Source organism: Rana temporaria, chromosome 6 (genome assembly GCF_905171775.1).
Source record: "Rana temporaria chromosome 6, aRanTem1.1, whole genome shotgun sequence".
NCBI classification, from domain to species: Eukaryota; Metazoa; Chordata; class Amphibia; order Anura; family Ranidae; genus Rana; species Rana temporaria.
Window position 1 is genome coordinate 26,557,422 of NC_053494.1, and position 132,110 is coordinate 26,689,531.

The window sequence follows — 132,110 nt, forward strand, 5'->3', positions numbered from 1 at the left end:
TCAGAGTCCCCAATAGGGTTCCCCTCAACATAGGTGGATCCACCCACATTTTGACTTGATATACAGGCGATCTCTTGATATACAAGTAGCGTCATGTCACAAATGAGTATAAAAGAGAAGAGAGGCGCCACTAAGTGTAGCAATATGGTTACATTTAATGAAGGTACAACATTTAGCAACACATTGCTACGCTTAGAGGCGCATTTCTTCTCTTTTAGGCCTCATTTCCACTGGCGTTTTTACAGCCACGTTTCTGAGCGTTTTTTACAGCTTAAAAACGCCTGTCCATGTTATTCTATGGCTTCATTCCCACATAGGCGTTTTTGAGCTGCAAGTGGCATAGACGTTTTTGAGCTGTAAAAAAAACGCGGGACCAGGGCGTTCTGAAGCTCCAGAGTAGAGCTGTAAAAACGCCAGACGTTAAAAAACGCTCAAAAACGCGCAAAAACGCGCAAAAACGCTCAAAAACGCGACCGCGGCATTTTTAAAGCTGCAGCTCACAAAAAAAAAAAAAATTTTTTTTTTTTTTTTTTTTTACAAAATAAACATGGACAGGCGTTTTTAAGCTGTAAAAAAGCCTAACAACAGTGGCTGTAAAAACGCCAGTGGAAATGAAGCCTTATACTCTGTAGCTCCTGCTGGATTTTGCTTCTAATCCCCTTGCGGAGGCTTCCATTTGTGGATGGAAATTTTCTGGTTACACAACCTGCTCACATTGCTATAATCTTTTTATATGGTTTATAAACTAAAGGACCTATGAATAAATGGTTGTGGAACGAATCATTTGAGTTTCCATTATTTCTTATGTGAAAATTTGCTTTGCTATACAAGTGTCTGGAATACAAGCATGTTTCTGGAACAAATTATGCTCGCAATCCAAGGTTTTACTGTATATGGCCTCCTCAGGAAGGGGTTATACCAGCATAATAGTTGTACTCTGTAAAATGTTGCACATATGTTGGCACCCTCTTAATTTTGGATATCAGTAAACAATGCACTAATCAATATTGGTTCAGGCACAAAATGGTCACCGTCAACACTTAGATACCTGTCCAGTTAGAAACACTGTCCACAGTGTTGAAATTGTGCAGCTTTGACTAAAGATGAATAAAGCTCTTGCTATAGATGTAGGCCATTTGCATACATCCTGAAGCCTGACTGGAATACTCCCAGGATGTTGTTAAGTGAGGCCTAGCATAACTGCTCACCTCCACCATCACCGGGAAGAGCCTTTTCTCTGATTCAAACCCTCTTACATGCTCTTTCTCTTCCCAGACACAGTAGCTCAGCATTTGAGAGCTCACTGATGGAGGAGGTGAACAGTAATACTAGGCCTCACTTAGTAACGTCCTAGCAACTTCCTGAGAGTATTCCAGTCATGCTTCAGGATTTGTGTACATGGCCTACACCTATTTATTGCAAGGGCATTATTCAACTTTAGTCAAAGCTGCACAGTTTGTTTTTATCTACAGACGTCCCTTACCTGCATAGATGAAATCACCCTTTAAAGTGAACGTCCCCATGGCTAAGTGTTTCCATATTCGGAGTGAATGGCGCTGTTTCTGAGCCATTCCGTCAGCTACGGGCTCATTCAAACAAGGCGTGCTGCTGACTGTACTCCACAAGTGTCAGAGATCAGGGGATCTAAATACTTTTATGTAAGAGGATAAGGTGCATTTATCTATCCTACTTAAATCTCTTTCACAGCCAGCTGTGCCCCACACGCAACATACGGCTGAGTGTAACTAAATATTTCTAATGGTAACCAGATAGGTGCTGCTGTACCTCGCCAGCGTAAAGGGGGAGCAGCCATCATCAAACTGGCTGAGGGAAGACCTGTTTGTGTTACCCATAGCAACCTGCTAAAAGCTTATACCATAAGGCTCAATTAACACCTGTGTGATGTGCGTTAGGGCAGCCAATTCAATTGAATGGGATACCTACCACAGTGCATGACTGCGTTTTTAAAATTGCACAACACCAAAATGTATGGTAATTTGTTACATTACATTTCTCACCCACTTTAGCAAGGTGTATTGGGGTGCCATTTACAATGAAAGACACACTTTGTTTGTGCAACGTGGAAATGCCTGTGACATTGAGTGCCTTCCTGCATCGCACAAGTGTAAATGGTGCCTAATTCACTATAACTCTCTAGGAATCTGACTGGAATTTAATCTGTTGCCACGGGCAACACTTAAGCCTGGTACACACGATAAACCCGCTTGGATCTGCCTGTCTGTTTTCCAGGCAGATCCGAGCGGGCCACAAATTGACTTATATGGGCAGGCGGATGTCAGCGGAGATGTGTCCGCTGACACCTGTCTGCCATCCGATCTGACAAGATCCACTGAAAATAGACAGATGGCGATACAATCCAACACTATCCATCCAGCAGATGGGATCGAATGAAAACGGACATGCGGGGCTCTTACAGGTCCGTCCAAGCACAGTGAGCGGAGACGGACCTGTCATCCGCCTTCTCAGCAAGGATCAACAAAGCTATCCCCCATTGAACTAGCGGAGTCCGTCCCGAGTGAAAGGGGCCTAGAAATTTGGGTTGCACGAAAGAAAACTGACATCTCCGATCGGAGTCGCTGTACTAACGATCTAACATTAGTAAAGCCATCTCCACACTGAGCTGTTGTGTTCTGACAAGGGGATGCTCACCCCCCAAGACACTCCGACCAGCGCTCTTTGCCATTGGCTGAGAGCGCTGATCGAGAGTCGGTCGGCTGCTGGTTCTCCAGCATGCACATCTGACAGAAGCCGGCCGAACAACATACACACTGGCCGACTGTCGGACAGTTGTTTTTTTTTTGAACTGGCAAATGCCACCCAACATTCAGGCCCTTGTTTACACAGCTTAACAGTGGGCATAAGTCTTCCACAGGCCTGAAGGAAAAACTCCAGTTGCTATAGAAACCAGTCAGGATTACTTAGCTGCCAAGAGCAACACAGTCTGTGTGGGCAACACATCAATAAACAAGGCCCATTTTTGACATCTCGCTCCCAATGGATTCTCCCACACTGCACTAGCCGAATGAAACCTGACTGGTTTCTATGGCAACTAAAGTCCTTTCTTCAGGCCCTTGGAAGACTCAAACCCAAAGTTAGCGTTGCCCGTGGCAACAGATGAAATTCCAGTCAGTTTCCTGCTGTAGGTTAGAAAAACAGCTCTACTCCTGCCAAGAGGGTATCAACACAGTTAAATTTAATTTACATAAACTAAAGTATATTACTCCACAAACGAACTTTCATTGTTTTCAGTCAGTTTTGTGATCAAGGCACTCCAAAAACTTTCCTTTGTACTTAGACCGTGTTTACACTTGCACATTTTACAAATTTTTACTCGCCCCCATATGCTCCCCCTTAAGGTTTAGTTCACCTTTACAAAAAAAATTACTATGCAGATAAGGGGCACCTGTAGATAAAAACAAGTTGTGCAGCTCAGACTAAAGTTGAACAATGCCTCTGCTAAAAGTGGGGGCCATTTACATATTTTACCTCCAAAAGCCCGATTGGAATACTCCCAGGACGTTGCTAGGGTATTGCCAAGACCCCTTTCACACTGGGTCCCTTTTCAGGCGCTATAACGCTAAAAATAGCGCCTGCAAAGCGACCTGAAACAGCCGCTGCTGTCTCCCCAGTGTGAAAGCCCCAAGGGCTTTGGAGCGTTAAAGGAGCGCTGTGTATACCGCTCCTCCACCGCTCCTGCCCATTGAAATCAATGGGGCACCGCGGTTATACCGCCGGCAAAGGTAATCTGCGGTGGTTTTAACCCTTTCTCGGCCGCTAGCGGGGAGGGGGTAAAAGCACCCCGCTAGCGGCCGAATAACGCCGCAAAATTTATGGTAAAGCGCATAGGCTGAGCGCAGAGCTACTGCATCAAGGAAGAGAAAGAGCACGTGAGGGGGTTTGAATCAGAGAAAGAGCTCATTCCTGTGATGGAGATGGTGAGCAGTAACGACTAGGCCTCATATAGCAATGTCCTGGGAGTATTCCAGTCAGGCTTTGAGAGGTATGCAAATGGCCTACATCTATAGCAAGAACATTACTCAAGAGCTGCACAGTTTGTTTTTATATACAGGTGCCCCTTCTCTGACATTTCATAAAACAAAACTGCTTAGCACGACTGCAAAATGACCATCTCCAGGCATGGAACCCCCCCCCCCTCCCCAGCACCAACTATTAACAGTAATAGGATGAATGTCTCCTCTACGCAACATGGAGCACACACGTCGTTAGCTCTACTGATGAATCAGCGGATTATAATCTCCTGGTGAAGTGTGCCAGTCCGCTGGATGCTGGAAATGTAGAGAGGATAAGAGATGTGGGAGCATTGTGTGGACAAAGTATGACCATCCCGTGTCTAATATTAGCCCACGCTAATCAAAGCAACCGTAAATCACTCTAAAAATAAGGCCCGGCTGTCATTTGCCATACACTCAACAATGACATGCTGGACTAGCCATGACTCGAATGCCAAAGAGATTTTTTCGGGCTGCTCAGGCTTGTATACGGTGAGTGGACTGACCCTGTAAAATAGATGTAAGCCCAAACTATGTGACGTTAGGTTTGCTAAAGCCCAGTTATGGTCAGAACTACAATCGTTTTCCTGCGAGTTTTGATTCAATTTTTGATGCGTTTTTATTTATTTTTAGGAAATACAGTTTTTACTTTTTTTTTTGCATCTCAGTGCTGCTGACCTCCTCCAGTCTCTTTGCAGGACCCATCCTCTGTATATACACTCGATGGGTGCATTGTTCGAGGCAGATTTCCTGATGGTGATAACAGTGAACCATGCCTGGACTGACAGAGCCTCTATTGGAGCTTCATATGACAAGGTGACAGTGATGAGACAAGGTCAACCAGTGCCCAGGGCGAAGGTACCAAACGACACCCTGCGGTGGGTGCTCCCGATCATCTTTTGCAGCTGGGATCTTTTCTACTAGCAGCTCTGTTCCGCTACTGCCTATCTGACAGTTGCACAGTGCAAAAAAAATAAAGTTGTGACCCCCCCCAGAGTGCCAACACCTGGTGTTGTCTGCACCCCACGCTCCCCTAAGGCCCTGTACACACGCTCGAACATGTCCGATGAAAACGGTCCGCAGACCGTTTTCATCGGACATGTCTGCTAGGAGATTTTGGTCTGATGGTTGTACACACCATCAAACCAAAATCCCCGCGGACAGACAGCGCGGTGACGTGGCGGTGACGTTGACGCCGCCACGTCCGCAAACCAGGAAGTAAAATGCTTCCACGCATGCGTCGAATCCATTCGGCGCATGCGGGAGATTTCGGTCCGCTGGTTAAGCGTACTAACCAGCGGACATGTCGGACGGGCGGGTTTCCAGCAGATAAGTTTTAAAGCATGCTTTAAAACTTTTGTCTGCTGGAAACCTGTCTGCTAGGCTGTACACACGGTCGGATCTGTCCGCTGAAACTGGTCTGCAGGCCAGTTTCAGCAGACATGTTCGATCGTGTGTACAGGGCCTAAGTATGCCACTGATGAAGAACCTCAGTACAGGAGGGCAGGCCAGTAAAGAAAAGAAGGGGTGAAGGTGGGCTCTATGGGCTGCTGCATTGCGGCGGATAGGGAGGGACCACCAGTCCTCCTGTAGTGGGCCCGAACAGCAGGGGGAAATGGTGCGGAGGGGCAATTACAGAAGGATGCCCTTTGCGGTTCTCTGCAGCAGCTAAAAGCCAGTTTCTCCCCCTCCTGCTGGCTTTCAGCTGCTATGGGTAGAGACACAGAAACAGGGCATGGTTCCTATAATTGATTCCTTGACAGAAATCCCCCTCCCTGTTTTGCCTGCTTCTGACCCCCCCCCCATGTGCCCCCTGTCACTGTGACCCCCCCCCCCCCCCCCCCATGTGCCCCCTGTCACTGTGACCCCCCCCCCCATCCACAGCTACAGGCTTCCCTGTCCTGTAAGAAAATAACAAATTATAAAAAAAATTATAATTAAATATTGTAATAAATAATTTTTAAAAATTATAAAATAAAATAATTGCAAAATACTCAACATTTAATTTTTTTTTTTTTTTTTATAAAATGTAAAAAACTATTGAAACATGGCTAATTCACAAAGGTTCCCTGTTATGTTTTGTGTCCACTAATAATAATTTTAGTGTCATTTTTGTGAAAATATTGTCTTGATATCGATCATCTTTGAATATTTACTACAATTTAAAACACAATGCAGATCAGCCGTATACAGTAATATCTTGGATGACTAGCATAATTCCCTCCACAAGAATGCTTGCAATCCAAAGCGCTCATATATCAAAGCGAGTTTCCCCATAGGAAATAATGGAAACTCAGATAATCCGTTCCACAGCCACTGCTTTTCTATGCAGTCCTGCATGTGGCCAGAGGTGTGGGGGCACAGGAAACCCTCGGAGACACTCGGGAACGGAGTGTTTCCGAGCTTCTCTGAGCCCCCCCCCCCCCGCACCTCTGGCCAAATGCAGTACTGCACACCCCAGCGGCTTGAATCTTGCGAAACAAAGCTTGCAAAGCGAGTCAGGATTTTATTTATTTTTTAAATAGCTTGTTTTGGGAAAATGCTCGTAAACTGCGTTACTCGCAATCCACAATTCCACCGTGTATTTAACCCTTCCAGCACTGACCACCAGGGGGCCCTACACAGAGCATCTGAAAGAAGGACTGTAGTACTGTACATAACCAATCAGATGATAAGATACAGTCAATCCAGTGCCAGTGTGCGCAGACTAGCGACCGCATTTACCGGGGATTGGCAATTCTAGCTCCCTCTTTCACAAAGTCTCCCTCCTCCTGCTGCAACATAATACTGTAACTGACGGTTATGGGTGGGTTGACTTTTTTTTTTTAATCTTCAATAATGAACTAAAAAAAAAAAAAAATTAAAAAGGAGAATCTGTTTCCTATAGGCATATTATAAACCATGAGATACCGAAAGAAATGTGTCGCCCATGGCTACTGCCAAGTTGCTTACAACAACATGGACCGCTCTTCTGCCAGAATATGATAAAGAAGATACCATAGGGTGCATTTAGAAAAACGAGAAATCATAGAACGCTGTAAACTGGGGAAAAATCAAAAGTCATTAAGTTATTTTGAGTGTTTTTTACTAAAAAAAATGTGGTTTGGGAAATTACAGCATTATGGCCACTAGGTGGGGCTGATGAACATAGGAAACACATATCTATTTCCTATAATCCTCAGCGCCATCTAGTGGCCATAACATGGAACTTTCCTGACTCACTCTCCTCTGTGTAAATACAGTAAATAACATTCGACCTGGAGAGAAAAATGATGTAATAATATTCTACTTTGCCCAGATACATACAGAAGAGACATAAATGCATGACTGCACAATCGCCAATAAAGTAGCACAGTGCTGAATAGCAAAAAATGCCCTGGTCATGAAGGGGGTAAAATTTTCCTGCGGTAGTTAAAGGGGTTGTAAAGGTACAATTTTTTTCCCCTAAATAGCTTCCTTTACCTTAGTGCAGTCCTCCTTCACTTACCTCATCCTTCCATTTTGCTTTTAAATGCCCTTATTTCTTCTGAGAAATCCTCACTTCCTGTTCTTCTGTCTGTAACTCCACACAGTAATGCAAGGCTTTCTCCCTGGTGTGGAGTGTTGTGCTTGCCCCCTCCTTTGGACTAGAGGAGAGTCAAAACACCCAAAAACACACAGGGCCGGATTCAGATACATTGGCGTATCTGTCTGGCCCGCGTAACGTATCTCTTGGGCGCAAGTTCATTATTCACAAAGAACTTGCGCCCTTAGTTAGAGCGGCGTAGCGTATGTGTTGCGGCGTAAGGCCGCGTAATTCAAATGGGGATGTAGGGGGCGTGTTTTCTTAAAATTTCCCTTGACCCTGCGTTTTTTACGTTTTACTTGAACGGCGCATGCGCCGTCCGTAAAATCTCCCAGTGTGCATTGCTCTAAATGACGTCGCAAGGACGTCATTGCTTTCTTCGTGAACGTAAATTACGTCCATCCGTATTCGCGAACGACTTACGCAAACGACGTAAAAATTTCAAAACTCGGCGCGGGAAGGACGGCCATACTTAACATTGGCTGCGCCTCACAGACCCAGGGGTAACTATACGCCGGAAAAAGCCGAACGCAAACGTCGTAAAAAAAAAAGCGCCGGGCGGTCGTTCGTTTCTGAATCGGCGTAACTCCTCATTTGCATATTCGTCGCGTAATAATACGGAAGCGCCACCTAGCGGCCGGCCTGGAATTGCAGCCTAAGATCCGACGGTGTAAGACACTGTAAGGATATCTATGCGTAACTGATTCTATGAATCAGGCTCATAGATACGACCGTCGGAACTCGGAGATACGACGGCGTATCAGGAGATACGCCGTCGTATCTCTTTCTGATTCCGGCCCACAGCCACTTTCTCTATCTGCAACGTAGAGAGCGTCCTGACTCTCCTGTAGTCCAAGGGAGGGGGCGAGCACGACACTCCACACCAGGGAGAAAGCCTCACATTACTGTGACGGAATCCATTGAAAATAATACCGCTTTTAGGTGCGCCAGACCTCACATTTCATTCAGCACAAACATTGCTTTCTTCTTCATAGCGGCACAGCGACACTAAGCCATAAATCACCGGCTTCCTCTACAGAAATAGCAATGCAGCCATCCTAATGACACTGCAATCAAGGTGGAGTTTAGCAGCAGGAAATACAAACACACGTGTCGGACATCTTTGCTCGGCCTGGTGAGATTTGGCTTAATACCCAAACAGAAAGACGTATGCGACTGCCGTTTAGCGGAAAAGCCTATGACAATGGCAGCGGCTGACCCAATAAACGTGTAAAGTTTGTGGCATATTAAGAGAAAACAGTAGCAGATCCCTGTCATCGCGGCACAGCTTCTGATGCTGATGGCATGCTTTGCTCAGTCTAGCGAGCAGCTCGCTCCTGGGAGGGGGGGGGGGGGGGGCTGGGATTGCTCACACAGCCAATAATTAAAGTGCCGGAGGAGGCTGAAATGACCCGTCACCAGAGCGCTACCCAGCTGGTCACCTCTGCTGTCATTTCTGTATGGATGGCGTGCAAGCTGCGTCGTGATACGGACGCAAAACCGCAGCAGGACAGGGCAAGGGCAGCAAACCCCAGGGCTCCGCCCCCATTTATACCTATAGCCAGGCCAATTAGAGGCCTTATTTTCAGTTTTTTTCATGCGTTTGCACATGCGACTTGTAATACAGGAGTTCACTTCCAAATCCCTAACTTAGGGCCAGGGGCCTTACCATGAAATCAGTGAGCCTGTGTGCAAGATCCAAAGTGGGCACCCCTATGTAGCGCGAAAGAAGAAGCTGCGGCGCACACATTGGGCGTGGTTTAAGTTGCAATAAATATTGGGCGTGGCTTAAAGGTGTGTGGGTAAATAGAGTCTGAGATGACTTACATAGTTCAGAATGTGGTAATCATAGGTGTGCACAGCCTATTGCATTAGGGTGTGCGCCCCAAAGCTCAAACACACACTACCGATCGCTCACTGTGTTCATTCAGAAAGGGAAGGGGTCAGTAAATTACATATTTACCGGCCCCTTCCCCTTGTTCATCCTAAAACATCCCTGCAGCATCAGCCGCCGGGAGAGGAGAGAAGGGAAGCTAGCTGCTGTATGGGGGGAAGGGGGGCTAGCGTAGTAGGGGGAATCTATGCTGCACAGGGTGATTAGGGTGTGCCTGGGAACACCCGGCACACCCTGTGCTCACGCCTATGGTGGTAATATTAAATAGGACGTACCGGGGTCCTGGCCCTGCAGAGTGACTCCAACCACCAGGTACTCACGAGTCTATGGCATAGTTCACACCAGTGCTTGCAGTTCCAGAAAAAAAAAAAGTAGAACATGCTGCATTTTTCCTGCACTGGAACTCTGTAAAAAGCATCAAAAAAACACTGGAACGCATAGGTTTGCCACCTTTTCTTCAAGCCAAACCCATACATTTTAGCGGTCTGGGGCACCTTTGGGTAACCCAAGGATAATAGTACTGCGATGTGCATAGCGTCTCGCAGTGAACAGTGGGTGTGGCCAAATTGCTCTCACTGACATCATCGCCCTGCCCCCCAGTGATGCCAAACCTGCCCCCAGACAGCCCCCCCACAGCTCCTGAGTGGCAACAGATTTGTGTGTGGCTATCTTGGTTACTTGGGAAGCCATGGTCCAGTCTGAATAATGTGTCCGGGTTTCAGTCCGCCTGAAACCCAGACACATGACTCAAACCCAGGACATTCCGGGTGAATCCTGGACAGGTGGCAACCTTAGGAACGCACCTAAACGCACAAAAAATGCACTGGAACACACATGTCCTTCCGGGGGGGGAATGCACTGGGCCTGCACCAAAAGCGCGCATGCAGAAAAGACTCGCATCCTGACTGCATTTCTATGGTGTGACCTAAGCCCAAGGGCAGATGATTCATGTAGCATTTACTTCCTGGAATCCATCTGTTCTTAGCTCAGGCATGCAGATAGAAGGCTGTGCTTAGCTGAGAAAACCCCTCCCCTCCTGAAGACTCCTGGGATGTATGACATTATTTGCCTAGGCCTAGAAACCAGGAAGTAAGTGAAAAATGGGTTTTAAAAAAGCCAAAATGATACATTTTCCTGTCTATTTACTAATGCTATCAACGTAAGGATTAAAAATAGTCAATGTTGATTGAGAGAGAGAAGTGAACCTCAGACATGAAATATGAACAAAGCACATCCCTCTATAGTGTGTACTGGTCTCAATTCAGAGCGCTAAGGCTGGGTTCACACTTGTGCAGATCACAGACTTTGCATGTGATTCGCATCGCATTGCTTAGCAGATCACATGCGATGTCTGTGCGGTGCAAACAAACGGTATGGCTGAAATCGCATTGGTGCAGACCCCTTTTTTTGGTCGGAACTGGAATCAGATCGCATTGGGTTTAAACCGATTCCTGCGCCATTTGACAGGTCACAGTGCGATCTGCGAACTGATCTGGGTGTGGCATTAACTTTACATTGACACCCCCAGCGGTACGCAGATGTCAGTGTGACCCAGTGTGCGATTCAGGTGCGATGCGGGAACCATAGGGTCTTCGCATTTTACCAATGTGAACCTGTACTAAGTGCCGGTTCACACCAGAGCGATGTGGGAACCAGTGCAAATCCAGTGCCGGGTCACACCAGCGCGATGCGGGAACCAGTGCAATTCCAGTACCGGGTCACACCCGTGCGATGCGGCAACCAGTGCAATTCCAGTGTCGGGTCACACCAGTGTGATGCGGGAACCAGCGCAATTCCAGTACCGGTCACACCAGTGCGATGCGGGAACCAGTGCAATTCCAGTGCTGGGTCACACCACTGCCATGCGGCAACCAGTGCAATTCCAGTGCTGGGTCACACCAGTGCGATGCGGCAACCAGTGCAATTCCAGCGCTGGGTCACACCAGTGCGATGCGGGAACCAGCGCAATTCCAGTACCGGGTCACACGAGTGCGATGCGGGAACCAGTGCAATTCCAGTGTTGGGTCACACCAGTGCGATGCGGGAACAAGTGCAATTTCAGTGCCGGGTCACACCAGTGCGATGCGGGAACAAGTGCAATTTCAGTACTGGGTCACACCAGCGCGGTGCCGGTGTATTGTCACAGTTTGCTGCCTATCCTAGAATGTTTCGGAAGTCACGTGGCGGCCAACTGCGCATGCGCGATGCGTTCCAAACGCAAATGCGATGCGTTCCAATGGATTCACGACAGTGCACACCAGTGAAACCTCGGCCGGCATCCAGGCTCTTTCCCTAACATCCCCGTGGATTGGAGGATGTTAAAAAAAGAGCCAGGAGGCCGAGCGAGCGTCGCCCTGAATGCCGGGTTCGCTGGTGTGTACTGTCGAAAATCCATTGGAACGCATCACCCTTGCGTTTGGAACGCATCGCGCATGCGCAGTTGGCCGCCACGTGACTTCCGCAGCATTCTACGATAGGCAGCAAACTGTGACACTACACCGGAACCAGTGCAATTCCAGTGCCGGGTCACGCCAGCGCGATGCAGGAACAAGTGCAATTCCAGTGCCGGGTCACACCAGCGCGATGCAGGAACCAGTGCAATTCCAGTGCCGGGTCACACCAGCGCGATGCAAGAACAAGTGCAATTCCAGTGCCGGGGTCATACCAGCGCGATGCAAGAACAAGTGCAATTCCAGTGCCGGGGTCATACCAGCGCGATGCAAGAACAAGTGCAATTCCAGTGCCGGGGTCATACCAGCGCGATGCGGGAACAAGTGCAATTCCAGTGAAAGTTCACACCAGCGTGTTGCAGGAACCAGCGCAATTGCAGCGTCGGCTCACACCAGCGCAATGCGGGAACCAGTGCAATTCCAGTGCCGGTTTCAGCATCGCATAGAACTAACAGACAGTTCACACTGCCCTATGGGACCGCTGCAGGTGTCAATAATAATAATAAATAGTGAGCCTATAGGGCGGATCGGCCCTGGTGACCACTATAAGGGCTCACTCATGCATGTGGTAGCCCTTGCCGCCCTGTGATAAGCGATTTGCAGTGGATTGCTTTTCAGAGGTGGCGTAGAGATGATGTCGCCTCCTCGCTACCAAATGTAACCAATGAAAACGGCAACCAACCACGAAGCTGCGGTGCACCTGTATTCACTTGAAAGAAAAATGCCGCTATATTTTTTGCTGTGGTTGCATGTACTCACTCATGGGGGGGAGGGGTTAAAGCTCAGCCATCTGATTTTGCTGCCCCCTGGCTGCCTGAGCCCTAAAGGAGACGGTACAATCTGATTGTATAGTGTAAGGTCACCTTACTGTACATTGAACAATCAGATTAGTGTATGGACATCATAATAGAGATTGGGCTAGATTCAGATAGCCCGCCGTAAGTTTGTGCGGGCGTAGCGTATCTCCTATAAGCTACGCCACCGTAACTTAGTGAGGCTGGGGCTGGATTCACAAAGAACCTGCGCCCTAAGTTACGGCGGCGTAACTTAGGGCGTAGTAGCGTACATCTGCCGGCGTAAGCGCGCCAAATTCAAATTCTAAAGAGGTGGGCGTGTTTTATGCAAATAAAACATGACCCCACGTAAATGACGTCTCTAACAAACGGCGCATGCGCCGTCCATGAACGTATCCCAGTGCGCATGCTCCTAATCACGTCGCAAATAGTCAATACTTTCGACGTGAACGTAATTTCCGCAAAAAGCCCTATTCGCGAACGACTTACGCAAACGACGCAAAAATCGACGCTGTCCCGACGTCCATACTTAACATTGGTTACTCCTCATATAGCAGGAGCAACCTTACGCCGGAAAAAGCCTTACGCAAACGACGTAAAAAAATCCGCCGGGCGCACGTACGTTTCTGAATCGGCGTATCCAGCTCATTTGCATATTCTACGCTGTAATCGACGGAAGCGCCACCTAGCGGCCAGTGTAAATATGCACCCTAAGATACGACGGCGTAGGAGACTTACGTCGGTCGTATCTTAGCCTAATTTAAGCGTATCTGGTTTCCAGAATACGCTTACATTTTACGACGGCGTAGATTCAGAGTTACGACGGCGTATCTACTGATACGCCGGCGTAACTTCTCTATGAATCTAGCCCATTGTATACAATGCAATCGGTATCACCTGAAGGAGATTGTATAGTGTAGGGACACCTTACTGTAGATTGCACAATCAGATCAGTGTATGGACATCATAAAGGAGATTGTACAGATTGCATTGTGTACAGTGATTTAAAGGAGATTGCATTCTGTACAATCACTTAAACGGGATTGCACAATCAGGTTGTATAGTGTATGGTAACCTTACAGTAGATTGTACAATCAGATTAGTGTATGGATATTATAAAGGAGATTGTATTGTGTACAGTGACTTAAAGGGGATTGTACAATCAGATTGTATTGCATGTGATGAGCCTCATGGGTCTGCTTCCCACATGACCAACTCTAGATACTTCAAGAGCCAGTCTGATCACAGAGAAGAGTACGAGAGACACGGATCCTGACCAGTCTTCTCTCTATTGGATAGGATGGAATATAAAATCAGATCTGGGATCTGGTAGATCCGGCTGGGTTTGTCAAGGATGCTCATAGAAGAGGAAGAGGCCGATCCAATGCACATCCAGGGGGGGAAGGGGGGTCCTGTGTTTCCGAAAGACCCCAATCTGTCTCCATCCCAGCTCTGTCCCCTCCCACTCTGCATCATGCAGCAATCACAGCCACCGTGGGACGCCCCTCACCCATCCATCTCTCTACCACTGATGCAGATTAGGGCTCTTGTTTTTACTCTCGCCCCTTTCCCAGCCAGGAGGGACCCCGCCGCCGAGCTCAGCTCTATTAACCCTGCGTGGCCTGCAACCGCTCTACTAGATCACCTACTGATCTGTGCAGAATTGCAATGGGGGGTAAAGTACGGTACATGTAAAGGGTGACAGGGCACCTTGTGATACAACACTGTCATCATATACACAGCTGGGACACCCACACTCCATGTACTGGGTGCACTGCACATGTGTGCCCCCACCCCAATATAGATCACCCCCCCACTCCAATATAGATCACCCCCCCATCCCAATATAGATCACCCCCCATTCCAATATAGAACACCCCCCATCCCAATATAGATCACCCCCCATCCCAATATAGATCACCCCCCATCCCAATATAGATCACCCCCCCCCATCCCAATATAGATCACCCCCCCACCCCAATATAGATCACCCCCCCATTCCAATATAGATCACCCCCCATCCCAATATAGATCACCCTCCATCCCAGTATAGATCACCCCCCATCCCAATATAGATCACCCCCCATCCCAATATAGAACACCCCCATCCCAATATAGATCACCCCCCATCCCAATATAGATTACCCCCCACCCCAATATAGATCACCCCCCATCCCAATATAGATCACCCCCCACCCCAATATAGATCACCCCCCCATCCCAATATAGATCACCCCCCACCCCAATATAGATCACCCCCCATCCCAATATAGATCACCCCCCACCCCAATATAGATCACCCCCCCATCCCAATATAGATTACCCCCATTCCAATATAGATCACCCCCCCATCCCAATATAGATCACCCCCCATTCCAATATAGATTACCCCCCATTCCAATATAGATCACCCCCCATCCCAATATAGATCACCCCCCCCATCCCAATATAGATCACCCCCCATCCCAATATAGATCACCCCCACCCCAATATAGATCACCCCCCCCATCCCAATATAGATCACCCCCCCATCCCAATATAGATTACCCCCCATTCCAATATAGATCACCCCCCCATCCCAATATAAATCACCCCCCATTCCAATATAGATCACCCCCCCCATTCCAATATAGATCACCCCCATCCCAATATAGATCACCCCCCATCCCAATGTAGATCACCCCCCCATCCCAATATAGATCACCCCCACCCCAATATAGATCACCCCCCCATCCCAATATAGATCACCCCCCCATCCCAATATAGATTACCCCCATTCCAATATAGATCACCCCCCCATCCCAATATAGATCACCCCCCATTCCAATATAGAACACCCCCCACCCCAATATAGATCACCCCCCACCCCAATATAGATCACCCCCCCATTCCAATATAGATCACCCCCCCCATCCCAATATAGATTACCCCCCATCCCAATATAGATCACCCCCCATCCCAATATAGATCACCCCCCCCATTCCAATATAGATCACCCCCACCCCAATATAGATCACCCCTCCACCCCAATATAGATCACCCCCCATCCCAATATAGATCACCCCCCCCATCCCAATATAGATCACCCCCCATCCCAATATAGATCACCCCTCCACCCCAATATAGATCACCCCCCCATCCCAATATAGATCACCCCCCACCCCAATATAGATCACCCCCTATCCCAATATAGATCACCCCCCACCCCAATATAGATCACCCCCCCATCCCAATATAGATCACCCCCCTCATCCCAATATAGATCACTCCCCCATCCCAATATAGATCACCCCCCATCCCAATATAGATCACCCCCCCATCCCAATATAGATCACCCCCCATCCCAATATAGATCACCCCCCATCCCAGAATAGATCACCCTCCATCCCAATATAGATCACCCTCCGTCCCATTATAGATCACCCTTCATCCCAGTATCGATCACCCCCCCATCCCAATATAGATCACCCCCCCCCCATCCCAGTATAGATCACCCTTCATCCCAGTATCGATCACCCCCCCACCCCAGTATAGATCACCATTCATCCCAGTATAGATCACCCTCCATCCCAGTATAGATCACCCTCCATCCCAGTATAGATCACCCTTCATCCCAGTATAGATCACCCTTCATCCCAGTATAGATCACCCTCCATCCCAGTATAGATCACCCTCCATCCCAGTATAGATCACCCTTCATCCCAGTATAGATCACCCTTCATCCCAGTATAGATCACCCTCTATCCCAATATAGATCACCCTCCATCCCATTATAGATAACCCTCCATCCCAGTATAGATCACCCCCATCCCAGTATAGATCACCTTCCATCACAGTATAGATCACCCCCAATGCACATGTGTGCCCACCTTACATGCTCCCATTGACAGCTACTGCATTGCTGCCCCCACCCCAAAATACATCAACCCCCCATCCAAATACAAATCACCTCACCACCCCAATATAGATCACCCTTTCCTGGATCCATTGCACATGTGCCCCCCCCCCCCCCATGCTGTCAATGACTGCTGCCTGCATTGCTGCCCCCATGCCAATAGATCCCCCTTCAAATATAAATCACCCCCACTCCAATGAAGATCACCCACCCCAATATGGGTCACCTTCACCCCAATATAACCCCCCAGTATGGATGCCAGCATTATGGATCACCCTATCATTCCAGTACAGAGCATCTCCCCAATCCCAGTATAGAACACCCCCACCCTGATATAAACAACAACCTCTGTCCCAGTATAGATCCCACCATTATAGATCCCCCAATCCCAGTATAGATCCCACCATTATAGATCCCCAATCCCAGTATAGATCCCACCATTTTAGATCACTCCCCCCCCCAATCTCAGTATAGATCCCCAATCCCAGTATAGATCCCACCATTTTAGATCACTCCCCCCCCAGTATAACCCCCCCTCCCCAATCCCAGTATAGATCCCACCATTACAGATCCCCCAATCCCAGTATAGATCCCACCATTATAGATCACTCCCCCCAGTATAACCCCCCTCCCCAATCTCAGTATAGATCCCACCATTATAGATCCCCCCAATCCCAGTACAGATCCCACCATTATAGATCCCCCAATCCCAGTATAGATCCCACCATTATAGATCACTCCCCAATCCCAGTATAGATCTCCCCAATCCCAGTATAGATCCCACCATAATAGATCACTCCCCCCAGTATAACCCCCTTCCCAATCCCAGTATAGATCCCCCCAATCCCAGTATTGATCCCACCATTATAGATCACCCCCCCCCCCCAATCCCAGTAAAGATTCCACCATTATAGATCCCAGTATAGATCCCACCATTATATATCCCCCCCAATCCCAGTATAGATCACACCATTATAGATCTCTTCCACTCCAATATAGATCTCATAGGACCCCCCATATAATCCCATTATCCAGGTACAGTAGTTCGGTAGGTATGTGTGTTGGTGTCGGGTAGGTAGGTAGGTAGTTGGGTGGGGGTAGGTAGGTAGTTGGGTGGGGGTAGGTAGGTAGTTGGGTGGGTACTCACTGGCTTTGCCCGCCTTGGGTCTCTGCAGCAGCTTCTGCACCATACTCAGGTCCTCAGCCTTGACAGCCTGGAGCAGCTCCTGGTCCTTCCCCATCCTCAGCGCTGTGCCCGGGGGGAGGACGAAGCTGGGTACCGGAGAGGAAGGGCAGATCCTGGCGGAGCACGATTGGTCCTCACAGCCCCAACATCCTTCCCTGGAGAGGAGGAGGAGGAGGACGGGGAGACGGATGGATGGATGGGGACACCGGGTCAGATGTTCTGCTGCTGGGGGGAGAGCACACCTCCAGCCGGGAGGAGCCAGGCACACCGGGGGGCGATCACCATCCTCATCCTCGGGAGCCGGGCCGGGGAACCGGGGGGCCACGGGGGGGGTAAGCCCGGGTGAGGAGCGCTGAGTGAGCGGAGTGAGATGACACTGAGCGGCCAGGAGGGGGAGGGAGAGAGAGCGGAGCAATCACCCCCACCGGTCTCCTGATCCCTCCTCCCCTCCCTGACACCTACCATTGGCTGCACTCATTCCGAGCTGCATCCAGGGGGCGGGGCCTCCGCACACTCTGCGACCACACCGATAAATACATCATGTCATATATACTGATCACGATATATATATTTATATACATATTGTCCTATACTGATCACGATATATATATTTATATACATATTGTCCTATACTGATCACTATATATATTTATATTGTCCTATACTGATCCCTATATATATTTATATATATTTACATAATGTCCTATACTGATCCCTATATATATATTTATATAATGTCCTATACTGATCACTATATATATATTTATATACATAATGTCCTATACTGATCCCTATATATATATTTATATATATATATTGTCCTATACTGATCCGTATATATATATATGTATATATATATTTATATAATGTCCTATACTGATCCCTATATATATTTATATAATGTCCTATACTGATCCCTATATATATTTATATATTGTCCTATACTGATCCCTATATATATATATTTATATATATATATAATGTCCTATACTGATCCCTATATATATATTTATATAATGTCCTATACTGATCCCTGTATATATTTATATAATGTCCTATACTGATCCCTGTATATATTTATATAATGTCCTATACTGATCCCTATATATATTTATATAATGTCCTATACTGATCACTATATATATTTATATAATGTCCTATACTGATCACTATATATATTTATTTACATAATGTCCTATACTGATCACTATATATATTTATTTACATAATGTCCTATACTGATACATTGTATACTACACTGATCCCTATATACATATCATATCATACACTGATACATTGCATATTACACTGGCCTCTCTCTCTTTCTCTCTCTCTCTCTCTCTCTCTTTCTCTCTGTAGATCTCTCTCTCTCTCTCTCTGATACATTGCATATTACACTGGCCTCTCTCTCTCTCTCTCTCTCTCTCTCTCTCGTCTGTCTGTCTCTCTCTCTCTCTTCTCTCTCTCTCTCTCTCTCTTTGTAGATCTCTCTCTCTCTCTCTCTCTCTCTTCTCTCTCTCTCTCTTCTGTCTCTCTTTCTCTCTGTAGATCTCTCTCTCTCTGATACATTGCATATTACACTGGCCTCTCTCTCTTTCTCTCTCTCTCTCTTTCTCTCTCTCTCTCTCTCTTTCTCTCTCTCTCTCTCTCTCTCTCTCTCTCTCTCTCTTTCTCTCTCTTTCTCTCTCTCTCTCTCTCTCTCTCTCTCTCTCTCTCTGTAGATCTCTCTCTTTCTCTCTCTCTTTCTCTCTCTCTCTCTCTCTCTCTCTCTCTCTCTCTTCTCTCTCTCTCTCTCTCTCTCTCTCTCTCTTTGTAGATCTCTCTTTCTCTGTTTCTCTCTCTTTCTCTCTCTGTTTCTCTCTCTCTCTCTCTCTCTCTCTGTAGATCTCTCTTTCTCTCTGTAGATCTCTCTCTTTCTCTCTCTCTCTTTCTCTCTCTCTCTCTCTCTCTTCTCTCTCTCTCTCTCTCTTTGTAGATCTCTCTTTCTCTGTTTCTCTCTCTTTCTCTCTCTCTCTCTATTTATCAAAGGCACAGTGGCTGCGTTTGATGACATGGCACAGTGGCTGTGTTTGGTGGCATGGCACAGTGGCTGCGTTTGATGGCATGGCACAGTGGTGACAATTGATGGCATGGCACAGTGGTGCGAATTGATGGCACAGTGGCTGCGTTTGATGGCATGGCACAGTGGTGCGAATTGATGGCACAGTGGCTGCGTTTGATGGCATGGCACAGTGGCTGCGTTTGATGGCATGGCACAGTGGCTGCGTTTGATGGCATGGCACAGTGGTGACAATTGATGGCACAGTGACTGTGTTTGATGGCATGGCGCAGTGGTGCGAATTGATGGCACAGTGGCTGTGTTTGATGGCATGGCACAGTGGCTGCGTTTGATGGCATGGCACAGTGGTGCGAATTGATGGCACAGTGGCTGCGTTTAATGGCATGGCACAGTGGCTGCGTTTGATGGCATGGCACAGTGGCTGCGTTTGATGGCATGGCACAGTGGTGCGAATTGATGGCACAGGAGCTGCGTTTGATGGCATGGCACAGTGGCTGCGTTTGATGGCATGGCACAGTGGTGACAATTGATGGCACAGTGTCTGCATTTGATGGGCACAGTGAGGCTGCAATTTATTTTCGTTTGCACCCCCCCCCCCCCCAAAAAAAATTTGAGCACCAGCCGCCACTGTATATAAATGATATAACGTCATACAATGATACATTGTATACTACACTGATCCCTATATACAGTGCCTTGAAAAAGTATTCATACCCCCTGAACATTTCCAATTTTTCTCATGTCACAACCAAAAAAATAAATGTATTTTATTGGGATTTTATGTGATAGACCGACACAAAGTGGCACATAATTGTGAAGTGGAAGGAAAATGATAAATGGTTTTAAATTTTTTTTTTTTACAAATAAATATGTAAAAAATGTGTGGGTGCATTTGTATTCAGCCCAATTTACTCTGATACCCCTAACTAAAACCTAGTGGAACTGATTGCCTTCAGAAGTCCCCTAATTCGTAAATAGAGTCCACCTGTGTGTCATTTAATCTCAATATAAATACAGCTGTTCCCGTGAAGCCCTCAGAGATTTGTTAGAGAACCTTAGTGAACAAACGGCATCATGGAGGCCAAGGAACACACCAGACAGGTCAGGGATAAAGTTGTGGAGAATTTTAAAGCATGGTTAGGTTACAAAAAAATATCCCAAGCTTTGGACATCTCAAGGATCACTGTTCAATCCATCATCTGAAAATGGAAAGAGTATGGCACAACTGCAAACCTACCTTGACATGGCCGTCCACCTAAACTGACAGGCCGGGCGAGGAGAGCATTCATCAGAGAAGCAGCCAAGAGACCCATGGTAACTCTGGAGAAGCTGCAGAGATCCACAGCTCAGGTGGGAGAATCTGTCCACAGGATAACTATCAGTCGTGCTCTCCACAAATCTGCCCTTTATAGAAGAGTGGCAAATTCGCTTAAATTTGGCCAAGATACGACCGACGTAAGTCTCCTACACCGTTGTATCCTATGTGCACATTTACGCTGGCCGCTAGGGGCGTGTACGTGGATTTTCGCGTCAAATATGTAAATGAGCAAGATATGCTGATTCACGAACGTACGTACGCCCATCGCAGTAAGATACGCCGTTTACGTAAGACATACGTCGGCGTAAAGATAAACCACCAAAAAGATGGCGTAGCCCATGCAAGGTATAGACGATGGAACAGCTGTCGTATTTTACGTCGTTTGCGTTAGCGTACGTGAATGGGGCTGGGCGTAGGTTACGTTCACGTCAAAAGCATTGAGTATTTGCGACGTGATTCTGAGCATGCGCGCAAATGCGCCGTACGAACGGCCTTCATTTACATGGGGTCACGGTTAATTTAAATGTAGCCCGCCCACTACATGCCTACTTTGAATTAGGCGGGGTTACGCCGGCCCATTTGCGCTACGCCGACGTAACTTACGGAGCAAGTGCTTTGTGAATGCTGTACTTGCCTCTCTATTTTACGTTGGCGTAGTGCAAATGAGCTGCGCTACGCCGGCTTAAAGATACGCCAAACTACGTGAATCTGGCTATAAGTGGTTAAACTTCCTGCATTTACACACAGAAGTTTGATCTAAGAAGGAAGTTAGTTACAATGTTTCATGTTGTTATAAACTTGGCAGGCTGCCCAGATTTGTATCGCTTTGATCTAAGAAGGAAGCATTAGTTACAATGTTTCCTGTTAAAGAATATTTTCAGATATTTTCTTTTGACAGCGAGTAGATACTGTAAGTCTCTCCACTTGTTTTATGAAAGATTTAACAAACTCTGCATTGGAGATCGTCAGGTGGGTTGAATCGAAATCACGTTTTTAACGATTAATTGTGCAGCTCTAATGCAATTCTGCGTATTTTGACGTGTCGTGTTTAGGGCAACCCATTATTATCAATAAACTGCCCAATTTGCGAGAAACCCACAAAAAGGTACCTGCCCATTTTCAATATAGCATGGCACCAAATCACACGGTACTGCCGTACAATGCTTTAATTGGCACTTGCGAACACACGCGTGTTTTAAAAGTGTATGGGGGTGTCAGTAAGAATTAATGGCCTCACCACGCATCTGCAAAGTGACAGCGCGTTTTTATGCATTGAGGGAAAGTGCGCAATTTTGCACACGTTCCCGCAAAACACTGGTATGAGCGAAGCATAAAGCTGTAAAGTCAGCAGGCTGGCCTCTGGTCCATGGCAGATGTCTTCATTCTCAAGAAGTAGGACAAGGTGGGTCTGCACATTGACCACAGGGGGTCGCTTGGCACCGCTGCCATTCACGGAAGACCTTGTAAATGTAGCGCACCCCGCAAGGAGCCACAAGTAGAATGGGATCCTCCACCCTGCACAGCCAGGCACACCAAATTTCCACAGGCACTCAGAGTCAGAGAACAGTCCATGAATTTTTTTTGTTTTTGTTTTATTGAGTGATATAAATTTGGATAGGGACTAGAGATTATGGGATGCCCACTTGACTTCAGAACAACTTCAGAGACAACTCTTCCTATATACAGTCTCTATACACACTCCACTTCTTCCTCCAGCACTCACTTGCTTGCAGAAACCCAGTTGGCACACAGTGATGGATTTGACTGGCACCGTTTAGGTTTAGCAATTGCCCTTTGCAGGCAGGAACCCGAGGCCCCTGGTTGTGTAGGAAAGTTCAGTATCCAGCTACATTCCTCCTGTGGCCACTGATCCCAGTAACCTCTTCAGGCACTGCCAACCTGCCTGGCTGCAGCTGCCCCTTTTACTAGCCCTCCAGGCTAACGTCTCTCCGTAGTTCACTAGACTGACACTCTCTCCACAGTACTCCAGACTGACTCTCACCAGCCCACCCGGCTGTGCTCACCTGCTCCTGCTGTCCTCTCACTTGCTCCCGTCCCTCCAGGAAGGGTTTTCTCCCTGTGTTGTAGGGGGAGTCTTCCAGCACCCCCAAGGGCCACCAACAGCCTCCTCAGCACTTTATCTCCATCTTCCACCTGACTGCCCCTGCTGGCATGACTCGTGTCTATTTATAAGGTGAATTGCCCCCTTCCAGACCCTTTTTGCTGGGGATTGTTTAAGAACCTCATAAATATGCCAAACAGCCCCTCCTTCTAATACCTTCTCCAAGGTTCCAAAAAGCAGGGGAGGACAGAAGAGCCTTCAGATGAGTCATCCATCTTCCCTGAGTCACTAAACCCTGACCCAGATTCAATCCAGACTTGGCTCTCAGCCATGCCAATTTGCCCACTCTAACCTTTTTACACTAGTACACTAGCTAGAGGGTGCTACATATTTTATTTTTTCAGTGAATACAAGGCCTTCTCTGATTGGATGTTGTGGAAATCGTGACATCACCTCCCCTCTTCCTAATCTTGTCCAATCACAGAACATCTTGTGTTCATTGACAAAATGACAAGGAGTTCTGTGAATGCCACTGGTTCTGAGTGACCCCTTGTGGTCACTATGCAGAAAGGCAGCAATCGGCACAGAACTCAGAAGACAGCAGTGATTACGGTAGTAGCACAGATTACTACAGTGATTTACAACTTCTAAGAGGATCCCAAGGTTATGAGATATAGATACTCACATTGGCCCGGATTCACAGACAGCGGCGCACATTTATGCCGCCGTAACATATCTCCTGTACGCTACGCCGACGCAGCGCAGAGAGGCAAGCACTGAATTCACGAAGCCAGTGCTCCCAAAACTGCGCTGGGTTTCCTAGGCGTAAGCCGGCGCAGGTGGAAGTGGGCGTGAGCCATGCAAATGAGGTGTGACCCCATGCAAATGATGGGCCGTGCGCCAGAAAGATACGTATAATGAACGGCGCATGCGCCGTCCCGTGGACGCATCCCAGTATGCATGTTCAGAATCACGTCGAAACTACTCCCTAAGATACGACGGATCACTGCCTACGGCGTGAATGTAACCTACGCTCAGCCATATTCACATCCTACGTAAAATATGTCGGCTTGAGTTCCCTGGTGCAGCCCTTTGCATGGATGCTAATGAGTTACACCTCCTTTATGGGGCATAACTTTACGACGTACGTATAACTTACGCGCACTTGCGTCGTGCGCACGTACGTTCGTGAATTGCCGTATCTCCCTCATTTGCATATTTGAATGGAAAATCAATGGGAGTGCCAAATGCCTCCAGCGTAAATATGCGCCCACTCTACGCCGGCATAGGCAAGTTACGTCGGTCGGATGTTTTTAGGCGTATCCTAGTATGTGGGTCCGACGCACAGATACGACGGCGCATATTTGCACTTACGCGGCGTATCTGGAGATACGTTGGCGCAAGTGCTTTGTGAATCCGGGCCATTGTGTCTGTACCAAACTGGACCAATGGAACTATGCAGTTAAGATCATACCTGGAGTCCAGCTTTAACCACTTAAGGACCGCCTAACGCCGATATACGTCGGCAGAATGGCACGGCTGGGCACAATCACGTACCTGTACATCCTCTTTAAGTGCCCAGCCGTGGGTCGCGCGTGCCCGCGACCTGGTCCGAAGCTCCGTGACCGCGGCCTGCGGGACCCGCGGACCCGATCGCCGCCGGAGTCCCGCGATTGGTCACAGGAGCTGAAGAACGGGGAGAGGTGTGTGTAAACACACCTTCCCCGTTCTTCACAGTGGCAGTGTCACTGATTGTCTGTTCCCTGATATAGGGAAAGACGATCAGTGACGTCACAAGTCTAGCCCCTCCCCCCTACAGTTAGAAACACACATGAGGTCACACTTAACCCCTACAGCGCCCCCTAGTGGTTAACTCCTAAACTGCAATTGTCATTTTCACAATAATCAATGCATTTTTATAGCACTTTTTGCTGTGAAAATGACAATGGTCCCAAAAATGTGTCAAAATTGTCCGAAGTGTCCGCCATAGTTTCGCAGTCACAAAAAAATTATTAATAAAAATGCCATAAAACTATCCGCTATTTTGTAAACGCTATAAATTTTGTGCAAACCAATCGTTAAGCACTTATTGCGATTTTACCAAAAATACCGGTAGGTAGAAGAATACGTATCGGCCTAAACTGAGGAAAAAAAAAAAAAATTTATATCTTTTTTGGGGATATTTATTATAGCAAAAAGTTAATTTTTCTAAAAATGTTGCTCTATTTTTGTTTATAGCGCAAAAAATAAAAACCGCAGAGGTGATCAAATACCACCAAAAGAAAGCTCTATTTGTGAGGAAAAAAAAGGACATCAATTTTATTTAGGGGGCCACGTCGCACGACCGCACAATTGTCAGTTAAAGTGACGCAGTTTCAAATCGCAAAAAGGGGCCTGGTCCTTTACCCGCATATTGGTCCGGGTCTTTAGTGGTTAAACATGCTTGGGACAAAAAAAGGTTAAAAAAATAAAAATGGAGCAGACGCGATGGGCCGCTTGGTCTTTTTCTGCCGTTACTCTCCTGTGTTTTATCTCACAGCGGATAATTTAGCAGTCTCTGCTGACGTTAGTGCATAGCGTAGACATAGGATTCTCAGGGGAGGAGGAGGCAGCGGTTTGCCTGGTGGAGGAGGCAAGACAGGTAATCATTACTCAGCATACTGAGAGGGACCTTCCCCAGCTCTCTTCTCTATGGTATTGATTCTTTCCAGCTGCAGGCACCTATACCACCCATAGGAAGAGGAGAAGGAAAATACACACTACTTATTACAGTTATTGTAGAGTAATGTTAGTGGGGGGGGGGGGGGGGGACTAGTGGGGGATGTGACTCGGCACTCCCACACAAATGCTTCATCTGTTAGAAAGCAATCTGGGGTTTTTAAAGGAATGCTGGTACTCCCCCAACTCTGTATACGTACATGCGGAGGATGGGCAATTCTACTATTTTTTTTTTTTTTTACCAAACTTCAGAATTATTTACGTTAGTATAAAGATCATATTTTCCGTGGAGATAGTAGAGTTTTGCAATTACTGGTATTAAATGCGCGATGAACTGAAAATTGTACTGATATTAAAAGTAAGCTAGTATCTGATACATTTTTTTGCATTATAAGTCAATGCATACAAATAGTTAGATTCAGGTAGAGTTAGGCCGGCTTATCAGTAGATAAGCCGACCTAACTCAGAATCTACACCGACCTATGTTTAAGCGTATGCTCAAACAGAGATACGCTTAAACATATCTAAGATACGACGGCTTGCCCCGTCCTATCTTAGATTGCAATATTTTGGATGGCCGCTAGGTGGCGCTTCCATTGCGGTCGGCGTAGAATATGTAAATGAGGGAATACGCCGATTCACGTACGCCCGGCCGCCGCAGTACATTTACGCCGTTTCCGTAAGGCATTAGCAGGCCTAAAGTGATTCCACCTATTAGGTGGAATAACAATGTTAAAGTATGGCCGCCGTTCCCGCCGCGAGATTTGAATTTTTTACGTCGTTTGCGCAAGTCGTCCGCAAATGAGGATTTATGTCGTTTATGTCCACGTCAAAATCAATAGGCCCGTGCGGCGTACGTAGCCGCAATGCACACTGGGAAATGTAGGCGCGCGGTGCATGCGCAGTTAAAAAAAAACATAAAAAACGTGAGGTCAAGCCTCATTACCATCAAACACGCCCCCCTCCAACACATTTGAATTAGGCGCCCTTACGCCCGCCGCATTTACGCTACGCCGCCCTAAGTAAGGAGGCAAGTACTTTGAGAATACAGTACTTGCCTCTCTTACTTAAGGCGGCGTAGTGTAAACACGCTAGGCTACGCCGCCTTAGATTTGCTCGCCCCTACCTGAATCTACCTACAAGTGCATAGCAATTCCCCCAGTAAAAGTGCATATGCAAATGGGAAAAAAAAGAAGAATAGACTTTTACCTGTGCTGGTTGAATGCCTTTCATCGATTTAAAACTGAAAACGCCACATTTTGGCCACCAGATAGTGCCAAGCACCATAGAGATTTCCTATTATACTTAGCGCCATCTTGTGGCCAAATGCTGTATTTTCCATTTTAAATCAATGAAGAACATTTGACCTCAGTTTTCTGTACTGCCCATCCCCTTAGGAGATAAAAGGATTTTTTTTTGTATTTTTTTTTTTCTTTTCAGCTCTGTTGGTGGGCTTTGGTGAGATTTGTTCTCTGGATATAGGGAGAAATCAAATGTTCTCCATCTACACTATATTACCAAAACTATTGGGGTTCAAAATTGAGTTGGTCCAAAAAAGAAAACTAACAGATTCCCTCCATCCAACCAAACAAGGTGGACGGAGGAATCGCCACACCAGGACATTGTATTTCTGACACTGGGACCCACCACTGTGTCACTTACCTGATACCGAAGCCTGCAATGTCACCGCTGTCCTCACTGGCTGTGAGCATCCATCTTCACCCAGGGCCGATCCTAGGCAGGGTGCACAGTGTGCATTGCACCCAGGCGCCTGCAGAGATGGGGGCGCCGAAGTGCCAGAGTTCTCCCCTCCCTCCTTTTCTCCTTGTTTGTGTCCGTCCAGAACTGATGTGTGAGCATAGGGCAGCCCGTCCAGCCTGGAAGTGCTCGGGGGAGGGGCCGCTCCTCTTCCTGACATGAGAGTTCTAGTTTTCAGTGGCTGCTGAGTGCTGATGTGCAGGAATTAATTCCTAACACTTGGAGTCTTGGATCCCGCACTGTCTCCACCAACTCCAGTTGGAATGCCTCCCCCTCCCATCTCTATCTCAGGCTGCACAGAGAGAGATCCAAGGTGAGTCACAGTGTTCAGTGTGCTGTGTGCTGAGGGATGGCATCCCCAGCGTCCCTTTACACATGCTCTGGGCTGCCCCTGCTCTAGATGTTTTATGGCATGATAGATTGCATAGGATACACAGCCCCTGCCCATTCCTGCGCCTAGTCCATCTACAGATGTGATGTATAATGAGATGTAAAGGGGAGGAGTTAGTAAAATGACAACGCCCATGTGGGGGCACCAGAAATATTTATGCACCGGGTGCCTATGACCCTAGGATCAGCCCTGTCTTCACCCCTCTTCTTTCTGGGGCCGCAAACTCCGGCTCTGTGACTGGCCGGAGTCGCATGCACGTGGGAGCCGCCAGTCTCGGCATGACCCCTTTGGGAACGGCATGATCTGCCCTTTCTAAAGTGTGCATGCACTGGACATCGGCACATGGCTTAATTGTAAATATCCCCTAAGCCGTGGAGGTTTAGGGGATATTTCCAGCATCTACAGGTAAGCCTTAATCTAGGCTTTCCTGTAGGTAAAAGTGGTTGTAGAGGTTGTACAACCACTTTAAGGAGTGCCTGCATCTCATTGGATGTCGGCGCTGTCCAGCTGAAAATGTTCTACCTGGTTCCTTCGAGTTTTGCTGAGCTGGGACAGACAGGACTAGCCATGGAACTAATCTGGGATGATTCAGGGGAAATCTGTTGAAAATTCAATTGTTGTATCGCCAGCTTTACGCTAGCCACATACTAGTAGATTTTCAAACACGCATTCGTACAATAATTCCTAGTATATTTAATGTAGTTCGAAAGTATATTTTGTACATCTGATTTTGGAATAAATTGACTTTCCCAAAGACCTCATTCTTTGAAGAAATACATTCATTTAAGGGTAGCACCCTCCTAGAAAATTTACTAGGCACATTTATTTTGGGCTCCTTCTGTAATCAAGGGAGCAGTAATTGTCTGTTCTGGAATGTTCAGTGTGTCACAGGCTGGGAGTTTGATTTCAATCCAGAGCTTACGGTGGGGGATTCAAATCGACCAGCCTAACTATTTATTTGGAACTGACCAATCCCTGGAGGGGAAGTGTCCAGAACGGGTTCCTTCTCTCCAGGAGGGTTCTAGAGGTGCAGGGGATGCTGCTGGCAGGCAGCCTATTGACTGAACATCTGCTCTAGGAGGCCTCAGAGATGCCAGAATCAAAAGCTAAAACTGACTTTGGTCCAAGCTGATCTGGTCCTGAGCGGTGTCATCTCACTCACTGGTCTGGGTCCGGAGGAAGCTTGGAGGACACAGTTGTTCTGGGGACATGTAAGTAGTGACCTTCAGTTAAGGTGACCAGATTTTTAAAATGATATCCGGGGACATATTTTATTTCTTACTAGTAATGGCGGCAATGAATGAATGAATGAATGAAAAACTTATATAGCGCGGCACATGCGAACTGAATCGCCTCTGGGCGCTTGTTGTTTGTGTCTCATGCCTTTCAGAAAAGCAGGGTTTTGATCTGCCTTCTGAAAGACAGGTGGTTTTGCTCCAACCGAATGCTGGTTGGTAAAGCATTCCAAAGCCTGGGGCCCTGGAAAGCAAACCTTCTTTCTCCTTTGGACTTGCATTTGGTTTTAGGAACCTTGACCAGATTTTGGTCGGTGGATCGCAGCATGCGATTGCAATTGTGCGGTTTGATCTTGTCGCATAAATATCTAGGAGCCTTCCCATGTATGCACTTATGTGTCAGGCAGAGTGCTTTGAATGCAATTCTGTCTTTCACTGGCAGCCAGTGAAGGGATCTCAGTGAAGGTGAGATTGATTCCCAAGATTTTTTCCCAGTCACCAGTCTAGCGGCCGTATTCTGTACGACTTGAAGACGAGCGATTTGGTACTTGGGTAGCCCGAGGTAAAGGGCATTTGCATAGTCCAGTCTGGAATTCACGATAGTTCCCACCACGACTGCTACGTCTTCTTTGGGGATAAATGGAATCAGTCTGCGTAGTAGGCGCATCAAATGGTGCGCCCCGCTGACTACTGACCCTATTTGTGCGTCCATTGTCATGAAGGTGTCAAACGTGACTCCCAGACTTTTGACTTTGGAGCTAGGGGCGATGATTTGTCCCAGGATGGGAGATGGTGTCCAGTGTGTTGTCGGTGGTTTCTTCCGGCTGGCATCAAAGATAAAGAGTTCTGTTTTAGCACTATTGAGTTTGAGATAACTCTTAGTCATCCAGTTTTCTATTGAAGAGAGACATTTCTCTAATCTGAGATGATGATCCTTTTTATGGCAGATGCGAAAATACAACTGCGTGTCGTCTGCATAAGAGTGATAAAGTAGTTCATGGCTACTGATAATATCAAAGAGAGGACGAAGATAGATATTAAACAGCACTGGTGATAGGGGGGATCCTTGGGGGACCCCACATGGCACCGTGCGTTTTTCTGACGTGAAGGATCCCAGTTTCACTGTTTGTGATCGGTTTCCAAGAAAAGAGGAGAACCATGGTAAGGCATCTTCTGAGACTCCGGCGACTTCTGTTAGTCGTCTCAGTAGCAATTTATGGTCTACTGTGTCAAAAGCTGCGCTTAGGTCCAGTAGAACCAGGAGACAGGGTTCTCCTTCGTCTGCGGCCTCGAGCGCATCGTCCCATATTTTCAGTAAGGCCGTTTCTGTCCCGTGTCCGGGACGGAACCCGGATTGAAATGGATCGAGTAGGTTGTGGGTGTCCAGATGCTGTTGCAGCTGATTTACCACCACTTTCTCCATTATCTTGGACAGAGCATTTAGACCTGTTATGGGACGGCGGTGAGTTGGGTCCATAGGATCCAAATTAGGTTTTTTCAAGATCGGCAGGATTGTGCCCTCTTTCAGCAGGGAAGGCACTATGCCTTCCTTAAATGACTGATTTATAAGCTGCGTGATCGGAGGCGCCAGGATGTCGGCACATTCCTTCAGTAGCTTAGTGGGAATGATGTCATTCGGTGCTGTGCTGTTGCGCAGCACACCAATGAATTTTTTTGTTGTATCGATGGAGATGGGTTCCAAAGTGAACTTAGTTGATTGTAGAGGCGTTCCGTCGTTGTTTTGATTGAAGACGGGGCTGAGTGGAGTATTGTTTTGCCGAATACTTACCCGAATTTTTTCAATTTTGTTGATGAAGAAATCCGATAGTTCATTGCAGAACTCTTGGGTGTCTGAAGTGGGGACTTCTAGACATCCCGGATTCATGGTCTGGGTGACCATCCTGAAGAGTTCGCGTGGGCGATTCATTGCGCTGTTAATCACCCTGGAGAAGTGAAGTTTTTTGGCTTTGAAAATTTCCTTGTGATAACGCGTTGTTACTGCTTTGTAGAAGTTGAGGTGGTCTTCTGACGGACTTCTTTTCCAGGCGGTTTCCGCCCTTCTGCGCTCTTGCTTCAATAGCGACAGCTGGTTATTGAACCAGCTGGACTTTTTTGCCCGGCTGCGGAGTTTGCGCTTTGGTGCTGCTAAGTCGGCTGACTGTAGCAGAGCTGCATTAATGGCATCCAAAGTATCTGAGGCTGCTAGCTGAGGAGGAATAGCCCCAATTCGGTTTCCCAGGGTAGATCTGAAGAGTTCCGAGTGGAGCTTCTTCTGAGATCTAGCCCAGTGTATTGTCACCGGCTTGGGTACTTTCATGACTAATGGAGTTCTGGGGATAATGAAGCTAATTGCATGGTGGTCTGTCCATGGCAAAGGTTCATTTCCCAAAATGTTTATTTTCAGATTTCGTCTGAAAATTAGGTCGAGTGTGTGACCTGAAGCATGCGTTGGTCCGCGTATAAGTTGTTGAAGTCCTAATCCTTCCAGGTGGTCGATGCAGGCATCCGCGATGGGATCCTGTGAGGAGTTAGCCCACAAATTGAAATCCCCGAGCAGCAAAAGATGATTGCTGCTAAGGGAGTAGGTGGAAATGAACTCCGTTAATGCTGAAATCAACTGCGATTTGGGCCCAGGGGGCCTATAGCAGAGGAGAATGTGAACGGTCTCCTGAGAATGAACTTGAAGTTGAAGCGTAAGGGTTTCCATAAAAGGTAGAGGATTTTGAAGGACCGGTTTAGTGATTGCAATATGCGACTTATGAATCACCGCCAGGCCTCCTCCCCTTTGCCCTATTCTATTTTCCGTTAAGATGCGATAGTTTGCTGGCACCAGTTCTCCGAGAATGGTGTTGCAATCGTCCGACAGCCAACTTTCCATAATAAAGAGGCAGTCTAGATCGTTTTGTAGTAAGAAATCATGGATTTCTGATCGGTGTTTAACTGCTGATCTAGTGTTAAGCAAAGCACATGATATGTGCTTGAGCTGTGTTGAATGATTGAAATTTTTGATGATCGATCGATGATCGAATCTCAAAAGTTGATCTAATTTTAAGGCTATTGTGGTGGCGGCAGGTAATGTAGTTGCGAATTGTCTCAGACCCCAAATGGTTTCTGCAGAGTATCGCAACTTAACCATTGTTGCCAGTCACCGAGGGGTGGAGTGCGGGCGTAGGGTGAGAGAGGATTCGAGAATCCTAGCTCAAGGGGAATTAGGTTTTTTTTTTTTTTTGGTCCAGAGGAAGGCAAAAAAACCCTGGGCAAGCTGGCCAATGTGCTGCGGCAGGGAAAAAAATTCCTTCCTGATCCCTGAAGGCGATCGGCTCAAAACCCTGGATCAAAAGACTGACGGCTATGGAGGGAAAAAAGGGGGGGGGGGATGCTGGGTGTCACTGCTGCTGGGGTGTACCAAAATAATGGCCGCCAGGCAAAGCACAGGACCCGGGCTGGGGGGGGGGCTGTCAGCTTGGTAAAAATAATATTTACCGATGAAGTTGCTGAACAGGGGGCCTCTGGGGGTGTGGGGGTGAAAAACCAGAGCAATCTGTGCTTAGGAAGTTAATGTAGGGAGAAATGAACGGCGCGCCGGTAGGCCGCGGCTGAAGCCGCGGACTTTCCTAAGGTGCGGCGGCCGCGAGAAGGAGCAGGCTGGCGCGGGGGTGAAAGAGCACCAAAAAACGCCGGAAATACACCCAGGGGGGGTGACTTGGGACCACCACAAACGCGGGTGGCCGTGCGGGCGATGATGCCGGCGAGAGATAGTATAGAGAGCCGCAGTGTGGGGTCTGTGTGACGGCTGCCCTGATAAGGACGGCCGTCAGTGGATCCCCAGGATGTCAGGCCCTGAGAGGCAGGGTCTTACCTGCGGAGGTAAAGAGGAGTCCTCGTGGAGAGCGAAGGTGCTGGTTCCTGGTTCCAGGGAGCTTGTTTCTTGGAGCGTCTTGGAGCGTCTAGCCTAGCAGCTGCCTAGCCTCTGACTGCCAGGTCTGGGTGGAAGCAGGCTCGTATGCGGAAGGTCCGAAGCGCCCTACTCCACCGCTGACACTGACTGACTGACTGACTGACTGACTGACGTCAGCGAATCTCTGCCCATCACTGCCACTGCCCACCTCACAGCCTGTCAAGTCTTACTTTCCAGGCCCCGGCTACTACTGGGTGGGGAGCGGAGGAAGATCACTCTGCCAGGGAAGGCAAGGAGATGGGCAGGTGGCTGGCCAGGATTTGAGCCAAAGCAGAATAAAATGCGAGCGAAGCTGAATGGGCATGCGCCCGAAACTGAAGAAATATTCCCTCCACTCCAACCAGAACATGATCATCAGAAAGGGGCACAGATAATGGAACAAAATACACCCCCCTAAGCTAGTAGGAGCGGAGAAGCAGGGGTGTGTAATTCTGAATTTATTTTTATTTTTATTCTGTACTGACTGTCTTTGAAATTGCCCCAGCACCTGTTCAAATCCAATCCGGGGACAAAACCGGTGACAGTGTCCTCAATCCGGGGACTGTCCCTGGAAACCGGGGATGTCTGGTCACCCTACCTTAAGTTGATCCCCGAGACTGTGCGCTGGACACTGCCCTGGTTACCGGTATTTGTGCACTGGCACAGGGTAACCAGATGCCCGAAAACTTGCCGCATGGTGGGGCCTTGGACTGTTTACTATTAGCCACTTATGCTTCTGCTAGAAAAATTGTCCTCGGTTCAATATCTGCCGCTGAGCAATCACTATGCGGTTCCAAGTTTTATCCTCAATAAATAAAAAAAAAGACAACCCCTAGACCAGGGCTTTTCAACCAGGGTGCTGTAAGGAGTCCTCAGGGGTACCATGAACACATCTGAATTACACAAGTTCTGTGGCTGATTATGGTGGTAATTAAACTCAATTAGTGCCCTATCTGCATTAAATTAGCCTCAGAAGTGTAATTTATATGTGTTCGGATTTAAAGTGGTTGTAAACCCTATGAAACAACTTTATGCTACAAGTTAGCCTATATTAACCACTTCCCATCCCGCCTATAGTAATATGATGGCTACAAGGTGGCTCTGCCTTCTTGGGTGGCCATCATATGACGTCCTCGGGCCTTCCGGACGCTAGGGGGCCGTGATGTCCGATGCAATCGGCACATGCGCACTGGAGCCGCGATACCCGGAAGCAAGCCCCGGCCAAATTGCCGGTGGCCGTAGGGGGAGATGAGGACCGCTGCGGGGACTTCCATCTGAGGTAAGTAATACATAATGAGTTAGTATGCTATGTATGGCAACCCTAATTGGTGTACGGATCAGTACACCCATGAAAATGAGGGCCAAACTCTCTGCCCTATGCTTTACAACCATAATGAATTGGCAGAGGTAGCAGGCAGCACAAGTTTAACCATTGTTCCTCCAGACCTGGTATAGTTTGCAGACCCTCCAATTAGGGATAAAATCAGAGGTACTCTCAGTGAACATTGTTTCCACATACATACTGTGGGCGGGATTCAGAAAAGAGATACGACGGCGTATCTCCTGATACGCCGTCGTATCTCCTGATACGCCGTTGTATCTCTGAGTGTGGTCGGTCGTATCTATGCGCCTGATTCAGAGAATCAGTTACGCATAGATATCCCTAAGATCCGACAGGTGTAAGTGTCTTACACCGTCGTATCTTAGGCTGCATAATCACGCTGGCAGCTAGGTGACGCTTCCGTATAGTTACGCGAGGAATATGCAAATGAGCTAGATATGCCAATTCAGAAACGTACGTCCCGTCGGCGCATTTTTTTACGTCGTTTACGTTAGGCTTCTTTCGGCGTATAGTTACCCCTGCTATATGAGGCGTAGCTAATGTTAAGTATGGCCGTCGTTCCCGCGCCGAGTTTTGAAATTTTTACGTCGTTTGCGTAAGTCGTTCGCAAATACAGCTGTACGTCATTTACGTTCACGTCGAATCCAATACGTCCTTGCGTGGTAATTTGGAGCAATGCACACTGGGATATTTTACGGACGGCGCATGCGCCGTTCAAAAAAAACTTCAAAAACTTGGGTTCAAGTAAAATTTGAATAAAACACGCCCCCAACATCCCCATTTGAATTAGGCGGGCTTACGCCGCCACACATACATACCTCCCAACTTTTTGAGATGGGAATGAGGGACACCTATCAGCAAAAGTATGCAGGCATAGGACACACCCCTTGCCACGCCCCCTTAAAGGAGAATTGTACAAAAAAATAAGATTGTTTGAACCCACAAGTGCTTTTTTTACCACTAATATTCTTTTATATTGGCTTTTGAATTTACAAATGCAGCAAAATAGAAATCAGATGAAAGTTTAGTGCTGGGAAACACTTTTTAATAGATAAAAAGTGCATTTTATATACAACTTTATAGATCAGACCAAAATGAGGGACAAATGAGGAGAATGAGGGACAGAGGGACATTGCTCCAAATCAGGGACAGTCCCTCGAAATCAGGGACAGTTGGGAGGTATGCACATACGTTATGCCGCCGTAACTAAGGGCGCAAGTTCTTTCTGAATACAGAACTTGCGCCCAAAGTTACAGCGGCGTAACGTATCGGAAGAAAGATGTGCTCATCTTTCTGAATCTGGCCCAGTATCTTCAGAACCCTGGCATGTGTTTGAATGGCATGTGTTTGAATGTGCTCACATATCCCGTCTCCAAGGACCTTGCAGGTTGATCCTATGTAGTCTACTTGGGATTTGGACACTACAGCTGTTTACAATAGAACTGTTTAAACTAAAGTGAGGTGTCACAATGTGTGAATATGACATGACACTGTGAAGCCAGTCAAACACGCCTAAGGCCGACATGTCTATATGCTGTAAAGTCAAATAAAAACTAACACTCAAGCGCTAAGTCAGGTTTGGAGGAACCGTCATCTCCCTAGCTGTGGTGGAAATCCCTGTTGTGTGAGGGAACTGAGGGAGATACGAGATACTCCACACGTGCCTGATTGCAGAGATGAGGATATGAAATAAAAGGGATGTCTGTTGAGACCAATTACAAAGTGATCTTATGCTGGTATCTGGTCCCATCAAGAATTGCTAAATACCTCTCGACCTACCCTCCCACATGTTTTCGAGGTTGCGGAAAATGGGGTACATATGTGCATATCTGGTGGACGTGTCCAATCGTGCAGCAATTTTGGGCCAAAATCTTTAAAATATTGTCCACTCTACTAAGGAGGCCCGCTACCCCCGACCCAGCTTTTGCCTTGCTGAATCGCTGTCCAACTGACCTTACAAAGGCCCAATCTAAACTAGCAATATACATCATCACAGCTTCTAAACAGACTATAGCGTAGGGTGACCAGACATCCCCAGTTTCAGGGGAAAGTCCCCTGATTGAGGACACTTTTCCCGGACCAAGTCTGTCCCTGGTTTTGCCCCCAGATTGGATTTAATAGGTGGCAGGGGCAATTTCAAAGACAATTAGTGCAGAATTAAAATTAAAAAAATAGTATTACACACCCCCGCTCCGCCGTGCCTACTAGCATAGGGGAGTTGTATTTTTCTCATTATCTGTGCCCCTTTCTGATGATCAAGTGCTGGTCGGAGCGGAGGGAATATTTCTTCAGTTTCGGGGGCATGGCCATTCAGCTTCTTCTGCCTTGGCTCAAGTCCTGGCCAGCCACCTGCCTGCTTATCTCCTTGCCTTAACTGGCGGAGGAAAATAATTTTTTTCCTCCGCTCCCCATCCAGTAGTAGCCGGGGCCCGGAGAGTAAGACTTGAGAGGCTGTGAGGCGGGCGGCGACGGGCAGAGAGTCGCTGATTGCAACAATTACTAGTAAAGAAAAAATATGTCCCCGGATTTCATTTTAAAAATCTGGTCACCTTACTATAGCGAGGTCCTGGAAATCCTCATCTCTCTGCTCGATAGAGACTAAAAATAGGGTCATGCAAGCTATGATCCATAGTAAGATTGAGGCGACCCACCTAGATAAGATCTCACGACACCTGAAAATATGGCAACCATGGGTGGATCACTTCCTCCCCCCACGATTCGATCCCAAGCTCCTGGAACCTCAAAGCGGAGGTTCACCCTTTAAAACATTTTTTTACATCACACAAAGTCGCGCCATCCTACCGACACAATGCCAGTGTTTTTTTTTTTTTTTGTCAGCACATACCTCTTAATCCCGATTTTCACCTCACGGCGATCCCGCGGGAGTGGGCGTTCCCAAGCACTGCCTGTGATTGACAGGCTTCCGAACGGCGCATACTGCGCGTCACAGGTTGCCGACAGAACCCGAACGTCGGTGCGCAGGCGCCATATAGAGCCGCACCGACGTTCGGGTTTTTCCGGCAACCTGTGAGCTTTTAATTATGGATTGAGACATTATAGCTGAAAAGGGGCTGGAGAAAAGTACACATTGGAATCAGAACAGTTTTGGTCTTTTATAAAGGTGGTGCCCCATGCTAGGTGCCTTTTCTACTCTGCTCAGAAGTCAGGATATAGCTACACATTCCTCGGGCTAATACAAACTGCATGCCGTTTCCTCTTAGCGTTGGCAGTGGCGGGTGTTTTCCTGACTTTTGTAGAGCTAAAACAAGTTCTTCTGGGTTTGGAAGTTCTCAGTAGCAGTCCTGTGTGACTTCGAACAGAAACTTGAGCTGGCTGTGCGGCTGGAAGGAATTCTCGTCATATACAGGATTCTGGGATGGCTTTCAGCATTTCATAGGAAAAAAGGCCATAGGGACAAAATCCACAGTGAACCAGAGCAGTGGACTTAGCAAACAACTCTTCACATGAGGCCTCGTACACACGACCGAACATGTCTGTTTCCGCGAACATGTCCGACCGTGTGTAGGGCCGACCGGACAGTTTTCCGGCCTAGCGGACAGGTTTCCAGCGGACAAAAGTTTCTTAGCATGCTAAGAAACTTGTCCGCTGGAAGCCTGTCCGTCGGACATGTCCGATGGTCAGTACGACTCATCGGACATGTCCGCTGGCCCGAAATCCCGCACATGCGTTGAATTGATTCGACGCATGCGTGGAAGCATTGACCTTCCGCGTCAGAGAACGTCGGTGTCGTCTACGTCACCGCGTTCTCTGTCCTCGGGGATTTCGGTTTGATGGTGTGTACAGCCATCAGACCAGAATCTCCCAGCGGACATGTCCAATGAAAACGGTCCGCGGACCGTTTTCATCGGACATGTCTGGTTGTGTGTATGAGGCCCTAAGAAACTTTTGTCCGCTGGAAACCTGTCCGGTAGGCCGGAAAACTGTCCGGTCGGCCCTACACATGGTCGGACATGTCCGCGGAAACTGGTCCGCGGACCAGTTTCAGCAGACATGTTCGGTCGTGTGTACGAGGCCTTAGGCCCCATACACACGATAGAATCCATCCGCTGAAAAATCCCAGCGAATGGGTTTCAGCGGATAGATCCTATGGTGTGTACACTCCAGCGGATCTGTTTCTGCGGATATTTATCCCCTGGGATGGATTTCCAGCAGATAAATATTTGATGACATGCTATCAAATCTATCCGCTGGAATCCATCCCAACGGATGGATCCGCTGGTCTGTATAGACTCACCGGATCCATCCGTCCCAAGGTATCCCCCGCATGCGTCGTAATGATTCGACGCATGCGTGGAATTCCTTATATGACAGCGGCGACGGCGCGACACGTCATCGCCAGAGGATTTCGCCGCGGATTTCAATGCGATGGTGAGTACACTCCATCGCATGGAAATCCGCACAAATCCTCAAGAGGATTTATCCGCGGAAACGGTCCACTGGACCGTATTCGCGGATAAATCCTCTCGTGTGTATGGGGCCTTAGAGTCATTGCCTAAAATCATAGTAATGCTGCTCCTCCATTGGATGGCTGACCCTAGAAAAAAATGGATGATGGACTGCCATATCCTTAGTCACCTCCCCTCCCCCATCATGCTAACTGGATAATAAAAGGAGAAAAATCACAAGAAAGAGGTCTTCCCTAAAGCCTGGTACATACTAATAGTCTTTTTGTTCAAGCCAGCGGGTTGAACGAAACAAACCTGACAACTCTGCTCAGAGCCACTGTACTAGAGATCCAATGTTAGTACAGCGATATCCCCTGCTGAGCTATTCTGTTCTGTCCCCCGCCATTGGTTGAATGCGCTGATCGGGAGACGGTCACCTGCTGGTTTTCCAGCATGCTTGTCCAACGGGAGCTGGCCAAATGGCTGGCTTCTTTTGGACCAGCTGCCAAACACACGGGCCGAATGTCGGCCGGATTTTATTGAACCGGCTGATGTCGCCCAAAATTCAGCCCATGTGTACTAGGCATTAGGCTGGTCACACAATTTTCTTGTACAAATTTTCTTTAGATTTACCAAAACCATATAATATATGGTCAAATCTAAACACTTCGGGCCAGATTCACAGAAGAAGTACTTTCAAATTTGCCGCGTCGTATCTTTAGTTTGAATCCTCAAACCAAGATACGACGGCTTTTGGCTTCGATCCGACAGGCGTACGCCTTCGGATCGTAGGTGTAATACTTTGGCGCCCGCGGGGTGGAGTTCGCGTCATTTTCCGCGTCGGGTATGCTAATTAGCTTTTTCCGGCGATTCACAAAGGTACGCTCGGCCGTCGCATTCTCTTACGTCGCCGCTAGTTGGCTTTTCCCGGCGTATAATTAAAGCTGCTATTTCGTGGCGTATAGATAGACCTGCCATGTTAAAGTATGGCCGTCGTTCCCGCGTCGAATTTTGAATTTTTTTTTTTTTTTGCGTAGGTCGTCCGTGAATAGGAAAGGACGTAACCCACGTCGACGTTCAAAAAATCACGTTGGTGCGACGTAATTTCGTGCAAAGCACGGCGGGAAATTTCAAAACAGAGCATGCGCAGTACGTTCGGCTCGGGAACGCGCCTAATTTAAATGATCCACGCCCCCTACCTGGATCATTTGAATTAGGCGGGCTTGCGCCGGAGGGATTTACGCTACGCCGCCGCAACTTTACAGGCAAGTGCTTTGTGAATCAAGCACTTGCCCGTAAAACTTGCGGCGGTGTAACGTAAATGCGATACATTACGCCGCCGCTTTTGTACCTGAATCTGGCCCTTCCAATCTGTATGCAATCAGGCAGGCCCTTGCACTAAATAGCTGAAGGTAAATCTAAAGAGAATTGAATATAAATATTGTATAATGTATGGCCATCTTAGGTTCTCTCCTCCTGTGTGTTGAGTGTTCTTGACAGTTATAGGCAATTACAACTGGCTGCTGATTGAAATACTCAATTGTACTGAAATGAATTTAGAAAACAGCTTTGTAGAACAATTTGGTGTATCAGGTTTACTAAACTCGGGTTTTCCATTAAGCCTCATAATGCTCAGCTTCAGACATGCAGCACACTCTGTTATAAATTACAACTATGCAATACTCGAGATGGGAAATAGGGAATTTGAAATGAGAAGGGTGGTCAAAAAGAATCAAGCAAAATAAAAAAAAATAATATTACAAGATAAAAATTGCTGTTACAGTGGAACCTCGTATAATCCGCTCTAGGAGAACGCTCGTAATCAAGTACTTGCATATCAAAGTGAGTTTCCCCATTGAATTCCATGGAAATAAAAATAATTTGTTCCTCATGGACTTCAATGGCATGCAATATCGCATGCGGCCAGAGATGGGGGGGGCGCTGAAGAGCGCCGGAGAGCCTCGGAAACGGCCGGAAAGGCCAGAGGACACCTCGGCGGACCTCAGCAAACTTCAGAAAGACTCGGGAATGGAGCATCCGAGCATTACCGATCGGCGCAGTTTGGCTCCGCTCTGCTCCAGCACCCCCCCACCTCAGGCCAAAAGCGGTACTGCACACCACTTTAGCCTGAATCCTGTTCGTTCTGCAAGACAACACTCGCAAACCGAGTTAGGATTTTTTTAAATACAGTGCTCGTATTGCGAAACGCTCGTTAACCGCGTTACTCGCAATCCGAGATTCCACTGTAATTTGAAATCTAAAGACAGGATTCCAGCTGACGGTGATCATTCCTTGCAATTTTTTCCATAAATCTACAGTAGCAGTAAAGGCCCATACACACGATAGAAAAATCAGATGGAAAAATTGTACGATGAGCCGATTTTGCCGATTTTCGAGGTGTTAGTACGGTGCTTTCGACAGCTGATTTTGCTTTTTCGTCAGACAAAAGCTGGATGTGCAGACTATAACATTTTTGTCGGATGTGAACTCAACGTCCAATTTAGTTTTGTGTACGAAAACAATCGTAAGATCCTAAGAAATGAAAGAATACATACGGAACTATTCAACACATTACGTCACTATTGACGTGGTATTCTGTCGTATGAATATTTTCGTATTGTGATTAACCTCTTCCTAGCATGCCACAAAAAATGGACGACCGGTCGTCCGAAAATCTGATCGTGTGTACGAGACTACAGACTAAAAAGAAATAAAAAGAAATCAATTTGATTTAGAAAAAATTGTGTTTATGCTATATTAATCACTGTAAATTGACACAAGTATAGGACTTCCCTTAAAGTCTAGAGATGGCAGACTATATTTTTATTGTAAATTTTCAGTCATCGATCATGTTTGCTCAGCAAGGACACAGCTGCGTGCCATTTCAGGGTTCTCCGGCAGCCTGGGCGTGCTGCAAATCAATAGAACTCAGACAGGCTGGTGTAGATACAACAGAGATAGACAGTGTTAACGATTGCTGGACAGATAGGGCACAGGGCGGACATTTAACTATGAGAATGGTGCCACTCATATTCTACGGTGCCACTTGTTGAATATAAACCAAGATTCTTTTTAGGCCTACATAGAGGGTAACAGAATTGCAATATCAGGCCCACCAGTCACGTGATGTTGGAGGTGTAGGGCCAGATCCACAAACAATTCTATTGATACGCCGCATAATTTAAAAGAAGCGCCATCGTACGTTTTTTCCGTATCCTCAAAGCCAGATACGCCTGAATGTTGGCTAGATCGGACCGACGGAAGTCTTAGTACGCCGTCGTATCTAGGCTGCATATTTACCGTGGCCGCTAGGGGCGCTTCCGTATATTTCCGCGTTAAATATGCAAATGAGCTAGATACGCCGATTCACGAACGTACTTGCGCCCGGTGTATCAATATACGCTGTTTACGTAAGGCGTACGACCGGTGTAACTTTACCCCTCATAAAGCAGGAGTAAGTCATGTTAACGTATGGACGTCGAAACAGCGTTGTTTGTTACGTCGTTTACGTAAGTCGTACGCGAATAGGGCTGTGCGTAAGTTACGTTCACGTTGTAGGCAGTGTTCGACGTATCTTAGGCATTCTATCCGACGCATGCGCACTAGGATACGTCCACGGACGACGCATGCGCCGTTCGTTCGGCCATGCATCTACATGGGGTCACGCTTAATTTAAATACAAGACGCCCCCTACCTGCCTACTTGGAATTACGCGCGCTTACGCCGGCCCATTTACGCTACGCCGCCGTAACTTAGGACGCAAGTGCTTTGAGAATACGGCACTTGCCTCTCTAAGTTGCGGCGGCATAGCGTAAAGAAGATACGCTACGCCCGCACAAATATACGCTCATGTCTGTGGATCTGGCCCGTAGTGTTTGGCCTGTATATACAACACAATAGAGCAGTTTTATAATCATATCCATATTTTAAATGTGTAGTGATCTATAGAGTGTCATATAATTGTATTATGATCTTGTCAAATGGTTGGTCATGTTGGAGGTGTAGTGTTCTATGTACAGAGTATAATAGGATTGCATTATGGCCATGGCCAGTGGTCAGTCATGTTGAAGGTGTAGTGTTCCATGTATAAGGTATAAAAACGATCGTATTATGACCCTGTCCAGTAGTTGGTCATGTTGGAGGTTTAGTTTTCTATGTACAGAGTATAGTAGGATCGTATTATGACCATGGCCAGTGATCGGTCATGTTGAAGGTGTAGTGTTCCATACATAGGTTATAATAGTATCGTATTATGACCATATCTAGTGATTGGTCATGTTGGATGTGTAGTTTTCTATGTACAGAGTATAATAAGATCATATTATGGCCATGGCCAGTGGTTAATCATGTTGGAGGTGTAGTGTTCTATGTACAGAGTATAATAGGATCGTATTATGACCATGGGCAGTAGTCGGTCACGTTGGAGGTGAAGTGTTCCATGTATAGGGTGATATATAGTTGTATTATGACCGTGTCCAGTGATCGGTCTTGTTGGAGGTGTAGTGTTTCTCTGTATAGAGCAGTGCCGATCCTGACCTCCCTGGGGCCCTAAGCAAAATGACATGGCACATTAAAAATGAGAAGCGGGGGGCGCTGACAACAGTGACGTGTCACCAGGGCTCAAGTCCTGCGGGAACGCGTGGGAACGGAGTTCCTGCACTTTTTTCACAGCAGGAACTCAGTTCCCTTTGCAGGACTAGAGCAGCCAAGCCGCCCGAGCCAATCCTTCGCTAAGCGGCGATGCCCAGCTCGAGTCACTGTCAGGGGCAGGCGAACCTTAGTAATCCTTTATGTTACTGACCGCTTCCTGTATATGGATTCATTGGGTAGTGTGCGGGTATTCCGTCACTTCCTCAATGCCGCAATGTCTCCTGGTAGCTTTTGTCATTGTTCCCAGGAGACATTGCGGAGGTCTGCCGCGAGTTATCACGGGAAGCAAGTTCTTTCTAAATCCCACGATAACTTGCGGCAGACCTCCGCAATGTCTCTTGGGGACAATGACAAAAGCTCCCAGGAGACATTGCGGCATCGAGGAAGTGATGGAATACCCGCACACTACCCGATGAATCCATATACAGGAAGCAGCCAGTAACATAAAGAAATACTAAGGTACAGTGGATCAGAAAAAAAAAAAACATGCGGTTTAGTTATTATGCATATGAGTGTATCATTTTATTTTTTGGTGGGGGAGTGGATCTTGGGTGGGAGTTCCCACACTTTTTTCCCCAGGACTTGACCCCTGCATGTCACATTAAAGAAAGTTGAGAAGCGGGGGAGGGGGTGTTCTTCTGTCGGAAATGACATCTTACATTAAATTGAGAAGCAGGGGGTGCTGACTTCTTACCTCTTCTCCCATGCAGCCAGCAAGTTGAGAAGCGGGGTGAGGGGGGCTAAAATGACTTCTCACCAGGCGGGGCATCTAGTAATTTGGGGGGCCCTTCGCAGCTTTGCGGGGCCCTAAGCGGCTTGCATAGTAAGCCTATAGGGTGGATCGGCCCTGGTATAGAGTATGATAGGATCGTATTATGATCACGTCCAGTGATTGGTCTTGTTGGAGGTGTAGTGTTCTATGTACAGAGTATAATAGGATCGGTCGTGTTGGAGGTGTAGTTTTCAATGTACAAAGTATAATAGGATCATATTATGGCCATCGCCAGGGGTTGGTCATGTCGTAGGTGTAGTTTTCAATGTACAGAGTATAATAGAAGCGTATTTTGGCCATGGCCTGTGGTCGGTCATGTTGAAGGTGAAGTGTTCCATGTACAGAGTATAATAGGATCGTATTATGATCATGTGCAGTGGTTGGTCATGTTGGAGGTGTGGTGTTCCATGTATAGAGTGATATATAATTGTATTATGACCGTGTCCAGTGGTTGGTCATGTTGAACGTGAAGTGTTTCTCTGTTTAGAGTATGATAGGATCGTATAATGATCGCGTCCAGTGACCGGTCTTGTTGGAGGTGTAGTGTCCCATGTATAGGGTAAAATAGGATGGTATTATGATCTTGTTGCTTGGTCTGGTCTTGTTGGAGATATCATTTTCTATGTTTTCATTGAGTACAGAATGTAGCACAATCCTTTTTGGCTCTGCAGGAAGCCTTTTTAGCAGCTGCTCCGGCATTGCTGCTACAGCCGAGAGTATAACATTAGGCAATACATATCAGGGGTTAAGAAAAAAGATTTCTTGGGAACTGGATTGTGTTCCTAATAATTATCATTAAGTCATTAAATTATAACACTTAGCACTGCAATGTAAAAGGCTGCCACAGGAGGGGATTGGCTGTCTATTGTAGTGAGGATGAGAGATGGTAGGTGTCTGTCTCATCACATACACAGGCTCCTCTCAGTTGGTGGTCTGGATATGTCTGTCTTGCTTTCTGCTTCAGTTACAATGATGGGCAGGAGTAAGGTATAGCAGTGCCACCCAGTGGTTTATCGTAATAATGCTGACAAAATATCTACATAGCTATTCAAATAACCTAAAGTCATTTAAAATTTACATTTAGAGCCATGCTTTGCTCTCCTGCAGTTTAATGACTAACCTCCACTGTGTATGTTACCTAATGGGGTGAAACAAAATATATGTTGGTAATTAAATGGGATTCTTCTCCATGCCACAGCATTGACACTGCACCTAGCTGTCTGCAAAAGAGTCCATAACGCAGCAAGGTACTAAAATTAAATTAACTGAATTATTGATTGTAGTATTTTAAGAGGTTGTATGCGAAGAAAGGCGTGGAGGGTCATAGAAGCCTCCTCCTGACAGCCACTCATGTTTTCTAAGTGTGGGTCTTAAAAAAGCGCAGGTGACCCAATGCTCAGGATGTACACTGTGTCAGAGAATGTAAAGAGTTGTCAAACAAACCGTACAGCCCCTTTCCCCCTTATAGGAACAGAGGCCCAGATTCAGGTACATTTGCGCAATATTTGCGGGGGAGCAGAGCAACGATTTTGCCCTGCGCCCCCGCAAATATTTTGCGCTGCCCTCGATTCACGGAGCAGTAGCTCCGTAAATTGCGAGGGCGCGCCGGCAAAATTGCCCGGTGTAAGCGCGCGCAATGTAAATGAACCCGCCGGGGGCGGGAATCATTTAAATTAGGCGCGCTCCCGCGCCGAGCGTACAGCGCATGCTCCGTCGGGAAACTTTCCCGACGTGCATTGCGGCAAATGACGTCCAGCGCCATTCACGAATCACTTACGCAAACGACGTGAAATTCAAATTTCACGTCGCGGGAGCGGCGGCTATACTTTAGCATTGGCTGCCCCTACTATTAGAAGGGGCAGCCTTGCGCTAAAGTTGCCGTACGGAAACTCCGTACCTGGCTTGCGCAGGGCCCGCGCAAGTTTGTGAATCAGTAGTAGTATGCAATTTGCATACTACACGCTGATCACAATGGGAGCGCCCCCTAGCGGCCCACGCAAGAATGAAGCCTAAAATCTGCGTGGCATAAGAGCCTTATGCCGCGCAGATTTTAGGCTGCAGTCGGTGTAACGAGGTTCCTGAATCAGGAGCACTCGTTACACCGGAGCAAGTAAGCAATTGCGCCGTGTAACCTATGGTTACACGGGCGCAATTGCTTCTTGAATCTGGGCCAGAGTTTTTCTCTCTTCTCTTCTTTTGAGCCAAATAACATTTTGCCTTGGCAGAGAAAGGAATAAAGTCAATGGCCCGGATTCACAGACACTGGCGCATATTTATGCCGCTGTAATGTATCTCCTTTACGCTACGCTGACGCAGTGCAGAGAGGCAAGCACTGAATTCACAAAGCACTTCCTCCCAAATCTGCGCTGGGTTTCTCAGGCACAAGTCGGCGTAAGTGGAAGTGGGCGTGAGCCATGCTAATGAGGCGTGACCCCATGCAAATGATGGGCCGAGCGCCAGACAGATACGTATCGCCAACTGCACATGCGCCGTCCCCTGGGCACATCTCAGTGCGCATGCTCACAATCACATCTGAACAACTGCCTAAGATACGTCGGATCACTGCCTATGGCGTGAACGTAACCTACGCCTAGTCATATTCACGTTCTACGTAAACTACGTAATATACGTCGGCTTGTGTTCCCTGGTGCAGCCGTTTGCATGGATGCTGCTGAGTTACACCTCCTTTATGGGGCATAACTTTACGCCGGACGTATGACTTTACGTGCACTGCATCAGACGGACGGACGTTCGTAAATCGGCGTATCTCCCTCATTTGCATATGTGAATAGAAAATCAATGGGAGCGCCAAATACGTCCAGCGTAAATATGCGCCCACTCTACGCCGGCGTAGGCAAGTTACGTCGGTCGGATGAAGCCTATTTTCAGGCGTATCTCAGTTTATGGGCACGGCGCATAGATACGATGGCGCATACTTGCACTTACGCGGCGTATCTGAAGATACGTCGGCGTAAGTGCTTTGGGAATCCGGGCCAATGCCTTTCAATTTAGGAAAGCTTTTTCCATTTGCAGATACAGGTCACATTAGAAAACACAATTTGGAATTGAGCGGGTTTTCAAAATCATTGATGTAACATCAAGTTGGATTTGTGCAGACAGCAGTTGGTGTAATGGTTTTTATTTGTATGTAATCTCAACAATGCTTTTTTGATGTAAGCAGTTTAAATACCTGAATCTGGCTTGGTATCAGCCTCTTGTAATCCATGTGCAGCAGAACTCAGAGCAAGAAGCAGCACAGGGAGCTAGTCGGGTGTGTTGCAGTGCAGAAAGTATATATCAAATTTTGCACTACACAAACTCAAAATTATTTAAACACTTGAACTATAATGTCCTTTTAAAAAAACATGTGAGAAGAAAGTCCTTCAAGTGAAAATGTCAACATTCTTCCTTCAAGGTAAGTGATCAGGAAGTCATCACCGGCACCTTTTGGGAAAAACCACCACCATGAAAGATCAGATGTACGCTTACCACAAGAAAATTACCCTTTAGATCACAGGTGTCAAACACAAGGCCCGAGGGCCGAATCCGGCCCTCCAAGCCATTTCATGTGGCACTCGCACCTCTCCTGCAGCTGCCGGAGAGCTCCAGCCCTCCTCTGGTCCTACTCCAAGCCCTTAGGGCCAGATTCACAAAAGAGATACGACGGCGTATCTCCTGATACGCCGTCGTATCTCTGTGTTAGGGCCGTCCTAACTATGCGACTGATTCATAGAATCAGTTACGCATAGCTAGCCCTAAGATCCGACAGGTGTAATTGAATTACACTGTCGGATCTTAAGGATGCAATTCTAGGCCGGCCGCTAGATGGCGAGGCCATTGCGGTCGGCGTAGAATATGCAAATGACTAGTTACGGCGATCCCCGAACGTCCGCGCTGCCCGTCGATCTAACTTTACGTCATTTCCGTCGAGTTGCACCGCGTAAAATTAGGGCTGAGCCCTAGTTGTCCTAAGCCATGTTAAGTATGGCCGTCGTTCCCGCGTCGAAATTTAAAAAACAACGTCGTTTGCGTAAGTCGTCCGTGAATGGCGCTGGACGCCATTTACGTTAACGTCAAAACAAATGACTTCCGTGTGACGTCATTTAGCGCAATGCACGTCGGGTAATTTACCCGACAGAGCATGCGCAGTACCATATATATACACACACACACACACACACTGCATAATATATATATATATATATATATATATATATACACACACACACATACACACACACACACATACATACAGTATGTTCATGTGTGTATACAAAATGTGTCTTTAGTACAACTGACTCACTGAAACGTGCCACGCATTATTTAGGAAAATATGTTTTATTTAAAATAACACACAATGACAAAAGAAAAAAAAAATTTCTTTCACACATTTTTAAAAATGAAATAGGAATGGAAGGATTTTAGAAGGATCTCCATTTACTTCTGTATCCAAACAAATGTTTACTGATCACAAGCGCAGATTTTTTTTCAAATATCACTTGGAAGGCAGCTATAAGCAAACGTGATACTTTTATCCAGTTTAAAAACAGCTTCCGTTATTACATTCATGCTTTCTAGATTCAATTTCAGACCGCTTTTCATGATATAATGGTCTTCCACTGTCAAGAATGATTGCTTCTCCTTACACAGTGCTATGACTATTTGGGAAAAGAACGGTAGCACAGACCCTGTGGAGATACGGTCACCTGCCCAATTCATGGCAACGTGATAATGCCTCCTGACCGCCCTTACTGCCCCAGTAAGGTAAACTCATCTATTTGCACTAGCTTGTTGCCTATCTGCACCATCGGTGTCCTTGCTCCTTTGCTCCAAGCATGTGAACCCCATGTGAGAATACTTGAATGACGTCTTCCACCCAGGTGAGCTATGACACCATCCAACAAGGCAAACGGCTACATCATGGAGGCGTTAAGAAACATGGCACCATGCACGTGTTGAGGAAGCACGGGTGGTGAATATACCTTGCTTGAGAGGCTATCAGGAAGCATGGTCATTCCATCCTGAATGGGCAGGAGACAGTGTCCCTATAAAAACGGCCACAGAGTCTGGGCTTACCCTAATTCCCCAACAAATGGCTTTTGCTATACAATTTTAGGCCAATCACAACAGCTCATGCTGATTTTACAGTAAACTACAAGGTCTGCCTATTAGGTTAGAGCCCCTTCCCCATGTAAAAAACTTCAAATATTACAAGGGCAAGCATGTACCTCAAAAGCTGGGCATACACTGTTAGAATTGTGGACAATTCAAGAAGAATTTGCCAAAATTCCAAACACTGGGTAGTTCTACTTGCTTGATAAAAGTTCTGGTAAAACTAGCGTTGGTAATGGAGATAGCACACTCGTCACGCTGTAAATTATTGCATCGTTTAATGCAGCGCATGAAAAGCACGAATCGTCTCTCACCAAAACTTTTACTAACACGAGGATCAGCAAAAGCAGCCCAAAGGGTGGCGCCATTTGCATGGAACTTCAACTTTATAGTCCTGTCGTACGTGTTGTACGTCACTGCCGGTGTAGCCAACCTACCAGATCGAAATTTACTGGCGCAGACACGTTTTTACTGGCATTACACAAAAGTTACTAAATTACATTTTTAGGTGCAAATGTCAGTATTTAGGCTACAAACAAGTACCCTAGGCAAATAGAAATGTGATTTAAGGTAGATATTAGGGTAAAAAAACATATTTTTGTTATTTTCGATATAATAAGGGCAAATTATTTAGTCACATCACCCCCTGCCTCCATCCCCCTCTGCCACCAACACCCCCTACCTTCACCCCCCTCTGCGGTGCCACAATCTCCCTCTGCCTCCAATCTCCCCCTGCCTCCAATCTTCCTCTGCCTCCAATCTCCCCCTGCCTCCAATCACCCCCTACCTCCTATCGTCCCTTGCCGTCCCGTGCCTCCACCCCCCTCTGCGGTGCCACCAACAACCCATGTCTCCATCCCCCACCCCCTGCCACTAACACCCCCTGCCTCCAATATCCCCCTGCCTCGATTGCCCTTTGCCTCCATCACCCTCTGTGGTGCCACCACAGCCACCATCACCCCCTGCCTCCAATCACCCCCTGCCTCCAATTTCCATGCGCAGTTCCAAGCCAAACCGATCTCGGCTATTTGTACTGGCATATTCCCGCAACCAAGGACATTTACGAACGGGGGAAAAAGGTGCCAGTTTTTACGAACTGTCCGTAAAAATACGGACGGTTGGCAACACTGGTCACCGCGCTTTGGTCGGGCGGGATTAGGCATGAACGTCTGTATGCAAGCCAGGCTGGAGAGGAATCACATCAGGAAAAACTTAGTTTTTTTTCCTGACAGGAAAACCGGTCATGTGTACGAGGTATAAGACCTTTTTTTCAGGCTGAACAATATAAATTTTAGTGTATGGCCAGCTTGAGTTAAAACTTTTTAAAATACTTTCCCAACCCCCATCGTCAGGGTTGCAAGGTATGATGTCACCATCCTTCTCATTAGATTACTTGGGATGTGAACAGTTTCCCAAATCTCAGGTGAAGACACTCCAGTCCAGTGCTAAAGCATCTTCTGCTTAGATTTGGGATCCACATCTTTCTTTTTTCCTTAGCACTGCAAAGCAAGAAGCAGAACCTGTATGTATAATGAGAAAATTGATCTGCAGTCTTGAAGGTATCGAGTAGCTCCCAGGGGAAATTCTTTTATTTTTTTCCAGCAAGCGCATATGTAACATATGATATGTTGAATTATAATCTCAATGTTTACCCTAATCGCTTTGTGCCGACCGCCTCCCAGGCCTTTAAAAAAACTCTAAAATCCAGGAGGCGGAGGTGGGCATTTGGGTAAAACAACTTGAAGTGATCGGGAGCTTTCCGATCATGTAACAGCCAGTCACAGGCTCCCGATTGCTAGTATGCTTGCACGCTTTAGAGTAAGGCCTCGTACACACGATAGGATAGCCAGAGGACAACGGTCTGAAGGACCATTTTCATTGGTCAAAACCGATCGTGTGTGGGCCCCTTCGGTTAAAAAAATAGGAAAAAAAAAAAATTGAACCGATAGACGCCTAACCGATAGGTCAAAACCGTTCGTTATTATGCAAAAGCATCGGTTAAAAACCCGCACATGCTCAGAATCAAGTCGACGCATGCTTGGAAGCATTGAACTTCATTTTTTTCAGCACGTCGTTATGTTTTACATCACCGCGTTCTGACACGATCGGTTATTTAACCTATGGTGTGTAGGGGTGACGGACCATCAGTCAGCTTCATCGGTTAACCTAAGACAACGGTCCTTCAGACCGTTGTCCTCTGGCTATCCTATCGTGTGTACGAGGCCTAACATTGGTTAAGACCACAAAATATAGGCATTTATTAGAAGACAAAGATCAATCTGTGTAGTGCAGTAACTAATAAGAACCAATCAGTTATGTAAGTAATAACCAATCATCTTCCAGCAGTCACCAAGCAGCTCAAAGCTGAAAGCCAATTGGCTACTAGGAGTAGCTTAACTTACTATAATTTCTTTGTAATAAATAATCCACTATGAATACAGGCATTTTCCATGAGTCCCAATGAAGCCTGAGACTTGGTAGCAAATATCTACAATAAACAACCGCAAGTTCATCAAAGAGAACCAGTCATCACTTGCCAGAATTTGAATATTCAGTTGCCGTTCACACTCCTCTGTTATGCACAGCCTAGAGCTGGAAGACAATGGGGTTGATTTACTGAAGGAGAATCACATGTTCAAGTTGCAAATCGTAAAGCGAAGTTTCATTTAGCATAACACATGAGGAGAAGTTTGTTCACTTTAAAGCGGGGGTTCACCCGTACATAATACTTTTTCCCCTTAGATGGATGCTCGTTTTGTCTAGGGGAATCGGCTAGTTGTTTTAAAATATGAGCTGTACTTACCGTTTACGAGATGCATCTACTCCGCCGCTTCCAGGTATGGGCTGCGGGACTGGGCGTTCCTATTTTGATTGACAGTCTTCCGAGAGGCTTCCGACGGTCGCAACCATCGCGTCACGATTTTCCGAAAGAAGCCGAACGTCGGTGCGCAGGCACAGTATAGAGCCGCACCGACATTCGACTTCTTTCGGCTACTAGTGACGCGATGGATGGGACCGTCGGAAGCCTCTCGGAAGACTGTCAATCAAGAAGGAACGCCCGCTCCCGAAGACCCATACCCGGAAGCGGCGGAGAGGATGCATCTCGAAAACAGTAAGTACTGCTCATATTTTAAAACAACTAGCCGATTCCCCTAGACAAAACGAGCATCCATCTAGCATCCATCTAAGGGGAAACATTGTTTTATGGGTGAACTCCCGCTTTAAATATCCAATCAGGTGCAAGGAAAATTAAAATAAAACTTGATTCTTGCCAGCAAATTTGAACCTAGCTATACAAGAAAATATTTCTCTCGTTCAGTCCAGCATATATGGCGTCATCTTCCCTGCCGGCTATTGTATGCTGACAGTGGGTACCAGGATATATCCCGGTAAGGTGACTGCATGTGATTGGATGAAATCACCGATTGGCAAAAAAAATAAAAATCCGCTTGGCTCCTTTAACAAATGTTGAATGCAAAATCGACTTTTGTAAGCTGGGTGGGGACAATAGGGACACCTATGGGTCTAATTTTGGGCGATTCAGCAAGAATCTGGATCTGAAATTCAAATGTCTACAGCAGCATTTAGGTAAGGTTTGGCTTTCTAAAAAGGCTCTACTCTTTGGCGAGTGCCCCTATAGGAAGCCGCTTCTTATGGGGGCACTCATTACTCATGCAGGCTTGATCCCAAGCTGTGCTGCTTGCGTCTAATCACACAGGCAGTGCAGCTTACCCCAACCACCTGCTCCCTTGTCACTTCTGCCCTGTGAAGTGGGAGAGAGACAAGAAAGCTGCTGCTCTTTGGCATAGTGTTGGATGGAGATCAGACTCAGGAATAGACGTTTCTCTTTTTTTTTTTACCTTGAGGCCCTTTTCACAAGGGCGCCTCCGCTATGCAGAATCCGCTTACTCAGCAAGGATCTCTCTGTTGATCCCCACTGAGCAGGCGGATGACAGGTCCATGTCCACTACACTATGCAGAGTGGACATGAACACAGTCCGCTCTCCTCTATGGGGCAATCAGATGGAAACAGACCACCTGTCTGTTTCCATCCAATCCACCAGACGGATGGGGAATAGTACCACCATCTGTCTGTTTTTGGCGCACAGGATCAGATTGGATGGCGGCGGGTGAGCCCCCCGACATCCGCAGCTCCATAGAAGAAATTTGAGGATCCAATAAGGTCCCTCTGAAAAACTTATAGGTGAACCTGACTGAACAGCCCATGTGAAAGGGGCCTAATACAGAAAATGCATTCAGTTAAAAAAAAAAAAAAAGAACCTTGAAGTATAACTAAAAGCAAAACTTTTTTTTTGTTTTGGATAGAGCGGAGATGGATTAAAACACATGTGGCTTTTATTGCTGACTGTGTCATTATCATTTAAAATGAAAATAAAAGAAAATCTCAAATTTTGGATTGTCCCCAGAAAAGTAATAGAGGGGAAATCTTCCAATAGTTCAAGTGACCTTCAAGTGAAAGAAATTCCCTTATTTATCAGGGATTTCCTGTTTTGGCTATGGGACAGGAAGTGACGGTAAATCTCCCCAATGGGACAAAGACAGCAAAAATAAACTTTACAGGGGTTATTATAACCCTCTCTTACTCTATCCAAAAATGAAAAAAAAAAGTTTTGCTTATAGTTCTAATTTCGGCCACTTTAAGTTAGGCTCAGACATGGAGGGTGAAGCTAAAATATGGGGGATGAAAGAAAATCTATCAAAAGCAAGGTTGTCAATTAAAGACTGAATATTCAGATTCTTACAAAAGCCAGTTAAGATTGGTTCTTTTTAAAAACTGCAACCTAAATAAATTAAAACAATATGTCAATAATCTTAAAAATAAAAGCAGCTTTAGCAGCACCTTCACCTTGAATACAAAGCCGCCACCCACAGTAATTTTATTCCACCATTAGATGTCCTCAGTCCTCTTATGCTGCATACACACGATCGGTTAAACCGATGAATGGTCTGATGGACCGCTTTCATCGGTCAAAACCGATTGTGTGTGGGCGCCATCGGTTAAAAAAAAGCCAACTTGTTTTAAATTTAACCGATGGATTCCTAACCGATAGAACAAAACCGATCGTTAGTAGGCACAACCATCGGTTAAAAATCCACGCATGCTCAGAATCAAGTCGACGCATGCTTGGAAGCATTGAACTTCGTTTTTTTCAGCATGTCGTGTGTTTTACGTCACCGTGTTCTGACGCGATAATTTTTTTAACCGATGGTGTGTAGGCGCGACGGATCCATCAGTCAGCTTCATCCGTTAACCGATGAAAACGGTCCATTCTCATCGGATGGACTGATCGTGTGTACGCGGCATAAGTTAAATTCAACCTTCTTTCTCAGACACAGGGCTACCCTGGACGAAGACAGTGCATTAAACAGCGCTCACACTATGAGCGCATGAGCTCTGTTCAGGGAAGTAGTAAGGGCTGCCCAGTTTCAGCGCTGAAGTCAAAGAGAAAGAGGTCATGACGTCATCGGACTGACCAGAGGCGTTTTTTTTTTAAACAGACTTCCGCTTTCAAGGTTTTAAATTTTACATACAGAAATATTCACATTCAGACATTTAAAATAAAGCAATACAAAGAGCAAAGGTGATGTGCAAGGTGCAGTTACCCACAGAGAGTACAATTCAGGTCACGGTCATCAAAACAGTTAAAGTGGCAGGTGTCCAACAATTTGTTTTTTTTTAAATACAATTGAGCTAAAAGTCACCTGCCAATTTTCTCATTCAAGCCGAGACTAAAATGTAATTTACAGAGATCTTTTAACTCATGGTCCCAGCAGGCAAACGATAGGGGGTAGGTGGAAGTTAAAACAACCAAGAGAACCCGTTGCTTTGCCCTGAATGGGGAAGCTTTAATTTATGGTTTCGTAGGGATCTCAGGTGCAAAGATCTCTAAACCGACAGTGCTCAGTTTTAAATTTCAAGGAGATATTTACTTAGGGATATGAACGGCAAAGATCTCAGAACTTGAAGTGGCCAGTTCTGAGCATCCAGGGGACACTTCCTTAGGGGTCCCTTAGTGCAAAGATCTCTGACTTTGAAGTGCCCAGTTCTGAACTCCTGCCGTAGCATCATTTATGAGGGTGGTCCTTCTCTCTTTGCTCCATTTGTAATTAACGGTTTTATTATAGAGAATACATCAGAGCTCAGAAAATGTGGGGACACCTAGGGATACTCCTGTTGTAGCAGAAATAACGTGGGTTCCAAGATGGCTGGAAACAGGGCAGTGGTGGGGATGTCTTGCCAATGAAATACTCAATGAGACTTGGGTAATTCAGCTCAGCAGATTCAATCTTTAACTGAATGATCTCTTCTGAATGGTTTCTGTGGTAACTGTACACCGTACATCTCCTGGCCTTATACTGCTTAAATGCATAGGCTTGATCGAGATATCGACTTACACATACACACAGTGCATAGACAATAGCATCGATGAGAACAATGGTGGGATACCACACACTCTTTAGCACACTAATGCACTCGATTTTTTGTGAAAATGTGCTGATCTGGTATTCTGCAGAACATTACCCTTTTCCCTGCTTTATAATCTGAACAAAGTCCTATTGGCTGAAATCTCCATCGATCCAAGGATATGCGCTCATTTCTTTGGTATGGCCTTGGGACGGGCATTTAAAGGCAATATCTCGTGGAAATCCTTGGACAGCTCTCGCAGATGATCCATGATGGGGTTGACATTTTCTTCCATCCATTCCTCCACTGTGTCTGGGAAGAAGATGGAATCCATCTGAGTCCGGAGAGCTTGTATATGAGATTCCCACTCCTCATTGGCTCTGGGGGAGAGAAAACAATCATCAGTTAGGTGATAAAGTGACATCTTCCTATGAAGCCTACAAAATTCTGTAAATTAAATAACCTCCACATCTGCAGCACCAGTGTCCTCGTGTTTGCTGTGGTTGATCAAAGTCATAATGGTCTAGGCTTGCCTGAGAAATGACAATCTTTTCTTCAAGCCCCACCACTATGTTTCCCCCGCACTCCTCCCTACTAGTACAATTTAGCCACAGGTATCCGGAGGTGGACAGAAGAGGGAAACAATAAGAAATTGTTTATTTGTACATTTTAAAGCTTGTTGCTGCCCTGTTCTATGCCAGCTGCCTTAGGCACTGGTCCACAAGTGCCAATATAGCAAATACAGCCCTGTACCAACAACCACATTATCCATAACCCGTATTGCCTATCGCCCTTCACTTGGACTGAGAATACAATATGAAATGCCAGCAACTCTGCAAATTATTCTGTAATCTTTTATTATAACAGGACCATTAAAATGTGACAGCTGATGCGTTTCAGCACTTAGCCTTGTTCACAGCACACTTGAACTGAACCTGTACAGTCCATGGAAGTTTGTATTAACCGATTCCCGACCGGCACACGACGATATACGTCGACAGAATGGCATGGCTGCGCAAATGGGCATACAGGTACGTCCCCTTTAATTTGAGAGTCGCGTGGTCGCGCTCACGACCCTGCTCGCGGACCCGATCGCCACCGGTGTCACTGAGCTGCAGAACGGGGAGATATTAGCGTAAACACAACATCTCCCCATTCTGCCTAGGTGACACTGTCACTGATCGTGTTCCCTGTCATCGGGAACAACGATCAATGACGTGTCATGGCAAGCCACGCCCCATAACAGTTACAATAACTCCCTAGGACACACTTAACCCCCTTCAGCGCCCCCTACAGGTTAACCCCTTCACTGCCAGTGACGCAGTGCCGAATCGCAAAAAGTGGCCTGATCTTTAACCAGCCAAATGGTCTGGGGCTTAAGTGGTCAAACACACGCACACACACGTGAAAAACTTAAGAGATTTCAGCTGTGTTAGAGGTGTTAAACTCTGGCATGGGTCATGTGATCTGTGCCATACTACTTTTAGCATATTCTATACTGAAAGGGAGAACTGTTGAAGCAGAACTCCTGATTGGCCAGCTTTCCTGCAGAGATTACATCACTAGAGACCTTTGTAGTCCTGATGTCAAATTCTAGCACCATAAAGTTTCTTGGACGATAGCCTTTGCTCATCTATCTGGGTATCAGTTTGTTGACTGTGAATGGAGGAGTGAAAATCTCTAACATTTGTATTACTGTCTGTGTTCCCATTGAAGTGATCATGCCTCCCTACTTGTATGTTTGCCAAGAGATGAGGGTCAGTTGTCCAATGGAGACATCTGTAATAGCTGTCTAGAAATTCTTCTCATTCCCTGACGTGTCTTTGGGGTAGGGAATTAGGGGAAATCTCCCCAATGGGACAAATACAGCAAAAACAAAATAAAATAAAACCCGATAGAGCAGGAAATGATTAGAACACCTATTCAATTTAGAAAGAAATACACTTTAAAATTCAAATAAAAATAAAAAGACTTCCTTAGTGTGCTAGTCTTAAATGGCCACCATAACCATCATAAAAAAGAAACTAGCCAAGTAAATGTAGCGACCATCACAGGGTCTGGTATTTTACCCAGGCTTTGGGTAGTAGTGAGCTTGGGGCCAGAGAAGGCCAGGACCTTGTAGTTAACCAACTGCACTGACATCACTTCCAGTCAACAAACACTGGCTAATTTTTGGACTAATGCAAAAAGGTGGGAAAGGCTCATCGTAAGGTTTCCAGACGCTGGAATTTTCACTGTACCATGCTGTGTATACTTAAAATACATAATTATTTACTACAATATGGAGTATATATTAAGTAATGAAAAGACTAAAAAAAGCTGAGACACTTGGAGTGTCTACTACGGCACATGCTCGTGATATTATGATATTACTCCTTTGTGATGCCATATAGAAGCGATTGGATCCATGATCTGGTGTCATTGGGGTTTGTGACAGAACCCACTGTCACCCATAGACTTTGGCCCAGAAGAGACTGAGAGACTTGGGGACAAAATGGTATTGAGATAATGTAATGTAATGCTACATCCTTTCTCCCCCCCTTTTGTTGCTGTGTTTAATTGTGTTGGGTCAAGGCATGTACACAAAAGATCTGGAGACACATCCCAGCAGGGAATGTGTAAGGAGGGGCTGCCTGCTTATCATAGTCCTTTTATGTGTTTCAACTGGAGTTTCTGTTTCAATGTACAAGTGTTGAGTTTCCATTGGTTCTTCCTTGTCCCTTACCACCTCTATGACAAGGCTAAGGGGCTTGTCCCCGACTGTGTTTAAAGGTGTATGTTTTGTATTTAATAAACAGTTTTATGCTCTGCATTAGGGATGAGCTTCGTATTCGAGTCAAACTCATGTTCGACTCGAACATCGTATGTTCGATCGTTCGTCGAAATACGAACAAAACTGGTCGTTCGCGCCAAATTCGAGTTACGTTTCACAGACCATAATTCACTGCAGCATCGCTGGCTGATGATTGGCCAAGCATGCACTATGACCCGCATGCTTGGCCAATCACAGCTTGCAAAAAACGGAGAGCCATAATTGGCCAAAGCCAGGGTGGCTTTGGGCAATTATGGCTCAGGGGGTTTAGTACACGTCCCACACTATAAAAGGCCGCCTGCAGGTCGGCCTTGTGTAGTGTGTTGCGGTGGTTAAGAGAGAACAGAGAGAGTGTCATTTTTTGCAGGTAGATAGAGCAGGCAGGCTAGTCGGTTAATGTGTGTAGTGTGTAGAGGATATATATACATCCCAGGTGTTGTACATATATTTATACACTGTATAGTTTAGCTAGATCCGCACTTCCTAATTTACTGGCAGGCAGGTGATTGTGCTAGCTGCAGTATGTGGTTTATTGTCTGTGTCCTCTGTAGTTTGCACCTAAAGCTACTTGGTGTGTACTGGCCGTGTGCTCTGTAGTTTGCACCTAAAGATTCAGGAGCAGTGATTTTAATGATGCTTAAATTAAAAAAAAAAGAAAAATTCTTTTAAATAACGTACCTGCTGGGTGTCTATAGTATGCCTGTGAAAACATCTTTGAAAACCCGGGTCTTGCCCCAGGGAACATGTATCAATGGAAAAAAAGTTTTAAGAACGGTCGTTTTTTCAGGAGTCCTGAAAGACATTACCGTTTTTAAAACTTTTTTTCCAATGATACATGTTTCCTGGGACAAGACCCGGGATCTCAAAGAACGTTTTCACAGGCATATTATAGACACCCAGCAGGTACAATATTTAAAGGAATTTTTCATTTTATTTTTTTTTGTTATTTAAGCATCATTAAAATCACTGCTCCTGAAAAAACGACCGTTTTTAAAACTTTTTTTCCATTGATACATGTTCCCTGGGGCAAGTCCCGGGTTCTCAAAGACGTTGTACGACAATAACTTGCATATTAGGCTTTAAAATGAGCACTTTTGAATTCGAACGTTCGATTCCCATAGACGTCAATGGGGTTCTAAATGTTCGCACGAACGTTCGGTCCGTTCGAAGGTTCTGGTGCGAACCGAACAGGGGGGGGTGTTCGGCTCATCCCTACTCTGCATGTTTAACCCTCAACATCTGTGTAGTTTGCCTCTTGATTGGGGGGTTAAGGAATGGTTATGGCGAGTCTGCCGGCTGCGGGTGTGTTTGGAGGACAGGAGACACAGGTCTGGTGGAGGTGCCCAGCCGGGGGATCCGAGATCCATCACAGGGTTCCATAATTAAATACGTCATGTAAGCAAACAGCTGCCTTTAGCCCAGGGTGTACTATTGTCCTACAGCAAAGTGAGGGTGAGGAAAAGGTACACAAGGGCCACTACATTTGTATAGGCTATATTTTTAATAAGGATTATAGTATTCCCTAACTATTAGAGCCGAAAACTTAAACGTTGCACATAAATTTCACACTAACAAAGTCATCTAATATTTTCTGGTTTGTACTGTATATATGTGATGTGTAGCCCAAACAGCACTGCAAAATAAATGTGTAAAGAACCATGTTTCTACACTTACTTTAAGATTTTAGCACTGAACACCTCCATTTTAAGTGGATTTGCAAACTGGTGTTTTCTTTGGTAACGGGAAAACCAGGCATTGATGTCACTGTGAAAGGAAAGAGTTGATCAAATTGTATCATACACAAGATATAAAACAGCATATTATTATTATTGTCAACAGAACTATCAAAAGAGCATTCTACTGGGGTCACCATATCCAGATGGCAGAGTTGGGGGGGAAATCGCATTATCAGAAAAGTGGTAGAGAGATCACATTTAATAAAAGTTGTACAGGGGTCATATTATCAGAATAGTAGCATGGGATCACAATATTAGAACATTATCAAAATAGTGGTAGAGGAATCACTTTATTAGAATTGGCGTTGTGGGATCAGAATACTAGAGCATTATCAAAATGGTGGTAGAAAGATCACATTATCAGAATGGTGGTGTGGGATCACAATATTAGAAAGGTGGTAAAGGGATCACATGATCAGGTTAATGGTGGAGGGATTACATGATTAGGTTAGTAGGTCAGTGGCAGCCCATCCATTAGGGTGTACGACCCCTAATCTACATACAGGGTGCCGAAAACATGGATTCCAATGGGGTTTTTTTTTGTTCTTTTTTTTAGAAGCACGAGATTAGCGCCAGAGGCTCTTATTGGCTTCAAAAAAGTTGTCTGACAATAGCAAATTAATATTTGCTATAGTCTTCCTGATTCTCCTCCCGGCCAATCAGGAAGCAGGCCCTGAGACCCAACTGGCTGAGAGGAGAAGCAATCGCATTGGCCGCCTCAACGAGGGAAGTCGCCAAGAAGCCCAAGGTGCAGAGGAGGAGACAAATGAAGGAGCCAAAGCTGCCCACGACCTAGATGGGGTAAGTGCGGGATTGTCTTGTTTGCCACCCTCCAAAATATATAGCACCAGCCGCCACTGGTAGTGGTAGATGGATTACATGATCAGGATGATGGTAGAGGGATCACATATTTAGTACAATGGTAGAGGGGTTACATTATCAGGATATTAGTAGAGAAGTATAAATGGTCAGCATTTGAGTGTAAGGCAGCGTACACAGGGTCGGTCAAAACCGATGAAAACGGACTGAAGGACCTTTTCATCGGTCCAAACCGATTGTGTGTGGGCGCCATCGGTCAGTTATCCTTCGGTCAAAAAATGTAGAACTTGCTTTAAAATTGAACCGATGGACGCCTAACCGATCTGTCAAAACCGATGGTTAGTATGCAAAAGCTTCGGTTAAAAATCCATGCATGCTCAGAATCAAGTCGACGCATGCTTGGAAGCATTGAACTTCGTTTTTTTCAGCACATCGTTGTGTTTTACGTCACTGCGTTCTGACACAATCGTTTTTTTAACCTATGGTGTGTAGGCGCGACGGACCATCAGTCAGCTTCATCGGTTAACCGATGAGAACAGTCCTTCGGACCGTTCTCATCGGATGGACCGACCGTGTGTACGCGGCCTAAGAGTCATACGGTTAGAATTGCCATACAGGGTCAGGGACAGGGCAGGGTCACATGATCAGAACAGAAGTGGCAGAGGTCACATGATGGGATTGGCAGTGAGCGTGTCACACAACTAGCATAGCACTGCAGGGGCCACATGCTCTGGCTAGTGGGTTTGAAAAATTCGAATTGATTCTCCTTTACTCACCCATCATCCTCCGTGATCTCCCGGACCTTCTTTTTCATTTCCGTGTGAATTTTTCTCACCATGCTGTAAATTTCCGCTCCTGGAAAAGCCCCGTTCCCATCACTAAATTGAAAGACAATTTTCTGTAACAAACTCCATGTTTCAGTTTCATACGATACATACAAAGCACATCATAACCTCTTGTCTCAGCCACTGTACTCTTTTTGTGGCTGCATTCTGGGATTGGAAATGTTACACATAGGGCCGGATTCTCGTAGAGCCGCGCATCTTTCTGCCGGCGTAGCCCATCTCATATGCCCTACGCCGTCGTAACATAGAGAGGCAAGAACAGTATTCACAAAGCACTCGCTCCCTACGTTGCGCCAACGTAAGGTAAATTATTCGGCGTAAGCCCGCCTAATTCAAAGTAGGTGGATGGTGGGCATGATCCATTTAAATGAACCGTGACCCCATGCAAATGATGGTCCGAACGGCGCATGCGCCGTACTGTGGACACATCCCAGTGCGCATGCTCAAAATCACGTCTAAAATACTCCATAAGATACGTCGAATCACTGCCTACGACGTGACGTAAGCTACGCCCAGCCCTATTCACGTAGTCCTACGTAAACAACGTAAAATTTGACGGCTGTTCCGTCGTCCATACCTTTGCATGGGATGCGCCTCCTTCAGGTGGAATAACTTTACGCCGGATGTACGCCTTACGTAAACGGCGTATATTACAGCGACGGGCGCAAGTACGTTCGTGAATAGGCGTATCTCGGTCATTTACATATTCGGCGCGTAAATCAATGGAAGCGCCCCTTGCGGCCAGCGTAAATATGCGCCCAAGATACGACGGAGTAGGAAACTTACGTTGGTCGTATGAAGCCAAATTTCAGGCGTATCTTGCTTGCAGACTCAGGCGCATAGATACGACGGCGCATTCGTGCACTTACGCGGCGTATCTGTAGATACGTTGGCGTAAGTGTTTCAAGAATCCGGCCCATAGTGTGTATGGAATGCTATTTACCAGGTGTTCTTCTCTACATCAATCTTGCTGAAGCCCAGTATGAGAGCGGTCTCCTTTTTGGCTTCCTCTGTGAACTGACCTGCAGAAGAGAAGGTACGTGAGATGGTTCACCGCAGCATGGAGGACCTCAGATTTAGGTAATCTATGGACCTTACCATATCTCAGGGTTTTCAAACACACTGCCAAGGACGGGATGGCGACAGGAAGCAGCTCACACAGAACAGAGTAATGGTCGAACCTACAAGAAGAAACAAACCACTGTCATACAGGGTAGATATCCCGTACCTCCAGCAACAAGTGGTAGTAGGTGTACAGCTGGCAGAGGAAAGCTTCCTTCAGTAAGAGCTGGGACTTCAGCTACAGTTGTAGGACTCAGGGCCGTCTTTAATGTTGATTGGACCCTGGGCAAAAAAAATCTTGGGATCCCCCCGTGCAATTTTGCTCTTCACCTGCTCTGAGATATACAATTAATATCAGCTAGACTTAAAATCTGTTTACTGTTTTAGATCAGGCAGTGATTGAAAAAGGTTGCCAGAGGTTACAGCATATCATTACCACTTTACAGCACACTGATTACAGCTCACTGATTAGTTGCTAGAGGTTACAGTACATCATCTCTTCACTGCAAAGGGGCATGATATACATATGAATGCCGCCTTTATTTACATATGAATGCCGTCTGCCTCAGCTATTCACATATGAATGACGGTTATTTACATGTAAACACAGGGGCCCGGATTCACATACGGCCGCTCTACGTTGCGCGGGCGTAGCGTACCGTATTTACGCTACGCCGCCGCAACTTAGAGAGGCAAGTGCTGTATTCACAAAGCACTTGCGTCCTAAGTTACGGCGGTGTAGCGTAAATGGGCCGGCGTAAGCGTGCGTAATTCAAAGTAGGCTGGTAGGGGGCGTGTTGTATTTAAATGAGGCTTGACCCCATGTAGATGCATGGCCGAACGAACGGCGCATGCTCAGTATCACGTCGTATTTACGCCCGAAGATACATCGGCTCAATGCCTGTGACATGAACGCAACTTACGCACAGCCCTATTCGCATATGACTTACGCAAACGACGTAAAAAGATACACTTTTTCCGACGTCCATACTTTGCATGGGCTGCGCCACCTAGAGCCCAGCTTTATCTTTACGCCGGCGTATGTCTTACGTAAACGGCGTAACTAATTGCGACGGGCGTACGTACGTACGTTCGTGAATCGGCGTATCTTGCTCATTTACATATTCAACGCGAAAATCAAGGAAGCGCCACCTAGCGGCCAGCGTAATTATTGCAACCCAAGATACGACAGCGTAGGAGACTTACGCCGCTCGTATCTTGGCCAAATCTATGCGTAACTGATTCTATGAATCAGGCCATAGATACGACAGCGGCCATTCAGACTTACGACGGCCCTGGGTCTTCTGTTACCTACTAGTCTGAGGTGGAGTGAGATCACTGTTTGTTAGGTGTTTATTAAGTAGGTCTTTACCATTGTTAATAAAGTCACCTATTGTTTTTCAGTCTGCTCATCTCTTGAACATGTGATTAATATTGTGACCACTGTAACTTGTCAGTGAACCATTGTGGGATGTCACATGTTTATGTTGATTAGCTTAAGGGTTAAATCACTGTCAGCTATTAGTTGCGAGAGGGGAAGTAGCATACGGTTTGTTGGTTGTTCCTTAGTTATATTAATTATATTCCTGTATACAGTTGTATATAAATTCTGTGTGAGTTTTCAATAAACAGTTCCAGTTCTCATACAAGCTATTGTCGTCTAGTCTTTTACGCTATGCAATATTCAGCCATAGTATTGGGTTCCTATGAACAGACTGGGGGAAGCAGTATACGGATGGAAGCACTCTAGCTGGGTGCTGGATGGTTCTGTCACACTAATGATCTGGGGATCTGCTGAATGGAGGTACTAATGAGCTGGGGCTATTACTGAGTTGGGGTACTACTGAGCCACTTTAAAACAAATAGAAAATCAACACTTACAGGGTATTTCCAAAGCTTCATTAAATCTTCAAAAAAGCTTTATAGAAGCATCAAAAACACATTACAAATGTATATTAAAGAGGTAGGTGCTTTAATGAGTGTTGAAACCAAAACAAGTGTAAAATGAGCCCTTAACACTAAACACATATGAATTACACAAGATTTGTGACTAATTAAATGCAGGTATAGAATCTAATTACCACCTTATTCAGCCACAGAACCTGTATCATTTATATATGTATTCCATTTTACAAGGATGACGTGGCAACCCCATAGCCCTACCTTGCACAGAGGAGGGCAAAAAAAAAAAAGCTGTTAACAGCTGGCTAGAGATCAGAATAGGTACGACGGTACCTGTGCTATACCCCAGCAGCTCTGGATCTAGAGTTGCCTATATACAGTGCCTTGAAAAAGTATTCATACTGGAAATTTTCCACATTTTGTCATGTTACAACCAAAATCGTAAATGTATTTTATTTTATTTTATGTAATAGACCAACACAAAGTGGTACATAATTGTGACGTGGAAAGAAAATTATAAATGCTTTTCAATTTTTGTTTTACAAATACACATCTGAAAAGTGTGGCGTGTATTTCTTTTCAGCCCCCTTTACTACCCCTAACTAAAATCTAATGGAACCAATTGCCTTCAGAAGTCACCTAATTAGTAAAGAGAGTTCACCTGGGTGTCATTTAATCTCAGTATAAATACAGCTGTTTTGTGAAGCCCTCAGAGGTTTGTTAGAGAACCTTCATGAAAAAACAGCATCATCAAGGCCAAGGAACACACCAGACAGGTCAGGGATAAAGTTGTAGAGAAGTTTAAAATATCCCAAGCTTTGAACATCTCACAGAGCACTGTTCAATTTATCATCTGAAAATGGAAAGAGTATGGCCGAACTGCAAACCTAAGAAGACATGGCCGTCCACCTAAACTGACAGGCCGGGCAAGGAGAGCATCAATCAGAGAAGCAACCAAGAGGCCCATGGTAACGCTAGAGGAGCTCCAGAGATCCACAGCTCAGGTGGGAGAATCTGTCCACAGGACAACTATTAGTTGTGCTCTCCACAAATCTGCCCTTTATGGAAGAGTGGCAAGAAGAAAGACATTGTTGAAAGGAAGCCATAGGAAGTCCAGTTTGTGAAGCGCCATGTGGGGGACACAGCAAACATGTGGAAGAAGGTGCTCTGGTCAGATGAGACCAAAATTTTACTTTTTGGCATAAAAGCAAAACACCAGGTGTGGCCGTAAATTAACACTGCACATCACCCTGAACACATCATCCCCATCGTGAAACATGGTGGTGGCGGCATCATGTTGTGGGGATGCTTTTCTTCAGCGGGGACAGGGAAGCTGGTCAGAGTTGATGGAAAGATGGATAGAGCCAAATACAGAAAATCTGTTGACTGGGGTGGATGACCCTAAACATACAGCCAGAGCTACAATGGAATGGTTTTGATCAAAGCATATTCATGTGTTAGAATGGTCCAGTCAAAGTCCAGACCTAAATCCAATTGAGAATCTGTGGCAACACTTGAAAATTTAAAAATGTGATGGTGCTCTCGCGCCTACCAAAAACAACTTTGAGATGAAAAAAATTGAAATAAAATGATATAATATAATGTGAAATGTAATAATGCTGCTCAGTCTAATAATGTATAAAAGTGATGAATACAATATAGCAGTGAAGGATGAAGTGACTAGCGCAATATTAACCACTTGACCACTGGGCACGAAAACCCCCTTAATCACCAGACCAATTTTCAGCTTTCGGTGCTCTCACAATTTGAATGACAATTACTCAGTCATACAACATTGTACCCATCTGAAATTTTTGTCCTTTTTTTCCCACAAATAGAGCTTTCTTTTGGTGGTATTTGATCACCTCTGCGGTTTTTATTTTTTGCGCTATAAAAGAAAAAAGACTGAAAATTCTGTAAAAAAAAAAAAAAAAAATCTAGTTTCTGTCATATTAGCAGGTTATTTCTCACACACAGCATATGCATACTACAAATTACACCCCAAAACACATTCTGCTATTCCTCCCGAGTATAGCGATACCACATGTGTGCGACTTTTACACAGCGTGGCCACATAGAGAGGCCCAACATGCAGGGAGCACCATCAGGCGTTCTGGAGCACCCAGGCCAATTCTGACATTTCTCTCCTACATGTAAAAATCATCATTTATTTGCTAAAAAAATTACATAGAAACCCAAAACATTATATATGCTTTTTTTTCAAAGACCCTAGAGAATACAATGGCGGTTGTTGCAACTTTTTATCTTGCACGGTATTTTCGCAGCAATTTTTTGAACGCGTGTTTTTAAAAAAAAAACAGTTTTGTGCTTAAAAAAGAAAAAAAACAGTAAAGTTAGCCCAATGTTTTTGCATAATATGAAAGATGAAGTTACGCCGAGTAAATAGATACCCAACATGTCACCCTTCAAAATTGCACACGCTCGTGAAATTGCGCCAAACGTTGCTACTTAAAAATCCCCATAGGCGACGTATTGCAAGGTATTGGAGTATTGAGGGTATTGCGGAGTATTGGGGGGGTATTGCAGAGTATGGGGGGGTATTGCAGAGTATGGGGGGGGGTATTGCAGAGTATGGGGGGGGGGTATTGCAGAGTATGGGGGGGGGTATTGCAGAGTATGGGGGGGGGTATTGCAGAGTATGGGGGGGGGGGTATTGCAGAGTATGGGGGGGGGGTATTGCAGAGTATGGGGGGGGTATTGCAGAGTATGGGGGGGGGGTATTGCAGAGTATGGGTGGGTATTGCAGAGTATGGGGGGGTGGGTATTGCAGAGTATGGGTGGGTGGGTATTGCAGAGTATGGGGGGGTGGGTATTGCAGAGTAAAATAAAAAAAATGATGAGTGCAATACTCTGCAATACCCCACCCCATACTCTGCAATACCCCACCCCATACTCTGCAATACCCCACCCCATACTCTGCAATACCCACCCCCCCAGGGTGGGTATTGCAGAGTATGGGGTGGGGTATTGCAGAGTATGGGGTGGGGTATTGCAGAGTATGGGGTGGGGTATTGCAGAGTATTGCACTCATCATTATTTTTATTTTGCAGAGTATTGCGCAGGGATGGCTGGATCTGTGACTGCAATTGTCACAGATCCAGCCCACAGTGCGGCGGCTGCTGCTGCCGCCCGATCCCCCCCCCCTCCCTCTCCTCTCACACTGTACCGAACGGTACAGAGAGGAGAGGGAGGAACCGGCGTCATTACATGATGCCGGTTTGTTTACAAGTGATCGCGCCGTCATTGGACGGCGCGATCACGTGGTAAGGAGCCGCTTCCATTGGCTCCTTACCGCGATCCGTGTTGCTGCGGGTCCCGTGGACCCGCCGAGCGCCGGTGATCGCGTGTGCACGCCCGCTCGGGCGCGCAATTGTGACTCTCTGGGAGGACGTATATTGACGCCCTCCTAGAGTTAGGTAACCGCCTTGTAGCCGTATTTCGGCTATAGGGCGGTTACCAAGTAGTTAAATGGCTATGTGGCAAAAAGTGTTTGTCAGTGACAATGCTACATGCTGATTGGATTTATCACCATTATTCTTGTTTATTTATATTTTGGCACTGTGTTTATATGTTTAATTAAGGATCAGTTTCATTCACTGACAAACACTTTTTGCCACATAGCCATTTAATATTGCGCTAGTCACTTCATCCTTCAACACTTGAAAATTGATGATCACAGACGCTCTCCATCCAATCCGACAGAGCTTGAGCTATTTTGCAAAGAAGAATGGGCAGAAATGTCCCTCTCTAGATGTGCAAAGCTGGTAGAGACATCGCCAAAAAGACTTACAATTGCAGTGAAAGGAGGTTCTACAAAGTATTGACTCTATACAAATGTACCCCACACTTTTCACATATTTATTTGTAAAAAATGTTGTAAACCATTTATCATTTTCCTTCCACTTTATAATTATGTGCCACTTTGTGTTGGTCTATTACATAAAATCCCAATAAAATACATTTACATTTTTGGTTGTAACATGACAAAATGTGGAAAATATCAAGGGGTGTGAATACTTTTTCAAAGCACTGTAATAGAAGGGAGTGATTTGCATAGTTCTGCCTGATCCTAAAATAAGAGGTAAACTCCTCGTTTTCTGGAATTGTGTTGGCAGTGATGATATGTAAATGCCTTCTGTGTAAAGAAGGTTCTGCTGTGCCTTGCATTGCTTTACACATAGGGCTTTCTGGATCCTTTTGGATAACTTGTCCATGAACTAATTGGCTGTACTTCCTAATTATTGCCTTAAAAGTAAGACTCTGCTGCCCTCTGGCTGTCCTTCGTGTGATTGCAGTGAGGCAGTATATGTCAGTGTCATGTTCTGTACTAGTTTTCATGCTTAATTCATTTTTTTTTAATATAAAACCTAATGTAAAAGAAATAGGTGATGCTATTATTATATATACTGGGGCAGATCCACAAAGATCTGCACCGGCGCAGCGTATCTGAGATACGCTACGCCGCCGTAACTTACCTGGCTTTGGTTTAAATCCTGAAAAGAATTTGCGCCATAAGTTACGGCGGCGTAGTGTATCTCTCGCGGCGTAAGGGCGCGGAATTCAAATGCGGTGAGTAGGGGGCGTGTTTCATTTAAATGCCCCGTCCGTCAAAACTCCCAGGGTGCATTGCTCCAAATGATGTCGCAAGGACGTCATTGTTTTCGACATGAACGTAAATGGCGTCCAGCCCCATTCACGGACGACTTTCAAAATTATACGCGGGAAGGACGGCCATACTTAACATTGAGTACGCCACCAGATAGCAGCTTTAACTATACGCCGGAAAAAGATGAACGGAAACGACGTAAATAAATGCGACGGCCGCTCGTACGTTCGTAGATCGTCGGAAATAGCTAATTTGCATACTCGACGCGGATTACGACGGGAACGCCACCTAGCGGACGCCGAAAAATTGCATCTAAGATCCGAAGGCGTACCAAGACGTACGCCTGTCGGATCTAACCCAGATGCCGTTGTAACTTGTTTCGAGGATTCAAAACAAAGATACGACGCGGGAATTTTGAAAGTACGCCGGCGTATCAATAGATACGCCGGCGTACTTTCTTTGTGGATCTGCCCCATTGTATTTATTGGCGTATAACACTCACTTTTTTACCCTGAAAATAGAGGGTAAGCTGTGCCTGCGTGTTATACGCAGGGGCCTGTGAAAAAAAAATTCCTGAAACTTCCCTCTTAAAGTTAGGGTGCGTGTTATACGCCGATAAATACGGTATTCATATTAGAAAATATTTTATCGCCTTCAAATTTGGATGCGTAGCTGGTTGTCCAGCTCCCAGCATGCTCTCCAGAGAGACCAAGCTCTTTTGTATCTTACCTTTGCCACCCTGTCAGTGCTATCCCACTATAATGGATTTTGGGGAACTTGCTCATCCCATCAATGACCTTCTTCCACTGCTGGTGGTTCTTCATGTGCAAATCCATCGGGGTCCAAATCTGGCTTGGGGTGGATGCCCCTTTAAAAGCACTTGCAAACCAAATACTGGAAAATCCACTCTTTTCATATTTGGAGATAAAAGATTCTGAGATGGAAGATATTACAGCAAATGTTAAATGGAAAGGAATTTATTTCCTAAACAGTATATAACTTCTTCTTCATTGATTTAAAGCGGAGTTCCGGCCACAATTTCACTTTTTAAATATAAATACCCCTGTAATACACAAGCTTAATGTATTCTAGTAAAGTTAGTCTGTAAACTAAGGTCCGTTTTGTTAGGTTGTTACAGCATTTAGACACTTTATAAAATAGAAATTGACTGGGGCCATCTTAAGTGTGGGCATCATGAAGCCAGACTGTATGACTTCCTGGATTTCAGCCTTGCAAATCTCGCACATGCTCAGTGCTGCACAAGCAGTGTCAGATAAGGTTTCAGCACCTGTGCTGTCCAAGTCATATGATTCTTTGAGACTGGGGAATGCACAGACTCCTGGAAAGTTACACCCACTACATTCCCAGGAGTCTGTGCGGTGTAGGTTAGGAAGCATTAAGCACCTAGGTGCAGGAAGTGGAAAGATTAACTATTCTGCCTAGCAACAACACTTTGAAGGCATCTAAAAAAAAAAAAAATTCCGTAAAGGACTAATGACATTTTTTTAAAACTACTGATGTAATGTTATATTTATGGGTGGAACTCCACTTTAAGTGCAAAGAAATGTCCATGTTACCAACTGGATTTCAGCTGCCAAGACACTCCCTGATGAGTCAGACCTATAGCTCTCCAATCAGGAAAGCCTCCTCTCTAATGAGTGCAGATCCAGAGACCTGACTCAGCAGGGGGTGTGTTGGACCTCTGCAGAGAGACCACTATTTCAACAAAGAGAGCAAGAGTCCTGTGCTGCAGCATGCCATCAGGGGAAAGGCTTTACTACTCAGCCTGTGGTTGCTTTCTGAAGAAAACCAACTGTAAGACTTTGCACACCTTTTATGCATCTGGAATACATGTTGAGGCTCTATCCTGAAGGTTTAGTTTGATTGAAGGCAAATATACAAGACACAAAAATAATGCAGCTTTTTGATCATTAAATTTATTTTTAAATACAAGTAATACGACGATGAATGTGACCTGTCTCTGTACAGCAGGGCTGGAGTGTGAAAAGAAGAAGCAATACAAGGAGCCAATCAGTTCAAGTGCTCACAAGAAGCATGCTGATAAGAGGAGAGAGCAGATATCCTGATAAATGAGCTGATTCTGTTACTGCTTCTCCTTTTATTGACCAACCACAGGCTTTGACCGAGTCAAGGATACCCTGGACTCAGAGGAAGTGGTGTTCTAGTGACACAAAAAAGGACTAGAGGGGAGAAATCTAGACTGAGCATAAATATTGCAGCAAAAGCTGTATCTGTTATTGTATCCTTAAATCAGATGTTCATTGTTATCTTGTAATTTTTGGCAGGAGTTCCGGCATATCCTTTTTTGAGATCAGGGTCTGGAAAAATTCCTCCAAAACCTTTCATGCCCCAACAGTAAAGAATAAAGTTTATACTCACACTGTCAGAACATTTGGGGTTAAAAGAATATATATATATATATATATATATATATATATATATATATATATATATATATATATATATATATACACACACACACACACACACACACATCGCAGCGCAGAGAGGCAAGCACTGAATTCACAAAGCACTTCCTCCTAAATCTGCGCTGGGGTTCTCAGGCGTAAGTCGGCGTAAGTGGAAGTGGGCGTGAGCCATGCTAATAAGGCGTGACCCCATGCAAATGATGGGCCGAGCGCCAGACAGATACGTATCGCCAACTGCGCATGCGCCGTCCCGTGGGCGCATCTTAGTGCGCATGCTCACAATCACGTCGGAACAACTGCCTAAGATACAACGGATCACTGCCTACGGCGTGAGCGTAACCTACGCCTAGTCATATTCACGTCCTACGTAAACTACGTAAAATACGTCGGCTTGTGTTCCCTGGTGCAGCCCTTTGCATGGATGCTGCTGAGTTACACCTCCTTTATGGGGCATAACTTTACGCCGGACGTATGACTTTACGCGCACTGCGTCGGATGGACGTACGTTCGTGAATCAGCGTATCTCCCTCATTTGCATATGTGAATAGAAAATCAATGGGAGCGCCAAATACATCCAGCGTAAATATGCGCCCACTCTACGCCGGCGTAGGCAAGTTACGTCGGTCGGATGAAGCCTATTTTCAGGCGTATCTTAGTTTCTGAGTCCGGTGCATAGATACGACGGCGCATATTTGCACTTACGCGGCGTATCTCGAGATACGTCGGCGCAAGTGCTTTGTGAATCCGGCCCATTATATATATATATATATATATATATATATATATATATATATATATATATAATATATATATATATATATATATATATATATATATATATATATATATATATATATATACATATATATATATATACATACATACATACATACACACACATACAGGCCTTTATATTATTTTGTATTGTATATTTTCATATACTGTATTCCATAAGGAACATAAGGGAGGCCATTTTCACGCTAAAGTTGAAATTAGTTCATAGCTCATGATATGCTATGAACAATACTAAAGCCATTTTTGGTTTCTATTTTCTCTCTAAGAGGTTAAACCACATTCACTGTCTCTACAGTGGTATTCTGTCTTACAAGAAGACTGTAAGTTTATCTGTGTCTTTATCCCAGACCATAAATTCGAAGGTTTGACATCTGTAGATAAGGGGGGGTAGTACAGACTTATACAGACTATAGATAAGGGAAATATTATCTCATAGTATTGTTTTTGTATAATGAAGCCATAGGGCTCATCCACAAATAAGCTATTGTATTATGTGTTTTAAATCAGCCCTCAAAATTTGTGCTCGCCTGCTCGCATTTTGGGAGTGAAAAATGAGGAGGGCGAGTATGGACAGTGCTGTGCTGTCCCAGAAATGCATAGCCAGTGCCCCCCGCCTCGATGCGAGCATGCAGCTTGGCTATTTCAATACGAATGCAGAATTTTTAGTTGGTCTACCTGACCTTGGTTTAGTTTCAACAGAAGCCCTATTTTTTCACTTCTTAATTAGAGTTTGAACACTGCTGATTGGCATTCTCAATTCATTGGATATCTTTTTATTTCCCTTTCCTGTTTTATACAGTTCAAGTTCAACTAAATTTTTCCTGCAGATCCTTTGACAATTCTTTTGCTTTCCCCATGACTCAAAATCCAGAAACGTCAGTGCAGCACTGGATGAAAGATGCAAGGGTCTGTCAGGAGTCCAGAAACGCACTGACCTTTCATACACACACACACACTAATTCCATAAAAAAGCCATTCAAACCCCTTTGTGTCAACTTGTGTGCATGTTATCAGGCCAAAATCCCCCGGGTATGTAAACTTTTTTTATCAGGGTCATTTGGGCAGTTTTTTGTTAAAAAGAGTAAACACCGTTGATTTATAATAAATGGCTTCAGCCAAACACTAACCATGAGTGAAAGAAATGTTTTTGTGTTATTCATAGTCTCTGAAAAATGGCCAAGAAAGCATACTGTAAGATTGGGGTGATCAGACTCCAGCGGTAGGTGCGTTTTCCAGTGAGTACGCCAGTCCAGAACTGAGTTTTTAAAGGGCCTGGTAGCCCACTTTTATTTAAAAGCACAAAAGTTCACAAACACAACAGTATTTCTGCATCTTGCATAACCAACTGTTAAGCCTCCTGGCTTCCATACTTGCCATTCGGCTATTTCAGGCCTTTAGCCTAGGCCTAAGTTCTGTTCCTCAGAACAAACAGTTTCTTAGGGATAAGCTCAAACCTAGCTTTCTCCTGATAAGCGTCTTGCTGCTCAATCATCAAACGACATCTGCCTCCTGCAGACATGCATGCTCTAGCTGCACCCATGCAGCGTCTCTGACTCCTCTCAGAGGGATTGGGAATCCACCTGATTCCCAGGAACAGACTTCCTGTCTGTTGGGTGGGGGCTCTGAGCCATGTCAGGTCAGAACTAAAAAGCCCAAGACACAGCTGTGCAATTAATGTGTCTTTCTCTCCAAAACCTGGCGTAAACCAGCAATCTTTCACATAGCACAGAGTCCCACCATCACAATACATTTTACCAGGGTATGTAAACTTATGAGCACAACTGTATATATATATATATATATATATCTTTACAATCACTTTAAAGTGAAGGTTCACCCAAAAAATAAATTTTAACATTAGATTGAGGCTATTTAAGGGGAGCAGAAACGGGTATTTTTTTTTTAAATCAATGCCGTACTTACCGTTTTCGAGATAGATGTTCTCCCGCCGCTTCCGGGTATGGGCTGCGGGACTGGGCATTCCTATTTGATCGACAGCCTTCCGACCGTCGCATACAGCGCGTCACGAGTTTCCGAAAGTAGCCGAACGTCGGTGCGCAGGCGCCGTATAGAGCCGCACCGACGTTTGGCTTCTTTCGGCAACTGGTGACGCGCTGTATGCGACCGTTGGAAGGCTGTCAATCAAATAGGAACGCCCAGTCCCGAAGATCATACCCGGAAGCGGCGGGAGAACATCTATCTCAAAAAAGGTAAGTACGGCATTGATTTTAAAAAAATTACCTGTTTCTGCTCCCCTTAATTAGCCTAAATCTAATGTTAAAGCTCCAGCTTTAAGTATTGAAAAATAGTAGCAATAATCTATGACAGCACCCCCTCCTAGAACTAACTCCACTGTGCCCCCCAGTATCAATAAATGCAGAAGAGCTGCCTTATTACCAATGGCTTCCAGTCATTTTCTCATGCCTTCTTACAAGCTAATCTCGGTGATAAGCTCCTTAATGTGCTTTGCACGGATGTGAGGCTTACAATACCAGGAAATCTTCTTTTTTTTCTTTATGATAGAACATTAATTTTTAAACAGCGACAAAGCATAAAATCAGCCTAAAAATGCTGAGATAATATAGAAAAACTTATTTAGGGCAAACATAGGATTTTTCATGGTGGCTCTCATGCCTCGACCTTTTGCATGGAAAAATTCCATAACTCAGCTTAACCAGATATATAAATCGAAAGCCTAACACAAAATATTTCCAGCATTATGGCAAATCTTTAAAATGGATCATTCCATCATTATAGGGAAATTGTACAGATTTTATAAACCCCAAATTGACTAAATCATGGTAGCAATAATTTATGACCGCACCGCCTACCCCCCCCCCCCCCCACATAAGTGACGCCACTGAAGACAAGTCCCAGTCTTTCTCAGTCTTAATAAATGCAGACGAGGCGTCTTATTACCGATAGCTCCGGGACATTTTCTCGTGCCTTTTTTTTTTTTTACAAGCTAATCTCGGTTATAAGCTCCTTAATGCTCTTTGCACGGATGTGAGGCTTACAATACCAGAAAATCTTTTTCTTCATTAGGATATGACATTAATTTTTAAACAGCAGCAAAGCACAAAATCAGCCTATAAATGTTGAGATAATATGTCGGACAAACAGAAGATTTTTCACGCTGGCGGTCGTGCCTCACTCATTGGCATAAAAAAAAAAAAAAGATGCCATAATCCAGACTAAATGAATATATAAATCAAAAACCTGACAAATCTTTCCAGCTTCATGGAAAACTAAAAAAAAATATTTCATCATTAAGCACATCCCACCTGGCCTATAGAATAATGCTTGGCGGGCTTTGGTTTTAGGCTACTTTCACACTGAAGCGCTGGGTGTGTCGGCGCTAAAGTGCCACAATTTTTAGCGGCGCTTTACCGTAGTTTTTTGCCGCGATTTTCACCTGCTTGCGTTGCGGTTTTGACCCCCGCTAGTGGCCGAAAAAGGGTTAAACCCGCCCACAAAAATTCCACTTTGCGGTTGTTTGGAGGCGCTGCCCCATTGTTTTCAATGGGCAGGGGCGCTGTAGAAGCGGTATATTCACTGCTCCTACAGCGCCTCAAAGATGCGACTGTCCTGCCAGCGCAACGCTCCAGTGTAAAAAGCCCTCAGGCTTTCACACTGAATATAAAAGGAGCAGCTCTTTCAGGGCTCTTTGCAGGCGCTATTTTTAGCGCAATAGCGCCTGCAAAGTGCCCCAGTGTGAAAGCAGCTTTATTATCCTGACTAGGCGTCATATGACATCCAGCAGGATAAGCCACTTGCATGTGACCCCCCCCCCCCCCCCCAGGGCGCGCAGGGATCGGTAGTGCGGTGTGTCGCTCTGACACACTGCATCTCCGATCTCGGTAAGACCCCTTTCACAATGAGGCGGTTTTCAGGCATTTTAGAGATAGAAATAGCCTCTAAATAGCGCCTGAAAACCGCCTCCCATTCATTTCAATGTGTCCTTTCACACTGGGGCGGTGCGCTTGCGGGAAGTTAGGAAAAGTCCCGCAAGCAGAATCTTTGGGCGGTTTGGGAGCGTTGTATATAGCACTCCCAAAACACCCTGCCCATTAAAATGAATGGGATATTAATGAAAAATGCTTCGAAAGTGCCGCAACGCGGGTGCTTTTAACCCCTTCTTAAAAGCACCCCGCCAGATATCGGCTTTATCTCTATTCGCACTGACAGGGCGAGAGTAGAGGAGAGCCAATATGCGCTCTCCTGACAGGGGGGGGGGTTGCACTGATAATCAGTGCATTGATTATTAGTGCAGCTCCATTAGCGGTGCCCACAAGTGATAACCTAGAGTCAGGGCCGCCATCAGGGGGGTACAGGCATTACACTTGTAAGGGGCCTGGCCGGCCCCCGTCGCGTTTTTTTATTATTATTATTTCTTTAATTACTTTTTTTGCATTACACCTGTAAGGGCCCCCCGATGGTCCCCAATGCCCCTTACAGGCCCGGCTGGCCCCACTCCCGTTTATTTTTTTTTGCATTACAGGGCCCCCTCCTTTTTTTACTTAGAATCTTTTTGTATTACACCTGTAAGGGGCCTGATGGTCCCCAGGTAAGGTAACCCCCCCCCCCCCGCTTATTATCTCGCTTCAGTCAGGAGAGAAGAGATTACACTTGTTTTGTTTTTTTCGTCAACTCAACACCCCCCCTCCCCTGGTCTGCTCCAGGGGGGCCCTGCCTAAATCTGTGTAAGGGGCCCCAAAATTTGTGATGGCTGCCCTGCCTGGAGTGCCAAATGGTGCCCACCAGATGCCAATCCGTGCCCACCAGGGATGCCAATCAATGTCCATCAGTAATGCCCGTCAGTGCCTCCTCAGTGCTGCCTAAAAATACCCATCAGTGCCGCCTATCCGTGGCGGAATTATTGCTAGAGAAGTTTGAATCATTGGTGTAAATTCCATAGTATAGAGGCCTAAGAATCCATACGATTTGGATTTTCTACAAAACATTTTGTTAGCACCCTCACCAATCAGAAAAGTGTCTGTATACGCTACTTACCCGTTTGCTCCATGTTGAAGTTTGTATGGTACAGCCACAGGACAGGAGACACAAACCGCGTAATTTCGGCAGCTGCGAAAGATTGCGGAGCATTAGACACGGGGCAGTAATATTAGTAAATCGTTAGGAAGTGCAATGCATCATATTTGGTCTAGACTGTTTATTTTAGAGAAGAGGATTGGTGGATGTAGATCTCCCTGTGAAAAACAAATTGCTTGCGGTGAGTTGGGGTGGCCATACAATGACTGGTAATTGGCCAGTTCAGCAGGGACGGACAAATTTCGATCAATGTTTGGCAATAACCACTCGACAGGAGTCGATCATTTGATCAATTAATTTGGAAGGATAAAGACTGAAAACATTTGGCTGCAGCTAGGTTCTGCTGTCAGAATACTGGCCTCTCCCCGTTCTGCAGCTCTGCGACCCGATCGTGGGACACCGGCAGACAGAGTCCGCGAGTTTTTCCTTGATTGTCTCCTTTCTTTATTCTGATTTTTTTGAATAGTGTTCCCCTTTAAAAGGAACCTTCAGCGAGCAAGTATGAAGGCTGCCATTTCTGAGACTCTGACCTAAAACGAGTATGTAGATCAGGAGTTCAGACTTCATACGAATTTTCTATTCTGTATGCTTGTTCCAGGTCACCATCTTAGAAATAAAAAAAAGCCAGACAGAGCCAGGCATCTAACATTTTCAGAAATAGGTCTCAGCCCAGGTTTCCTTCAGGGTACCCAAAAAACAAAAAGAGCCCCACCCCAATGTGATGGCCGCATTAGCTTTTTGTTTTTTTACAGAGGGTTAGGGTTAGGGTTAGGGTTAGGGGGTTAGGGTTAGGGTTTCCCATTGAAGAATATGGCTAGGACTCAGGAATTGGAACAGGGACCTCCCCCAAAGGTCAGAAGGCGGGTTCCCAGAGGTCAAAGGTCACATGGCGTGGCTGACCCACCCCCACCAAAGTGTACCACCTACCCCAACTAAGTTGGGAAATGAACAAGTCGGGGAATGAACAAGTCGGGAAAGTCTAACCCTAACCCTAACGCCCTAACCCTAACCCCAAACCCTAACATCTTGGTCTTGGTCTTCGGTTCCCTTGTCACTTCGTTTTCCAAGTGAAAACAAATGGCCAAAAAAACTGGGCAAAACTAATGCAGCCATCACATGTAGCAATTTTTGGTACCTGCATGGCATAAAAATGCACTGAGATATAAGAACATGAATAGGGGGTCACCTGAAATATTAGAAATCATAGCATACACACAGCTAATAGACAGACTGACCGCTAATGCTTTCTACACTGAGTTTTCTGAGCATGTCATCCCACATGAGCAGACTCTTCTCAGGGTATTGAGCGTGCAGGAGGTCCACCACGTTCTTCAGATGGGTCAGGAACATCTTCCCCAGGTCTCCTTTGTTATTGTTCAGCCAGGACTTGGAATCCTGTCCGTCTCCCAGGTGGTAGACCTGAAGGTTGATGCAGAAGAATCATTTAGCAAAGGTTCCATGTAATGGATCAAACCAGAAGACAATATGGGTGTAATGCCGCGTACACACGACCGTTTTTTCGGGTTGTAAAAAATGATGTTTTTCAGGCTCTAGAAAAAAAAAAAAATTTTTTAACCCGATCATTAAAACGGCCTTGCCTACACACGATCGTGAAAAAAATAAATGCTCTAGCAAAGCGCGGTGACATACAACACGTACGACGGCACTATAAAGGGGAAGTTCCATGCGGATGACGCCACCCTTTGGGCACACCTTCTCATTCAAAGAGTTTTCTTTATTTTCATGACTATGAAAATTGTAGATTCACACTGAAGGCATCAAAACTATGAATGAACACATGTGGAATTATACATAACAAAAAAGTGTGAAACAACTGAAAATATATTTCATATTCTAGGTTCTTCAAAGTAGCCACCTTTTGCTTTGATTACTGCTTGGCACACTCTTGGGATTCTCTTGATGAGCTTCAAGAGGTAGTCACCTGGCGCAGCACCTCATCACTCTCCTTCTTGGTCAAATAGCCCTTACACAGCCTGGAGGTGTGTTTGGGGTCATTGTCCTGTTGAAAAATTAATTATTGTCCAACTAAACGCAAACCGGATGGAATAGCATGCCGCTGCAAGATGCTGTGTAGCCATGCTGGTTCAGTATGCCTTCAATTTTGAATAAATCCCCAACAGTGTCACCAGCAAAGCACCCCCACACCATCACACCTCCTCCTCCATGCTTCACAGTGGGAACCAGGCATGTAGAGTCCATCCGTTCACCTTTTCTGCGTCGCACAAAGACACGGGGGTTGGAACCAAATATCTCAAGTTTGGACTCATCAGACCAAAGCACAGATTTCCACTGGTCTAATGTCCATCCCTTGTGTTCTTTAGCCCAAACAAGTCTCTTCTGCTTGTTGCCTTTCTTTAGCAGTGGTTTCCTAGCAGATATTCTACCATGAAGGCCTGATTCACACAGTCTCCTCTTACCAGTTCTAGAGATGTGTCTGCTGCAAAAGGAAGAACCTAGAATATGAAATATATTTTCAGTTGTTTCACACTTTTTTGTTATGTTTAATTCCACATGTGTTCAATCATAGTTTTGATGCCTTCAGTGTGAATCTACAATTATCATAGTCATGAAAATAAAGAAAACTCTTTGAATGAGAAGGTGTGTCCAAACTTTTGGTCTGTACTGTATATGTATGTATATCTATACAGATAGATAGATAGATAGATAGATAGATAGATAGATAGATAGATAGATAGATAGATAGATAGATAGATAGATAGATAGATAGATAGATAGAATTCTGAGTTTCAAAGTCAGAATTCTCAGAACCTGTGTAATTAATATGCGTTCAGTTTTAAAGGACTGTGGTGTTAACCCTATCTAAACACCCCAAAAAAAGTTGATGCAAAAAGTGATTTGTAGTAGAAATACGTATGTTATACAATGGATGGGACCTAGCGGTATCTACTTCAATATTTTCCAGCTTCCAGGGGCATTGGTAAGATTTGGTATATACAGTACATAGCTACATTGGTCCAGGATTAGAAAGACTGCAGATAGCAGTTAGGCTGGTCACTGCTATAGCATCTCTGTCAGTCAGGGGGGCTCCTGCTGTGAATAGGAATTCAAATTTTAGCCCATATGCAGGAGATGGTGGAAATGTAATAAGAGTGATAATAAACTGCATTAATTTTTTTTTATCTTTACAAGTTATTACACAAAGCACAGGATAAACCTATTTTCATTGTGTAGCACCCTCCTAGAAGTACAGTGAGCTTCTAGGTACATTTTGTTGGCTCCACTGAAATCAGAGTAGCAGGGGTTGATTAATAAGGGCTGCTCAGTGTCTCACAAGCTGATGCTCGGTTACTTCCCCCTGTCTTCCACAAAATTCTAGTGGAAGGAAGAACAGGTCATGCAGCCTGAATATTTATGGGACTCCAGCCAATCCCTGGGGACATGTGTCCAGTTGGTGGTGAGAGTGCCCATAAAATAGTCTGAGGATCCGCGTGCAGAGTTCCTGGGTCCAGTCCTGTTGAAAGAGACCTCTGTGCGGGGGATCTGCCCCTGGGGAAGATTTCAAGAAGAATCTATCAGGAAGACACAGAGGTCCCAGCTAGGCCTAGCTGGGGAGACCTATTTGCAAGATTGAGTGCAGGGATCAAGTTGGGTCTGGAGAAGCTCACTGCAAACAGCCAGAAGGAAGTTGGTGGGGAAAAGAGTCCAGCTGTCCTACATCTCCTTCACTAGCAGTAACTGGTGGAAATCGGCAAGAGGCAACTGATAATTCTGTGGCTGAGTGAGTAAGCAACCCTATTGCTGAGGAGTTAGTGACTGTGTGTAGTTGGAAAGAGTACTGGTCCAAGTCAGCATAGAGATCCAGCTGGACATACATTTTTGTACTGCGCAGCCAGAAAGTGAGGAGTCCTCACATTATTCAGTTCTACAGTTTTCTGGGGTATCCCATGACATCGTTCCCAATAAAAACCGTCAAAAGAACCTCTAGACCACAGGTGTTAAACACAAGGCCCGTGGGCCAAATCCGGCCCTCTAGGCCATTTGATGTGGCCCTCGCACCTCAGCTGCAGGAGAGCTCAAGCCCTCCTCTGGTTCTCCTCCAGACCCTTATAGGTAGATTCAGGTAGGGACGCGCTAATTTGCGGCGGCGTAGCCTAGCGTGTTTACACTACGCCGCCTTAAGTAAGAGAGGCAAGTACATGATTCTCAAAGCACTTACCTCCTTACTTAGGGCGGCGTAGTGTAAACGCGGCGGGCGTAAGGGCGCCCAATACAAATGGGTTGGAGGGGGGCGTGTTTAATGGCAATGAGGCTTGACCTCACGTTTTTTACGTTTTTTGGCTACTGCGCATGCGCCGGGCGCCTACATTACTCAGTGCGCATTGCGGCTAAGTACGCCGTACGGGCCTATTGATTTAGACGTGGACGTAAACGACGTAGCTCCCGATTCGCGGACGACTTACGCAAACGACATAAAAAATTCGAACCTCGCGGCGGGAACGGCGGCCATACTTTAACATTGTTATTCCACCTCATAGGTGGAATAACTTTAGGCCGCCTAAGGCCTTACGGAAACGGCGTAAACCGACTGCGGCGGCCGGGCGTACGTTCGTGAATCGATGTAGAAACTCATTTACATATTCTACACCGGCCGCAATGGAAGCGCCACCTAGCGGCCATCCGAAAAATTGCAATCTAAGATAGGACGGCACAAGTCGTCGTATCTTAGATATGTTTAAGCGTATCTCTGTTTGAGCATACGCTTAAACATAGGTCGGCATAGATTCTGAGTTAGGTCGACTTATCTACTGAAACGCTGGCCTAACTCTTACTGAATCTACCTATTAATTTCTGCTTTCAAGCCATGCATTCAGCTTCTTCCCAGCAGCAGCATAAGGAAAGGGGGTGCACTGTGATGTAAGGGAGAGTGGGGGACTCAACTTCTGATGGTGGGGTGGCTCTTGACATCTAATGTAAGGGGAGGGGATGCGCTGGACATCTAATCTTACAGATAAAACCGGCCCTTTTGAGGGCAATAAATGCTGATGAGGCCCACAATAAAATTGACTTTGACACCCTTGCTCTAGACTGTGTTGAGAAAAATGCTGGGTGCCTGGCTGTGTGTGCTTATAGGTGAAATAAGGATGCATTCACCAGCGGCTCCTATGGGAGTGGGATACAATTGTATCTATGTGAGCTAAACGGAGGTCTATGAATCTGCTTAAAGTTCTTCAATGACCAAGAATAGATACTTAGATGAGGATATGCTTATTCTTGGGTCCTTACCTCATCTGCTCCAATGTGGGCCCAGTTGCTCTTTGGATGCTTGTCAAGAACCTGTGTCAAGATCATCTTCAGCAAGGGCATAGACTCTGTGGAGTGGGGGTTCAGGCTGTTGGGGTAACGATCCACTTCTCTCAGAGCTCTGTACTTGTCATGCTTCAGAATATACTGTATGTGGAAATACAAGATCATTTAGACTCAGACATGGTCCATGTCCCCCACCACATTAGACATTTAATAAAACATTGAATTCCTCACTGTATTGGGCAAAACAAATTGCTCCATGTAGGTTTGCCAATGGCAAGATTACAAGGGGATAGGATTCTGAAAGTGGATGTAAAGCCACTCTCATCCTTTCTAAACTCCTGCCATAGTGCTGATCTATAAGGATATAGATGCCTCCTGCATGTATCCTTACCTGTCAAATGTCTCCCCTCTGTCTGTTATAAGAACGGAAAAACTGCAGATTGTGTGGGTGGGTCTGTTGTCTGGAGCTCGGTGGGTGGAGTCGTGATGTCAGTAGACTCCCCTCCCACCTCTACACTCCCCTTGTGAACATGCATTTTCTCCTGTGTATTCCTTACACTAAATTCTGCTATAATCGCCAACATCCAGTCAAAATCCAGAAAAGTAACCACATGACTTCAGAAAAGGAGTTGGGGTGGGAATTAAAAAAGAATGCCTGTCTCAGGCTAGTGCATGAGATATGTAAATAACCTGTCACTCACAGCAAGGGGGAAGAACGGACACAAGTTTTTTTCCCTGTTTGTCCGTTTATCTCACAGAGAAAAAGAAAAGAGGATTGCTCAGAGCTGGATTAACTCTTTGTGGCAAGACTGGGCACAGATGATAGGAAATCTTATATTGTACATTGTGACATCAAAAAATAAAAATACATCCACTTGAAGGACATAAGAGCTGAGCCTGTCCCATACATGACCCCTATATTCATTCAACACGCATGCTTTTCCATCAAGCATAGATCTCTTAATTTTTTGTATACACAATCAAAATGGGAGAGTGTAAAATCCGGTGCATAGAAACCAATCAGCCTCCAGTTTTTTTTTTTTTTTTTGGGTCAAAGCTTAATTGAACAAGTTGAAGTTGGAAGCTGATTGGCTACCATGCACAGCTGCACCAGATCTTGCACTCTTGCACCACTAAAAATGAGAAAACATTCTGGGGCAGATCCACAAAAGTATTACGCTGTCATATCTCTTGATACGCTGCGTAATTTCAAATTTTGCGCGTCGTATCTTTTTTTTGTGTCTTCAAAACAAGATACGACGCCATCTCGGCTAGATCCAACAGGCGTACGTCTTAGTACGCCGTCGGATCTAAGCTGCAATTTTTCGGCGGCCGCTAGGTGGCGTTTCTGTCGAATTCCGCTTTGAGTATTGAAATTAGCTAGTTACGGCGATCCACGAACGTACGTCCGGCGCATTTTTTTACGTCGTTTGCGTTCGGCTTTTTCCGGCGTATAGTTAAAGCTGCTGTTATGAGGCATACTCAATGTTAAGTATGGCCGTCGTTCCCGCGTAGAAGTTTGAAATTTTTACGTCGTTCGCGAATAGGGATTTGCGTAGAATGACGTCACCGTCGGAAGCATTGGCTTGTTCCGGGAAATTTCAAGCATGCGCACTGGGATACCCCCACGGACGGCGCATGCGCAGTTAAAAAACAACGTTGTTCACGTCAGGTCACAACGTATTTACATAAAACACACCATCACAGAGATTTGAATGGCGCGCAATTACGCCGCCAAACATACACTATGCTGCCGTAACTTACGGCGCGAATTCGCTGAGGATTCGAAAAAATAAATAAGTTATGGCGGCGTAGTGTATCTTAGATACGCTGCGCCTGTCGTATTATTGCGCACAGGTACGTGGATCTGCCCCTCTGTGTACAGAAGAGCTGATGCTAAATGAGGGGATTTCTTTGGGTGTCAAATATTTTATGCTTACAGTAAATGTTACAATGATGTATACCTAAACCCTAATTAAAATCTCCAGTGGGTCAAGAATGACATAATGCATAGAAGAAAAAAAACGTGCGGAAAATGATGCTGGCTCTATAAAAATAAGTAATAAGTAACTTTGTTTTTACAGCTGTTGGAAAGAAAAGCTGTCTCAGTAAATGGAGAGCAACCAATCTGATTCAACTATGCTGCAAAATTACATGTTGTTGCTTTTAGACACTTAGGGCCAGATTCACAGAAGAAGTACGCCGGCGTATCTACTGATACACCGGCGTACTTTCAAATTTGCCGCGTCGTATCTTTAGTTTGAATCCTCAAACCAAGATACGACGGCTTCTGGCTTCGATCCGACAGGCGTACGGCTTCGTACGCCTTCGGATCGTAGATGCAATACTTCGGCGCCCGCTGGGTGGAGTTTGCGTCGTTTTCTGCGTCGGGTATGCTAATTAGCTTTTTCCGGCGATCCACAAAGGTACGCGCAGCCGTCGCATTCTCTTACGTTGTCGCTAGTCGGCTTTTCCCAGAGTATAGTTAAAGCTGCTATTTCGTGGCGTATAGATAGACCTGCCATGTTAAAGTATGGCCGTCGTTCCCACGTCGAATTTTGAATTTTTTTTTTTTTTGCGCAAGTCGTCCGTGAATAGGAAAGGACGTAACTCACGTCTACGTTCAAAAAATGACGTCGGTGCGACGTCATTTCGCGCAAAGCACGGCGGGAAATTTCGAAACGGAGCATGCGCATTTTAAACGGCGCGGGAACGTGCTTCATTTAAATGAATCACGCCCCCTACCCGCCCAATTTGAAATACGCGCCGAGAAATACACTACGCCGCCTTAACTTACGGCGCGAAATCTTCCTGGATTCGAAATTCCGCCAGGTAAGATACGGCGGCGTAGCGTATCTCTGATACGCTGCGCCAGGGTAAAGGTCTGTGAATCTGGCCCTTAATGCTGACAGTTTTTTAAATGAGACTCATGCCTTGTACACACAACCGGTTTTCACAACGAGAAAACTGGCATTTTTTATATTGGTGGTGAAAACCCGGTCGTGTGTATGCTCCTTAGCAGTTTTCTCGAGGAAAAAACTGCCCGCAAAAAAAATGAAACCAGCTCTCTTTTTTTCTCGTCGTGAAAAACGGTCGTGTGTATGCTTTTCCGAGAGGGGGAAAAAACGTGCATGCTCAGAATCAAGTATTCAGCCCAAAGGGTGGCGCCGTTTGAAAGGAACTTCCCCTTTATAGTCCCGTTGTACGTGTTGTTCGTCACCGCGCTTTGGTCGGACGTTTTTTTGCATGAACGTGTGTATGCAAGTCAGGCTGGAGACGAATCACGTCGGGAAAAACGTTGTTTTTTTTTTCCTGCCGAGAAAAATGGTTGTGCGTACGAGGCACAAGGCTGACAATACATACACAGATCAGCCATTGCAAAATCTATATGTAGCACCATGATGTTTAGGCAGGTTTGGTAGTAAATTTACCTGCTAAGTACTATGGGCCAGATTCACATAGAATTACGCCGGCGTATCAGCAGATACTCCAACGTAAGTCCGAATCTAAGGCCGTCGTATGTTTAAAGCGGGGGTTCACCCTATATATAAAAAAAAAAATTAAATTTTCCTCTAGCATTAAATTCGGCATAGTAGCGCGAGCTACAGTATGCCTGTCTTTATTTTTTTTATCCCCGTACTCACTGTGCTATTGTACATTGAAGATTCCGGGGAATGGGCGTTCCTATGGTGAGAGAAGGTGATTGACGGCCGGCCCTGGCACGTCACGCTTCTCCGGAAATAGCCGAAATAGGCTTGGCTCTTCACGGCGCCTGCGCATAGCCTGTGCGCAGGCGCCGTGAAGAGCCGAGACCTACTACGGCTGTCTTCGGGGAGCGTGACGTGCCAGAGCCGGCCGTCAATCATCCTCCCTCTCCATAGGAACGCCCATTCCCCGCGGCAGACGGAATCTTCAATGTACAATAGCACAGTGAGTACGGGGATATAAAAATACAGACAGGCATACTGTAGCTCGCGCTACTATGCCGAATTTAATGCTATACTGTTGTTAAGGAGGGTGAACCACCGCTTTAAGTGTATTCTCAAACTGAGATACACTTAAACCTGCCTAAGATACGACGGCCAGCAATATCTACGCTGACCGCTAGGTGGCGCTTCCATTGCGGTCGGCGTAGAATATGCAAATGACTAGTTACGCCGATTCACGAACGTAGTGATTTTACGTCGTTTCCGTAAGAGATACGCGGCGTAAAGATAAACATGCCCCCTAGGTGGCGTACTCAATGTTAAGTATGGCCGTCGTTCCCGCGTCGCAATTTGAAAAATTTACGTTGTTTGCGTAAGTCGTCCGTGAATGGCGCTGGACGCCATTTACGTTAACGTCTTAGCCAATGACATACTTGCGACGTAATTTCGCGCAATGCACGGCAGGAAAATTCAAAACGGAGCATGCGCAGTACGATCGGCGCGGGAACGCGCCTAATTTAAATGATCCACGCCCCCTACCTGGATCATTTGAATTAGGCGGGCTTGCGCCGGTGGACTTTACGCTACGCCGCCGCAAGTTTACAGGCAAGTGCTTTGTGAATCAAGCACTTGCCCGTAAAACTTGCGGCGGTGTAACGTAAAGGAGATACGTTACGCCGCCGCAGTTGTACAAGAATCTGGCCCTATAGCTCCCAACTGTCCTTGATTTCGAGGGACTCTCCCTGATCTGGAGCAATGTCCCTCTGTCCCTCTTTCCTCCTCATTTGTCTCTCATTTTGGTCTGATCTATATAGTTGTATATAAAATGCACTTTTTATATTTCAAAAAGTGTTTCCCAGTGCTAAACTTTCATCCAATTTCTAAAATGTCGCATTTGTAAATTTCAAAAGCCAATATAAAAGAATAGTAGTGAAAAAAAAAGTCCCTTGTGGATTTAATTAAACTTTTTTTTGTTAATTCTCCTTTAAGGGGGTGTGGGAGGAGGAGTGTCCTATGCCTACATACATTTGCTAGTAGGTGTCCCTCATTCCCATCTCAAAATGTTGGGAGGTATGCAAGTACAGTTGCCTTGGCCAATTGATCAATTGATTCCACCCTAATTCTGGAAATGCTCCATTACTCTCTTCTGTCACTAGATGGCGGGGTATCTGGTGGCATTAGAGAAGACAAGGGCATTGCAAGGACAGATTAGGAATTGATAGAGTGCCTCAGCCAATGGGCAGGGATTTTCTTGGGTCCCTTGGCCTGCTGGGAGAGTGTGCTGTACTGCTCCAGGCTGCTAGGCCAGAGCCTGAGGCCTATCCCGGGGATATCTGGCGGCTAGGCTGTCTGAGGGCCTTTCCAGAAGCTAGAGAGAGCAGCGCAGGGTCCCTCTCGCTGAAGCTTGCTCCGCGAGCAAGCGAGGAACTCTCTCCCGCCAGTGACGCGGCGATGCGTGACGACGTCACACCCCTAGGGGCGTGGCTGTGCCGCGCACCTCCGGGTCTGAAAGGCATCATGGATTCCGTAGTCAGCGGTGTGTATTGTCACAGCTGACTAGGCGGAAATAGCCCAGCACTATAGGGACACTATCTGATTGGTCTTTACCAGACTGCGCCTGATATAAAAACAATGACGCCTGGCCGGCTTTTGTCAGTCTCCTGGCCGCCGACCTGCTGTCAGTATTGTTTGCAGTCTCTGTGTGAGGTAAACATATCTGATTGTAAATCGGATAAGCATGGTTAATCTCCTGCTTTATGAGTCACTTCTAACATTATATACTCTCGCATACTTTTGCGCACTTCATTCAGGAGAGGGATTGACTATTTCCTTCTCTTGCAATTGTTTTCACAGTGCAAGTCCTGTTGCTGTGCCATATACCAGGCGCCTTTTGTGAATGTGCTCCGATAGTCGACTTGTGGACACACGCACAGTCACCCCTACTGTGCAAATTTTGCAAACGGGTAATTTTTCTCCATCATTGATGTATGCTGATGAGGCTGCACTGATGGGCTGCACTGATGGGCACCGATATGGCGGCACTAGTGGGCACTGATAGGCGGCACTGAGAGGTGGCACTAAAGGGCATTGATAGGTGGCACTGAGAAGTGGCACTGAAATGGGGCATTGATAGGTGGCACTGATGGGTGGCAGTAATGGGCACTGATGGGTGGCAGTAATAGGTGGCACTGGTGGGCATTGATAGGTGGCACTCGTGGTCACTTGCAGCTAGCACAAGCAGGGGGTACTGGCAGGGGTTACTGGCGGCACAGAGGAGGCAGATGTGCCTCCTTCCTCTTCGGGACCGATGTCCCTTTCACATAAGCCGCTGTCAGTATGAGGAGAAAAAAAAATGAAAATTGCATCTAAGATCCGACGGCGTACTAAGACGTACACCTGTCGGATCTAATCCAGATGTCGTCGTATCTTGTTTTGTGGATACCAAAACATAGATACGACGCGGGAAATTTGAAATTACGTGGCGTATCAAGAGATACGCCGGCGTAATTTCTTTGAGGATCTGCCCCAGTATATACACACAGTTTTTTTTACTATTACCCCATGATCTTGTCGATTGAAATGAGTCAATGAAAAATGAAAGTACCTACCCTACCTATTATACATAGTGGTGTATAATGTATATGTTGGAAAATAAACTCTGTCTGACCAATGTTTCAGTTACTATTTAATCGCGCTTCCGTCAGGTTTTTATTGCCGTCTGTGTCAGTGGGAAGATATAAGTGAGGGGAGGGTTTGAACTTTTGACAGGTAGGAATATTATGATCTTTGATCCACGTAGTCGTATAACATCATCCTAATTCCACAGACCACACCCTAGGTAGAGGTGGCTGAAACACTACAGCTACCATCAAATTTCTGAATAATCGCAGGCGCCTAAACACAATTGTCAGCGAGGGAAAGACTATTTATAGACTAGGAGGTTTTCCAAGTTCTTATAGAGCTGGATCATCCAAGGGCCGCCATGTTGGATCACAGTATGGTGACCCCCCCCTGATGTTTTAACAGTATGGCCCCTTTCAGACGTACGGACGAACGTTCTGTTTATTACAAGTCCGTTTCTTCCGTCCGGCGTAACGGATCGGATGAATACGGACACACGGTCCGTATTCATCCGATTCCCCATAGGGGAGAGCGGAGGAGAGACGGGGCGGTCTCTGCACTGTGTGCGGGGACCGCCCTGTCCGCCGACAGCTCAGCGGGGATCCCCGATGAGCCGACAGACACACACGGAACGGATCAATTACGGATCCGCTCCGTGTGAAAGAGGCCTATCTCTGACTTTTACAAAAAAAAAAAGAAAAAAGGAGGTTGTTTAAAAATAAAGCTGTATTAAACCCCCAAACCAATAATATAATATATTTTGCAGCTTAGCAGTCATTTGATGTGGTGGTTGCATTATTTTAATTTTTTTTAGGCCTTTTTCACTCTGTTTTCACCTAGTGATCTGGCCAGTAATACACCCCCTGTATTAGAGCGCACCCACTCTGGATGAAGAAGCACAGGAGGCACATTTGGACAGCAGCATTGCCAGTCTGGGGGAAGGCTAGTGTTAGCGTATATAAATTGGCTAGTACAGTACATCTAAAAAGCTAAACGCCAAACTCTAGCTTACACTGCAGTTACACGAGCAGTTAGAGCCCTTTCACACTGGGGCAGTGGGAGCGTCGGCTAGTTTTAGCGGCGCTTTACCGTCATTTTCGCGGGGGGTATTCAGCCACTAGCGGGTCGCTGTTATCCCCTGCTGGCGGCCAAAAAAGGGTTAAAACCACCCGCAAAGTGCAACTGCAGCCGCGCTTTTCCGGTGGTTCGGCGGCGCTGCTGATTTCAATGGGCAGCGCGCCCGCAATTAGTGACCACCATGTAAGCTCTCGCATTACTGTGGTGACAAATTGCGGGGAGGACCAGACAGTGCCGGCCCAAGACATTGTGCTGCCTGGGACCAAGAATGAAATGCTGCCCCCCTCCCAAAAAAAAATCACGCCCACCAAAAGGCCCCCACATTCATTATTTTATAACATGATAACTAAAGGGGACCCGTCATGGCTCTATACATGTATAAAGGAGTATAAAGAGGACCTGTCATGGCTCTATACATATATAAAGGAGTATAAAGAGGACCTGTCATGGCTCTATACATATATAAAGGAGTATAAAGAGGACCTGTCATGGCTCTATACATGTATAAAAGAGTATAAAGAGGACCTGTCATGGCTCTATACATATATAAAGGAGTATAAAAGGACCTGTCAGGGCTCTATACATGTGTATAGGAGTGTAAAAGGACGTGTCATGGCTCTATACATGTATATAGAAATGTTCTGCCCGCCCGCTCCTGTCACCACTAACAGCAGCGGTGCCAGGCTCCTCACAGGCAGTGTCGCCTGCCCGCTCACTTGCTGACTGCTCCCCCCCTCTGCGAGTGTCCTCACAGGCAGCCCGGCGCCGTGCTCCTCACATGCAGCGGAGCGGGTGGAACGGGCTGGCTGGCGGGCGTCAGTATGCTGCCCCCCTAAAAGTGCCGCCTGGTACCCATGGTACCACCCGGTCCCATTGTGGGGCCGGCCCTGGGACCAGAGACAGCCGCCGAGGCACCCCAGAAGACATGGATCGGGGGCACTCTGTGCAAAACGAACTGCACAGTGGAGGTAAGTATAACATGTTTGTTATTTAAAAAAAAAAAAAAAAAAAATTCCTTTAGTGAACCTTTAAGCTTTGACAAAAGAAACTGGAAGCTGATTGGCTACCATGCAGCGCTGCACCAGATTTTGCACTCTCAAATTTTAGTAAATCAACCCCATTGTGAATAAATACCAAATATAGTTTCCCTTTAAGTGCTATAGTGGCGTAAATCAGTCCTGAGTGACAGGATGGGTCCTGAATTGATTCCCAGCATGCAGCACTCACTCTGGGGAAACTGATTGAATCATCAACAGCTTTATGAGTACAAGACTGTTGGAGAAGAGATAGAAATGCAATCCTTTGTGACTCTAGCCAAGCATGAAGAGAACGATCGTGCAGACTGCTGTACAATTAAATTCATTTCATTCAATACGTTCCCGCTTGTCTATTTTCCAAAGGCAAGGGGAGGGTGGGAAATGGAACAGAAATAGAATATGATAACAGGAAGCCATGGCTTTAAAGTGGACAACTTGAGTGCTGCCATCTTGTCCTATGTCACAGCTAACAGCCTCTTGAGAGAAAAGCATGGTTCGAACTTTATTGGCTCTGCCATATTACAAAAAAACATTGTAACCTCTACATAGCCTATTTAAAGCGGAGTTCCGTAAAAAAAAAAAAAAAAAAACATATTATAAGTCAGCAGCTACAAATACTGTAGCTGCTGACTTTTAATATATGGACACTTACCTGTCCAGGGTGCCCGCGCTGTCGGCAGCTGAAGCCGATCTGTCCGTCGGCTCTCGGGTGCTGCCGCTGGCATCTTCGGTAAGGGAATCAGGAAGTGAAGCCTTGCGGCTTTAATTCCTCGGTTCCCTACTGTGCATGCGCGAGTCGTGCTGCACGTTCATACTGGTCCCTGCTGACAGCGGGGGGGGGACAGAGTAGGCACAGGTATCTGCTCCCCCTGAAAAGGTGCCAAATGTGACACCGGAGGGGAGAGGATTCCAGCAAGCGGAAGTTCAATTTTTGGGTGGAACTCCGCTTTAACAAAAATAATGAAATACAAGTGTGAGCACCGGACTGTCAAAATATTCCAGAATTCACTATTATCCTCTTACTCTTCAGATCTTCTCCAGCTGTAGATGGCCCTCAATGATACAGAAATTGGCCCTAAAAGGGATGACATCTCTGAGTTATTACACTGCGAGAGCAGGGTACCGTGGTGACGCTGTCTCAGGGTGTGGGTCCATGATGTCCTGTACTCACTGTATATCCTCAGTCCTCTTAAAAGAGAAGTATGAGAGTTGATCTTTTTTTGGACTCACCTAGGCTGATGCTGCATCTGTCCCCCACCGGCTCGAACAGTGAGAACCAAACAATCAAATACCGCTGTTTGATTGGTTTTCTAGGCTCCCTGAGAAGAGAGCCGATGACTGTCAGCCACCGGGTCTCTGCTCTGCCCCCCGTGCTTACGTCTCCATTAAGCTGGTCATAGATGGATTAAAGTTCGGCCAGTTCAGCAGGTGCTGGAAGAATTTTGATTCATCTATGGCAGTTTCTGTTCAAAAGAAGTCACACTAATTGACTTCTCTAATGGGGGTGTTGAAAGACTTTCATTCAATCAGTACCTGCAGTCAATTGTCTGCAGAACTGATCAGTGTATTCTGAATGCTAAACGCTTTCCCCGACTTGCTCACTCTCCGACTTAGTTGGGGTAGGCGATACACTTTGGTGGGGGTGGGTCAGCCACGCACCATGACCTTTGACCTCTGGGAACCTGCCTTCTGACCCCTGGGGGAGGTCCCTGTTCCAATTCCTAAGTCCTAGCCTTAGTCTTCAAGGGCAAAGTACGAGATTTGATCTCCTTTTTTTTGGACTCATACTTACCTAGGCTCATGCTGCATCTGTCCCCCGCCGGCTCGAACACTGAGAACCGCTCAAATTAAATGCTGCCGATCGCTCGGTTTTCGGGGCTCCCTGAGCAGAGAGCTGGTGACTGTCAGCCACCGGCTCTCTGCTCTGACCCCCTTACTCACTGGAGTGCTGGGCTGTGGAGAGGGTGGGAGCAACTGCCTCAAGCTCTCAGTCGCTTGCTAAGAGGCTGAGCTAAGTGCCGGTCCAGGCATGTGGGTGGATCGCAACCATATGGAATCATTCCCGAACCTGGACTGGCTCTGTGATATTAGCGGGCTTCAATTGAAAACGGCTCACAGGAGTGCAGAACAGAACAAACTGCACTCCTTTGATCCACAGGAGGATTACAGCCAAATGTGCTTTGGCTGTACTTCTCCATTAAGCTGGTCATAGATGGATAAAAATTAAGCCAGTTCAGCAGGTGCTGGAGGAATTTCGATTCATCTATGGCAGTTTCTGTTCAAGAGAAGTCAAACTAATTGAGTGTTGAAAAACATTCATTCTATCAGTACCTGCAGTCAAGTGTCTGCAGCACTGATCAGCGTATTCTAAAAGTGAAGGAGTCTCCACTGTTAGAAAACAATAGAACAGTGGGGAGGTTTCCTCCATCCTCCTCACTTTTGTGGATGGGGGAATAGTTTTTTTTCGATCAGCCAACCAGCTCATCAAAAAAAAAACAACACTTCATATATGGCCAGCTTTAATTGTATGATGGTGGGAGTCATTTAACATGAAAGACTGAGGAATTACTGTGGGGGATGACATCATTGGGTCTAAAATAAGATTTGTATAGAAAATGGTAAGGTTTAATTTATTAAGGGCATCAGCATGTTGATGAGGGGGGTCATGAGGAACCAGCGAAGATATAAGATAAGCAGATTATAAACTCTGTGTTATTAAGATCATCATAAGTCCAAAAGGCATAAAAGATTATGTAGATAGATGGAGAGGGGGGGGGAGCTGGGCCAGCACAAATATAGGTAGATTCAGAGACATTGGCCCAACTTTGCGGCGGCATAGGTTAGCCTGTTTAGGCTACGCTGCCGTAAGTTAGCGAGGCAAGTACTTGATTCTCAAAGTACTTGCCTGCTAAGTTACGGCGGCGTAGCCTAAAGCGGGCGGGCGTAAGGGCGCCAAATTCACATTTGTCTAAGGGGGCGTGTTTTATGTTAATGGGGCTTGACCTGGCGTTTTTGATGTTTTTTCTAAACTGCGCATGCGCCGGGCGCCTACATTTCCCAGTGTGCATTGCGGCTAAGTACGCCGCACGGGCCTATTGATTTCGACGTGGACGTAAACGACGTAAATCCCTATTCACGGACGACTTACGCAAACGACGTAAAAATATTGAATTTCGAAGCGGGACTGGCGGCCATACTTAACATTGGCTACGCCACCTAGGGCCTAGCTTTAACTTTAGGCGGCCTATCTCTTACGTAAACGGCGTAAATGTACTGCGGCGACCGGGCGTACGTTCGTGAATAGGCGTATCTAGTGATTTGCATATTCTACGCCGACCGCAATGGAAGCATCACCTAGCGGCCAGCAGAAATATTGCAACCTAAGATAGGATGGCGCAAGCCGTCGTATCTTAGATATGTTTAAGCGTATCTCTGTTTGAGAATACACTTAAACATAGGTCGGTGCAGATTCTGAGTTAGGTCGGCGTATCTACTGACATGCCGGCCTAACTCTCTCTGAATCTACCTAAGAGTTTCTGGACTATGGTGTGCATGGAGGGAGGGAATTAACTCTTACTTCAGTAGTCAAATTTTATAGCAAGTTCAAAAGTCAAATTTCATAGATGTAAAATATAATTTAAGGAAAAGAAAAAACATGGCAAGTAAGTATTTTAATTCTTTTGAAGTGGGGTGACATGGTTTCTTTAATAATGCAAGCTTCACTGATAGGCCAATATTTTATAAAAGTCATTATTTTACCTCCACGTGTCCAAATGTTTGTATGAGGGGTACCACTTCTAGATTATTTATCTCAGCAAGATGCAATATCTTTACAATGTCCTCTTCACTGGAAATATGAGAGGCAGAGAGTCAGTAAATAAAAATATGTATTAGTGTTACAGTATTTTAGAATTGCTAAACATTTTATAGATTCTTAACAAACAATACATTTGTTTTAAGAGTAAACTGACCTCCATAGCTGTAAGCACTGTGGAGAAATTCATTAGCAAGTCAAGAAAGTGCCACCAATGATAGTGGGATTGTTTTTTTTTTTCTTTGTGTGTCAATAGAAGCAATTCTCTAATGATTCTGTAGCCATTATGAGAACATTACCAAGACTCTCACCTATAAGCATACGGAGACTTCAGGATCTCCAGCTCTCCAGTAAATGGAAACATGTCCTCATATTCAATGAGTAGTCCGTTGGCCCCCAGCTTGGAGAACAATGGAAATATCTAAAAGAGAAGACACACAAGGCAAAATTATTGGAGAATCATCTTTTCTAGAGCTATTGACCTGCTTCTGCCACAGCTGATGTCTGTAGGGTCTTCACTCAAAGACTCTGCTGGGGTCGGTATTCACAACGCAGAGCTACTGAAGGCCATGTGACCTGATTTGGGTCATGTGATCAGAATCTGGTTGAAATGAGCCCAAAAAGTCTGCTTTAGAATACAATGAACTACATGCCTACTGCAAGGTGATCCTTTAAATCCAGAAGATACTGGAAGAGTGGATCAGCTAATAAATAAACCATTCCTACTGGCTGCACTGAACTACAGAAAATGGTGACAACACAGACCTTTTTATATCAGAGACAGTGATTATTGCCCTGTACACACGATCGGAATTTACGATGGGATAAAATCCGATGGAATTTTCCGTCGGAATTCCGTTCAAGCTGTCTTGCATACACACTGTCAGACCAAATTCCCGACCGTCCAAAACGTGGTGACGTAAAACACTACGACGAGCCGAGAAAAATGAAGTTCAATGCTTCCGAGCATGCGTTGACTTGATTCTGGGCATGCGTGTTTTTTTCTCCGTCGGAGTTCCACACAGACGATCTGGATTTCCATCGGAAAAAAATAAAACATGCTCTATTTCTAAACTCCGACGGAAAAAAGTGGGGTAAAAGAAAATACCGCTCTGAAAACTGCTGATCCCTCTGCTATGCCCAGCAGAGGGCCCACACACGGTCGGAATATCCAATGAAAAAAGTCAAACGGAATTTTTTCATCCGAAATTCTGATCGTGTGTACAAGGCATAAGAAGTGTGGCACGATCAGTGCAGATATTTAAAGTGAATCTAAAGATTAAAGGGGTTGTAAACCTTTGTGTTTTTTCACCTTAATGCATCCTATGCATTAAGGTGAAAAAACACCTTGCAGTGTCCGTCCACCCAGCCCCAGTCCTCCGCAGCTTCTCGGCTCTTCATTGGATAGCTTGATAGCAGCGCAGCCATTGGCTCCCGCTACTGTCAATCAAATCCAATGATGCGGCCGTCGGGGGCCAAGTCATACACTCTGTGACTATGGACGCCAAGTGTATGACACGGGAGCACGCCCGCAAGGTAACCTCCTCGGGAGAAAGATTCCCAGAGGGGGTTATCTATTGCGCAGAGGAGCCGCGAGAGCCGCCGTGGGACCCCAGAACATGAGGATCGGGGCCACTCTGTGCAAAACGAACTGCACAGTGGCAGCTTTTTTTAAGTGAACCTTTAGTGTCACTGTAAAGCATGTTCATATAAAATTCAGCCCCTACACTTTGATCAATAGGGTTTCTAAACTTTCTAAACAAAAGAGCCAATTTAATGTCCTTTAGACTCTAGGGGGGCCAGACTGTGGCCAGCGGGAGTGGACATTTTCCTGGCATCAGTTGGAGTAAACATCACCACATTTGGTATTAGGGGCAGGAATAGTGCCCCACAATTGGTATCATTGGGAGGAATAGTGGCCCACTGTTGGTGTCAGTGGGAGAAATGGGGCCCAATTGTTGGTATCAGTGGGAGAAATGGGGCCCAATTGTTGGTATCAGTGGGAGAAATGGGGCCCAATTGTTGGTATCAGTGGGAGAAATGGGGCCCAATTGTTGGTATCAGTGGGAGAAATGGGGCCCAATTGTTGGTATCAGTGGGAGAAATGGGGCCCAATTGTTGGTATCAGTGGGAGAAATGGGGCCCAATTGTTGGTATCAGTGGGAGAAATGGGGCCCAATTGTTGGTATCAGTGGGAGAAATGGGGCCCAATTGTTGGTATCAGTGGGAGAAATGGGGCCCAATTGTTGGTATCAGTGGGAGAAATGGGGCCCAATTGTTGGTATCAGTGGGAGAAATGGGGCCCAATTGTTGGTATCAGTGGGAGAAATGGAGCCCAATTGTTGGTATCAGTGGGAGAAATGGGGCCCAATTGTTGGTATCAGTAGGAGAAATGGGGCCCAATTGTTGGTATCAGTGGGAGAAATGGGGCCCAATTGTTGGTATCAGTGGGAGAAATATTGCCCAATTGTTGGTATCAGTGGGAGAAATAGGGCCTAATTGTTGGTATCAGTGGGAGAAATAGGGCCTAATTGTTGGTATCAGTGGGAGAAATTGGGCCCCATGTCAGTAGGCAGAATAGTGTCTTGTATGAGTGGGAGGTATCGTGCCCCAAGGGCCAGATAGATAGGTAAAGGCTGAAGATTAAATGTTAATGAACACCTGAAAAGTTTTTTTTTCAAAGTGGGAGATTCTCCATCCCTCTTGTGCTTGGGTCACATGTCCAGTGCCTTAGCAGTCGTCACATGGCCTCTGCTGATGTAAGGGATCCATTGTTTGGCTTGGATAAAGATAAGTTCTTTAAGATCATGTGGCAGGCAACAGGTAACCAATGTCCTGATTCGGGTCACATGACTAGACACAAGTGTTAATAAACTAATCTGGTCGCTCACCTGCTCATAGTAAGAAATCTTCAGAGGAGCTCCCTTGAGGTCGAGGTGAACCAGTTGCATCTGCACCTTACTAAAGTCCTTGCGCACTGCTGTCTGTTTCTTGGCCACGGGTTTTGTCAGCTCCTCCTTAGGTGGCTCCGGGGGTAGCTCTTTGATGATTGGGTCTATCCTGGCTTCCACCTTGTCACCCCAAAAAGGGTCATTGGCCTTCACTATAACGGGTTTTGAAACCTGCGGGGGACTGTGCACAGAAGTGAAAAACTATAGTATGAATATAGTATGAGTAAAATATAGCATAGCATAGTATAACATTTTATACTATGCTCATTCGGCAGGCAGTACCACATCAAGTGAATGGGTTGCATAGCAAAGGGGGTTGCAACTGAGAGTAATGGACGCTGTTGCAGCACAATGGGCTTCAAAATGGTTAACACTGGTAATGGAAAGTAGCAAAGGACGGATGGACGGCCGCACACCAAAGAACTCTTGAGTTGTCTTTATTGGAGGAACATGAGCAAACACTGCAAATACACAGCAGAAATAAAAAAACAGCCGACGCGTTTCACACTTAGTTAGTGCTTATTCATGGCCATGAATAAGCACTAAGTGTGAAACGCATCGGCTGTTTTTGATTCCTGCTGTGTATTTGCGGTGTTTGCTCATGTTCCTCCAATAAAGACAACTCAAGAGTTCTTTGGTGTGCGGCCGTCCATCCGTCCTTTGCTACTTTCTATTGCCTAGTGCATTGCCAGCACCCACATCCACCTGGACTTATCCACAATTGCACTTGGGATTTCCCTGGAGTGGTGAACCCCACTTCACTCAGTTCTTTGAGATTCAAATGGAGTATGGCCTGTCTGCTCCCCCAGACCTACATCTCCCGAGGGCCCTTTACCTATGCACAGTGTTTAGGAAAGCTCCTGGGAGTCAAAGAGGCAGCATTGTTTTTCATGTGGAATGGGGCAGAGGGTTCGGTAGTCCAGCAAGAAGGAACTGAAAACAGACAGGACTGAAAACAGTGCTTTGGATTTCAGTGCAGCATAGGTACAGTATTGTCAGCCTAATACAGGGTGTTAGGCCCCTTTCACACTGAGGCGTATTTCAGGCGTTTTAGCGCTAAAAATAGTGCCTGAAATACTCCTGCCCCAGCATTCTCAATGTGAAAGCCCGAGGGATTTCACACTGAGGCGATGCGCTGGCGGGAGGAAAAACAATCTCCTGCAAGCAGCATCTTCGGAGCGGTATAGGAGCGGGGTGTTTACCGATCATTTACCGCTCCTTCCCATTGAAATCGTGCGCATTGCCGGCGGTAATAACCCTTTTTCGGACGGTAGCGGGGGTTAAAACCGCACAGCTAGCGGTCGAATATTGCGGTAAATACGATGGTATAGCGACGCTAAAAACCGCTATACCCGACCCGGCCGCAATCCTACTAAACCTTACCCCTTTATCCAGGAAACGTTATCATAAATCCCTTCTCAAACACCTTCTTAACGCTGCACAGGCGTGCATGCCGCCCCTATGGAAACAACAATCTGCGCCGACGGTGGCGCAATGGTTCGCAAGGGTGAAAGATATAGAGCAAATGGAAGACTTGACCTCGGTTCTGCGAGATAAGACGGAGGAACACAAGACCAGATGGTTTTATTGGGTCCAATTCCGCTTCTCTGATGAATTCCTCAAATATGCCTAGCCGGGGGGCTGCTGCCAGTGAGTCCTACTGTCTGATCGGTCCTGATTACCCTGGCTCCCGTGAGATGAAACAGCTCCCGCCTCCTTGTAACCCCACCTCCCGCCCTGAAGAACCCCTCCCCCACCTCCCTCTCTCTCTCTGAAAAATAACAAAAGAGTGGTGTGCGCAGAACCTAGTAATACTCACAGTTATAGACTTTCCCCCAATGATCTGGCTGATCTCTCTTTTACTTTAGAGGGGAGAGACTGCCTTTAACGTAGACCGGTTGGAGGGGTAATGGCACCCTTTTCTTAGCATTGCTTATTTTTTATTTTTGTTATCGCGTGTTTGTGCTCTGCCCTTCCAGAGTATACCCTGATGTATTAGTAATGCTAATGATGTTGTCTACTGATTATATGTTTTGGCGAAGTTACCCTGTTATTGTATCTGCTGTATACCACTCAATACAAATTTAAATAATATACCACCACTGTACCTCCCCTGCCCAGTGTGAAAGGGGCCTTAGGAGCTCGCTGGATCACCTTAATGCATCCGATGCATTAAGGTGAGAAAACACGAACCCTTACAACCCCTTTAAACGAAACAGCGATGAAAACACAATTCTTTGTTCATATCTACTCTGTGCTGTATCTGTCCGGAAGCCCAGTATTTGCTGTTGTTGCATGTCAGCATTCTCACACCTACCTGCTTTTATACAGATACTTTATGACGGCCAGGGACAGAATAAGTAGGACTCCCAAACGCAGCCAGTAGATCCTCCTTTGGTGATTCATCTCTGCAGAGAAAAGGGAACAATGGAAGGACGAGTTCACAGCCAAAATCCAACACCAATACTTCAAAAAGAGACAAAGATCACTGTGTCAGTGGAATAAAAGCTGCACAAAGATGACATGGAGGGTGGAGTGACAAAATATTGTCCTTTTTTTTTTTTTTATGTCACAATGTAGAGAATAAGATTTCCTATCATCTGTGCCCAGTCTTGCCACACAGAGTTAGTCCAGCGCTGAGCAATCCTCTTTTTATTGTTCAGTGAAATAAAACAGACTTCCAGATAAAGACCAAAGTCCTTGCTTGAGTGACAGGTTATTTACATATCTCGTGCACTAGCTTGCAGACATGCACAGATTCTGTAAAGTGCACAATTCACATCCCCCTCCCCTCTCCTCCTCTCCTCTCCCGTCCAGCTCTCCCAGGATTGGCTGTCTTTCCTGTGTTTTGATTAAATGTTTTCAAAATATGGGGTGATCCACAGTTCAGTGTAAACAGCCATCAGAACATACATAGACAAGAAGCTGTGCATGTCTGCAAGCTAGTGCACAAGATATGTAAATAACCTGTCACTCAAGCAAGGACTTTGGTCTTTATCTGGAAGTCTGTTTTATTTCACTGAACAATAAAAAGAGTACATTTTTGGGTTTACATCCACTTTTTTTAAGCTTGAAGCGTCTAAATATTTACCTTGGACAGCAGCTAGCTTTGAATAGCAGACACTTCCAGATGCCTGCAAACCAGTGGCCTGGTTGCCCTAAATCCAATGCTACTCTGGTTGGCAAACACTGTCCCAGCTGCCTAAGTAGAGAGCCTAAGTATGGAGCCTTACCAACTCTCTCTAACTGCCTAAGCTGTCCTATAGGCCCATCACAAATAAAGGGTGGCACAAATACCCCTAACTAATGAATTGAGGCACAACTCACAGGCCCCTGAGGTGTTTAGGATATCTTCGTAATACTCGATTAGTTCTAGGGTGTTTGTTATGACGAAATCAAATTTGTGAAGAGGACATAGACTTGTCTGAAGAAATGTGTGGGTATAGCAATGGGTAAAGCTTAAAGTAAATAAAAAAAAAAAAAGATACTCCTTACTACCGATATTGGCTTGAACCGTGACCTTGGGTAACATTAGGGTGCATATATGTAGCACTACCCCCGGAGGAGCTGCTGGATGTTTGGGCGGCGTATTACCTCATGGCTCCTCTGAATTCCTAGGGATGAATGATGCGTATTGCATATAGTGGAAGTAAAGGAATTTCCACGACAGGTGCTCTTTGCTGTGCTCTTTATTACCCAGCCGGGTAAAAACAATAACTTGTGGTGGGGAAAGTAAAGTTGAAGAAGAGAGAGAACTGTAGATTCAGGCTTTATGATAAGGAAACAGTCCTGTTCCCAAACGTAACACTTCTCTGCGCCACTCCCGCCGGAGTAGGTTTAGCTTACCAGGACAGGCCTCTCTCACTGACCTGGCAGCCAGGGTATCTCTCAGGCAATTTCAGGATAAAGTCTCTGCCACAGACCCTCCTTGGTGAGCCTCAGAAAGATACCTCTGCCACAAGCCCCCTTCTGGATTGAATTCTCGGAGGTATCCCTCCTTGGATGAGTTACGCCTGGATCTCCTTCAACTTGTCGCCCAGGTACCGACTGACAGGTGATCAATCCCTCAGTGTCTGGTTACCTCGATCCCCGGTGGTTTGTCCAGGCCCTTATGGACCGCCACCCTCTCAATGGCGCTCCTCAGACTGACTCCCCACCGAACAGCAGTACAGCTTGGGATCTTCAAAGGTGGGAACCCAGTCACTCACTGGGTCCCCGCCGCTGTTCAGATGCTCCGGGCCAGTATTGCTCCGGAACCAGGAACACTGCATGGCACGCACGCCCCAGCAAGGTAGGCCATAACGCCAGGGCGCCGTGGTGTGGCCACCCTAAAGGTGGGTGCCACACTGGATGAAAAAGACCCAGAACCAATGACATCTGCCTCAAATACCCCTCCCCAGCATGCACAGCGAGGTCAAACCCTCCTGGTTGGCTGCTGGGAAAGAGCACCCAAACCTTGACTCCACTGCTGCCACCTGCAGCACCGGGGCTGGAAGAACACCCCAGTACAACAGAATGGGCCCACAGCACAGCCAAGCTGAGACAGAAACCCTATTTTACAACTAACAATTATGGATCAGAGTTTAACTACACTCTGATCTACCCTTAAATTTAACTAGCACCAGTACCATAAAGTACATAGGCGCCACATATACGTGCCCAATGAACTGCTCAATCTGCTAAGGAAATTGGCAGCAACTGGTCGTAATTAGTGATAGAGCCTGGCTGTAGTTTTTTTCTTCCTGATGAAGCGGGCAGCGACCCGTGAAACGCGTCCAAGTTACAGCAAGCAACCCAATCACAGCAGGGATGATGCGGAAACTACAAACAGTATCATATATTTTAAGCTGTGAACGTATAAATCAGTCTTGTCATTGTCTATACAATTTTTATCTTTTGTACAAGAAACATTTTGATATATTTTACAATTTTTGAGTGGTACCGGAAAAGTCCTCAATTTGTTAGGTAGAGGAATTTGTGTAGATTTTTCTTTAGGATGTGGTACTAGACACACAGTGGGGGTTATTTACGAAAGGCAAATGCACTACAAGTGCATTCGAAAGTGCACTTTCAAGTGCAGTCGCTGTAGATCCGAGTGTAAACACACAGCTCCCGGTCCTGTCTGGGGGAGAAATGCTGATCTTCTGTTCATACAATGTATGAACAGAAGATCAGTGATTTCCCCTAGTGAGGCCCCCCCCTACAGTTAGAACACACCCAGGGACATACTTAACCCCTTCCCCGCCCCCTAGTGTTAACCCCTTCACTGCCAGTGGCATTTTTATAGTAATCCAATGCATTTTTATAGCACTGATCGCTATAAAAATGCCAATGGTCCCAAAAATGTATCAAAAGTGTCCGAAGTGTCCGCCATAATGTCGCAGTACCGAAAAAAATCGCTGATCGCCGCCATTACTAGTAAAAAAAAAAAATATTAATAAAAATGCCATAAAAATACCCCCCATTTTTTAAATGCTAAAACTTTTGCGCAAACCAATCAATAAACGCTTATTGCGATTTTTTTTAACGAAAAATATGTAGAAGAATACGTATCGGCCTAAACTGAGGGGGAAAAAAATTACTGTATTTATCTGCGTATATCGCGCACTATTTTCCCCTTAAAATAAGGGGAAAATCGTGGGTGCGCGATATACGCCAATAGCCGCTTCCCGCGCTCTGTTTGAAATCCTGCGCCGACATATACCGAGTGCAGTACACTCGGGTACATTCGGCCAGGTTCGGCTTCGCTCGTGCTCACGCATAAACGTCACAGAGCGTGAGCGCGAACTAAGCCGAGCCTTGCCGAATGTACCCGAGTGTACTGCACTCGGTATATGTCGGCGGAGGCGTTCGAACTGGGCGCGGGAAGCGGGGACTCGACGTGAGGCGCGCGCTGGAGAAGCCGGGAGGACACCATCGAGGCCGCAGACGGACGCCGGACCGGACGATGGACGCTGGGAAGACACCAAAACTGTAAGTAATAAAATCATATAACTTTTTTTTACAGGAATTTCGGGGGCAACATTAGGGGTGCGCGGTATACGCGGGAGCGCGTTATACCGCGATAAATACGGTATATATTTTTGGGGGATATTTATTATAGCAAAAAGTAAAAAAATATTCATTTTTTTTCAAAATTGTCGCTTTATTTTTGTTTATAGCGCAAAAACTAAAAACCACAGAGGTGATCAAATACCACCAAAAGAAAGCTCTATTTGTGGGGGAAAAAGGACGCCAATTTTGTTTGGGAGCCACGTCGCACGACCGCGCAATTGTCAGTTAAAGCGACGCAGTGCCGAATCGCAAAAAGTGCTCTGGTCTTTGACCAGCAATATGGTCCGGGGGTTAAGTGGTTAAAAGAGCTTCAAAGAGTTTTAAAAAGGGAAGCATTATTCAAATATTTCTGAGCATCTGCAGACAGAAGCTGGTGGTACATTGGGAAGTTGGGACAGGCGATAGGACAATCCTTAAAGAACCGTACCTCATATTATTCTCAGTTTGCCAAACACTTGGAAAGATCAGTCAGTCTCCTCAGACAACTTGTCGTTGGGCTCCTTGACACACTCTGAAGGCAAACCAGGAAGTCCAGCTAGACTTGTATTTCCTGGTAAACATGCTGAAATGTCACTGGCTCTCACGATAAGGAGTGTGCTACTGCTTTGTTACCATTACAAACCCCATTCTTTCCAACAGGTGAAACGTTTACAATACTTAGAATTATTACTCACATAATCTGCAGACAGGAACACAGAGAGATCTAAACAAGGCGTAGCCCCAGGATTCATCACAATGACACAAAAATTGGTCTTTCAAAAGACATGCATTCCTTAAAGTATTACTAAAGGCAAAACATATTTTTTCAGTTTTGGATAGAGTGGAGAGGGATTAGAACACCCTCTCTCTTTGTCCTTTTTGATGCAATTTGGCATGCGAGTTGACGTGGAAAATCGCATGCCAAATCGGCGGCAGTTGACGGCAAATGCGGCGTTGCAGCGATTCCCAAAAGTAGTTTCTGTACTACTTTTGGCGATTTCGGGGTGCGATTTTCATTGACACCTGTGCAGAAACCCGCACAGATGTCTCTGAAATCGCACAACTTAAGTCCCGCAGTCAGTGTGAACCTAGGCTGAGAGTGAAAGGAATAGCTGGATTCAGGTAGGGCGTCCTAACTTTGAGGCGGCGTAGCGTATGGCATTTACACTACGCCGCCGTAAGTTAGCGAGGCAAGTACCTGATTCACAAAGTACTTGCCTGCTAAGTTACGGCGGCGTAGCGTAAATGCGGCGGGCGTAAGCGCGTCTAATTCAAAATAGGCTGAGGGGGCGTGTTTTATGCTAATTTGGGTTGACCTGACGTGATTGACGTTTTTTTTGGAACTACGTCCGCCTACATATCCCAGTGTGCATTGCGGCTAAGTACGCCGCACGGTCCTATTGATTTCAACGTGGACGTAAATTACGTAAATCCCTATTCACGGACGACTTATGCAAACGATGTAAAATTTCGACGCGGGAACGGCGGCCATACTTAACATTACTATTCCAGCTATTTGATGGAATAACTATAGGCCTGATATTGCGTTACGTAAACGGCGTATCTGTACTGCGGCGGCCGGGCGTACGTTCGTGAATAGGCGTAAGTAGTGATTTACATATTCCACACCGACCGCAATGGAAGCGCCACCTAGCGGTCAGCCAAAAAATTACACTTTAGGATACGAGGGTGTAAGCCACTTACGCCGCTCGTATCTGAGCCTAATTTAAGCGTATCTGGTTACCAGAATACGCTTAAATTAGTGCGGGCGCACATTCAGACTTAGGCTGGCGTATCTACTGATACGCCAGCCTAAGTTTCTCTGAATCTGGCTAGAAATCACACATCTTGGGTGGTCAAAAGAACAGTAATAAAGGGGAAATCTTCCAGTGGGGACAGTTTTGGTGAACTTCAGGGCCCCAAGGGATCCTCTTAATTTTCAGAGATTTCTTCTCACTTCCTGCTTTTGTCTATGGGACAGGAAGTGAAGGTAAATCTCCCCAATGGGACACAGATGATGGAAAAAAAACTGACAGGGGTTATAACTAGGATTGCACCGGTACCTTTTTTCCCAGCAAGTACAAGTACCGATACATTCAGTCAAGTAGCCGCCGAGACCGAATACCGATATCTTTGTGGTGCGATTACAAAATTAATGTGCTCAAATCACACTGCAAAGAATCACATGAAATTTGAACAGGAATGTGGTGCGGTTCCTCTCACTGCTGCTGTGTAAACCAGTGGTGGCTGGTGATTTTTTGTTTGGGGGGGGGGGGGAACGAACCCCCCTGCGGAAATGCAAACACCCCCGCTAGCTGTTTGCCCGTCGGTCCACCGGCACTTAACCCATCTAGGCAGGGGGGCATCCTAGGAGCAGCAGCGGAGATCAGGCATTGCTGGGGACCGGGCATCCAGGCATCGGCCAGCAACTCTTCTCCTCCTCGCTACTGCTGTGCATCTCCTCCCCTCCTCCTAAGCATCCAAAATGATCGCCTGTCCTTTCAGCTAATCGGGTGACGAGTATCAGATCCGCTTCCCGATTGGTCGGGAGGAGGATCAGTGTTGCAACAGTGACTATTCATTCGCTATTGCAACACACCTGGGTTGGCATCCTCGGCGACTCAAGCCCATCCTATTTTGAAGCCTATTAGAGCCTCTGGCTTAAAAAAAAACCTGGCCGTTTTAATTCATGCGCCCTTTGCCCTGAAAGGGGCCGGACGCATGAATAGGGGGTGGCCACAACAGCCATGGATAGATTCATGCTATGCGATTCATTCATGCCCGGGAGCCCCTAATGGACGGGCTGCCCCTGGTGTGAACCCAGGCTGAAGTCACTATGACAAGCTTGAGTTCACACAGGAGTAGAGATGGGCTCGGAGTGTGTTCAGGATCCCACCTACCCATTTCACAGCCTGTGATTAGCCGTGTGCAGTGTCAGCTTCCTAGCGGGATTGGGCAAGTGGGATCCTGAACATGCCCAAGCCCATTCCTACACAGGAGTAGTGTGGGAAACCGCATGCAATCTGCACAGAAATTATCAAATCGCATGCGATTCTTTGCAGTGCGATTTGAGCCCATTCATTTTGTATGGGCTCAAATTGCACCGCAACAGTATCGATTTTGGGTATAGGAGCATTTGCACGAGAATGAGTACCGTATTTATCGGGGTATACCGCGCGCCGGCGTATAACGCGCACCCCAATCTTAAAAAGGTAAAAAAGGAAAAAAAAGAAAACTTACATTTTTGCTCTGCGTCCATCGGCGGCCTTGTCCGGCGTGCGTCTGTGGCCTTGCGCGGGGTCCGTCCAGCCTTGTGGGTGTGCGTCTGCGGCTTTGGAGGTGTCCGTCTGCGGCCTCCATCCAGGTGTCCGTCTCCGTCCAGCGTGTCCGCCTGTAGCTTTGGAGGTGTCCGTCTGCGGCCCAGCGTGTCTGGTGTTCGTTTTTGGATTTGGCGCGAGCCGAGAGGAGCCGGATTTCCTGTGTGTTAGGCTCCTCTCGGCTTGTCTCGGCTTCTCTCGGCTCCTCTCGCGTGGCTGAGCCTAGCCGAGTGCGCAGTACACTCGGCTCTAGGCTGCGGCGGGCGGAGCCGAGCGTGGCCGAGCCTAGCCTAGTACACTCGGCTCGGCTCTAGGAGAGACAGTGGGGATCGGCGTATATCGCGCACCCATGATTTTCCCCCTGATTTTAAGGGGAAAAAGTGTGCGGTATACGCCGATAAATACGGTACTCATGCAAATACTCTATATTGGTGCATCGCTAGTTATAACTACTCTATCCAAAATGAAAAAAAAAATACTTTTGCCTAAAGTTCTACTTTAAAGTAGATAAAAGCTCCAACTGAAACACATTGAACTGGGTTCACACTTAAAACGGATGCGGCTGACAGCAGGGGTCCCGTGCGAACCAAGTATGAGTTTTTGTCTGAATTCTGACCTGAAATAGAGCCAAAGACACACAGGACCTCTGTGTAATGCGCTCCGCAGCCGCCGTGGGGATGTGTGAATCGACTCCATAGAGAGCCAATCACAATCTCCTGTAATGCAAATTGGATGCAGTGAAATCCACCTCCGATTTGCATAAGTGTGAACCTAGCCTAAAGCAGACCATACATTAGGGTGACCAGACATCCCCAGTTTCAGGATACAGTCCCCTGATTGAGGACACTGTCCCCGGACCAAGTCTGTCCCTGGTTTTGTCCCCAGATTGGATTTAATAGGGGGCAGGGGCAATTTCAAGACAGTCAGTGCAGAATTTAAATAAAAAAAAATAGAATTACACCCCCCCGCTCAGCCGTGCCTACTAGCATAGGGGGGTTGTATTTTTTCCATTATCTGTGCCCCTTTCTGATGATCATGTGCTGGTCGGAGTGGAGGGAATATTTCTTCAGTTTCGGGCGCATGCCCATTCAGCTTCGCTCGCATGTTCTTCTGCCTTGGCTCAAATCCTGGCCAGCCACCTGCCTATCTCCTTGCCTTCCCTGACAGAGTGATCTTCCTCCGCTCCCCATCCAGTAGTAGCCGGTGCCCGAAGAGTAAGACTTGAGAGGCTGTGAGTCGGGCGGCGATGGGCAGAAGGTGCTGATTGTTGCCATTACTAGTAAAGAAAAAATATGTCCCCGGATTTCATTTTAAAAATCTGGTCACCTTACCATACATCGGCCACAAAATTCCGTCATTTAGACAGTTCGTTTATTTTTCGGCCAGTTAATGGGTACATAAAAACACGGTATAAGAATAAAACAGTTCAGTCTCTGTAGTATTAAAATACACAAAACAGCGCTAAAAAATCCATAATGGTAGACTCGTGATAAAAACCACTGAATAAAGAAAGTCTTAGATGGAGTCAAGGTGATGTAAACAATCCAAAGTGCTGAATGGTGTCTCAATATTGGTAATCCTACCTAGCGTGCGCCTTCCACCAGGGAAAACAATGATCTCAATGTTTTCACCAGAAAACTGAAAAATTTGAGCCTTAAAGCGGGGGTTCACCCCAAAAAAAAAATTGAACATTAGATTCAGCTGAGTTGTCAGAATGACAATCGGCAGTTTTTTCTTATTTTATCGCCGTACATACCGTATTTTCACCGCCGCTTCCGGGTATGTCTTCTGCGAGACTGGGCGTTCCTAATTGATTGACAGGCTTCCGAACGTCGCATACAGCGCGTCAGAAGTTGCCGAAAGAAGCCGGACTGCGAGTCGGCTCTATACGGCGCCTGCGCAGTATGCGACGGTCGGAAGCCTGTCAATCAATTAGGAACGCCCAGTCCCGCAGAAGACATACCCGGAAGCGGCGGTGAAAATACGGTATGTACGGCGATAAAATAAAAAAAAACAGCCGATTGTCATTCTGACAACTCAGCTGAATCTAATGTTAAATTTTTTTTTTGGGTGAACCCCCGCTTTAAGTAAGCGAATACATCAGCCACTTTGTCACGGACCATCACCAGCAGGCGGGGACAGCAGGCACAGGAGCTCCACACAAGGTCATAAAAACAAGGAACAGAAATATAGTGTAATCCTGTTTATTAATCCAAAGTAGCCCATACACTGAAAGCCCCCTTAAACCTATCTACGTACATCAAATCACAATAAAATGAGCATAAAAGTGACCCCAGAGGGCGCTATCACCAGATCCAGACATCCATGGGGAGCAGGGCAATCCTTTCAGATACCATAGCAGCTTCCTAGTTTGGAGAGCTTCCGGGTTAGCGGGGATGTCGTGGGTCACGCTCTGACGCGGCGTTTCATCTAACGACTTCAACAGAAAGCATGATTTTAGCGCTGTTTTGTGTATTTTAATACTACAGAGACTGAACTGTTTTATTCTTATACCGTGTTTTTATTTTCCTTTTAATTTTTTAAACGGCTGCTCAATGGTTTTATATTGAAAAATATTTTACTATTCTTGTCTCTGTTGGTGCTGCTTAGGGATCTGTGGGTTTGATTTGGCGCTGAGTGGGTGTTCTGCAGGCCTTTATTTACACCCCTCTATACACAGTTAATGGGTACAAATTGGTAATCGGTTGAAACGATTTTGAGCCAAAAAAAAATTAGGGACAAGTTTGGAAATTTTCTGCCGAACCAACGATAAATTGAAAGGTTAATGAAAAGGGGGCATTACTTAGTGCCCAACAACATGGGGAGAGTGGCTGTCAAAAAAAATAAAAAAATAATAATAATATTTAAATATGGTCTTAAGTTTGTTTAAAAAAAAAAAAAAAAATGAACGTATCATGGCCCCGACCCGCCTATGGCTATCTACCCGTTGTGAGACCCCATGGGTCTTATTTTACTTCCAGATTCATGTATAATCTCGCCCATTATACCGCGTGTGATGTAACACTGCACCCCTCACTAATGTGAGGTTGGTAGATACAACTACTGATTATTTCATATACCAGGGGAATGCTCAATCGTACGGCCATATGGTGGTCCACACACACTTGCTCCTATTCCCCCTTTTTTTTTTTTTTTTCCCTTTTCCCTTTTCTCACGTAACTAAGACATGATTTCACTATGTCAAACACAATGCTTACTGTTGATGTAATTGCTTTTACTGTATGTAATGTTGGAGACGTTATTTGTCTTTCTGTTTCTCTTTTTTTTTTCTAAATAAAATACGATTGAATTAAAAAAAAAAAAAATGGATTCCTGTCAGCTTCACTTTAGCTGGGGCTGTCAGGTGTAATTTGGGCGGGTAAAAGCCTAACTTTGGGCGGGTAAAACGTGACTTTAAGCGGGAAGGTCAAGTGTTTCCCGGGCTTTGAAAGTCACGTTTTTCCCGGGCTTAATACACGTGTATGGGGCTATATAAGCCCACTACCCTGAGGCCTTAACCAGCTGTAACTTGGAACAGCGTGGTGTGCTCCCCCTTCCCCCCCACCCCTGTCGCAGCACCTGTTATGTGGTATGTCACCCTTGAAGATAAGGGGAGACTTTGTATTTATTTATTATTTATGGTATTCGAGCGAGATCTTGAGAGAGAATTTGAAAGTTATTTATTAAGAATTGAAATATTGAAAGTTTGATTTATTAAGAATTTAAATAATATTAAATGGATTATTTATATATACCAATAAAGGTGCCGCGGCCATTTCCATTACCAATAAAAAAAAATAAAAAAAATTATCAATAAAATTATTTAAATATATTTTGGTCTATGTTGAGTTTTTATTTATAGGCATTAGTTGAATTTATTTGGTACAGCCTACATTCCCATGTGTTTCCCTTCCAAATTGTTTGCACCAGGTATATGTGAAAAAACTAACAAAAAATTGGTTCATTTATGTCCACTGAACGATTTATCGGTCATTACAGGAAGGCCACAGTCCACAGGTGTTTTTCTGAACTTACATGTACAGAGATATAACATGGAGCAGTGTTTCTCAACTCCAGTCCTCAAGGCATCCCAACAGGTCATGTTTTCAGGATTTTCCTCAGATGAAACGGCTGAGGTAATTACTAAGGCAGTAAAACTGATCAAATCACCTGTGCAAAATAATGGAAAGCCTGAAAACATGACCTGTTGGGGTGCCTTGAGGACTGGAGTTGAGAAACACTGACATGGGGAAATGTGCATGTACTGCAGAGATATACTGAATATATATATTTTTTTGTCCTTGCATACTCTTTATTGCAGCTATTTATCAGAAAGCGGACTCACCCTTCCCAATATTATCAAAAGTCTTGGCTGGAGTTACACTAGATAGAGTTATCAACGGAAACCTCCCAAAAAATACACAAATTTTTCCATATCTTAAACTTAATTCTGCCCATTTCTAGTAACAAATATAGTAAGGGGGATGGTAGGTGAGGCAAGAGGAATAGCCAATTTTCAAAGTCTGTGTCCTGAAACATAGACTTGTAATGGTCAGAGAGGCTTATTATCCACACTGGAGATGAATACTAAGCCAGCCATAGATGGAATAATTTTCTTTCCTACAACCACGGGTTGCAGGAAAGAAAATGGCTTGATTCCCCCATCAACACAGTGTTGATGAGGAAATCCCTCCCACAGAGCTATTGTGTTCTCCCGGCAGGGAAAGCCCTGCTGTCCGGAGGAACACATTGGGCCAGATCCACAAAGATCTGCCTATCTTTAGGCAGGCGTAGCGTATCTCAGATACACTACGCCGCCGTAACTTAGAGCGTATTTTCCGTATCCAGAAGGAATTTGCGCCGTAAGTTACGGCGGCGTAGTGTAAATGTGTCGGCGTAAGGCCCCATACACACGACCAAACATGTATGCTGAAACTGGTCCGCGGACCAGTTTCAGCATACATGTTCGGTCGTGTGTAGGCGCGAGCGGGCAGAATTCCAGCAAACATTTGCCCGCCGGGCCTTTTCCCAGCGGGCAAATATTCCTGGACTTGTTTTAAAACCGTCCGCTGGAATCCTGCCTGCTCGGACATGTATGGTCGTCAGTACAGACCTACCGTACATGTCCGAGCGCCCGCCGTCCCTCGCATGCGTCGAATGACTTCGACGCATGCGTGGAAGCATTTAAAAGGCAGGCCCGCCCACGTCGCCGCGTCATCGCCGCGGCGACGGCACGGACACGCCCCGCGTATTGTTTACGCGCGGACTTCTGTACGATGGTTAGTACAGCCATCGTACAGAAGTCCCTGGGCAGACATGTACGGTGAAAACGGTCCGACGGACCGGTTTCATCGTACATGTTTGCCCGTGTGTACCCGACATAAGGGTGCGGAATTTAAATGACTAAGATGTGGGCGTGTTTTATGTTAATACATTTTGACCCCACGTAAATTACGTTTTTTTTTAACGGCGCATGCGCCGTCCGTGGGGGTATCCCAGTGCGCATGCTCGAAATCACATCGCAAATAGTCAATGCTTTCGACGTGAACGTAATTTACGCGAAGCCCTGTTCAAAAGCCCTAACAAAATATGCTCCCAATCAACTGTCTCCCACCAACAGAGCCTCCTCCCTATGACAGCAGGTGGCGCTCACGTGTGTTTGAGCTTCGGGGTGCACACCATAATTCAATAGGCTGCGCACACCTATGGTGATTGTTCAGCTTCAGCCAATGAGTTCTGTAAACATAGAGCTTCTCTCAGCAAAACCCAAGAATGAAATATAGCCAGGTATGTCAAAAAGAGACTACAGTGCCACCTGCTGGCTCAAAAACAAAACACAAAAATTAAAGTCCAATTGAACTTTTAGCTAAATCAGCCAAATAGATTACAGCTGCAATAATACATAAGTGGGAAGGGCATTTTCCGGGTGATAGTTATTTTGGTTTACGGTACTAGTAGCTGTCACCATCCTATCCTCCGGTACCCCCTCTTTCCTGGGAAGGGCATTTATCAAATTTGTTGCTGTCTGGAATATGCTGGCCAAAGAGCAGCTGAGGTTCCTAAGGCGCATGCAAATGCTCAGACGCGGACCTGTGGATGCCCACAGGCCCGGACAGAAAATGAGGGCCAGCAGGGATCAGTGGAGTACAGTTAAGATTAGTAGGAGTACAGGTATGCTACAACATTCCATTCCTGCTGTCATGTACCTGGTCGGAGCCCAAAGTGCTGAGAGGGCTTCTGTCAGGGCACTAACCTTTCACGGTCACATTCCCCAGTTGGCTCTGGGTGGAATCGAACCCAGGACCTCTCCATTGCTGGTCCAGGTCTTTGCCTCTGAGCCACTGCTCAGTGTTATTCGTCTTGCTGTCCGTTGGAGCCTGGTTCTGAACCTGTGCTACTTTGGACCAATCAGTGGCCTGAGCGGCCTATTTAAGCCAGCCCCTTCCTCCTTGCAAGTTGCTGGTTCGTTGTCAGTGTTTGCTACTGGAAACCTTGTCTGTGGATATCCTGTTTACCTGACCTTGGCTTGCTCTCTGGATTGCTGCTCAACCCAACCCTGTGACCCCGGCTTGAAATTTGGACTGTCTGACTTCTCTATCCCTGACCTTGGCTTTGAACTTCGGATACCCTACCTGCTCCAACCCCTGACCTTGGCTTGTTCTCTGGATTACTCTTCAGTCTTGTTCCTGTTTGAGCACCTTCTGTTTGGGCTATCTCCTGTGTGCTTCTGAACAGCCTCCAGTGAGCTTCGGCTATCCAGTTCCCGGTTCACCTTGGATTCCCTCCTGCCACTGGACCCGGTGCCTCTTGGTGCGTCCTTCCTTCTGTCTCAAACCCCAGTGGGTGGATCGCATCGAGTCGCAAAGGTGAGCCGCCCTTGGCATCTCGGCCTCGGTAAGTAACGTTCCTGACAGCTTCCCTTTAAACTGAGTGCAGGGCACCCCTGAAGGTGGTAACAGGGAATGCTATCCCCAAAGAGGTGGGGTTGCCAGCTGCGACAGACTGAGTGATAAGGTGATGTCTGCTGGATGGTGGCTGGACAAGCAGGATGTACTGTTGGGCAGGAGTCCCTCAGGCATACCAGATGAGACTTGGCTGAAGGGAGAGCCAGAAGCAGGGTCAGGAGCCAGACCAGTTGTCATACAGGGAATGTCAGCCGGGAGTAAGGCAGCAAGCAGAGTCAGGAGTAAGCCAAGGTCATACACTGGTAATCAGGCACCAGCAGAGTCAAAGAGCAAGCCAAAGGTCATATATGGATAAGCAGGCAGAAGCGGGGTCAATAGAGCAAGACAAGGGTCAAAGACAGGAATGGAGACAAGACAGGTTAAAGGCAATCCGAGTCGGTAACAGGAAATCCAATAATATCAAGAACAGGAACACATTGGCAGATCTGAAGATCATCCAGCAACTAATGGTTAATGCTGCTGACCTTAAATAAGCCACTGGGTGCCAGAATCTGTCATCCTTGCGGCCATTTGTTCCCGTGTGCGCACTTGCATTGTCCAATTTCTTTGGGCCAATCTTTGATTCTGCTGGGCATTAGCCGATGTGCCAGTCCTTCTGCGAACCCTTCCCTGACACTGCACAATCTCCTCTTGTCCCTCTCCGCCCTGTGCAGTGATGGCACAGTAGCTGGAACTACAGGGGAGGCATTGGGTATCAATGTGTCCAGACAGTACTTACTGTCAGTGAGCATTAAATTCACAATGGGCATACATCTACTACATTGGTGAATTGCAGGAGAAAACCTCGAAGACTTCAGCAGAACCCCGGTTGGGAATCTCTGCACTACAGGGGTACAGATGCTGTAAAGTAGCACTTGCTACAGAATGAAACCTGACCCTGACCATTTCTTAATTGCACATCTGTTTGAAGTATAAATGCGTCGCAGACTTGTATGGTTGTGCATCACAGGAACAATCATAGAACAAGTGTCCTCCCTCATCCACAAATCTACACATGCGCAGTGCCCACTCCCTCATGCTGTAAGCCAGGGCTCGACAAATCCCGGGCGCCAGGTCGCCATGGCGACTAGAAATGGTGTCCTGGCGACTTGGCTTGGAAGGTGGGCTGGCGCCATCTGGTTATGAGCCGTTACAAGTTATTACCACCAGATGTGTAAACTGGCGCCATCTGTTGGTGGCCGTTGGTATTACAAGTTAAGCATTACAAGTTAAACAGCAATTCTAATGTAATTTTTCACTATTTTTCACTGCCATCTTCTTCCCTCTAATTAGAACCCCCAAACATGATATATATTTTTTATCCTAACACCCTAGAGAATAAAATGGTGATCGTTGCAATACTTTCTGTCATGCCGTATTTGCGCAGCGGTCTTACAAGCGCACTTTTTTGGGAAAAAATTACACTTTTTTTTATTAAAAAATAAGACAACAGTAAAGTTATCCCCATTTTTTTTATATTATGAAAGATAATGTTACGCCGAGTAAATTCATACCCAACATGTCACGCTTCAAAATTGCGTCCGCTCGTGGAATGCAGACAAACATTTACCCTTTAAAATCTTCATAGGCGACGTTTAAAAAAATCTACAGGTTCCATGTTTTGAGTTACAGAGGAGGACTAGGGCTAGAATTATTGCTCTCGCTCTATCAATCGCGGCGATACCTCACACATGTGGTTTGAACACCGTTTACATATGCGCTTCTGCGCGCAAGCTCGTCGGGATGGGGTGCGTTTTCTGGCTCCTAACTTTTTTAGCTGGCTCCTAGATTCCAAGCAAATTTGTCAACCCCTGCTGTAAGCAACACTTTCCTGTGATGATGATGGGAGTGCGCTCAACATACAGTCTGTTCTACCTTATATGCTGAAGGCGAGGATCGCTCAGAATGCTACTTTTCCAGTTAGGCTTTGGAAAACCCACACTAAGCCTATAGGTATGTAACTTAAACAAAGCATAAAGCGGAGTTCCACCCAAAAGTGGAACTTCTGCTTAATCCACTCCTCGCTCCCTTACATGCCATCATTTTTTTTGGGGGGGGAGTGGGGGCTTCAGGAGAAGTGGGACTTCCTGTCCCACTTCCTCCTTCCACCGAGGGGCTGCAAAGGCGAATAGTCATATCGCCTTTTGGCAGCCCCTCCCTGTAGGCGATCGCCTGGGACACGTAACAGGTCCCAGGCGATCGCCTGTCCAATCGGATGGCGCAGCGCCGCTCGCGCATGCGCAGCGGGTGCCCGACCGTGAAGCCGAAAGCTGTCACGGCCGGGTGCCCACACTTAGAATGAAGATGCCGGCCATAGAGGGGGGGAAGAGGAGTGGAGCCCCGGCCGGCGCGTCGCTGGAACGTGGAGCAGGTGAGTGTATGTTTATTAAAAGCCAGCAGCTATACTTTTTGTAGCTGCTGACTTTTAATAAACATTAAAAATGACTGGAACTCCCCTTTAATTTGTCTACACTTCATCATTAATTGTAAGCTACTGGGGTTCCTTGACTGCAGAACTAACCCTTTAAGCCAGTGCATTTTATTCAATGAATACAAGGGCCCAGATTCTCAAAGGACTTACGACGGCGTAGCGCCATGTACGCTGTCGTAAGTCCGAATGAGAGCCGTCATATCTATGCGGCTGATTCTTAGAATCAGTTACGCATAAATTCGGCTAAGATACGAGCGGCGTAAGTCTCTTACACCGTCGTATCTTAGGGTTCATATTTACGCTGGCCGCTAGGTGGCGCTTCCGTAGATTTCCGTGTTGAATATGCTAATGAGCTAGATACGCCGATTCATGAACGTACGTGCGCCCGGCGTATCAAGATACGTTGTTTACGTAAGACATACGCCGGCGTAAAGTTACCCCTCATAAAGCAGGGGTAAGTCATGTTAGGTATGGACGTCGGAAACGTCGGAACATCGTCGTGTTTTACGTCGTTTGCGTAAGTCGCCTGTGAATGGGGCTGGACGTAAGTTACGTTCACGTCGACTAGGCATTGAGCGGGCGTAATCTAATTTGAAAATTCGACGTGATACTGAGCATGCGCGCGCATGCGCTGTTCGATAAAAGCATCATTTACGTAGGGTCACACAACATTTACATACAACACGCCCCCTACCAGCCTAGTTTGGAATAGGCGGGCTTACGCCGTATCAGATACACTACGCCGCCGTAACTTAGAGCGGAAGATGTTTCTGAATACGGGACCTGCCGCTCTAAGTTACGGCGGCGTAGTGTATCTGAGATATGCTACGCCCGCCTAAAGATAGGCGCTTTTTTGAGAATCTGGGCCAAGATGTTTACTGATTGGACTAGGTGGAGATCCTAACCTTACCACCCTGCCTCACCACCTCTTCCAATCACAGAATGTCTTGTATTCAATGAAAATATGGCAGAAGTGCTGAGCAAGCAACCCCCAGCTGTTACTTTGCAGAAGGGCAGCTGCTCAGCACTGGACCCAGAAGAAGGGGCCAAGCCCAACCCCTGAAAAACAACCCCCTCTCCACCAAATGATTTGGACCACTACACAAAGCAAGGTCCATAAAGACATGAATGAGCCAGTTTGGGGAGGAGGAACTTGACTGGCCTGCACAGAGTCCTGACCTTAACCCGACAGAACACCTTTGGGATGCATTCGAGCGCAGACTGCGAGCCAGGCCTTCTAGTGCAACATCAGTGTCTGACCTCACGAATGCGCTTCTGGAAGAATGGTCAAACATTTCCATAGACACACTCCTAAACCTTGTGGACGGCCTTCCCAGAAAAGTTGAAGCTGTTATAGCTGCAAAGGGTGGGCCAACTCAATATTGACTAAGACTGGGATGCCATTAAAGTTTATGGTCTAGATTCACATAGCCCGCCCTAACTTTGTGGCGGCGTAGTGTATCGTGTTTACACTACGCCGCCGTAAGTTAGCGAGGCAAGTACATGATTCACAAAGTACTTGCCTGCTAAGTTACAACGGCGTAGCCTAAAGCGAGCGGGCGTAAGGGCGCCTAATTCAAAATAGGCTGAGGGGGCGTGTTCTATGTTAATTTGTTTTGACCTGACGTGATTGACGTTTTTTTGGAACGGCGCATGCGCCGTCCGCCTACATATCCCAGTGTGCATTGCGGCAAAGTACGCCGCACGGGCCTATTGGTTTTGACGTGGACGTAAATGACGTAAATCCCTATTCACGGACGACTTACGCAAACGACGTAAAATTTTCGAATTTCGACGCGGGAACGACGGCCATACTTAACATTACTATTCCAGCTATTTGATGGAATAACTTTAGGCCTGATAATGCGTTGCGTAAACGGCGTATCTGTACTGCGTCGGTCGGGCGTACGTTCGTGAATAGGCGTATCTAGTGATTTACATATTCTACGCCGACCGCAATGGAAGCGCCACCTAGCGGCCAGCCTAAATATTGCACCCTAAGATAGGACTGCGCAAGCTGTCGTATCTTAAATAGGTTTAAGTGTATCTCAGTTTGAGAATACACTTAAACTTAGGTCGGCGCAGATTCCGAGTTAGGTCGGCGTATCTACTGATACGCCGGCCTAACTCTTAGTGAATCTACCTACCCCCATGTGTGTGTAAAGGAAGGCGTCCCAATACTTTTGGTAATATAGTATATATATGAGTATATATATGACTGCCTGTGACTAGCCTAACACCCACCTATATTGGAGTCAAGTAAATGACTAGTTAGGATTGTTCTTTAAATGTCCCTTACCTGCCACAAGGGTCACACCAGCCCCATTCCAGCATCCAGGTCTTCCCTGGCCTTGCAGATTTCCATGTGATGCTGTCTCCTGTGACGGGCTGTCTGCTCAGTGATGCTCAGTCTGCGCGGTCATCCCAGCTGGAAGAAAGCAGCGTACACTTATGGTTAATTACAAGATGCCTCTTGCCAAGTCTGCAGTCAGCGTTTTCCTGGAACAAGCAAAGTGACTTGTGGGAGGCGAGGGGACAAGAAGAACTATCTCACATACAGGCTGCTCCAAAGCTTTGTGCCAAACGGAGCTGGCTACAGAGGTTACCCCATAGAACGCAGAGACCAGTAGACATGAGTCTGATTTACAGCCTAGTTTACAATTGTTTCTTTTTTTTCAAGACAAACAGGTTTACATCTACCTCTGCCCAGGAGGGGAACAGGCTGAGATGAATTGCTGCATTCAGTTTCGGCGTTCTGTTTCAAATGCCATTTTATGCATTACCATTTTATGCATTGTCAAAGGTATTGGGATGCCTGCCTTTACACACACCTTGGGCCAGATTCTCAAAAAAGCGCCCATCTATAGGCGGGGGTAGCGTATCTCAGATACACTACGCCGCCGTAACTTTGTGAGGCAGGTCCCGTATTCTCAAAGAACTTGCGGCCAAAGTTACGGCGGCGTAGTGTAACTGTGCCGGCGTCAGCCCGCGTAATTCAAAGTAGGCTAGTGTGGGCGTGTTTTATGTTAATGTATCGTGACCCGACGTGATTGACGATTTTAACGAACGGCGCATGCGCGCGCATGCTCAGTATCACGTCGAATTTTCAAATTAAATTACGCCCGCTCAATGCCTAGTCGACGTGAACGTAACTTACATCCAGCCCCATTCACGGACGACTTACGCAAACGACGTAAAACACGACGCTGTTCGTACGTTTCCGATGTCCATACCTAACATGACTTACCCCTGCTTTATGAGGGGTAACTTTACGCCGGCGTATGTCTTACGTAAACGACGTATCTTGCTACGCCGGGCGCACGTACGTTCGTGAATCGGCGTATCTAGCTCATTAGCATATTCGATGAGGAAATCTACGGAAGTGCCACCTAGCGGCCAGCGTAAATATGCACTCTAAGATACGACGGTGTAAGAGACTTACGCCGCTCGTATCTTAGCCAAATTTATGCGAGGGAGAGGAGACCGATGCTGTGTCCCTTGTACATAGGTCGCAATATGCAAACTGCAACCTGCATGGGTGTGAATCAGGCCTATGCTATGCATACTAGCTCATTATGCCTTTGTCTTGCAGGATTATTATTTTTAGATGTTTTTAGTTAGTGGGTTTACAACCACTTTAAACCATTGACATCTATGGAACCAAAAACCTGGAAAAAAAAAAACTGGCCATAAAATGCACAGATGTCAACTGCATCCATAGGAAACCATGTTAAATGGACTGTATTATGTTTCTAAACTGAAAATGCACTACAAAATGCATAAGTGTGAACCAGGCCTTAGTCCGTAGGGTTCAATACTGAGTTGGCCCCCCCTTTGCCGCTATAACAGCTTCAACTCCCCTGGGAAGGCTGTCCTCAAGGTTTAGGAGTGTCTATGGGAATGTTTGATCATTCTTCCAGAACTGCATTTGTAAGGTCAGGCGCTGATGTTGGATGAGAAGGCCTGGCTCACATTCTCCGCTATAATTCATCCCAAAGGTGTTCTATCGGGTTGAGGCCAGTCAAATTTCTACACCCTAAACTCGCTCTTCCATGTCTTTATGGACCTTGTTTTGTGCACTGGTCAAAATCATTTGTCAGAGTCCAATAAAGGGAACTCTTATGCGTAGTGCCGGGTCGCACTACGCATGGGCCTGGCGGAAATCCGACACATGCGTACTAGGGGGCGGATTTCTCGCGGTCGCACTGCGCATGCGTCGGGCGGGAATCCGACGCATGCGTACTAGGTGGGGATGTTGCCAGGCCGTACTGCACATGCGTCCGGTGGGAATCTTGCGTGGTGGAACGCAGGAGGTACCTGCACTTCCTGGTTGCGCAACGGCGTGTGCTCCAATAGATGCACGTGATGGTCGGGGATATTCAGCATATCCGGACGTCGGCCGCATACGGCCCCACTGCTGTTCCTGTCTCTCTTGCAGTATTAAGGGGAGCGGGTAAGGATCCCTAAGTCTGGCAATATGTGGTGCCCCCTACAATATATTGTGCTCACCCCTTCCATTCCCATGTGACCTTTCCACTATTCATCAAAGCAAGAAGGTTATTCACTTTGCAGCTGTCTACTGATAGCCAAGGACAATTTAGATAGGGTGCGTCCCTTTTACATGCTATCTGCGCCTGTCCTCTAGGGGTGGAATGATGGGTGGGTGGGGCTCCACGAGAGGGGTGGGGCCTGCTGGTTAGCGGTCCTCGGCATTGGGGGCCATCTTTGCACGTGTGCACACACACACACAAAACTATATTAATAAGGACATACAGGAGAGAGTCACCACGGACCATTTAGGCTTTGAGGAAGGGGGTACGCCCCAGAAACGCGTCAGCCGTCCAGATGTCTGAGGTTCCACTGGCAGGTGCCGCAAGGTCCAGTCCAGCTGTCTGAAAGGCGCTTACTCAATTTTCCTTGTGAGTAGGACTACTGCTTTTATTCTGTTTTTAAAGTGGAGGTTCACCCTAAAAAAATGTTTTACATTACAGCCAGCATAGTAAGGACATTTCATTTCGGCATGTTTTTTTCTCTTTCTCTGTACTTACCTTTATATCCTGATTTTGTCCAGGGCTTCCGTGTTCTGATGAATCCGGGACAGGGCGTTTCTATCCCAGCCTCAGAGTTCCGATGACTGCGGCACTGGGCGTTCCTATCCCAGCCTCAGGGTTCCGATGACTGCGGGACTGGGCGTTCCTATCCTTCCCTTGGATGATTGACGGCTTGTGAAACAGGTGACCTGTCGCACAACGCGCGTCACCAGATTTACGGAAATAGCCGAGCTGCGAGTCGGCACTATACGGCGCCTGCGCCCGCTGTGTAGAGCTCATTGCGCAGGCGCCGTATAGTGCCGACTCGCAGCTAGGGTATTTCCCGACATCTGGTGACGCGCGTTGTGCGACAGGTCACCTGTTTCACAAGCCGTCAATCATCCAACTGAAGCAAAGGAACGCCTAGTCCTGCAGTCATCGGAACCCGGAAGCCCTGGAGAAAAACAATATAAAGGTATGTACAGAGGGGAAAAAAAACAAAAAAACGCCGAATGTAAATGCCCTTAGTATGCTGGCTCTAATGTGTGTAAAATAAAAAAAAAAATTTGGGGTGAACCCCCGCTTTAATAAAAAATTTAAGTGGTAATGCACTAGGTCGGTGCGCCCTCCTATCTTTTCTTTGTTTTTAGCCATATGAACACCCTTTGTTCTGTGGAGGGCTGCAAGACTATAGACTTTGCCGTGAGACTACACTGCATTACCCGGTCTTGGCGAAACACCAACGCGCAGGAGGATTTTTGTGTTATTGGGGAATCTGAAGCATACATACTAGGGGAGGATTTTGCCGGGTCTGCGCATGCGTCGGAACGGGAATACGACGCATGCGTACTATGGATCGTATTTTTCGTGGCAACACTGCGCATGCGTAGGGCGGAGATTCGAGGCCGTATTGTGCATGCTTCTGAGTTACAATAGAGAAAAATGGGAATATAAAAGCAGCAATCCTGATGTAAAAGGGAGGAGGGGGAGAAATATACAGTTGGTGTTGCTGTTAATGGTGCAAAATCATGACCCACAGCTGAGGAAGAGAACACAGAGCACTCATTATAAGAAAACATTCATTTCACTAACACATCGCAGAGCACACATTGTACAGGGAAGAGCCTATAGAGGAGAGCACGCATCACAGAGCACACATAACAGAAAAGACAGAGGAGAGCATGCAGGGCACACATGTGCAAACACAGCAGAGCACACAGAATAGAGCACACATCGCAGAGCACACACAGCACAGCAAACATGGCAGAGCAGAGCATGCATACATCGCAGAGCACACATCGCAGAACACACAGAGAAGAGCATGCAGAACAGAGCACACATTGCAGAGCATACATCGCAGAGCACACACTGCAGAGCATGCATCACAGAGCACACATAACAGAAAAGACAGAGAAGAGCATGCAGGGCACACATGTGCAAACATAGCAGAGCACACAGAATAGAGCACACATCGCAGAGCACACACAGCACAGCAAACCTTGCAGAGCGGAGTATGCATACATCGCAGAGCACACATAACAGACCAGACAGAGGAGAGCATGCAGGGCACACATGTGCAAACACAGCAGAGCACACAGAATAGAGCACACATCGCAGAGCACACACAGCACAGCAAACATGGCAGAGCAGAGCATGCATACATCGTAGAGCACGCATCGCAGAACACACAGAGAAGAGCATGCAGAACAGAGCACACATTGCAGTGCATACATAGCAGAGCACACACTGCAGAGCATGCAGCGCAGAGCACACAGCGCAGAGTGCACACAGAGCACGTGGCGCAAAGCACCCAGAGCAAAGCACGCAGCGCATATATATAAAATGTTTGGGGGTTCTAAGTAATTTTCTAGTTAAAAAAAAAAGTAGATTTTTACATGTAGGAGCGACGTGTCAGAAATGGCCAGGATGGAATTTGGTTAACCATCATTATTATGTAGCCATGCCAGATTGTTGTGACTGTAGGGAGGGGGAAGCTTTTTTTTTTCTATTTATTAGATACTGGCAACTGGCAAGGTATGTGTTCCCTGACTATATTTTAGCATAGCTCCTCCCCACTCATATGCCCACTTTCTAGTCTCGTATTTATAAGGAGGGTGGAGGGAAGAGGGTTGGACTACAACAAAATGGCGGCCCCTGTGCAGGCGGCTGTGTGCTCTAGTGACGGAGACGCTATGATGATGTCATTGGATGCGACGTGTTGTTGCGAGGCCAGCTGGAGAGGAAGACAACACTGCAAGAGAGGTGAGACTGGGGGCGATCCTCAGACTACAAGGGATCCCTCCCAACACGCTGGGACTTATGGTTCCTCCATTAGCTGAAAGGCCATAGAATGCTTGCATTGCAGTTTCTAGCCCCCCCCTTTCACTCTTATAGTAAACTCTTCCTGCCTGCATACTGGGCCATCTGACCCCTCCATTATTTCACAGTGTGGGGGGATTCCAGGGACATCCGGGGGGGGGTCTAGCAGGAAGGGGCCCCCCGGGCTCCCAGGTGGAGGTCGGTTTCAGACAGTTATTTGGCATTGTGGAAGAATGGCTCTGTGCGTTGCCCATGCGGGTTACCTAAGGCCCCGTTCACACCTGTGCAGTTTTGTCGCACTTGGGATGTCCTACGTCTGACAACAGCGCCAAAGTAGCTCCTGCACCTGTTTTTATCAGTGAGCCTCGTGCGTGTTTGTAATGAGTTATTATTATTTCAACATTTTGTGGCAAAACGTGTGCCTGCTAGCTGCGTTTTGGGGCATCATTAAGAAATAATGTCATTTTTGGTGCGTTTCCGGGAATATGCACAAAAATTCGCATTTCTGCGCACGTTCCCAAAACGCAAAGGTGTGAATGGAGCCTACAGGACCCCCAGCCTAGCGTCACACTGCAGCAGGTATGAAAATGTTGTAAGTCGCGCACATTCCCTGACGCACAAGCAAAACGCCACTCTTTTGGTGATGCATTAACGGCACCCCCATGCATTGGAAAATGCTGCGCATTTTGGGTGTATGAGACTACATGGAGTAGGGATTGACTGATTATCAGTGCGGCCGATATTTACTACTTCTTTTTTTTTTTTTTTTTTTTGTGTATTGGTTACAAACGTACTGGGTTTTACCAGGGTGATGCATCAACACGGTACCTTTCATTAGAGCGGACAGGCGGCTTTATTGTAATAACCGATGAGGCTCAGCAGCCGTTTGGTTGTTATTACAAGCAGCAGGAGGTTATGTCCCCCTCACCCTTCTGCTGCTTGCCTGGGCTCTCCTGTCACGCCGGGGGGCCTGAGCAACCAGCCGGCACATCCGCTGGCTGAAGACCCGAACAAAGCCGATGCTTCATTCGGGTCTCAGATCTAGTAACCCGGAAGCAGGGCCGATCCGCCCTATATAGGCTCACTATGCAAACCGCTTAGGGCCCCGCAAAGATGTGGAGGGCTCCCCAAATTACTAGAGGCCCCGCCTGGTGAGAAGTTATTTTTGGCCCCTCGCCTTGCTTCTTAACTCGCTGGCTGCATGGGAGAAGAGGTAAGAAGTCGGAACCCCCGCTTTTCACTTTAATGTAAGATGTAATTTCCGACAGCAGAACACCCCCTCCCCCCGCTTCTCAACTGTAATCTTTAGTGTGACATGTCACTGTCGGCTGCGCCCCCCCCCCCCCCCCTGCTTCTCAACTTTAATGTGACATGTCATTTTTGGCAGCCTGGGGCCCTAAGCATTTTGGAATGAACACATAACTGGGTGACGGGTTGTGTATTCCCACTGCTAGCCTGAAGGGACTTTTGGGAAATAATGGTATGGTAAGGTTCCACTGTAAATGACATTATGAAAAGTGAACTTTTCCTTATGAAAGATGAGCTTATTCTTTAACCACTTGCGGACCGCAATATGGCTTTCTGAGGAAACCAGTCCGAGTGGCCCATGAGCCACGAACTGTTTCTAAATTGGCGGGAGCGGGCCCTCCCTACTCGCCGCTGTTTTTTGGACTTGCCGTTTCCGCTAGTTCATTGATTAGACATACTGTAACTCTCATAATAACCTATACGTTTCTGCACGTGAGCATCCATCCTTATTTCAAGGACTTTCAAGGGTCAACTGTTCTATACATACACTCTATTACTAAAAGTATCGGGGTGCCTGTGTTCTATCGATTTGTGAATGCGCAGAACGGAAGAGCATTCCAGCTGATTTGCCGATCAGCTGGTGTGACGTCACCATAGAGCATGCGCATATCGTAAGAGCCTTTTCTTTTTTTTCGACGGAAGATGCCATTTCACGGGCACAATTTTATGCTATGCAAAGAGTGGAGGGTCACCGTAGATGGCAGATTTTGCTTTGCTGTAAACCCACTGCACAGCAGCGAGGCACAATGACAAATGCAGTGTCCCTCCGCTGTTTGCATAGCATTAAATTGTGCCAGTCAAATGGTATCTCCTGTCGAAAAAAGGCTCCTACGATGTGCGCATGCGCTATAACTTTGCTCCGGAGTACTCTTCCATTCTGCACATGCATGGTGGGCACTTTTGAACAGAGGGCACAAATGGAACACCTGCCTTTACACACACATGAAACATGGCTGATTGGAGTAAATTAAAGCGGAGTTCCGGCCACAATTTCACTGACCGCTCCAATTGGCAGGACTTCTTTTGCATTTCAGCTGTCAACAGGGGAACCCCACTGACAGTTGTTGAAGACACGGCTGTCCCTCTCTAACAACTGATAAACGTTTGCTTTATTTATTTATTTTTATCTGCGCTTTTTATATTGTGACAATGGGTGCAGGGACCTGCTGTCACAACAGTGGGTGGGGGTTGTTGATTTAGGAACAAGTTACACCCTGAATATGAGTGAACATGTTCTAAAAAGGTGAACTCATCCTTTATGAAAGATAAGCTTATTCTTTAACCACTTGCTGACCGCAAAACGGGTTTCTCAGGAAACCAGTCCGAGTGGCCCATGAGCTGCTGGAACGGTTTTTGAAGTTGCGGCAGCGGGCACCCCTCCCTACTCACCGGTGTTTCTTGGACTTGCCAATTCGCCCGAGAAATGATCCGAAGCCATAACGTGTTTTATTGATGTATTCAATGTACAGCAGACCATCTGAGCACCTCCCTTATTTGTATATGTCCATTAGCAGGTAAACTCATCAGAGAGAGGAGCTCAGGTGGTCTGCTGTATATAAGATTTATCAATAGATGCATAGATGGAGTGGGGGATGAACTACATCTGTGTATTTGCAGAGCAGCATTGGAAGTCATGGCATGCTACCCACTGCGGATTTGCTTGGAGTCAATGTGTGTGTGTGTGTGTGTGTGTGTGTGTGTGTGTGTGTGTGTGTGTGTGTGTGTGTGTGTGTGTGTGTGTGTGTGTGTGTGTGTGTGTGTGTGTGTGTGTGTGTGTGTGTGTGTGTGTGTGTGTGTGTGTGTGTGTGTGTACTATGTTTAGCCTATCGGATAGGAAGAGGGAGAACTTGCATGCTGGCTTATCTAAGAGAAATAACCGGGATTAGGAAAATCCAGCTTCATTTACAGTGGTTTGTGTTCATTATACATATTCATTCTTGCATGGTTTTGTTTTAATTTTTAATTTTTTTTTTCCATTTACCCCTTTTTTTTTTTTTTTTTTAGGAAACATGATGAACTCCTCTCAGGGCACGGTGGGTAGTGACCCCGTCATCCTTGCCACAGCCGGATATGACCACACTGTACGATTTTGGCAAGCCCACAGTGGCATCTGTACCCGCACAGTGCAGCATCAAGACTCTGTATCCTTTCCAGTAGATTAACTGTACAGAAAGAGCGGTAACTAGAATAAGCCCGACCATACGCGGTTTCCAATCTTGGCTGGTGCTGCAGGAATCGGCAGATTCGAAACATTAATGGGCAGACTGTACAGTACCAAGTTGATCGTTCAACCAGCCTGCTGGTTTCTTTTACAATTATCACTAGCGGCTGCTAGCGTTAATCACTGTCTTTTCCTGGCGGGGACAATTGCTCGACAGGAGGGGCTTCCTATGTCAGCACTGTCTGTGTTGATGGGGGGGGGGGGGGAGAGAGAATTGTGCAATTTTGTTTTTTTTCCTGCAACCCTTGATTACAGGAAAGAAATTTGCATCATATATGGCTGGCCTTAAGCTGAAGTTTAATTTGCTTATATCTTCCCTTCTCTGGTTCCTCCTTTGCCTGCTAATTGCGTTTTTTTTAAAGGGGGTTGTAAAGATTTTTGTGTATCTATCTTGCCTCCTCCTGTGCAGTTGGTTGGTTAATCAGAGTGGCCCCAATCCTCCTGTAGTCCCTCAGTGTTGGCTCCAACGCTTCTCCAAGTGCCCTATTGGAGAAGCGTTCTTCCTCGGGACACCTGTCGGGCGCGCTCCCGTGCCCTGCTTCTGCGTCTATTGACACAGACATCAGAACTTGGTCCCGCCCACATCATTGGATTTGATTGACAGTAGTGGAAGCCAATGGCTGCGCCGCTATTAATCTAGTCAATCTGGGCATGAGACACTGGGTAGAGCTGGTGTGCCTGTCCCTGGCGTGAGACAGAGTGAGTTCAGGTAAGTAAAACGGGGGCACTGGGGTGCTGCTACACTGCAAGAGGTTTTTCACCTTCATGCATAGCATACATTGAGGCGAAAAACCACAAGGGTTTACAACCCCTTTAAATAAGACCTTTCTGTTTTCATTACATACCTGTCATGCCAGGTTAGATAAGGCATGAGGTGCCTTATCTAATAAGGACATACCAGCCACCCCCCTATCTTTTATTTTCATTACATACCTTATTTTATATCCAGTGATCTCATTACTGTGTGTCTGTGATTCCCCATGCAACACAGGCTGATAGTGGGAGGGGCCAGCAGAGTGCTGTACATGGCTTCCTAAAAACATCACAGCACCACTGGCTCTTGCAAACTCTTTCCACAGAGCGTGTGGAAGGAGTTTGACTCTTTTCTGGAGAAACTCTATAAAAGGAATCATTGGCCACATTAGAGGTTGAATTCCTCTTCTTCTCCATTAATATAGCTAATGAGTGGTATGGCGTAGCCTGTGGGATTTGTTCCTCCCAACCACTGTTGCCACATTTTTGTCCTCCTTGACTTTGATTCTTAGCAGGTGAATTCTCTGGAGGTGACCCCCGACCGGAGCATGATAGCGGCTGCAGGTAACCTCTTTTTGCTCTTCCTGTCTAGTTTTCTTTTCTGACTTTGTTGATGTGCATATTTTTTGTAGTGTAAACACACATGCAAAATGTTTATTTAAAGTGTTACTAAACCCAGGACCCTTATCAGCAGTATATAGCAGTCTTGTAACTTCTATTGGTGTCTGGTTAAAGCTTGTAGGAGGAGTTTTCATTATCCTCTGATTGTCCTATGAGTGAGGCTGCATGAACCCTGACCCTCTGTCTGGACAGTGCTGATTGGCCCTGTGCTGATCACATGCACTCTCCCAAGAAAAAAAAATTCTCTAGCAACACGCAAAACTGAGCATATGCAGAGTGCCCTCAAGGCTCTGGGGACAGTAAAAGAAGGGAAGGATCAGAGAAAACAGGATCAAACAGCCTTTTTTACACCATGCAAAGTATTAACCCCTTGGGTTCCACAGTGAGTATAACAATCCTGCTTTAATGCATATACAGACTGATTTTTTCTGTTGTGCATTTAGTAACACTTTAACCGCTTGCCGACCAGCCGCCGCAGTTTTATCGCGGCAGGTCAGCTCTGCTGGGCGAGATCACGTATATCTACGTCATCTCATCATATGGTTTATAAAAAAAATTGTCAGGAAAATAATTTAAATGGAGAAGGAGAATGAGTTAAGGCTGATTAGAATAAATCAAGGGTTAATAAGGGGTAAACAGGAACAATTTTAAAAAAAAAAATGACTTCACAATTGCTTTAAACCGATTTCATTTGCAGACTGAAATTCATCCCTTTTGATCTGTAAATAAAGAAACGGAAAGACACCATGTTTCTTTTGTATCTGTCTTTTCAGGGCTACACAATTTTGTTGATAAACATTGCCGGTGTCTTGTCGGGCTGGTTCCTCCATCGATATGGTTCCTGCCTCGTCTGCGCAGTAGGAGGCCACGGAAGTCTCCGCGCCTCAACAGCTGATCATCGGCTTAGACAAGCTCGCTCCAGCTGCCTGAAGACTGCTTATACACTAGTACACGCCGCTCTACACAGCAAGGGGCGGACGTGATATTGAGCAGTGCTTTTTTTTTTTTTTTTTTTTTTTTTTTTTTTTTTTAATCAAAAAGGTTTTTATTGCTCACATAACATACAGTCAAGAAAACAGAAACCATATGCTAACATTGTACACCGTGCATTGCAACATCAAAACTGTACAGGCTTACAAATCCGGTCACAGCAGTATGGTATGAAATCTTTTCACATATACACTACTCCATCTCTACCAATTGGACCTGTCTTGCCTACTCCTCTTCCCAGTCCGCCCTTCGCACCCCCTCCGATCAGTACCATACCAAGTATCGAGATACGTGGCCCAGTTGGCCATCTCCTCCCCTACACTCCTCCTAACAGCCTTCCTTGTACCAACTCCAGGGGGCTTAGTCCTGGTGTCTCAAGCCATGGGTCCCATATTTTAAAGAATTTCCCTGCGGTCCCTCTGTGTTGGTAGATGTATTTTTCCATCAGGAGCGTCCTACCCATGTGTTGCACCCATGTCTTGGACGAGGGAGGCTCTCTCGATTTCCAATGTATGAGAATGAGCTTTCTCGCCTGAAACAGTGCCCTGGCAAATGCTACTCTGGTGGTCTCCTCCGTTATCGCCCCCTCAAGAATGCCCAGCAGGCAGCACAGTGGGTCCAATGGAACGTTGGTCTGGAACACCGAATTCAGCGTAGCCAGGACCTCCGTCCAATACCTATGGAGCTTGAGCAGTGCTTTTTTGATTGGTTATCCACGTTGCTCTCAACAGCAAGGGGCTGTATCACATGCACCCCTTGCTATAAAGAGCGGCGTGAATAACCAATCAAAAAAACACTGGTCAATACCACATCCGCCCCTTGCTGGCCCTCTCTGTAGAACGGCGTGTACTATAGTGTATAATCCGCCATCGGGAGCGAGCGTGTCTACAGATGACGAACGGCTGTTCCCGCTTGGAGTTTTCCGTCGGAACCATATCGATAGTAGGAACCAGCTTGTTGGAACACCGGCTGTTCAAGTGAACTGCTCTGCACTTGCATATAGATGCTGGATTAAGCTCTTGTGGGGTGTTGAATTGCAATCTTTTAACGATTAATCGTGCAGCTCTAGTTTATTTTTTATACATGTGGTGTTACTGAAAGGGTGCAATTGACATGAAACACATAAGAAATATAGAAAAATGGTCATGTGTTCAATACCTATTTTACCTGCCATATATTTATCACTTCTATTGCCAATTAAATAGGCTGAAATATGAAAATGGCTCTGGCGAATAACTGGTAAATGTTTAACCACACCCAAAAACAAAATTTCCTTTATAACCAGATACTCTGAAATTAGACACACATTTCAAAATGTGTAAATT

At 46.1% G+C, this 132,110-nt stretch overlaps 3 protein-coding genes across 6 annotated transcripts in view; 1 reads left to right on the top strand and 2 right to left on the bottom strand.

Annotated features, from left to right (window-relative positions):
* CASKIN1 (CASK interacting protein 1) overlaps positions 1-18,173 on the bottom strand; it is a 258,277-nt gene extending 240,104 nt beyond the window's left edge. The window contains exon 1 of the mRNA XM_040356493.1: positions 17,777-18,173. Within this exon, the coding sequence (XP_040212427.1) occupies positions 17,777-17,870 (94 nt within the window). The 5' untranslated portion in view covers positions 17,871-18,173. The remainder of the gene's footprint in view (positions 1-17,776) is intronic.
* A 36,891-nt stretch (positions 18,174-55,064) lies between these two features.
* Positions 55,065-120,186, bottom strand: LOC120943285 (hexosaminidase D-like). 4 transcript variants are annotated; one of them, XM_040356495.1, is made up of 15 exons: positions 120,102-120,186; positions 119,843-119,971; positions 101,136-101,226; positions 98,759-98,999; positions 96,179-96,288; positions 95,813-95,900; positions 83,368-83,532; positions 79,338-79,521; positions 78,064-78,135; positions 70,535-70,739; positions 63,313-63,395; positions 63,158-63,236; positions 62,146-62,247; positions 60,489-60,578; positions 55,065-56,382 (listed from the first exon to the last, which is right to left on the bottom strand). In XM_040356495.1, the coding sequence occupies exons 3-15, from the start codon at positions 101,222-101,224 to the stop codon at positions 56,190-56,192; spliced, it is 1,701 nt and encodes a 566-aa protein (XP_040212429.1). In that variant the 5' UTR covers positions 101,225-101,226; positions 119,843-119,971; positions 120,102-120,186; the 3' UTR covers positions 55,065-56,189. The 4 variants fall into 4 exon arrangements, with proteins under 4 accessions (XP_040212429.1, XP_040212430.1, XP_040212428.1 ...); XM_040356496.1 differs by lacking the exon at positions 120,102-120,186 and having other exon boundaries at positions 119,843-120,045; XM_040356494.1 differs by lacking the exons at positions 119,843-119,971; positions 120,102-120,186 and adding an exon at positions 105,300-105,406.
* A 4,514-nt stretch (positions 120,187-124,700) lies between these two features.
* The window catches only part of MLST8 (MTOR associated protein, LST8 homolog), a 20,229-nt gene continuing 12,819 nt past the window's right edge, over positions 124,701-132,110 (top strand). The window contains exons 1-3 of the mRNA XM_040356499.1: positions 124,701-124,835; positions 128,205-128,341; positions 129,687-129,738. Of these exons, the coding sequence (XP_040212433.1) occupies positions 124,718-124,835; positions 128,205-128,341; positions 129,687-129,738 (307 nt within the window). The 5' untranslated portion in view covers positions 124,701-124,717. The remainder of the gene's footprint in view (positions 124,836-128,204; positions 128,342-129,686; positions 129,739-132,110) is intronic.

What these genes read in the sequence shown, in the direction of transcription:
- LOC120943285 (XM_040356495.1), bottom strand. Translation starts at nt 101,224, where the DNA reads ATGAATCACCAAAGGAGGATCTACTGGCTGCGTTTGGGAGTCCTACTT. An exon ending in AGATTTCTTACTATGAGCAG is followed by an intron (nt 96,289 to 98,758) that starts GTGAGCGACCAG and finishes CTTCTCTTTTAG; the next exon opens with ATATTTCCATTGTTCTCCAA. An exon ending in AAGTCTCCGTATGCTTATAG is followed by an intron (nt 95,901 to 96,178) that starts GTGAGAGTCTTG and finishes TCATATTTCCAG; the next exon opens with TGAAGAGGACATTGTAAAGA.